Genomic DNA, 115,429 nt, shown 5'->3' with positions numbered 1-115,429 from the left:
AGCGGTAGCAGTCAAAGGAGACCTTGAGAGACTTTGCCCTGTCCCTGCAGGAAGCCCTGTGGGCTGTTATCCAGATTGATCCCCGTGAAACTGAGGGACAAGACCAAACCCTCAAGGAACAGTTTATTGAAGGTGTCCTTGATGAATCCCTCAAACGTCAGCTGAAGATGCTGTCAGCTCAGCACCCAGATACCCCTTTCTTGGACTTTAAGGAACTTGTTATTGGCATCCTAGGGGAAAGTCACCAAGCTGAACCTCCTGAAAACAAGAGGGCAGGGCCCACACTACAGTCAAATAGCTGAACATGGGGCTCAGGCACCCATTCCAGATGCCGTAGCAGCTCTGACCCCTCAAGTCTCCCTCTTAGCTGAGAATATGGAGAGGATGAGGAAACAGCTAGAGCGACTGGAACAGCAACCCAAGGTGGGAAAAGGGACTTTTGCAAACAGAGACCACCCTACACCCGGTCCACAAGAATATCGGCGCCAGCCAGTCAGTAGGTTGTCAGACCCCGGTTATCAAAACATTAGGAAACAGCGATGCCTGCATTGTCAGAGGTATGGACACACTGAAAAGGACTGCCGTCAGTTAAACGGGTATCCCCTGAGGTCGAGGACCACCCCTTGGGAGGAAGAATACTAGGTCCCAAAGATCCAGCCTTTATGCCTAGGTATGTGGGCGCCCGCCCCGTGGTTGAAGTTGACATCAACGGAGTGAAGTTTTCTGCTTTAATTGATACCGGATCTCAAGTGACTACCATCTGCCAAGCAGCATTTAACACATGCCGAAACGGAGCCCAGCTGATGCAACCTCCTGAATCTTGGCTCCGCATCATAGCTACCAATGGCAAACCAGTGCCTATACTAGGTTATTGGGAACCTACCTTACAGATTGAAGATACTGAACTCTCATGCCAAGGGGTAGTCGTGATTCAGGTTCCAGATGATGACAATTGCCCTGTAGTCCTGGGGATGAATGTACTCGGCAACTGTTACCCTGAAGTGCTGAAAGCCTTAAAGAGAACCCTACTGACTACACCCCATGCAACTCAATGGGTTAATATACACCAGACCATTCAAGTGCTAGCCGCCCAACAAAAATTCAGCAATCAATGGGGCGAAATCTGCCGTGTCCGCATCAAGGATGCACACCCTATCAAACTCCAACCTGGAGCAGAGACTCTGATATGGTGCATCGGTATCCAAAGTCAAGATTATCAGGCCCTTGTGGAACCAATACAGCTTCAGGATCACCCTCTTGTCCTAGCCGCTAGGGAGCGTGGTCACCGTGTCCCAAGGAAAGGTACTTATACACTTAGTCAATCTGGGTGATGAAGCTGTGAAATTAAAAAAGCACTACCCAGTGGCCTGCCTATATCACATCCATCAGCAGGATATCCTGGATTACCCTACTGCTGCGGCTCAACAATCACTGCAAACAGTGGAGGAAGCCAAAGACCCGCCAAAACAGCCCTGGTGGGCCGAACTACACATTAGCGATACCACAACCTCTGCCGAACAGATCAGCGGTGTGCTGGACTTAGTCAAACACCATCAAGTCTTCAGCAAACATTCTCTGGACTATGCTCAGACTCACCTAATACACCATTCCAACTGGCACTCATCCTCCAATCAAGGAGAGATACCGACCAGTCCCTCCTGCCATGTACCAGCAGGTGAAGAAGATGGTGCAGGATAGGAAGACAGCTAATGTCATCCAGGATAGTCACAGCCCCTGGGCTGCCCCTAGTCCTGGTAAAGAAGAAGGATGGAACCATTCGTTTTTGTGTGGACTACCGTAAGATCAACAACATTACGCACAAGGATGCGTACCCCCTGCCACAAATTGAAGAATCCCTGGCAGCTCTGGGATCCGCTGCTTACTTTTCAACTCTGGATCTAACCAGTGGCTATTGGCAAGTCCCCATGGCACCAGATAAAGGAAAAACAGCTTTTGCCACCCCAATGGGTCTGTTCGAGTTCAACTACATGCCATTCGGGTTATGCAATGCCCCTGGGACATTTCAGAGACTAATGGAAAGATGTCTTGGACACAAAAACTTTGAGACCGTGTTGCTGTACCTTCATGATGTGATCACCTACTCTAAGACCTACGAAGAGCATTTACAGCACTTGGTGGAGGTGTTCCAGACTTTGACCAAACATGGACTGAAAGTGAACCCTTCAAAGTGTCACTTACTGAAGCCCCAAGTGAAATATCTGGGACATGTGAGTGCAGAAGCCGTGAGACCGGACCCCGACAAGATAGCTGCAGTACAAAGCTGGCCAGCCCCCAAAACAGTCAAAGAGGTCAAGAGCTTCCTCGGATTTGCAAGTTACTATTAGAGATTTATCCCGCACTTCGCTCAGATTCCGGAACCTATCCAGGAGCTTATGAAAGGTCACCCTAAAGGCTGTCAGAATTCCAAAATACCGGTGGAGTGGAATGAAGAGAGAGAAGCTGCTTTCCAACTGTTGAAAGAAAAACTTACAAAACCTCCAGTCCTGGGTTACCCTGACTACAGCCTACCATTTTGCCTCTATACTGACGCAAGTAAGAAAGGTTTGGGAGCTGTACTATCTCAGACACAAGCTGGAACTGAAAGAGTCATCCCCTATGCCAGCAGATCTTTACAAGAGCCAGAGTGGAATAACCATAACTACAGCTAGTTCAAACTGGAGTTTCTAGCCTTGGTCTGGGCTGTAACTGAGAAATTCAAGGACTACCTAGCTGCCACACCTTTTATGGTGTACACTGACAATAATGTAAAACAAAACATGCAATGCAACAGCTCTCTGCAAATCAAATAAAGTACAAAATTGCATAATAATTGCAAGTGCTATACTAATAAGTTAGAGATGCTTGGCAAATCATTTTGTACAAAATTATTTGAGCCCGTCTGCCGCACGTCAAGGCGATCTCTGTAAGACGGGTTCCTAACACTAAATTCTACCTGTTATGTGCCATGACGGCTACCATATACTGTAATTCAGCGAGTGTAGGTTCCATATGCATGCTGGGCCTGCCTTACTTTCTGTCATTTTTGGTGCCAAAATGGCCTCCATTAAATCCAAGGAATGCAGGTACCAACATACATGCCAACTCCACAACACTCCCGGTGCCAAATAGCCACCAAAGACTGCAATGAGAGTCCACAAACTATCTCTCTCCTGGTGCCAAATGGCTTCCAGTGAGTGAGGGGGAGCAGGCCAAGCTATATACTCACACTAATTAAAATCAGCCTATGGGGCAGACGAGCTGGTCAGGAGTGCACGACTTTGCAGTTTGTACTGGAGGTGTGGCTGGCACCTTAGTCGTGCACTCCTGACCAGCTCGTCTGCCCCATAGGCTGATTTTAATTAGTGTTAGTACATAGCTTGACCTGCTCTCCCTCACTCACTGGAAGCCATTTGGCACCAGGAGAGAGATAGTTTGTGGACTCTCATTGCAGTCTTTGGTGGCCATTTGGCACCGGGAGTGTTGTGGAGTGGGCCCGGCATGCATGTTGGTACCTGCATTCCTTGGATATAATGGAGGCCATTTTGGCACCAAAAATGACAGAAAGTAAGGCAGGCCCAGCATGCATGTGGAACCTACACTCGCTGAATTATATGGTAGCCGTCATGGCACATAACACGTAGAATTTAGTGTTAGGAACCCGTCTTACAGAGATCGCCTTGACGTGGCTCAAATAATTTTGTACAAAATGATTTGCCAAGCAGCTCTAACTTATTAGTATAGCACTTGCAATTATTATGCAATTTTGTACTTTATTTGATTTGCAGAGAGCTGTTGCATTGCATGTTTTGTTTTACAGTGTTGTTCTTAGCCATAGCAACGTGCCCCTGCGCTTTGGGATGTGCTGACTGACCCCCTTTTTCTTTGCAGTTTACACCGACAATAATCCGCTAGCTCACTTGAACACTGCACGTCTGGGAGCTCTAGAACAAAGATGGGCCTCTAGACTGGCGAACTTCAACTTCACCATTAAGTACCGGACTGGAAAATCTAATGACGATGCTGGCGCTTTGTCTAGGCTACCTGCCCAATTTCTACCGATGAGCAGTGGGAAGATGTGGAAATGCCAATATTCTACTCCCGATTTGCCCGGCAGGAGGCCTTACACACTTGGCGCCCGACCTCTAAAGTCACTTGTTTTCCGCAGACCTGTGACCCCTCACCTCCAGTTGAGAAAGAGCTCTGGATTAAACTACAGAGAGCAGAGCCATTGGAGAACTGTTGGATTATTTTTACAGCGGACGCATACCGGAGAGAATCCGACAGCGGAGAGCTGGGTGAGAGAAATATCTTGGCAAAAGACAACTTTTCCCATTTTTTTATACAAAGTTGACATTTGACCAAGATATTTATCTCAGCCAGCATGGGTATATGTAAAATGACACCCCAAAACACATTGCCTAACTTCTCCTGAGTACGGCAATACCACATGTGTGACACTTTTTTGCAGCCTAGGTGGGCAAAGGGGCCCATATTCCAAAGAGCACCTTTCGGATTTCACCGGCCATTTTTTACAGATTTTGATTTCAAACTACTTACCACACATTAGGGCCCCTAGAATGCCAGGGCAGTATAACTACCACACAAGTGACCCCATTTTGGAAAGAAGACACCCCAAGGTATTCGCTGATGGGCATAGTGAGTTCATAGAACTTTTTATTTTTTGTCACAAGTTAGTGGAATATGAGACTTTGTAAGAAAAAAAGAAAAAAGAAAAAAAATCATCATTTTCCGCTAACTTGTGACAAAAAATAAAAAGTTCTATGAACTCACTATGCCCATCAGCGAATACCTTAGGGTGTCTACTTTCCGAAATGGGGTCATTTGTGGGGTGTTTGTACTGTCTGGGCATTGTAGAACCTCAGGAAACATGACAGGTGCTCAGAAAGTCAGAGCTGCTTCAAAATGCGGAAATTCACATTTTTGTACCATAGTTTGTAAACGCTATAACTTTTACCCAAACCATTTTTTTTTACCCAAACATTTTTTTTTTATCAAAGACATGTAGAACAATACATTTCGAGAAAAATGTATATATGGATGTATTTTTTTTTGCAAAATTTTACAACTGAAAGTGAAAAATGACATTTTTTTGCAAAAAAATCGTTAAATTTCGATTAATAACAAAAAAAGTAAAGATGTCAGCAGCAATGAAATACCACCAAATGAAAGCTCTATTAGTGAGAAGAAAAGGAGGTAAAATTCATTTGGGTGGTAAGTTGCATGACCGAGCAATAAACGGTGAAAGTAGTGTAGGTCAGAAGTGTAAAAAGTGGCCTGGTCATTAAGGGTGTTTAAGCTAGGGGGGCTGAAGTGGTTAAAGGATAGCTCATAGTAACTAGACATATCAGTATACTTTAGTACCAGAGTGCTATAGAGTGGACTTGGGATTATCACCAGGATTCTTGCCTGCAAAGTGTCTACTTTAAAAGGGACAACTCCTTCATTGACAACTGCCGCTACCTGATAATAGGATTACAAGTGAACTTATTATTACTTATGCTATACAAAAAACTTTCCATTGATGAACTGTACCAACTGTCCAGAGACTATTGATTTGCAATAAACGTTCAACTGGTTTACAACAACCGACTCCTCATTCTGACTACTACTACTACACTCAACATTTGCACCTAACGGTGCTGGCGTCACGGACCAGGGGCCCAGCCGCAAAAGCACCTTACACCCATTACCATCAAGGGCACCTCAACTTCCTTCTGGCTGGTGTTCCCTGTAACAGAGAGTGCCCTGGAAGATTTCATGCTGTCTTCCTCATCACTGCACGCCGGCCCAGGGAGGCATCTGCTAACCGTGAGTACAAACAACTACTGCCCCCATTTGCCCACCTGTTTTCCCCTGGGGTGCCAGTCGCTGCATTTAGTGCTGCTGGGGGCATAATAACTGATAAGCACATCCGCCTGTCAACTGAAAATGCTGACAGGTTAACTCTTATAAAAATGAACAAGGCCTGGATTGCCTCTGACTTCTCTACTCCACCAGAGGAAAGCGGCTGAACATAAAGGCACTCTAAATGTGGCTTTTATGGTGTATTGAATGCACTGTAATCCCATGCACCCCTCCTCCATCATATCAACATGCTTATTAGGCTGCCCTTGCTCCTAATGTTTTAGAGGGTCAGCTCAGCAGCAGACCCTCACCCCTAATCAGGGGCGTAGCTAAAGGCTCATGGGCCCTGGTGCAAGAGTTCAACTTGGGCCCCCCTCCTCCCCACCTTCCCTCAGTGCTTTATGGCAAGGGGCAGGGGTGCACCTAGCCTTTCTGCTGCCTGAGGCAAAGATTTAAACGCCTCAAGGTAGGTCATCAATATCAGACCGGCGAGCATCCTCCGGCACCCCCACCGATCAGCTGTTTTAAGAGAGGGCAGCGCTCATATGAGAGCTGCTTTCTCTGCTCTGTTCACCTGCTCGCCGTAGTATTTGCAGTGATGAGCCGGTAAACACAGCAGAGAAGGCAGCGCTCGTACAAAGAAAAAAAAGTGGACAACCCCTTTCAAGACATTACATGCAGCGCTACAGAACATACAGGGCAATAAAGCCCCACATATCTACCTCTTACATCCAGTGATGTCTCCTCTGATGTAGACATTCTCTTTCCTCATCTTCTCCTTTCAGACTAGACCACCATGATGATTTCTTTTAGCCGCGTCTTGTCTCTGCAGAGTTTAACAAACAGACATCTTACTTTCCTACTTTTCCATCATCCTTACCTTCTCAACACCCCATCCTGACCCCCCTTCCCCATACTATACTGCAGAAACAGTCCCCCTGAAAATACTGGTACCACACAGATAGTGTGCCAGTACAAAAAATACCCCCTTACCTTTCAGATCAGACCTCCATATCAAACCCCAGATAAGACCCCCCCCCCACATCTCAGACCAGACCCCCTTTAGTCTTCTGTCAGACCCCATATCAGATCTCCATTAGACCTCCATGCCAGACCCCGCTCCAATATAAGACCTCATATAAGACCCCCGTTAAACCTCCAGACCCCCAATCAGACCCCCATTAGACCTCCAGACACCCAATCAGATCCCCATTAGACCTCTAGACCCCCAATCGGACCCCCATTAGACCTCCAGACCCTCAATCAGACCCCTATTAGACCTCCATAACACCATAAGACCTCTCTAGATCCCCAGTCAGACCCTTTAAACCCTCAATCAGACCCCCATTAGACCTCAGACCAGACCTCCAGACCCACATTAGATCTGCAAACCCCCATTAGACCTCCAAACCCCCAATCAGACCCCATTAGACCTCCACACACCCAATAAGACCCCCATTAACCTCTAGACCCCCAATCGGACCCCCCACACTTCAAAGCCCCTCCCCATGGGGAACACTGCACACGTGAGAGCCATCAGATCCTGACTGCGCTACGTGTGCTCCGAGGAAGCGACCCCAGCGCAGTACAGAGTAAGTGGAAAAAAGCCTCGGCCAGCAGAGCGCATCCATTGTGTGTGTGAGCGGGATGAGGCACCATTGGCCGCACAGCCCTACACTGGAGCAGGCCTGGCTGCCGCTAACGGCACGATAGCCTCCGTCCTATATCCGCACTGCACCTCGCCATGTACATACAGGTTTCTGGGAGGGTTACACTCTGATCTGCCCCAAAATAACCTCCATGTATCCCAGTGACTGGCTTGTAACCATGATGACATGTGGGGAAATATCCTTCTAAAATATAACCTTTATATGATATACATTAAAATATACACCTGAAGATGCATCACAATACAAAACATATAGTCAAGGGGTTCTGGGTGGATACCCCACTGCTGGTAGAGAAAAAAGAGACAAAACTTAGCACTGATACGCATAGGTGAATGCTAACAGTATAACCCAACCAACACAAGTATAACATGTATTGGGGTTCCAGGACGGATACCCCACTTCTGGTAGGACAAGAATATAAGATGTAACTGCTGCGCCGGTGTGGACACAGACAGTCTTACCTGACCGACCAGATGACTAGGATCAGCGTGGTAGGGGAGTCAGGCCTGACGGAAGGGAGTGTAGACAGGAAAAACAGTCATGAGAGTATGGATGCTGTGCCCTATATCACCCTATATACTTGGTAGGATTGGGGCCTGCTCCCATGCTGCCTGTCTACACAGAGCACTCGCCCTGAAAAGAGCGACCCCGTCCGGATACCTGTCCCTAGTTATGGACCTGAACCCTAGTCTAGTGAACAAACATAAAAAACACAAAGCGACTACAGGCCTCCCGACGTGGCACGTTTCTGTCGTGTCGACTCCTCAGGGGGATAAAATGCATGTAGAGACAAAACGAAAAATATACCGTCTATGACCGCAAGTAGCAGTCAAACATATGCTGCAGTAGGACGGTTACATGAAAGACTAGACCCAAGGTTCAGAGTCAAAGTCTAGGGGCAGGCATCCATGGTGCAGGATTGCCATGCTGCAGAGGAATAAATGCTTCTCTGCTCCTTGGTGTGTAAGGATCTGGTGGTCCTCACTAAAGGTAGTATCCCTAATGTTAAGGGGGTTCATCAACCTATACCAGCCACACTGACACATACCTTCATGGTGTTTAAATAGATCCCCAGCGCGCCTCTTCCAGGGAGACCGCCCTGTCAGCATCGGCGTCGGCGTGTGACGTCACGCGCATGCGCCGTGACGCACCAGACGCCGCCGCCGATACCACATGATTACGGCGACCAATCGGATCAGGAGGCGGAGGGAGAGAGCGGTTACCACGGAGAACATGTCAACACAAGGTAACCTCACAGTACGTCCCACAATGGAGGCGTCCGTGACAACGCTACAAAGCAAGATCGTAGCAGATTGAAACTGACATTTCTTGCAGGTTCGCAGCAACAAGAACTAGATAGAAAGACCTGGACACAATACCAGGTTGTTTTGGAAAATTGTGAATTAGTAGTATGTCTCCTATATGTGCATCCCTTCCAGAGGAATAGGATGCCACCATAGGATTGAGCATTACTATTGTTGAGGAGTAAGCTTAACCAATATCTATATAAAGCACCCATAGTCCAGCCTTTCATTCAGGCCCAGGGGTGCAGATGTTTTAAGGTGGAATATCCATCGGGATATGTGTCCAGCTCTTTCTATCTAGTTCTTGTTGCTGCGAACCTGCAAGAAATGTCAGTTTCAATCTGCTACGATCTTGCTTTGTAGCGTTGTCACGGACGCCTCCATTGTGGGACGTACTGTGAGGTTACCTTGTGTTGACATGTTCTCCGTGGTAACCGCTCTCTCCCTCCGCCTCCTGATCCGATTGGTCGCCGTAATCATGTGGTATCGGCGGCGGCGTCTGGTGCGTCACGGCGCATGCGCGTGACGTCACACGCCGACGCCGATGCTGACAGGGCGGTCTCCCTGGAAGAGGCGCGCTGGGGATCTATTTAAACACCATGAAGGTATGTGTCAGTGTGGCTGGTATAGGTTGATGAACCCCCTTAACATTAGGGATACTACCTTTAGTGAGGACCACCAGATCCTTACACACCAAGGAGCAGAGAAGCATTTATTCCTCTGCAGCATGGCAATCCTGCACCATGGATGCCTGCCCCTAGACTTTGACTCTGAACCTTGGGTCTAGTCTTTCATGTAACCGTCCTACTGCAGCATATGTTTGACTGCTACTTGCGGTCATAGACAGTATATTTTTCGTTTTGTCTCTACATGCATTTTATCCCCCTGAGGAGTCGACACGACAGAAACGTGCCACGTCGGGAGGCCTGTAGTCGCTTTGTGTTTTTTATGTTTGTTCACTAGACTAGGGTTCAGGTCCATAACTAGGGACAGGTATCCGGACGGGGTCGCTCTTTTCAGGGCGAGTGCTCTGTGTAGACAGGCAGCATGGGAGCAGGCCCCAATCCTACCAAGTATATAGGGTGATATAGGGCACAGCATCCATACTCTCATGACTGTTTTTCCTGTCTACACTCCCTTCCGTCAGGCCTGACTCCCCTACCACGCTGATCCTAGTCATCTGGTCAGTCAGGTAAGACTGTCTGTGTCCACACCGGCGCAGCAGTTACATCTTATATTCTTGTCCTACCAGAAGTGGGGTATCCGTCCTGGAACCCCAATACATGTTATACTTGTGTTGGTTGGGTTATACTGTTAGCATTCACCTATGCGTATCAGTGCTAAGTTTTGTCTCTTTTTTCTCTACCAGCAGTGGGGTATCCACCCAGAACCCCTTGACTATATGTTTTGTATTGTGATGCATCTTCAGGTGTATATTTTAATGTATATCATATAAAGGTTATATTTTAGAAGGATATTTCCCCACACTCTTTCATTGTGGGCCACTCACAGCTTTGAAGTCTTGAAATATCAATGGGATTGTTGTCACAAATAGTCTCAATCAGATATCTATCATTCCCACTGATATGGCAGGATTCCTAGCGACAGGATTTGATGCAGAGAACTGGTTACATGAGGCCAAGGATATATTCTCTGATAAACAGTTCAATCAGAAAAAGTACTTACCATCCTTTCAAACCGCCTTTGTAGATCTTACCCAGGTCTACAAAGAACAGATTACGTCCTGGTGGGAGGTGCAAAGTCTGGACAATTACATTAAAAATAATATTGTCCCAAGGGGGCTGCGTATCTCTCTCCTCCCAGCGGCTCGTCTACGACAACATCCCGGCTTCTTAACTAAGTGGGAGCAGGAAGCCACAAATAGTTCCCTTAGGCTTATGAGGCTTCTGCTGGATGAGGAGAGAGCTAATCTAGCCACCCTTAGTCAGAAATTGATAGAATACACGGAGGTTGTACAGACTTTTTCACAGGAAGCGGAATTCCAGAACAAAGAAAAGCAGCTCCAACTTACCCTAGAAAAATATCAATATCACCTAAAAGAAAGAAAACACCGGCAGTTTATTAGAGATCTCTCAGATTTTAAAGAAAACCGTATATATTCCTCTCTTGGTAACACAAGAAGAGATACTGTACCAAGCAATTCTGAGAGATCTTCTACTGAAACTGACCACTCCGATTCGGAGAGAGAAACTGTCCCTAAAGTGAGTCAACACCCCAATAGGGGCAGGTACAGGAAGGGTAAAGGTCGTGGTTCATACAGAGGCCAGGATAACCGTTTTTTAGGCCAGTTCAATCAAACTATGGAATATCCGCTACGCAGTCGCACACAGAAACCTCCGAATTAGTTTTGGGACCACAAGTCTTAAACCTTTCATCACGTGTCCTCAGTATCGATGAGACTAAAGCCCTAGAACTAGGCCTGACGTTTGTACCCACCCCAAAATTTGACAGATTTGCATCTGTCAAAGATATCAATTTGTTTATTCGCAAGTTAAGGTGGCATAAACACTTTAGATTAATGGACCGTCGCCAATGTCTTGAATTGGGGATTCCTACTGACTTACTTAAGGATGTACAATTATTACAGTCCTTGAACTCCAATGAGGACACTACCAAGGGTAACGGTCCATTTACTAATCTAAAAGTGAAAAGTACCAAGATGCCACCCACTGCGAACGAAGTGTCATGTATAGATGTATTCCTAAACATGGTCACCAGGGATCTAGAGGACCTCAGAGTGTCCACGCATCATTCCAACTGCGCCGAGTCCGTGACCACTGCTATTTCTTCATTAGCTGATGACCACCACATAGTCATCAAACCCGCTGACAAGGGGGGGAATGTCGTGGTCATGGACGCGGCGCAATATGAGAATATGTGTAGGAATATACTATCAGACACAGGGACGTATGAAGTTCTGTATAATGACCCCACCGAGGGATATAGGCGTGAACTTAAAATTATTTTGGATGAAGCGAAAGCTACCAATATCATTAATGCTGAGGAATTTGCTTTTCTCTTTCCCCTGCATCCCCGTAAATCTACATTTTACAGTCTCCCCAAAGTGCATAAGGGGGTTAGTCCTCTGAAGGGGAGACCCATTGTTTCGGGGGTGGACAATCTTAACCAGAATCTGGGTATTTACATCGACCGGATATTGGCACCGTTTGTCACGGCTCTCCCCTCCCATGTCAGAGATACCACCGACCTCCTTAAGCGTTTGGAGGGTCTGACATTGGAGGAGACCTGTCTCCTTTCCAGTATTGACGTTGAGGCCCTTTATTCCTCGATACCACATAATTTGGGCCTCAGGGCAGTAGAACATTTCCTTCGGTCACGGGGATGTCAGTATCGCGCCCACAGCCAATTTGTCCTGCGTCTTCTTGAATTTACGTTAACACGTAATTTCTTCACCTTTGATGGGAGGACCTACCACCAGCTCAGGGGTACTGCGATGGGGAGTCCCTGCGCCCCATCGTACGCTAATCTATTCCTGGGCTGGTGGGAGGAGACCATCGTTTTCAAGGAAGACGAGGCTCTTGACACTTATGAAATTGGCTTGTGGGCGCGATACATCGATGACATCTTCATACTCTGGAATGGAGATCAGGGGACCTTTGAAGCCTTCGTCCAGCATCTCAATCAGAACAATATTGGCATGCACTTCACCTGTGAGTCGCACCCCACGACTTTGCCATTCCTGGATATTAAAATCTCCAGGAACGCGAAGGGTGAACTGGACACGTCGATCTATAGGAAGGCCACCTCTACGAATTCCCTCCTGAGGTGGGAGAGTAACCATCCTCTCCCACTCAGGATTGGAATTCCTAGAGGTCAGTACTTGCGTTTGAGACGCAACTGCTCAGACAAGCATGATTTTATTCGCCAAGCAGCTGATCTGAGGACGAGATTTTTGTCCAGGGGATACCCCGACTTTGTGTTGAGATCGGCATTCCAGAAAGCCCTGTCTCGACCAAGATGCTCACTGCTCACTTCCAATCAACTATCCACTCCACCCACTAAGGTCATGAGAATCATCACCAATTTCGATAGGGGGTCTAAACAAGTCAGGCAGATTTTGGGGCGCCATTGGCAAGTCCTCAAAATGGACCCTGACTTAAAAGACGTTTTAGGTGACCAACCACAAATAACCTATCGTAGGGGGCCGAACATACGTGATAAGCTAGTGCATAGTCACTATGCACCCGATCGCACCAAGACCACCTGGTTGCGATGTAGAACTGTGGGCTGTTATAGATGTGGAAATTGTATAGCGTGCAAACGCATACAGGTTAGCAAGTCATTTGTGAGCAATGTCACAGGCAAGACATATTCAATCCCGCATTTCATTAACTGTAAATCTAGAGGGGTCATATATCGGATCCAGTGTGAATGTGGGATTGAATATGTAGGTAAAACGATACGGGAATTCAGGAGGCGGATAGGGGAGCACTTGGGGGACATCTCACACAAAAGAGATACCCCAATCTCTAAACACGTCCATACTGTGCACAATGGTAGAGCCTCTCTGAAGTTCCTCGGCTTTGATATGGTCAAACCGCCTGTGAGAGGGGGGAACTGGGACAAATGTCTGCTTCAGCAAGAATCCCGATGGATATTCCACCTTAAAACATCTGCACCCCTGGGCCTGAATGAAAGGCTGGACTATGGGTGCTTTATATAGATATTGGTTAAGCTTACTCCTCAACAATAGTAATGCTCAATCCTATGGTGGCATCCTATTCCTCTGGAAGGGATGCACATATAGGAGACATACTACTAATTCACAATTTTCCAAAACAACCTGGTATTGTGTCCAGCTCTTTCTATCTAGTTCTTGTTGCTGCGAACCTGCAAGAAATGTCAGTTTCAATCTGCTACGATCTTGCTTTGTAGCGTTGTCACGGACGCCTCCATTGTGGGACGTACTGTGAGGTTACCTTGTGTTGACATGTTCTCCGTGGTAACCGCTCTCTCCCTCCGCCTCCTGATCCGATTGGTCGCCGTAATCATGTGGTATCGGCGGCGGCGTCTGGTGCGTCACGGCGCATGCGCGTGACGTCACACGCCGACGCCGATGCTGACAGGGCGGTCTCCCTGGAAGAGGCGCGCTGGGGATCTATTTAAACACCATGAAGGTATGTGTCAGTGTGGCTGGTATAGGTTGATGAACCCCCTTAACATTAGGGATACTACCTTTAGTGAGGACCACCAGATCCTTACACACCAAGGAGCAGAGAAGCATTTATTCCTCTGCAGCATGGCAATCCTGCACCATGGATGCCTGCCCCTAGACTTTGACTCTGAACCTTGGGTCTAGTCTTTCATGTAACCGTCCTACTGCAGCATATGTTTGACTGCTACTTGCGGTCATAGACGGTATATTTTTCGTTTTGTCTCTACATGCATTTTATCCCCCTGAGGAGTCGACACGACAGAAACGTGCCACGTCGGGAGGCCTGTAGTCGCTTTGTGTTTTTTATGTTTGTTCACTAGACTAGGGTTCAGGTCCATAACTAGGGACAGGTATCCGGACGGGGTCGCTCTTTTCAGGGCGAGTGCTCTGTGTAGACAGGCAGCATGGGAGCAGGCCCCAATCCTACCAAGTATATAGGGTGATATAGGGCACAGCATCCATACTCTCATGACTGTTTTTCCTGTCTACACTCCCTTCCGTCAGGCCTGACTCCCCTACCACGCTGATCCTAGTCATCTGGTCGGTCAGGTAAGACTGTCTGTGTCCACACCGGCGCAGCAGTTACATCTTATATTCTTGTCCTACCAGAAGTGGGGTATCCGTCCTGGAACCCCAATACATGTTATACTTGTGTTGGTTGGGTTATACTGTTAGCATTCACCTATGCGTATCAGTGCTAAGTTTTGTCTCTTTTTTCTCTACCAGCAGTGGGGTATCCACCCAGAACCCCTTGACTATATGTTTTGTATTGTGATGCATCTTCAGGTGTATATTTTAATGTATATCATATAAAGGTTATATTTTAGAAGGATATTTCCCCACACTCTTTCATTGTGGGCCACTCACAGCTTTGAAGTCTTGAAATATCAATGGGATTGTTGTCACAAATAGTCTCAATCAGATATCTAACCATGATGACACCCATAAGGGGATAGCAGGTCCTCTCCTTACAGGCTTGATATCAGGACCCAAATCTGTGCCCCTTGTGAAACCTGTCACTGATCTGCAGCTGGAGAATATGGTGTGCAGCAGGCAGACGAGTTGCCCACAGCATAAACTAATGCTGGGCAGTGCACGATGTCCTATCTATGCCCCACGGTCTCATGCCAAATCTGGTCCAATTAGAGTGGTGTTCATTGGTCTTGGTTAGAATTGTGACACTGGTAGCGGTGGTCTGCGCTGTGGCTGGCAGTAGAGAGAGTGGCCCCTTCACAGTAGTAATGCTCACATGTGCCGCCTTCACAGTAGTAATGCTCACATGTGTCCCCTTCACAGTAGTAATGCTCACATGTGCCCCCTTCACAGTAGTAATGCTCACATGTGCCCCCTTCACAGCAGTAATGCTCACATGTGCCCCCTTCACAGTAATAATGCTCACATGTGCCCCCTTCACAGCAGTAATGCTCACATGTGTCCCCTTCACAGCAGTAATGCTCACATGTGCCCCTTCACAGTAGTAATGCTTAAATGTGCCCCTTCACAGTAATAATGCTCACATGTGCCCCCTTCCCAGCAGTAATGCTCACATGTGCCCCCTTCACAGTAGTAATGCTCACATGTGCCCCTTCACAGCAGTAATGCTCTTATGTGTTCCCTTCACAGTAGTAATGCTCACATGTGCCCCCTTCACAGTTGTAATGCTCACATGTGTCTCCTTCATAGTAGTAATGCTCACATGTGCCCCCTTCACAGTAGTAATGCTCACATGTGCCCCCTTCACAGTAGTAATGCTCACATGTGCCCCTTCACAGCAGTAATGCTCACATGTGCCCCCTTCACAGTTGTAATGCTCACATGTGTCTCCTTCATAGTAGTAATGCTCACATGTGCCCCCTTCACAGTAGTAATGCTCACATGTTCCCCCTTCACAGTAAAAATGCCCAGATATTTGCCCCTTCACAGTAGTAATGCTCACACGTGCCCTCTCACAATGTTTGCATTTCTTTCTGGCAAAGCTACCGCGTTCTGGCCCGCAAAATTTATACCATGTCTAGTGCGGCCCTCAGACGAAAAATGGTTGGGCACCACTGGTTTTGAGGGTCACCAGCAGACCATCAATCATAATTTTTCAAGGATGTGTATGATGACCTCCTATATGTGTAAAAAAAAAGTGTGTATTGGAGTGTCGGTTCCTTGTAATGTTTTGCAGAGTGTAGGAGTCCCACTACTTGAACAATTGTACCACGATGTGAATGAGGCCCTCCATTATGAGATGTACAGGTTGTATCGGAGTGCCTCTTCCTTGTAATCTTTGGCAGCACTTGCACTTTATATACTAGTAAATATACTGGAAATAATGTTTCCTAACAATTTTTCCTTTAAAATCAATTTTATCTAGGTTTTGTGCGTATTATTGTCTGTAAAAGTGGCGTACTACTCGGACAACATCGTTCCCAGCAGCAACTTAGGAGTCCAAGATGCATCCAGACATCCTCCCCATGCTGTTCCCGAACCATTTCGGTGGTGTTTCCATCAATTTATGACCTTTTTCTGTGAACCAGACACCCTCCCCTCTTCAGAGCAGGGGGTACCTGGTTTAATGCTCGGGTTCTCCCATTGACTTCCATTGTGCTCTGTAGAGCACCCCCTGAGCACTTTGGTGCTCGATCAACACTAATTAATACACCAATAGTAGGAATAATAGAGCGACAGTGCAACATGGAATTATAAGAAGAGATGCTCCAGAATTGTTATTACATGGGGGATGCAAGTAGTTACTAAAACAGACACGTCTGAAAAGGTTAAACGTCCTCTTTAAATGGCATCTGTCAGCAGAATTGTACCTATGAAACTGTTGCATTGCTGAGAAAAAGGATATTTTTTATATATGTGCGGTGAGCTGGATCGGGGTATGCACTCTGACGTCAAATTATGCAATGGCTGGGTCAGGTGTAGGTGATAGTCTATAGTTTTGTTCGTGACGCCAATTGCAGCGTGCACAGGGTACAATCACAGGGCCCTCCAAGGTGTTATAACTCACGCCCCAGGTTAGGAATGCCAGAGTGGTGTAATGTCTCTGTATGGTAGTGGTAATGGTGTCAACGGTGTCTCCTACCTGGGTACGGTTGGACTCCTGGATCCTGGCTCACTTTCAATAAATTGAGTGTAGTGCTAGTAGGAGTAATAGAGGAATTCGCTGAAGACATTGAGATCCAGACCTTTGGTAAAGTTCAAACTTGTCTTTACTGGTTGTAACTTTCATCCAAGCAAGATACAGCTTTTGCCTTAGGTCCCAGCAGGTATTGGCAATGGTTGGCAGGAATTTATCTTCTGCTCTCTCATGTACCTGGAGCTTGCAGGAAAGGACGTCTGTTTTGTAGCTCTATACTGTGGCAGGAATTTGGCTTCTGCACTCTCTATCTTCTACTGTCTGGGGACTGACTAGCTGAGGAGGAATATGGCTTCTCTTGGGTCTCTGGACTTTACTCACAGTTATCTTCACAGGGCATGCTTCTTCCTGGAACTGGAGTTGTCTGCATGCTTCATCCAGCCGAGGCTGCAAGGCTCAGGCTGGGGGTTTGATCAATGTCTCAGCCGAGACAAGATCCTGGTTTGGTTCCCTATATAGGGGGACTTCTGAAGACTAACACACAGCCTTCCCCAACAGGGGTGGCTGGCACACTGACTCTAACTTCCTTCTCTCCCCATGCTGCAGGATAGGGGCGCAGCCCACTCTGCTCACAGAGGGGGAGCTTAACTGGAATGAACTATTCCAGCTTAGGTGTACTAAACTGAACCTTGCTAACACATTGCTGCCACCTGCTGGTGAACATGGAAATTGCAGCAATATACATTTAACATTGTTTATAATGCACATTTGTGAGGATATAATGTAAAATTACATCAGTTGACAAAGTGAAAGCTCTTAACAGATTGTAGCAGGGTAAGAGAGTTTATTAACACAACTCTGGGGTGTTACATATGCACATGAGCATCCAGGAGCAACGGGTGCGTTACAATTACACCTAGTGGCTCTGCTCTCTCTGCAACTGTCTCATCCCCTGCACTTTGATTGACAGAGCCAGGTGTGATCAAGTTTTCATTGCCTGGCTGTCACTCATGGTACAGAGAAAGCAGTGACTCTAGGTGTAATGACAACACCTCCATTGCTCCTAGAGACTCATTTGCATATATTAAACACAATTTTTCTCAGCAATGCGGGCACATATGAACATGGGACCAACACAGATATCTTCAGCTGCAAGTGCAGATGTAACAAGTCAGCCAATTTCATGGGTACATATTTGCTGATTGCTCTTTAATAAGGGGAAAAATGGTCATAACTAGGATGAGGGGTAGGCAGAGCAGTCAGCTGCCTAGGGCACAATAGAGTTTGGGGAAGCAATTTATGCTTTAGAAAGAAATGTGAAGAGCAGAGCTGCACAAGCAGTAGACCTTACCATAGACATGTGGTTGGGGTGACAGCTGGCTCTGTATTGAAAATTACATTTGGAGGTGATGACAGTAGATGGAAATGGGGAGTATGTATCATAAATTATTTATATGGAATGGAAAAACAGGCATCTATTCGAATTGTAGGGGCTGAGAACGATGGGACTTCTGCCGTGGGCACCAAGAGGATGGCAATATGTGGTGTTATTCTTCAAAGATCATTTAGGAATTTCTATTCTAGCCACTATCCATGCACTGATAGCAGACTAACTCTATCGGTCATTATTGAATTGCATAGAGTTTCTTAAGGCCTCTTTCACACGGGTGTGTGCTCCCCGGTGCCAAATTGCGGACCGCATTTGCAGATCCGCAATACATGGGTGCCGTTCCATGGGCATTCCGCATCACGGATGCGGACCCATTCACTTCAATGGGTCCGCAAATCCGGAGATGTGGAAGGGTGCGGAACGAAAGCACGGAACGGAGCCCTACCGAAGCACTACGGAGTACTTCCGTGGGGTTTCGTCCTGTACTTCAGTTCCACAAAAAGATAGAACATGTCCTATCTTTTTGCAGAACGGCCGGATCGCGGACCCATTCAAGTGAATGGGTCCGCGATCCACTGCGGCTGCCCTACGGACTGTGCTCGTGCATTGCGGCCCGCATTTTGCGGGCCGCAGCACGACCACGGGGCGCGCGCGCCCGTGTGAAAGAGGCCTAAATGTAATTCCCCATGACATGTCGTCCATAATGTCCTCATCTGCAGACAGAGCAGTGCATTTAGCAGAGAAAATCAATGTTTTTCAGGTTGCACTGACCAGACAAAGTCTGAAATCTATCTGAGAGGTCATTAACTTCTCCAACCTGGCCTACAGGTTATTTATCAGATCACTCAGATCTGTTCTGCTTCAGAAAAGGATTACAATTAGACTGGATTCATACCCGATGCGGCGGTCACTCTTGCCAGTCATTTGCTGGTTGCCAGTGGTCAGTGTTAGAATATTTGAAGTTTTTGCACCTCATTTATTAAAACTGGTTCTGTCTGCGAGAAGCCATTAGGCTGACAGACGCAGTCAGGCGCCGGAGCGCAGTGTGCAGTGAGGCCCCACACATCCCTCTCACCGACCCATGGCAGGTCTGCACCAGGACGCAACCGTCTATTCACAATCTAGGGCAGTCATTTTCAACAATTCCTGGAGATCCCCTTTAGGACTTGCAGTGTCCCACTACTACGGCAGTGGTACACTGCAAAAGGGTTACAAATGTGCTTTTTTGAGAGATATGTATTGAATGTGTTTTTGGTGAATAAGGTGTTAATAGGTTGTCCATTGCAATCACTAGGTGGGGCTGTTGCCACCGTTCTCCTTGGGTGTGGTTAGAATACACTGTCAGGTGACAGTATCTAGACATTAAATGAGAGCAGATGCAAAGACAGAGCCCTAGATAAGAACAGACAGAGAGAAGCTAAGATAAAATAACAACAGATATATTTGAAAGGATGTTCAAGTGTTGAGAGGAGGTGCATGTAGAGGTTCTGTGGAGATAAGCTGTCTGAACAGTAACTTGTTCAGGGGAGTTAAAGAGTGCCTCTACTTTCACACAATTTCATTTAATTTAATAGATAATGGTGTAACTAGAAAATTTCAAAATCACTTCATTTAAACAATGTGCCTGCATCCACCTGAAAAAAACTGTAAAGTTATGACCACTAGGGGTCTCACTTCTACCTAATTTGCAGTCCACTGCAAGATCCATCCCTAGTAACCGAGATACAAAAGACGGCTCACAGGAAATGGGGATGTGTAAGAGCTAGCTGAGATCATGAGACTGATAAAAGAACTGCTTCTCCACTGCTTTTGAAGATTATAAGAGCCTCCTGTGTGTCTGTAAGTGTGATCTACCCCTTCTTATCTGTACTGCGAGCTGCAGAGATGAAAACACATATAGTGGGAAGTAAGAGAAAGGACGTGACAGCAGTACAGTGCTGGCAGACTTCACAGAAGGGATACACCCCCTGCTTCTTAGTGAAATGCATCTAGCTGTGCAGCTGAAAAACACTTTCCAGAAGCCCAAAAACACCTGTTCATTCACAGTTATGATTCTACAAAAAAAGTGCAGCAATTATGCAAACTTTTTTTTAAAAAAGCCAGGCACACTCTAAGTCTTATGGTCCCTGGCCATACATTGCAAGCAGCCTGGCCAACTGTAAGCAAAATACTACATCTCACTGAGAAAATTGGAAAGCATAACTGTGAACATGGCAACCTGTACAAAAGGGGCAGAACTTAGTCTGACATTGGGGTCCGCCTTGTGGTTGCCTTGTGTGATGTGTTACAGCCCTATTTCTAGGTGTTCCTGTCTAAATCAGCTAGAAAAGTTTAATGTGAGAATAAAATGCTTTGAAGAAACATTTTGGCCTATTAACTCCCTTCGCAGCCGTGTAACCTGTGAGAACTGTGGAAATTGTACATTGTATAAGAACTGCCATGCATGCTGAGAACTGTAAGTAATGTGCTTGGTCTGCAAGTAGTGTTCTACTACAATTCTGTCTCTCGTCATTGTGTCCACCCCTGCAGGGGACCCTGCCTTGCACCTCACAATTCATCACCACCAAGGGCACGCCAAACCACCATCCGGCAGAAGAAACCCCAGACCTGGGTGTGCCCCAAGGAGAAGAAAGGTGCGAACTTCACATCATTGCACGGCCCAGGAGAGTGCCAGAGTGAGTTAGGCAACTTTCACATTAGTGTTTTTTGCGGATCCGTCATGGATCTGCAAAAACGCTTCCGTTACAATAATACAACCGCATGCATCCGTCATGAACAGATCCGGGTGTATTATGTCTTCTATAGCCATGACGGATCCGTCTTGAACACCAGTGAAAGTCAATGGGGGACGGATCCGTTTTCTATTGTGTCAGAGACATTGTGTGTCAGGACGGATCCGTCTTGCTCTGCACCACATTGCGGACAGAAAAACACTGCTTGCAGCGTTTTTCTGTCCACAATGGGGATGCAACCAAACGGAACGGAAATTTCGTTTCGTTGAGTTTTGTCCCCATTGACAATGAACAGAGACAAAACTGAAGCGTTTTCTTCCGCTATTGAGATCCTATGACGGATCTCAATAGCGGAATTAAAAACGCGATTGTGAAAGTAGCCTAATAACTACGACCGCGTTTCTTTCTACTCTCACTTCTATCCTCTCCTCTGCTCTCCAACCCTGGGCATGCTGCAGAGTTAGGGCTTGCTCACACGAACGTAAGGGCGGTCTGCAATGCACGGGCACCGACCGTGGGGTAGCCGCATGCGGATCGCAGACCCATTCACTTGAATGGGGTCCGCGATCCGTCCGTCCCGGAAAAAGATAGAACAAGTTCTATCTTTTTGCGGAACGTAAGCACGGAACGGAACACCACAGAAGCACACTGTAGTGCTTCCGTGGGGTTCCGTGCTTCCGTTCCTTACTGCGTCTCCGGATTTGCGGACCCATTAAAGTGATGCTGGTGACCCGTGTATTGCAGAACCGCCCTGAGCCCTTACGTTCGTGTGAACAAGCCCTTACATAGTAAGGGTACTTTCACACTAGCGTTATTCTTTGCCGGCATTGAGTTCCGTCCTAGGGGCTCAATACCGGAAAAGAACTGATCAGTTTTATCCCCATGCATTCTGAATGGAGAGTAATCCGTTCAGGATGCATCAGGATGTCTTCAGTTCAGTCTTTTTGCCTTTTCAGGACGGAGATAATACCACAGTATGCTGCGGTTTTATCTCTGTCCAACCGGAATGCCGAATCCGGCATTTTTTCCCATTGAAATGGATTAATGCCGGGTCCGGCCCCAAGTGTTCCGGCAAAACGAATCAGTTTTTGCGGTCTGAGCATGCTCAGACTGCAAAAAAATGAGAAAAAAATAAATGCCGGATCCATTTTTCCGAATGACACCGGAGAGACGGATCTAGCATTTCAATGCATTTGTCAGACAGATCAGGATCCTGATCCGTCTGACAAATGCCATCAGTTTGCATATGTTTTGACGGATCCGCCTGAAGGAATCCTCTGCCGCAAGTGTGAAAGTACCCTAACTTGTAGGACAGAAAGGAATGAGGACAATCTAAGCAATGATAATCTCTCAGTAGTATAAGAAGAATGTAGCTGATGCACATATAATTGCAGCCACCACCCATCAGTCATTGCTGGACCTTGGCCTTTGACTTCGTCATACTATCAGTGACATCAGCGTGTTTAACCTTCTATAAGTAATCTGTTGGATATAGTCTATTCTGAATCATCGGGGTGGAGTAAAGTGTCACCAAGATCCACACGACTAAGGTTGTGCCTAAGGTTTTTCACAAGTCCAACCCAAGACCAAGGTGAGCACGGAGCACCAGGCAGACCTGGGCAGAAGGAGAGCCCATAATGATCTGGACAATCCTGCTTTACACTTGTCAAACCGAGGTTGGAGCTCATTGTTGTCCATTGTTGACTACGTACATCAGTGGTCACATCCTAAACTGCAGATCAGTTTGGACATTTATGTGGACACTTTGTACTCCACCAACAAATAAAAAAAAGTCTTTTTTGGCTGGGAGAAATCAGAAAAACTTTGAGAATCATGTAAATTTTTTACTCTATACTTTCTAGCAACGCAGAGTCCATCATGGTGTCGTGGTTGGTTGAAATGTCAAACCAATGGGGCGTACTGCTGATCATTCAGGGTATGTCCAGCAGGGGGAGATTTATCAAGACTGACACTTTCTGCGCTGGCCCTGTGGTGCTGGAGGATGCGCCTAATTAATTATCATAAAGTAGGTGCATCCTCCGGCAGTTCAGGCGCCTAAGTAGAAATCTATGGCAGCTTTGAAAACTGGTGTAAATGAAGATATATTTTCCTCAAGTGTTGGCCACACCCCATTCCCACCCTTGTCACGTCCCCTTTTGGAAAAGTGGGGAGGGTGGCGTTTCTTTAAAAATTCGTATTTAAAAATTGAGAATTTTTAAAGCCACTTTTCTGGTGCAAGGGAGATGATAAATCCCCTCCATGGTTCTCCAGTCAGATAGATTTGACAGGAGATCCTCTTATGCCTGTGTTTTGATGACCACTTTTAAGTTTAAACTTTTTGGTGGAACGTTAAAGCCTCATTCACACATCAGCGTTTTGGTCAGTGATTTCCGTCAGTGATTGTGAGCCAAAACCAGGAATGAAGCCTCCACAGACATAAGGTGTAAGGGAAAGATCTGCAAAAATTTGCTTTGTGGCGAACTACTTCATTACGAAGCACATTTCTTTGTAAGTAGCAGGTGAAATGACAGGGTACGGTGATGGCGCCACCCCGTCATTGTGACCCTCAGATGCCGCGTTCATCGCTGATCACCGCGATTAATATTAAGGCCTTTCAGCGGTTAATCATAAAAAATAAATACATTTATTGTACTTACCTTATCCATTTGAGTGTGAAGAGACCGCCGCGGCCATCTTGCTTGAAGATCCAAAGCGAAATCTCACGCAGTGAGTGATGACGTCATCACTCTGGCAGATGACGTCATTTGTCACTGCGTATGAGATTTTGCGCGGGATCTTCAAACAAGATGGCTGCGGCGGTCTCTTCACATTCAAAGGGTTGAGGTAAGTATGATTTTTCTATTTTTACCGCCATTTCAGGGAAAATGTATACGTTACCACAAAGCACAAGGAAATTCGGCTTTGCGGCGGATACTTTGATTCCCTCAACACTAATCGTAGCTTTACAGCTTCTGTAATAAATGGAAGCCACAAAGGCTAATACAGCAGTCTGAGGGAAATCCCTTTAACGGATCCCCAGCTGTGAAAGGCTTCATGGAGACCCCACATAAAACACATATACCTTCTATGTAAATTCTGTGGGGGGTCATTTCCTAAGACTGGCTTTTTACGCCAGTCTTAGATTCTCCCCCTACACTGTCATAAGATTCGTTTTTCGCTAACATTTATGCCTGTTTCCCCCATCCCCCCAGCTGTCAAACATGGCGTAAAAACAGCCATGCGCCTAAATACAGCCAGGTCAAAAAATGGACTTGAAACTTTTTTTTACCACTAAAATAGTCGCAAGTCCCTTGATAAATGACCGCCTGTATTTTCCTCCCTTCCCTCAGCAGAAAGGGCTATTCTCGTCCGCAATTCTCTAATTTGCGAAACGGTCACACGGGACTGCAAAAAATATGTGAATGGCTCAAAAATGACTGTATCTGTATCTCAGCTCCTCAGCAGGTCTTGTTTCTGAGACGTCTGTGGTTTCCACCGCAGTAACTTTGCAGGTTCGCGCTCAGGTCGGCCTCGTTCAGTAAACACTGATCAGAGTATACATACTCTGCACCCATCCCCGAGCGGCAGCACAGGCAGCAGGTGACGTACGTCTGGTCCTTATATACGGCTATAAATAGGTGCATCCTTCACCCCTACGTCACATCAAACAAGGAGCAAAGCCTCATCTGATAGGTAGAGAGACATGAAGCCACCTCCACCTACTGCAGCTTCCCGGCAGAAGAAGGATGCATACAGCCTGGTGGTGAACCCTGCAGGAGAAGCTCACGGCCTCCATACTGGACACCGAGGCGCTGGGCGGCTAAACCTATGTTCTTTGAAAAGAGGAGAACTCAGTGGGGGAGATTTATCAAAACTGGTACAAAGGAGAACTGACTTAGCTCCCTCTAGCAACCAACCAGAGTGATACTTTCATTTTCCAAAGGAGCTCTGAAAAATGAAATATGAAATCTGATTGGTGTGGTCAGAAGTGGCCCCATGTGGTAGGGTGGGCAACACAAGTAGGCAAGGTCATCAATACCATAGAGCAAAATACCGCCTCATCAGAACCATATACCACAGTGCAGCACAATATATTGACGAAAAGGCTGTCCCTCTGTGGCGGCCATCAATAGATCTGCAAAAAAAGGGGGTTAGTCAGCACCTCCCAGTGCGCAGGTGCACGCTGCCCTGGCAAAGACCTAGAGGAAAAAAAGAGACAATGCAGCAGCACTCTGCAAATCAGACAAAGTACAACAATGCTTACAAAAATTATGGTGCTAATACTACACTTATTAATAAAAGCGAGATGCTTGGCCAATGCATTTTGTACAAAACCATCTGAGCCCGTCTGCCGAACGTCAAGGCGATCTCTGTTAGAGGGGTCCTAACACTAAATACTACCTGTTATGCGCCATAATGACCGCCATAAAATTCAGGGAGTGTTGGACCCACAGTCGTGCACCCCTGATCAGCCTGTCTGCCCCATAGGCTGATTTTAATTATTTTCAGTATAAAGCTGTAGCCTGCTCTCACTACATTCATTGGAAGCTGTCTAGCACCAGGAAGGGTATAGAGTGGGCTCGGCATGCATGTTGGTACCTGCATCCCTTGTAATGGAGGCCATTTTGGCACAAAAAATGGAAAAAGGCAGAGTGGATCCAACATGCATGTGGGTCCAACACTCCCTGAATTTTATGGCGGTCATTATGGCGCATGACAGGCAGTATTTAGTGTTAGGACCGTCTAACAGAGATCGCCTTGACGTTCGGCAGACGGGCTCAGATGGTTTTGTACAAAATGCATTGGCCAAGCATCTCGCTTTTATAAATAAGCGTAGCATTAGCACCATAATTTTTGCAAGCATTGTTGTACTTTATCTGATTTGAAGAGTGCTGCTGCATTGTCTCTTTTTTTTTCCTCTAGGCCATCAATAGATGTAATTTTCTGTCCTCCTCCACCAGTTAGTTGTCTCTGATTAAGATACGGAGAAGGGGGCTTAGGAGGTGAGATGCAGGCGAGGGAGGGATGGAGGATGAACTTATATAAGGGGTAGCTGATTGTTGGTGATGCCGTCCACTGTGAGGAGAGTGACATCAGCAGCAATTTCTGTTGCAGGTGTCACAGCTGGCAGGGAAGTCGGCCCTCAAGGCATTCGATGGATCTACATGCTCGATGTAATACAGCATCATGGGGAACATACAGAAAAGCAACATCGAAATAAGGAAGAGTGACAAGGCAGCCTTCAGGGAGTGGTTATCTTGTTGAAAATGTTACTTAATAAAGCTGTGCCCACTCCATTTTCTCCATCAAATGGCGTTTGGGTTTTTTGTGGAAGAGCGGGTGCCGTAGTTGTAATGCGTCTGGTCCATGCAGTTCTAGCCTTTCTGCTGCTTGAGGCGAAAACTGAAACTGTGCCCCCCCCCCCCCATGCTAATTTCTTACCCTAACCGCTTTGCCACAATAAAAACGCTCATTCCCCATGGCATTTCCGCTGCCCCCCTCTTGCCCCTACCTGGTGCTGCCTGAGGCGATTGCCTCACCTGGCCTCATTGGTGGTGCACCCCTGCAGTAGGGCACGTGTGGTCGCTGGCAGAGAAGAGGGCTTGGGTGACCCCCTGGGTATTGGCCCACTGGGAATTCTCCCAGTAAGGTCTATAGCCGATCTGCCCGTGGTTGTGGTGGGTGACTAAGCCGGTTTCCCTTTGTACCAGTTTTGATAAATCTCTCCCAATATGTTATATTTTAATGCAAAATATGCACATTTGATTAATCAATTTTAATGATATTCTTAAAAGGATTGGCCATTTATTTACAGTATCTGGGTCCCCGGGGCCCCACATTTATAACTAGTCTCTTGAACTGACTAGTATCTAGGATGTTTGATATATTTGTGTATATTTCTTCCACTGAGAAATACAGTCTTCTTCACCTCTGTTGAATAACCCTGTATGCATAGCTGCCAACTGTCTCGAATTTAGCGGGAATGTCCCTGATTTTCAGAGACAGTCCCAGCAAATTAACGCTGTCCCGGGCAGAAAATGGACGGGGCTAACACAAACACCACCCATAAGTAGGTGTTCCCAGTTGGGGTCTAGATGCCTCAATTTTACCAACTTAGGGCTCTTTCACACTTGCGTTGTTCTTTTCCGGCATAGAGTTCCGTCGTCGGGGCTCTATGCCGGAAGAATCCTGATCAGGATTATCCCCATGCATTCTGAATGGAGAGAAATCCGTTCAGGATGCATCAGGATGTCTTCAGTTCCGGAACGGAACGTTTTTTGGCCGGAGAAAATACTGCAGCATGCTGCGCTTTTTGCTCCGGTGAAAAATCCTGAACACTTGCCGCAAGGACGGATCCGGAATTAATGCCCATTGAAAAGCATTAATCTAGATCCGGCCTTAAGCTAAACGTCGTTTCGGCGCATTACCGGATCCGACGTTTAGCTTTTTCTGAATGGTTACCATGGCTGCCAAGACGCTAAAGTCCTGGCAGCCATGGTAAAGTGTAGTGGGGAGCGGGGGAGAAGTATACTTACCGTCCGTGCGGCTCCCTCGGCGCTTCAGAGTGACGTCACGTCATCCATGCGCATGGGGCGCCCTGACGTCATTCTGGAGCGCCCCGGGAGCCGCACGGACTGTAAGTATACTGCTCCCCTGCTCCCCACTACACTTTACCATGGCAACCAGGACTTTAATAGCGTTCTGGGTGCCATAGTAACACTGAACGCATTTTGAAGACGGATCAGTCTTCAAATGCTTTCAGTTCACTTGCGTTGTTACGGATCCGGCGGGCACCTCCGGCAAATGGAGTGCACGACGGATCCGGACAACGCAAGTGTGAAAGAGGCCTTAAACATTGGTAAGCATGTGTATAGGACATGGGAAACTAGTGCATTCACATTATTCAGTAGAAGCCTAGTCGGGTCACACGACCCACCATTAGCGGCCATTGTGGGGCCGCTATACAGTCAGTTAAAGAGAGAGGCCGGTGCTTTTTCCTATAGTGTGCAAGCATGACCACTGCTGCTGGATTGCAGGGTGGTCGTAACCATGGAAATGAGCAGTGTATAATGTGATGGAAAAATGAATCCAGCCAGCAAAGGAGGCAATATGGAGAATCACAATACATTAGTAAGGGATTTGTATTAACTTTCTCTACACGATAAATGCCAGTTGCTGAAGTGAGACAACCCCTTTAAAATAATACTGGGGGCGGTGCTTGTCAGAGGAAGTTCTCAGCACTGAAGATATTATTAGTGATGAGCGGCATAGGCAATATTTGTTTTTTGCGATAATTTTTCATATAATATTTGCAATAAACTCGCAAATTCTAGAATTCGTGATCTCCAGTCATTATTTTTGCGATTGCGCAAATCGATACTAATGATGCGCATATTTTTTGCACAATACATGCAACTTCACATTTTATCAGGTCTGAGTAGATATTACTGATTGCTGCACTAAGTATTGTTGTGACATCACAGCACTATGTCTGCATGTATGTATGGATAACAGAGAAACAGTAATCCCTATAACACTACCTAACACCCTGCACTGGAACCTATCAGCTACACCAGTGATGTCCAACCTGCGGCCCGCGAGGCTGCGTCATGTGGCCTGCACAGTGACGGAGCTTGCGTATAGTGGAAGATGAAGGGACACGCCTGGGCGGCTGCAGTAGCGCAATACTGACACGATCACTTACGCCCGCCTGTGCCTGGACGCACAGCAATGAGGGTTTACTGCCTTCAGTGGGAAGAAAGCTGGCGGACTCTGGCCACGACTCACGCACTCCCAACCCCCTCACCACGGGGAACACTGCACACGCGAGAGCCATCAGATTCTGACTGCTCTACGTGTACTCCGAGGAAGCGACCCCAGCGCAGTACAGAGTAAGTGGAAAAAAGCCTCGGACAGCAGAGCGCATCCATTGTGTGTGCGAGCGGGACGAGGCTCCATTGGCCGCACAGCCCTACACTGGAGCAGGCCTGGCTGCCGCTAACGGCACGATAGCCTCCGTCCTATATCCGCACTGCACCTCGCCATGTACATACAGGTTTCTGGGAGGGTTACACTCTGATCTGCCCCAAAATAACCTCCATGTATCCCAGTGACTGGCTTGTAACCTTGATGACACCCATAAGGGGATAGCAGGTCCTCTCCTTACAGGCTGGCAGTAGAGAGCAGGTCCTCTCCCAAATCTGTGCCCCTTGTGAAACCTGTCACTGATCTGCAGCTGGAGATTATGGTGTGCAGCAGGCAGATGAGTTGTCCACAGCATAAACTAATGCTGGGCAGTGCACGATGTCCTATCTATGCCCCACGGTCTCATGCCAAATCTGGTCCAATTAGAGTGGTGTTCATTGGTCTTGGTTAGAATTGTGACACTGGTAGCGGTGGTCTGCGCTGTGGCTGGCAGTAGAGAGAGTGTGCAGCGTCCCACTAGCTTATGTGGGAACTGCAAAAGCTTTTTGTTGTCTTCTGTAATATCAGGCTGCATTGTGTTATTGTGTGAGATCCCTTTTTACCAGGCTGTCAGGTGCACTACATACATCCACCACTAGATGGGGTAGCACCACAGTATATATAGTGCAGTTCAGGCCTAGTTAGTCGGATGAGAGAAAGAGCAGGAATAGGAAGTGATAGAGTGAGAGTGCAGCTGCTAGCTGTGGGTAATGCAAGGCAATTCAAGACAACAGCCATTTATTCAGGCTTTAAGGACTTTTGGATTCAAGGTGAAGGACTTATTAGCTTCTGGCAGCCTCACCATTAAAGAGCTGGAGAAACAGAACCAGATTAAAGAGCGGTTTCCCAGTGAGTACATAACTAAGTACCCTAGCCTGAGACATTACCACCAGTACAGCCTGTTACTGGGATTTATCACATCCAACTTGCATGTGTATCAGAGACTGTTTAATAACTGGATGTAAACTGTTATCAAGAACCTGGTTATAGTAAAGTTCCCAGTTGGAGTTAAACCTGCCTCATTCTTCTAACTCCATACCACTACCACTCTCAACATTTTTCACCATTAAGGTGCTGGCGTCACAACAAAACCTAAACCAGGGGTCCAGCCGCACAAGCACTTAGCACCCATTCACCATCGAGGGCACCTCAATCACCACCTGGCCGGTGTCCCCTGTAACCGAGTGTGCCCCTGAGAACCCAGTGCTATTCTCCCCTTCATTGCACTGCTGGCCCAGGGAGGCGTCTGCTAAACCGTGAGTAACCGATGAACTGTATGTACATTCCGGCCCACCGTGCACCTCACGTGTTCTACCCCTGCGGACTGGCAGGCTGCAAATGGCCCCTTCACAGTAATAATGCTCACATGTGCCCCCTTCATAGTAGTAATGCTCACATGTGCCCCCTTCACAGTAGTAATGCTCACATGTGCCCCTTCACAGTCATTCGGCCTGCGCACTGACCAGAGGCAGAGCTTCCGCTCAGTTGAAGAAGGGACACGCCTGGGCCGCTGCAGTGTCGCAGTACAATTTTTCATCTGGACTCTCAGCCAGGCATTAGAGCACGTCGGAGAAGGTGAGGACAAGTCAGAAGGGAGCAGGAGTTCTATGGAGGATGTGACTGGCGAGGTGTGGTAGTGGTGGGAAGTGTCTTTTACTAAGTCTGGTGCCCGTGTGGGCAGTCTGGGTTGCTCCTCAGGAAGCGCTCCTTACTAGTAATATTAATGAGGGAGAGAGAACTCATAATGCTGCACCAAAAGGCATTTGTGGAGAGTTTCCTGCATTCCACTCCTTAGTCTCGCTATGTGAAGATATGTATGTGCCCCCTTCACAGTAATAATGCTCACATGTGCCCCCTTCACACTAATAATGCTCACATGTGCCCCCTTCACAGTAATATTGCTCACATGTGCCTCCTTCACAGCAGTAATGCTCACAAGTGCCCCCTTCACAGTAAGGCCTCATGCACACGGCCGTGTTCCACGGCCAAGAGCGGTCCGTGGTAACCCGGCCTGGCATCCTTCTGACAGCAGGAGCACACGGCGTCATTGGTTGCTATGATGCCGTGCGCTTCATGCCGCCGCTGCACTACAGTAATACTATCGTATGATCTATACCAGTGTATTACTGTAGTGCAGCGGCGGCATGAAGCGCACAGCGTCATAGCAACCAATGACGCCGTGCGCTCCTGCTGTCAGAAGGATGCCAGGCCGGGATACCACGGACCGCTCTCGGCCGTGCAACACAGCCATGTGGATGAGGCCTAATAATGCTCACATGTGCCCCCTTTACAGTAAAAATGCGCAGATATTTTCCCCTTCACAGTAGTAATGCTCACATGTGCCCTCTTACAATGTTCTGGCAAAGCTACCTGTTTCTGGCCCGCAAAATTTATACCATGTCTAGTGCGGCCCTCAGAAGAAAAATGGTTGGGCACCACTGAGCTACACTATATCAGGATCTAACCTACACCGACTATCTCCCACTAACTGTCTGTATTATATAGATGAGCTAACTAACTATCTAATGTAATCGGATAAGGAATAGGATCCAGATGAAAGCACAGAGCACAGCAATGACACTGCTCTCTCTCAGAACTGCAAAAAAACTGCAGAAAATGGCATGCTAAAAGTCATGATAAAATGGCCGATGCCTTTAAAATGAACTGCCCTCTCTTAGCAACAGTAGAACTGTAGCTGCTGCCCTTAGCAACCAATCACAGTTTAGCTTTCATTTTTAAAGCTGCTCTGGGAAAATGAAAACTGAGCTCTGATTGGTTGCTATGGGCAACAAAGCTACTTTTACAAAAGATAGTTTTGATCTGAAGTGACTGTGTCTATTGTTCGAATAGGAAATCCTACAGTTTTCTAATATGTAAGTAGTAAAGATGCTGCTTGCAAACTTTACTTATACCAGGGCGGTACACCCCCCCTGCACAGTGGAATGGTACAGCCCTGTGTAGAGCATCCATGGCCAACTCACTAGGAGTTAACAGGATATCAGCCATGTGACCGCCCTCATATGTCATGTGACCCCTTGCTTATGTTAGCACAAGAGCTGCTGGGTCACATGACACACCCACCCTGGTCACATGACTGGTTGTTAGCGGTGGGTTTGTCAGGTGAACAGAACTGTGCAGACCTTCTTCTGCCTTCTGTGTGAATGTGAAGTTTTTTTTTTCAAGTTAACTTTATTAACAACATCTTTTAGAGACAGGCGGCCGTGTTATATATCAAAGTGAGGTAGTTATTGCAATAACCGTAATAATAATAATCTCTATTCCAGCACTATTCCTATCCAGTTGAGCCCAAAGTGTGTCCTATGTACGCTATCTGTGTACGGAGCTATAGAATTGATTGTATAGGTAAAAATCTGTATGCAGTGATCTCCCACTAATGGTGGCTATGGGGAAACTGAGTGTGTGACAGGACGCAGAGAAGGAGATTCAATACCAGTCAATCCCCCCCCCCCCCCCCCCACGTTTCCCCTCCCACAATGCAATGCTTCTGGGGGAATATTACTGTATTATGGCATCCTATGGAGCATATAACTTCTGTAAGCTTCCACATGAAATCAGAGGTACAGTATAGACCAGGCATGCTCAATCTGCGGCCCTCCAGCTGTTGTAAAACTACAACTCCCACAATGCCCTGCTGTTGGATGATAGCTGTAGGCGGTCTGGGTATGCTGGGAGTTGTAGTTTTGCAACAGCTGGAGGGCCGCAGGTTGAGCATCCCTGAGACCGAGCCTCAAAACTCACCTATAACATCTGGGAGGCTGCCAGGAAAAGGAGAAAATTGGCAAGTATAGATTGGGGGTCTGTGATCTGTATAGATAAGGGGGATCTGGGGTCTTTATAGATGGGGGGGGGGAGTCTAGGGTCTGTACAGATAGGCCTCATGCACACGACCGTTGTGTGCACCCGTGGCCGTTGTGCCGTTTTCCGTTTTTTTTCGCGGACCCATTGACTTTCAATGGGTCCGTGGAAAAATCGGAAAATGCACCGTTTTGCAGCCGCATCCGTGATCCGTGTTTCCTGGCCGTGAAAAAAATATGACCTGTCCTATTTTTTTCACGGCCAACGGTTCACGGACCCATTAAAGTCAATGGGTCCGTGAAAGAACACGGATGCACACAAGATTGGCATCCGTGTCCGTGATCCGTGGCCGTAGGTTAGTTTTTATACAGACAGATCCGAAGATCCGTCTGCATAAAAGCTTTTTCAAAGCTGAGTTTTCACTTAGTGAAAACTCAGAACCGACAGTATATTCTAACACAGAAGCGTTCCCATGGTGATGGGGACGCTTCTAGTTAGAATACACTACAAACTGTGTACAAGACTGCCCCCTGCTGCCTGGCAGCACCCGATCTCTTACAGGGGGCCGTGATCAGCACAATTAACCCCTTCAGGTGCGGCACCTGAAGGGGTTAATTGTGCTGATCACGGCCCCCTGTAAGAGATCGGGTGCTGCCAGGCAGCAGGGGGCAGTCTTGTACACAGTTTGAATATCATTGGTGGCCAGTGCGGCCCCCCCCCCCTCTATTGTAATAATAGGTTGGTGGCCAGTGCGCCCCCCCCCTCCTCCCTCTATTGTAATAATTCGTTGGTGGCACAGTGTGCGCCCCCCCCTCCCTCCCTCTATTGTAATAATTCGTTGGTGGCACAGTGTGCGCCCCCCCCTCCCTCCCTCCATTGTAATAATTCGTTGGTGGCACAGTGTGCGCCCCCCATCGGCCCCCCCTCCCTCTATAGCATTAACAACATTGGTGGCCAGTGTGCGGCACCCCATCCCCCCCCCCCATCATTGGTGGCAGCGGAGTTCCGATCGGAGTCCCAGTTTAATCGCTGGGGCTCTGATCGGTAACCATGGCAACCAGGATGCTACTACAGTCCTGGTTGCCATGGTTACTTAGCAATAGTACAATAGTAGAAGATTCATACTTACCGGCTGCTGCGATGTTCGTGTCCGGCCGGGAGCTCCTCCTACTGGTAAGTGACAGGTCTGTGCGGCGCATTGCTAAATGAACTGTCACTTACCAGTAGGAGGAGCTCCCGGCCGGACACAGACATCGCAGCTCCCAGGTAAGTATGAATCTTTTACTATTGTACTATTGCTAGTAACCCGCTGCCACCAATGATGGGGGGGGGGGGGGGGGGTAGATGGGAGGCCGCACACTGGCCACCAATGTTGTTAATGCTATAGAGGGAGGGGGGGCCAATGGGGGGCGCACACTGTGCCACCAACGAATTATTACAATAGAGGGAGGAAGGGGGGGGGGGCGCACACTGTGCCACCAACGATTTATTACAATAGAGGGAGGAAGGGGGGGGGGGGGGCGCACACTGTGCCACCAACGATTTATTACAATAGAGGGAGGAAGGGGGGGTGCGCACACTGTGCCCCCAATGAATTATTACAATAGAGGGAGGAAGGGGGGGGGGGCCGCACTGGCCACCAATGATATTCAAACTGGGGAGGGGGGGGGGTCTGCCCCCTGCTGCCTGGCAGCCCTGATCTCTTACAGGGGGATATGATAGTACAATTAACCCCTTCAGGTGCGGCACCTGAGGGGTTAATTGTGCTGATCACGGCCCCCTGTAAGAGATCGGATGCTGCTAGGCAGCAGGGGGCAGTCATGTAAACAGTTTGTAGTATATTCTAACTAGAAGCGTCCCCATCACCATGGGAACGCCTCTGTGTTAGAATATACTGTCGGAAATGAGGTTTCACGATCTAACTCATATCCGACAGTATATTCTAACATAGAGGAGTTCCCATGGTGATGGGGACGCTTCAAGTTAAAATATACCATCGGATTGGAGAAAACTCCGATCCGATGGTATAAAAGGGACTCCAGACTTTACATTGAAAGTCAATGGGGACGGATCCGTTTGAAATGGCACCATATTGTGTCAACGTCAAACGGATCCGTCCCCATTGACTTGCATTGTAATTCAGGATGGATCCGTTTGGCTCCGCACGGCCAGGCGGACACCAAAAGCCCCAAATTTGGAGGCATTGTTCCTAATTTTCAGTAACAGGCCCGTCGAATTTGGGGTGTCCTGGGCAGGGCTCATGTAAGCCCACCCATAAGTGGCGGCCCTGGTAGGTTAATTCCCAGGATGAGGCCTTACATGCCCCAAGTTCATGAATTACAATTCTAGAAATGGGGGAGTCTGGGGTCTGTATAGATGTGGAGGGTCTTATAAATGGGGGAATCTGGGGTCTCGATGTGGAGGATCTGGAATAGGTTATGTGTAAATAGGGGAATCTGGGGTCCATATAAATGCAGGAGTCTGAGGTATGCATAGATGAGGAAAATGTGGGATCTGTATAAATGGTTGGGTCTGTCAATTGGGGGTCTGAATAGATGCGGGGGTCTGTATAGATGAGGAAAGTCTAGGGTCTGTATAAATGGGTGGGTCTGTGAATTGGGGGTCTTGGGTCTGTAAAGATGCATGGTCTGTATAAATGGGGTTCTGTAAATTGGGGAATCTGGTGTCTCCATAAATGTAGTGGGGTCTGTATAGACGGGATGAGTATGGGGTATGTATAAATGGGTAGGTCTGTAAATCGGGGGGTCTTGAGTCTGTATTGATGCAGGGTCTGTATAGATATGGGGATCTGTATAGAAGGGTAGAGTCTGGGGCCTGTATAAATGGGGGGTCTGTAAATTGGGGGATCTGGGGTCTATATAAATGTAGAAGTATGGGGTCTGTATAGATAGAGTGAGTATAGGGTCTGTATAAATGGATAGGTCTGTAAATTTGGGGGGTCTTAAGTCTGTATTTATGGGGGGTATAAATGTAGTTTCTTTAATGATATGGTGGTCCATATAGAGGGGTGGAAGTCAAGGGTCTATATTTCTGTGTCATCCTGTATTCACCTTGTGGCTCAAAAGCCGTGGTTTGGGGCGTGTCTTATATAAATGGGTGGGGCATAAACGCACTACGCAGCCCCTTTTTATACCCATGTTCCCATTTGTTACCTAATACGGTATAGACACTGGGGGCTATAGTCTGCTGTGCACACTATGGAACGTATATATACTGTAGAGCTTTAATATGGCCCTGTGCAGGAGGCCTCAGGAGCACAGTCGCCCTGTTTGCATAGAGAGTACGGCAGCGCATATCAGGTAACAGCGCAGGCTCTCTGCCTGCCAGGTGACAAAGAACAGCTTGTACGGCAGCTTTTACTATCTGTCATTATACAGAACATAATGCCGACCATGCCGAGCGTACATTATACAAAGGTAAGTATTATTATACAGCCATCAATATGCCTAGCGTAAAGCAGAATTAAAGTATCGTGTTCCTACCTGAATTCTATATGTAGATGGCAGTGAGGTGGTTGAGGGTGAACCTACTCTTTAAAGGGCCTCAAAATCAAACACCTTGCAATATATTTATCTTCTGGATTCTTCTCTGTTCCAGCATTGCTGCTGCCCGGCTGTTTACTGACCCGTCAGCCATACTGACGAAATAGCCCCTGACATGGGGTGGCCACTAGCAGCCCACAGTGGTGATATTTCTATGGATGACGAAGTCTAAGGTATGGAGGACACATCAGTACACTGACTGGCGGGCAATAGTGATGCTGGACCAGAGAAGAATCCCTACAGTAAGTATATTAAAAAGTTTTAATAAAAGACCATTTTTCTTATGTCCTTGTTGGAGAAAAATCGGAGACATGACTAGTTCATTAAAACAGTCATAATTCTGGCATACCTGCAGTCGCCACTACTGGGGGCATGGTTGTTTATTGCATACCGCCTTATTAAGGGAGGTAAAGGGCGGCCAAAAATAAAATGAAATAGAAAAAACAAAAAAAAATTTAATGCAAATACCTTTTTGACATTTCATTTTTCACCCATGTGTGCAGATTTCATGCCAAAATTAAAAAATAAAATGAAATACTCTAATATGAAATTCAATTTTAAATCCAGGCATAGGTAATGTGTGACAAAAATAAAATTAAAATAAAAAAAAAGCCTTTCCTCATTTAATTTTTGTCATTTAATTTTCATCACCCTTAGGCCTCATGCACACAACAGTTGTTTTTTGTGTCTGCAAGTTCGGCGTCCGCCCCAAAAAAACGGATGCGGCATCCGTTTTTTTTGGAGGATCCGTTTTTTTCCACAGATCCCTTGTAATAAATGCCTATCCTTGTCCGCAAATCTGAAAAAAGTAGGACGTGCACTATTTTTTTTTGCTGAAGGGAAACACTGACAACGGACGGGGAACACAAACGGATGAACTATCAGCATTTTTTTGCTGACCCATTGAAATGAATGGGACCCCATCCTATCTGCAAAAAAAAAAAAAACGGAACGGAGGCCGAGAAAAACAACTCGTGCATGAGGCCTTAGTGTTCTTTTATGTTCAAACGCTATAAGTTATATAGCTACTCCTCTTTTATGCTTTTGTTTTTAGAAACTAAATGGTGCACGCGTTTCACAAATATGGAGCATGTAACAGAAATCTCAATGCAAATGTGCACATCAACTAATAAAGTGAAGTGACCAGAGGGCGAGGACACGTCTTTGAGGACATATGGACATTATAAAGGCAACTCCTTTTTTAACCACAGCAGAAAGACTACTGGGGTCATTTATCAAACTGGTGTAAAGTAGAACTGGCTTAGTTGCCTATAGCAACCAATCAGATTCTACCTTTCATTTTGGACAGTTCCTTTGAAAAATGAAAGGTGGAATCTGATTGGTTGCTATGGGCAACTAAGCCAGTTCTACTGTACACCAATTTGATAAATGACCCCATACGTATTCACCCATTTCTTTGAATAGGCTCCATGCAATACCACACTTCTCCTTTAGTGGCCGCTGCAGGTAAACTGTGCAGCTTCTACCGCTAGTAAGAGTTGATCGCAAAAGGTTTTAAGGGGAAATTCATCATCCCCCTACGCATCTTCCTGGCTTGAAAACGTTTTTGCACTTTTTCATTGCTACTGTGACTTTTTAAGTTGCAACTGGCATTTTACGCTGCCCTCTCCAAGTTTACAAAAAGGGGGCGAGGCAGGGGCGTGGACGGGGCCATCAGCCCACCAGATTCATCATCACCGGAATCTAAGGCCACTCCGAACTGCTGTAGATTTCATTCTGGTGCACAGACTGACGGAGGAAGCATGCAATTCATGGGGAAGCCTGCTCAATAACACCCATATATACTGTACATTGAAAGACAATTCTTCGACTCGTGTATTATGCTCATGCGATTGCCTAATACGGGGCAGGGCTGCCCAGGGGCTCTGTGCAATGCACCATTAACATTAATAATAATTGTACGCAGGATAATTATATACTTAGGGCTCATTCAGACGGCCGTATGCTGTCCGCAAAAATACTAAATGCTATCCGTTTTTTTGCGGATCCGCGAAAAACGGATAGCATTCAGTATTTTTGTGGACCCATAGACTTCAATGGGGCCATGTTCAGATTTTCACGGACAAGTATAGGACATGTTTCATTTGTTTTGCGGAACTGTGGAATAGAAAAGGGCCCCATAGAAGTGAATGGGTCAGCATCTAATCCGCAAAAAAAGGATCCGCATTTTTGCGGATAGCATACGGCCGTCTGAATGAGCCCTAAGTATTATAGCTAGATTTTATGAAGAGTCTGAAAACTGTGAATTGGGCAAAGAAATAGTTAAAGGGAAGCTTTGCTTCTGCAGAGCCTCAAAAGATGTAACTGTCTGCAGTTGTGATGAGCTGCGTGCCGATAATCTGCATGGAGAGACGTCTGCACAGAGCTCTATTATACTGCAGCCGTTCTCCTCCCCTTCCTTTGCTACAGAAAGTCCCAAACTGACCACCCAGGTAGGTTAGACTTGAGTGCCACCTGTCACCAGTGCCATAGTCTAGCGTAGGCGTGCCCTTTATCATAGGCTGGCTCAGGCCATGGAGAGGAACGCAGCCAATAACCTTCCTCTGTCCCTTGGGTCCCAGGATATTTTTGCTGTCAGGATGTGAGATTGGGAAACAGCTCAAATTGTTGAACACCGTTTGTGTGGATTAAATTGAATGTTCTGGGCTGACGTTCTGCTGTTTGGCCACAAGATGCCGCCGTTTTCTAGGCACAGCTGACTGACTGCATATACATATTTCCATATTCAGGAGAGGTGGGGTTGCCAGGCTGAAGGAGAAAGAGGAAGTCGCCATATTGGAAGGACACAGAGACACAGAGAGGAGTGAATCCATTCACATCCAAGCGTGGGATCAACATTTTGCGACCACAGCTACAGTCAAGTTAAGCTGATTGCTGTTCAGGACCCAGATTCTGCCCAGTGGGCAGAGGACTTCTGCCAGGAGTGCTGATGAGAGATGAGGAACAAGCTACCTGCTCTGCGGTACCGCATGTTTGTTGAATAGACTCCTTGTGCGGTTCGGAGTCATCAGCGGAGACAGAGCAGACCCGGGTCGGTAAGATCGCGCACGCACCTCATCGCAATATTGGCGCTTAGAGACTAGACCAGGCCTGTAGTTAGCTAGTTAGGGTCTCTGTTTCGTGTGTCAGGCCAAAAAGTGCTTCTGCTGTTCACAAAAGGACTCCATAATAAAAAGAGACATTGCACAGTTGAGAGCTGATAGACGTCTCACCGGCTCAATCCAGCTCAGCGTTTTGCGCAGGAGTAATGCGCAGGCACGTGCCATAGGACCAGTTACAGGAGGGGGAATATTGTAGTTTATTATAAGATTGTGAACTTTTGTGTTGCACCGCAGGCCAGCCCGTATCATACACCCACATAATCGTTTGTGTCATGTCTAGGGTTATAACAGTCACGGTGTGGCCATTTTAGTTGTGCCTGCCAGAAGGCAAACTAGTGCAATTCTTTCTGGCATCTATTGCAGGGCGCCGTGCTGTGCAGCACAAGGGTCTCGGCCTGCGGGTTGAGTGTATGTAAATCCATTTTATGTTCCCAGAGGTTGGGGTTTGCGTTCAGTGTCATATTGCAGTAAAAAGCCTGTTTTGCAAAATCTGGTGTCAGAGTTGCTTTTCTCGTTCGTGACTTTGCTGTATCCTGGGGAGCCCACCCCGGTACACGGCTTACAAGGACAAAAATGCTACGGTGCAAATCTCTAATTTCGAGACGTGGTCCCCCTCGTCCCCGTGTCCATGCGCTCTGTCTGGTATTGCAGCTCAGCTTCCATACAGTGGAAGGGTCTGAGCTGCAGTACCACACACAGCCCATAGACTGGAGTGGCGTTGTTTTTGGATCGTTTACATCTACCGTAGCACATGGCATTGCTGTGGCAGTCATAACGGGCGCAAAAGCCAGGGTGCAATGGTAAGCAATAGAAGACACCCGATATTAAACTAGAAGTCCCTTTTAAAGAGCATCTGTCAGCAGGATTAACCCTATTAAACCATGCATAGTGCCTGCTAGGGTTGATCCTGCAGAGTAAACTGACACTTTTTAATGTATTTGTGTGGTGCCGTTTATTTATACACAAATTAGCATATTTATTGGATAGTGGAAACCATGGCGTAGGTGCAAGATTACAGGGCCCAGCATCTCTGTCAACCAAGTGAAATGGGGGAGTGTCAGGAGGTATAGGGCGGTGACGATTTCGTGCTCCGAAGGGCTCGGGCACACCCCTTGGTGCACCAATTAGCTAATTTGCATCTAAATAAAACGGCTACATTTTAGTAAATACATAAAAAGGTATCATTTCACTCAGCAGCATCTACCCTACCATTCAGTATGCCTGGTTTAATAGGGTTGATCCTGCTGACCGATGCTCTTTAAAAATGGTATTGGATTTTTAAGGGGTGAAAAATCTTTGCCATGTTGTATCAATCATCGGTATCCTTCTTTATAAGACTCCAGCTGTTAATTAGTTGTTGTTTTTTTGGTCTTCAGGCTGTGAATATTCTCCGATGGATCACTTCCAGGCGCCGACGAATATTATAATTGCTGATTCCCAAGAAGATGAGCAGGAGCCACCAGCAGAGGTTCTTAATTATGTATTGCTGATTTCCAGGAGGAACTTAAAGGGGTATTCTCCCCCATCCACAGGATAGGGGAGAACTATTAGATCGGTTCCACTGAGCACAAGAATGGGGGCCCGTACCCCATGGAGCCCCAGAAATGAACGGAGTGGCTGGTCCAGCATGCGCATGGCGTCTGGAGAACACTGACTGATCACTTGCTGTCTAACATGCCCTCCCCTTGACAGCAGCCATCGTCACCAGATAATCAGTGTTATTCACGTCACCCGTCAGCAGTGATCGGTGTAGTTAATTGTTAGGTGTGACACTGCGAGACTAAGGGATTTTTGTAAACTGTGACTAAAGCAGCTTCTGCTACAACTTTAGCCACAACAATGGTAATGGGAATAATACACAAGGTAATCTTTCTTGTGGAATCCGATCAGTGACGGTTCAACACGCCGCACCCCCGCGATCCGCTGTTCCCTGCATCCTCCGCCACTGGAAATAGCTCTGTGAATGGAACAGGAAGCACAGCTCCGTTCAAAGTATAGTGGTCATGCCGAGTACTGCAGCTCACCTCTCTTTGAAGTGAATGGGAGCTGAGCTGCAGTAACCCAGCACGGCCACTGCAGTTTGAACGGAGCTGTGCTTCCTGTTCCATTCACAGAGCTAGTTCCACTGCCAGCGTCTGCAGGGAACAGCTGATCGGTGAGGGTTCGGAACGTCGGAGCCTCGGATATTAATAACCTATCCTGAGAATAGGTTATCAATATCAGGAGCCTGAAAACCCTTTTTAATGATCGTAGGGGTCTAACATATGGGATCTTCACCCGTCCAGAAAATGAAGGGGCTACAGCTCTGATTCAGTGCTGCAGCTCCTCCCTCGCTGTTTTTCCCTACACAGCAGCATCCCGACCGCCCCGCTGTGCATGGAACCATAGCCAAGCCACTGACTTGAATGGAGATGTTGCAGTACTATTGTATAGCGGGTGGCTTGGGCATCGCTGTATAGGAAAGGACTGCGAAGGGATTTAATTGCTTACGCAGGGCTGTGGCCCTTTTATTCTTGGGATCGACAGCAGTATCATAAATTGGACCCCCACCAATCATAAAGTGATGGCATATCCTAGCAATATACCATCACTTCACGAGATGGGCATACCTCTCTATCATACTAATAACTAGGCACTAACGATGCGTCTCCTGTATGTTTCCTCTAGATATACCTGAGTGTGTTATGGCAGTCCGGCCATCTCGCGGCTGCGTATTATAACTCTGCTGACTGCTCCATTCACTTTATGCCGGATACTCCAGAGACAGAACAGCTCCGTCTGCTTAATAGAGGTCGGTGGCACAGTGACGGGATCTTATTATTGACTACATGCCTATAGCCTTTTCTTCATTTACTCTTCCAGGACTTACATACTGATTGCTCAGCACAGGTCATCCATAGCAGAACAGTAGGGGTCCGACTCCCTGCACCCATGCCATTCAGCTGTTAGAAGGGGCTGCAGCACCAGGGTGAGCCTCTTCATAGTATACCAAGCATAGCGCCTTACATTGTATAGTGGCTGGGCTTGGTATTGCAGCTCAATCCAATTCACTTGAGGCCACGTGACCAGCGGATGTGACGTCTCGGGACGAGGAAGAGGCTTCAGCGCTCTGCAGCTCCTTCCCACAGCTGAATGGCGGGGGTGCTGGAAGTCGGCCCCTACTGGCATGATACTGATGACGTACCCTGAGGGTAGGTCATCAGTATATACGGTAAGTCCCAGAAAACCCCTTTCATTCATAAATATGTATAGGGAATATATTGGTGAGTGGCTTATATTACATCTTTACAGACATATTAGTCGGAGACCAATGTCAGAATAAACAGAGCACTGTAAAGAAATTATTTAGCTCAGGATTTTGGATCTACCTACAACATGGAAAAAAAAAACAACAAAAAAAAACCGTCTGCTTCTGTTCAGTTCTACACATTTCATCCTCTGAATTGTTTACATTTATTAAAAATCATATTTGGTTAAATTGTTGAAAATGTAACCAGTTGTATAAAAAATGTTCCCCCGACCCAGCCAGTAAATAATACAAGACTGTACCGTATACTGACCCAATTCATCGCCCGCCGGGGGAGGAAGAAATGGGTATTCATTCTTTTATTTTATTTTTTATAGCTATCGCAGTTTTTTTTTAAATAATCCCTTTTAAGGTCATGTTCATACAACGCAGACTGACTTGATTAATATGCAGAAAATTAAAATAATCTGCATTGTGTGCACTAAGGGTACTTTCACACTTGCGTTGTTTGATTCCGGCAGACAGTTCAGTTGCCTGATCAGAAAAACTGTATGCAAACGCATGTCATTTGCAGACTGATCAGGATCCTGATCAGTCTGACAAATGCATTACAATACCGGATCCTTTTTTCCGGTGTCATCCGGAAAAAACGGATCCGGTATGTATTATTTTTCAAATTTTTAAAGGTCTTACCGGAACACTTGATACCGGCATTCAGGCAAGTATTCCGGAATTTTGGCCGGAGAAAATACTGCAGCATGCTGCGGTATTTTCTCTGTCCAAATACCGTAAAAGTGACGGAACTGAAGACATCCTGATGCATACTGAACAGATTGCACTCCATTCAGAATGCATTGGGATAAAACTGATCAGTTTGTTTCCGGTATAGAGCCCCTGTAACGGAACTCAATACCAGAAAACTTTAACGCTAGTGTGAAAGTACCCTAAGGCCTAATTAGGGGCAGATTGAGAACTTAAAGTGGCCCTGAAAAAAAAAACGAAAAGCGTCCCCAAATTTTCAGAAGGCGGGCCAACACAAATAGGCAGGGCCAGCAGAAGTAGGCGAAGCCTACAATACCGCAACGTGCAGCAGAAAATACTGCCCTAGCAGAACCAAATATCACACTGCCACCAGTCAGGGGCATAAGTTACTGATGCTCCTAAATTAATCGATGCTGAGAGCATCGGATCATTAAGTACCCGGCCGGCAGCCACGAGGAGGGCTCGCCGGGAAATTTCCCTGTAGAGTGCAATATTTCTATATAATTAGACGCGCTTGTTTACGCATTGCTTCTAGTAATGGGTTGACTAATCTTCATTATCACAGTCTAATATCTTCTGCGTCTTCCTTTTCCTTCCCCAGTGATTTCTGATCTGCAGCCAAGATGCATCGTGACCAGTGCGAAGCAAGACCAGAATCTTACTGACTTCCTCCAGATGCTGAGTAATCTCAATCCCTTACCAAACTTGCTTCTTACCACATATTTTCTCATTCCTTTTATTTCTCAAAAACTTGCCTGACAGTACAATTTCTTCCCCAAAACAGCGCCCCCCCCCCCTTGTCCATTGGTTAAGTCTGGCCCTTAGCCACTTATACGGTGTTACTACCAGGCACTGCCTAAGGGATCCGCAATATACGGCCCCGGCCGTTTTTTCACCGCATTACGGATGCAGACCCATTCACTTGAATGGGTCCGCAATCCGGAAGGTGCGGTGCCGAACGGAGGCACGGAACCCCACGGAAGCACTACGGACTGCTTCCGTGGGGTTTCTCTCCGTGCCTCCGCACTGCAAAAAATAGAACATGTGCGACAGGCGCCTCCCCCTGGGGCCCTCTGTAACGTGACCAAGGTGTAGGAATGCCGAGTGGTATAGTGCGGTCTAAAATGAGCTTTTTGTGTGTCACGGTGCTCCTACCTGTATATGGCTGGAACCCAGGTGTTGGCTCCGAAGCAATAAGTAGGGGAAATAATTAAGGGAACTGAAAGAAAGTCAGTCCGGACAGGAGCGCAGCGGTGGGGGAGGACGTCCATGAAGGGGCTTGGCAGTGCAGGACTGGTGAGGAAAGGGTCAATTGTGAGTGGGGGCGGGAGCGGAGGTGAGGCGCTAGTTGCTAGGGCGGCGGGGGGCGTGGCCAGAGGCGAGACTGAGGAAGAAGGCGGAAGTAAGAGCAGTGTGGCCAGGAGACTGAATCGGACGGACTGCAGCATGTCGGCGCCTGTGATGACGGTGGAGGAGATGCTGGAGAGGCTGAGGAGAGAAGCGGAGGTGCGGGGGCCTGGCTGGCTGCAGGAGCAGGTTGGTGCGTTTATAGTTTCACCTGCTCCTGTGGCTACCCCTAATGTTCGGGCTGCCCGGCCGCGGCGGAGTATTCCACCGGCACGCCTAAGCCCTGAAGTCACCCCCCGGGCCCGGCGCCGAGTAGGGAGCCCCCCTGTGGACCCTCGGCGGCGGAGAGCGGCCGCTCAGCCTTCTGCGAGCCGCTCTCGCCACGGGAGGAATCCCGATACGCGGCGGGGCCCTGTGAGGAGTGGGACGCCCCTTCCCCCGCTCCCTGCGGCTGTGCAGCTGGATTCGGGACCAGGAACGGTGGACCGGCCCAGTCCCTCCTTCAGCGGGCGGTCCACTCGGCTGTGTGATGATGTCCGGGTTCCTCGGACTGCACTGGTGGAGGACGAATACCAGCGCAGGTCCAGAGAAGATTTGAGCAGTGTGGAAGAAGGTCCCCTTGCAGTGGTGGAGGCCGCGGTCTCATCCCGGTGTCCGGCCAGTGTGGTGCAGAGGGTCGTGCAAGTGGTCCAGGAGGAGCAGCCGTCGACGTCCAGGAGCTATGATGGTGCAGTGTCCGTGCGGCAGGAGTCAGGATCTACGGCAGCGGGAGTCACAGCGCCCGTGGTGCCTGGTGAGATTGCTTGGGGGTCCATGTTAGCGCAGGGTCTCTAGGTTGGTGGGGGGGGGACCATGGGGGATTTTAGTAAGGGTTTGGGGCTGTTGTTGGGGGGTTTGGCGGGATGGTTGTCAGGTATGGGAGCTGGCGGGGGGTCTCCGTTGCCTGGGTGGGGAGTGGTGACGGGGTCAGGGGCTGGTGCGCAAGGGGTTGCGGCGGGGTTGGGGCCGGTGTCGGTGGAGATGCAGGCTGGTGGAGAAGGGGAGGGGCAGAGGTTAGATGATAGGGCTCGCGGTGAGGTGTATGTGTGCTTTGAGGGGCCGCTGGGGGCTCATTTGAAGCAGGAGGTGAGGGAGAAGATCTGGAAGGGTGAGTACGTGGAGATATTCTCGCTGCTCCCATTAGAAAGGTTTAATCTGGATAGGGGTAAGAAGGATGAGGGAAAAAAGGAGGAGGAGGAGAAGCGGCGGCACCGTTTGATCCCACGTACCTTTGCTATTTGGCTTCAGGCGTTTGCCATATTAGCAAGTGTCATTGGAAAAGGTCTCCGGAATGTTGTTTGGCGCTTTTTTGCTACCAGGACGCTATTGGGGAGGCTTATAGGGTTTATGGTGGGGCGGGTTGGCTCAGGTATGATGAGCAGTTCCGGCAGCGTAAGGCGGTGAGGCCTGATATTCGGTGGGATCATAAGGATATTGGGTTGTGGTTGAGGGTGACGGCGCCTCCTAGAGCTGGGCAGTCCTTTCGGGGGGATTCCGGGGGATCATCCCCGGGGGCGTTGGCAGCGGCAAAAGGGTTGTGTTTCCTTTTCAATGAAGGAAATTGCAGATTTGGGGCCAAGTGCAAATTTAAGCACGAGTGCACGGGGTGTGGGGGAGCTCATGGAGCTAACCGTTGTTTCAAATGGGGAAGGAATAGGGGGGGTGATGGTTCTGGAAAAGGGACGGACGCCGGTGTGGGTGGAAGAGATGCAGGGGTTTCTAGATAGATACCCGGATCGGGTTGCGGCTGGTTTGTTGGGGGATGGTTTTAGGTTTGGTTTTCGGATTCCATCGGTTGTTACGGCGGGGCCTATGGTTCCTAAGAATCTTAGGTCTGCGCTTGTTCACGCGGAGGTAGTGACGGAGAAGTTGAGGAAGGAAGTGGAGTTGGGGCGGATGGCGGGTCCATTCAGGGAACCGCCGATTGGGGAGTTGAGGGTGTCTCCGCTGGGGGTGGTGCCGAAGAAAGAGCCGAACAAGTTTCGGCTCATTCATCACTTGTCTTACCCAAAAGGTGCGTCGGTCAATGATGGGATAGATCCTGAACTGTGTTCGGTGGTCTACACTTCATTTGATGCGGCTGTAAAATGGGTGAGGCGGTTGGGGCAGGGGGCGTTGATGGCTAAGGTTGATGTGGAGGCGGCGTTTCGCTTGCTTCCGGTGCACGTAGAGAGCATGGGTTTGTTGGGATGTTTTTGGGATGGGGAATATTTTGTGGATAGGTGCTTGCCGATGGGCTGCTCTCTTTCGTGTGCATATTTTGAGACCTTTAGCTCATTTCTGGAATGGGTAGTGGTGGAAGTTTCAGGTTGTTCATCCATTATCCATTATTTAGACGATTTTTTATGTTTAGGGCCGGCGAATTCACGGGTTTGTTCTTTGTTGCTGCATACAGTGCAGTCGGTTTTTGCGCACTTTGGGGTACCGTTGGCGCAGGAGAAGACGTTGGGTCCGGTGACGGAATTGTGTTTTTTGGGGATTGTTATAGATACGGAACTGATGGAGTGTAGGCTTCCCCAGGATAAGTTGGTGGATTTGCGTCAGGAGATTGATAGGGCCATTGGGAGGGAGAAGATTAGGTTGCGGGAGTTGCAGTCATTGTTAGGTAAATTGAATTTTGCGTGTCAAATTATGCCTATGGGTAGAATTTTTTGTAGAAGATTGGCCGCGGCTATGGCGGGGGTATCGGCGCCGTATCATTTTATCAGGTTACGAAAGGAGTTAAAAGGGGATTTGAGGGTATGGGCGGAGTTTTTGGGTCAGTACAATGGCAGGTCTTTGGTGATGGCGGAGTTGTGCGATAGTGTGGATTTTGAGTTATATACGGACGCGTCGGGGGGGTGGGTTTTGGGGCTTATTGCCAGGGACAATGGTGTGCGGGCGTGTGGCCAGAGTCGTGGGTAAGTCGTGGGTGGGTAAAAAACATGGCCTTGTTAGAACTCTTTCCCATTGTAATGGCGGTGGTGTTGTGGGGCGAGAAGTTGGAAAACAGGAAGGTGCGCTTTCATTGTGACAATTTGGGGGTGGTTCAGGCTATCAACAGTTTGTCCACATCTTCCCCGCCGGTGGTTAGGCTGTTACAGTTTTTGGTATTGTGATGTTTGTCGATTAACGTGTGGTTGGTGGCGGAACATGTGGCTGGAGTGGCTAATTCAGTGGCGGATTCTCTTTCTCGTTTACAGTGGGAGCGGTTCCGGCTTCTTGCGCCAGAAGCGGAGGTCGCGGGTCTGGAGTGTCCGCCGTGGCTGTGGGCGATCCTGGAGGAGAAGTGATGGGGTTGTTGAGGGATTCGTTGAGCCCGGGTACTTGGAGGGAGTATGGTAAGGCGTGGACGACCTGGGAGGCGTGGAATGGGACTTGGGGTGCTGGTGGAGTGGATGGTGAGGTGCGGTTGTTGATGTTGTTGGGGCAGTTGAAGAGCGAGGGGTGGTCGGTGTCAAAGGTGAATCATCTTATTTCAGGTATAGCGTTTGGATTTAAGTGGCGGGGGTTACCTGATTTGACTAAGAGTTTTTTGGTGCGGCAGGTTTTGAAGGGTTGGCGTAGGCGTGCAGGGAGGGTGCCGGACTGTCGGAGGCCGGTGTCTTTTGAGTTGTTGGTGCAAATGGGTGATAAGTTGAGTGGTGTTTGTAGTTCAGGGTGGGAGCTGGGGCTGTTTAAGGCTGCGTTTGCTTTGGCGTTTTTCGGGGCTTTCCGCTTGGGGGAGTTGGTTTGTGACAGTGTTAGGAGAGCGGGGGGGGGGGCTTAGGAGTGAGGATATTTAGTTGGTGGGGGATAGGTTGCATGTCCGGATTTGCAGGTCAAAGACGGATCAGGAGGGTAGGGGGCAGCGTTTTACGTTGTTTTCGGTGCCGGGGTGTAGTATGTGCCCGGTGATGTGTGCGGGAGCGTATGGTGCGGGTCTGCAGAGTAACGAGGTCCCGTTTTTGAGGCATGAGGACGGTTCCTTTTTGTCTAGGTTTCAGTTTCTGGCGGTCTTTAAAAAATGTTTAAAGGTTTTGGGGGTGCCGGTCAAGGACTATTCTGGGCATTCATTCAGAATTGGTGCAGCAACTGAGGCAGCCAGGTTGGGCGCCAGTGAGGAGGTGATTAGGAGGATTGGGCGTTGGGAGTCGGTACGTTTTAAATCATATGTGCGGCCTGCATTGTTGTAGAGTACGGGTGTAGGTAGGTGATGTTGATTTCTCGTACTTTTTTCCATTGGGGGACACAGACCATGGGTATAGCTTAGAGATATTAGTAGGAGGGACACTATGCAAATGAAAGAGCTCCTCCTCCTCGGGCTATACCCCCCGACTCCACCAGGAGGAACTCAGTCTTTGCTTAGTGTCTGGTGAAGGAGGTTGACACTTTCATTCGTCTCCCTTTTGTTATTTTTCTTCCAGCTTGGGACGCAGGTCGGCATTGCGCCTTCCTGGTCCCCCATGGAGTGCCCGCCGCCGTTTGTTGGACGTTGCCAGGCTGCCTCCATTATCCCCCCAAGAAGGCAAGTGGATCCGGGCTCGACCTGTCAGCTCCGGCATCCCACCAGCTCCTGGGTCACCTGCTGCCACCTTCCTCCAGAGCACTGCACTCCTGAGCAAGGAGTCAGATGTCTGAAGAGGTGCATCCCTGCTGGTCCTGGAGTCGAGGGAGAAGATCTGCAGGAGCAGATAAGTATGAAGCTGCAAGGCAGCCATGTCCTCTGTGTCTCCCCCCTCCCTCCCTCCCTCCCTCTCTGCTCTGAGACGAATGGGGATCTAGGTGGCATTGTTGTTCTGTCTGGGGCGCAAGGGTCATGGAGGCACTTAACTGGGCAGGCGTCTCTGGATGTCCCTGCTCCTTCTCTGCCGGCATATCATGTCTCTGAGCACTTCGCCCTCCGGTCTCCGCTTCTCTGGGCTTGCCATCCCCCTTGCTGGGGACGCCTTACTTTAGTTTTTTCCACGCTGAGCGGCGCCGGGGGCCATTTTCTTTCCAAAAACCCCCCCTCCGGTCACTGCGGAGCCTGCGGCCCCCGCTTGTGCATCTGCCATGTCCAGCGCGGCCGCTGATTTGGCCCTGTTCGCCAAGGCAGCCATGTCTTTCATAGAACGTATGTCCGTTTCCAATCCTGCGGCGCCAACCACTCCGTCCCCTCACAGTGGTTCCTGCAGAGGACGCCTGACTACTAAGAGGCAGCGTGAGCGACAGCATCCCTCCTCGGATGACTCTGCTTCTCACCCTCGGCTAGAAGCTTGCTCAGACTCCTCTCCCCCCCCCCCCTTAGGGATCGCAGGTCTGAAAGGGAATTGTCCGGCTCGGACGAGGTCACGGAGCGGGACCTTCCGCCAAAGCTCTCCACCATGGTGGCTGATCTAGTAGCGGCTGTCCGTGACACCTTTAATCTCCAAGGGGATTCTCCTCCTTCCACTAGGAGGGAGTTCGCCCTTTTTCCTCCCAAAAAACCGGAGGCTGCTGTCTTTCCGGTCCATGAGGAATTTTGCGCTGTCATAGCCAGGGCATGGACCCGTCCTAATCAGAAGCTTTCCGCCACAAAACGCATGGATACTCTCTATCCTTTCCCGGCGGACAGCGTGGAGAAGTGGTCTTCTCCCCCTAGGGTGGACCCCCCGGTAGCCAGGTTGGCCAAAAACACGGCCCTCCCTGTCCTGGACGGCTCCTCTCTGCAGGACGCTGTGGACAGGCGCCTAGATTCTCTGGCTAAATCCATATTCGCACTGGCGGGCACGTCCCTGCGACCTGCCTTTGTCTCGGCATGGGTGGCCAGAGCTCTCTCAATGTGGCTGCAGCGCCATCACCAGGACCTGGCGGACCAAGGTGCGTCGGCGGACACGCTGGATTTGATTCTCCAGATGTCTCAGGCCTCCAAATTCCTCTGTGAGGCTTCCATGGACATTGGTCCCTTTTTTGCCCGCGTTTCGGCCCTCTCGGTCATTCAACGCAGGGAGGTCTGGTTGAAGGTATGGGATGCTGACGCTTCCTCCAAGCGTTCCCTTGCATACCTCCCCTTTGAGGGTTCCAGACTTTTTGGGGCTCAACGGGATGAGTTCATCTCTGCCGCTACTAGGGGCAAAAGCACTCACCTTCCCCAGGCTAGGGCTAAGCACCCTTTCGGGCGAGGACTTCCGGTTCTCGGTACCAGTCCTTTCGCCGCTTCTCTGCGAACAAGTCGTCGCCTGCTTCCTCTGCAGGAGGGTCACAGGACTCCCGCAAGCAGCCCTCTTTCAAACCCCAGCCTACCTGGCGCCCGAGGACACAGTCGACGCGCCCTTCCGCTCCCAAGCAATCTTCTGCATAAAGTGGCGCCCCCACCCCTCGTGGTGGGGGGCCGCCTGCTTTCTTATCAGCAGATTTGGACTCATGTTCAGGACGCATGGGCTCTAGAGATTGTAACGTCTGGTTACAAGATAGAGTTCGCGTCCAGACCACCGGAACGTTTTTTCTCCCTCCGCTCCGTTATTATTTATTTTCTTCCAGGGGAGTTTCTCGCGTCCTTGGACATCCATGGCGCTTATCTGCATGTTCCGATCGCAGAATCTCACCAACGATTCCTGCGCTTCGCCATTGGGGCTCGTCACTCTCAGTTTTGTCGCCCTTCCTTTCGGGTTGGCAACCGCCCCTCGGGTCTTTACCAAGATCCTGGCACCTATCATGGCGCTTCTTCGTACCAGGGGCATTCCTTTGCTGCCCTATCTGGACGATATCCTGATAAAAGCCCCCTCGCTTCCGCAGGCCGAGGACAGCGTCCGGATCACTGTTCAGACTCTGGAACAGTTCGGCTGGATAATCAATTTTCCAAAGTCCTCTCTGCTCCCATCCCAGAAGCTCCCCTTCCTGGGAATGGTTTTTGGACACCTTGTCCGCCAGAGTGTTCGTGTTTCTCTCTCTCTCTCTCTCTCTTTCTCTCTTTCTCTCTTTCTCTCTCTTTCTCTCTCTTTCTCTCTTTCTCTCTCTTTCTCTCTCTTTCTCTCTCTTTCTCTCTCTCTCTTTCTCTCTTTCTCTCTCTCTCTCTCTCTCTCTCTCTCCCCCTCCCATTGGACCCCTCTCCTTGCGGGCCTCCCAGTGAGGATTCAATCAGACAATGCCATGGCCTACATCAACCATCAGGGCGGGACCCGCAGCCGGATGGTGATGCAGGAGGGGACGAGAATTCTGACGTGGGCGGAGACGCACGTTCAAGCGCTGTCAGCAGTTTACATTCCAGGAGTGGACAACTGGACAGCGGACTTTCTAAGCCGCAACAAGGTGGATCCAGGCGAGTGGTCTCTGCATCCAGAAGTCTTCGAAGAAATCTGCCACAGATGGGGCCGTCCGGATGTGGACTTAATGGCGTCCAGGTTCAACAACAAGCTCCCAGTGTCCTGGCTCGCGCCCGAGATCCGAAGGCGTACGGATGGACGTGCAGGTGTCTCCGTGGCAGCACTTCAGCCTCCCCTATTTTTTCCTCTCCTACCAAAGGTTCTACGCAAGATCGAGGCGGAAGTGATCCCGACCGTTCTCATCGCCCCAGGGTGGCCTCGCCGCGCGTGGTTTTCGGACGTGGCTCGGATGCTGGCGGACGCCCCATGGCCTCTACCCGACAGACAGGACCTACTGTCTCAGGGCCCGCTCTTCCACCAGAATTTACGGTCTTTTCGTTTAACGGCGTGGCTGTTGAAACCGCCATCCTGAAGAAGAGGGGGTTCTCGGATTCAGTGATTAGGACCACGATCAGAGCGAGGAAGTCTTCTTCCTCCCGGATTTACTATCGTACCTGGAAGGCCTTCCTGTCCTTTTGTGAGAGTTCGGGGTTCCCTCCCCTTCGCTTTTACATCCCGATGGTACTGTCTTTTCTTCAGTCTGGCCTTGAGCAGGGACTGTCGCTTAGTTCCCTGTAAGGTCAGGTTTTGGCGCTGGCCGTCTTTTTTTGCAGAGGTCCCTTGCTCTTATGGGTCCTGTGAAGACCTTTCTTCAGGGGGTGGCACATTCGGTTTCCCCGTATGTTCCCCCTTTGTCTCCTTGGGATCTCAATTTGGTCCTGCGTGCTCTGCAGTCGGCCCCCTTCGAGCCTTTGAGGGAGGTCTCTCAGACTGTTCTCACCTGGAAAGTGGTCTTCCTTGTGGCCATAACTTCTAATACAGCTACATAGCGTAGTGATTAAAGTTCTGGGCTAATATGCAGAAGCTGTGAGTTCAAATCCCATCACAAGCTTTTAAATCAGACTGGTGTCGGAGCTGGCCGCTTTTTCCTGTCAGGAGCCTTTTCTGGTTTTCCACCAGGATAAGGTTGTATTCCGTCCGGTCCCCTCCTTTTTGCCCAAGGTGGTCTCTCCCTTCCACCTTAATGAGGATCTTGTCCTGCCTTCCTTTTGCCTTCTCCGGCTAACCCAAGGAACTGCATTCCCTGGATGTCGTACGGGCCCTGAAGGTGTATCTCGCGGCTACTGCTTCCGTCCGCCGTTCATGACGCTCTGGATCTGCTCGGCTATTTCCGCGGGTTATCGCGCTTGTGGTAGAGTTCCCCCGGCTAGGATTACAGCTCACTCCACTAGGGCGGTGGGGGGCTTCCTGGGCAAGACGCAATCGTGCCTCTGCGTCTCAGCTGTGTAAGGAGGCCACCTGGTCGTCCTTACATACCTTTACGAAGTTTATCAGTTGCATCACTGGCTTCGGCTGATGCGGTCTTTGGCCGCAGGGTTTTGCAGGCTGTGGTTCCTGTTTGACCGTTGGACGTTCCTCCTGGCGGTGCTGAGTTTTTTTCCCACCCCATGGACTGCTTTAGGACGTCCCATGGTCTGTGTCCCCCAATGGAAAAAAGTACGAGAAAAGGAGATTTTTGTGAAACTCACCTGTAAAATCTTTTTCTCGTCTTTTCCATTGGGGGACACAGCTCCCACCCATTCTGCCTGTTGCAGGAGGGGTCTTCAGTTCAGTTTCTGTTTATGGTTGGACCTTATGGCTTGGTCCGATGGTTTCCATAATTTTTTCTTGCTCCTTCTCCTACTGCTTGTGCAACGCCTGAGTTCCTCCTGGTGGAGTCGGGGGGTATAGCCCGAGGAGGAGGAGCTCTTTCATTTGCATAGTGTCCCTCCTACTAATATCTCTAAGGTATACCCATGGTCTGTGTCCCCCAATGGAAAAGACGAGAAAAAGATTTTACAGGTGAGTTTCACAAAAATCTCCTTTTTGTTCTTTTGTGTTCACAGGTCGAATGATGGCGGCGTTGGTGTGGATTTTAGGGCACTCCTATGTGTTCTGGGGTGCGATCAGAGCGGATGTGAGGCCGAGTGGGCGGCAGTTGGGTGTGAGTCCGGAGTTGGCTACGGTCAGGTGGTTGGGCGTCAGAGGTATGTTGTGGGGCGGAGTGTTGCGGGAGGTGCATCATTTCGTGCGGTTGGATCGTCCTCCTGATGTGTTGGTTTTGCATGTGGGGGGGAATGATTTAGGAAAGCGTCCGTTTAGGGAATTGGTTCGGGATGTCAAGTTTGACTTACTTAGGATTTGGGCGTTGTTTCCGGGGGTGATCATTGTCTGGTCTGACATTGTGCCGCGGAAGGCGTGGAGGGGTGCGAGGTCAGTGGAGATCCTTAATAAGGCTCGGATAAAAGTGAATAGAGCGGTGGGCCGGTTTATGGCGAGGAATGGTGGTGTGGTGGTGCGGCATGAGGTGTTGGAGAAGGGTGAGGGTGCGTTTTGGAGGACGGATGGGGTGCACCTGAATGCGGTAGGTACGGATTTGTGGGCTCTGGGGCTCCAGAGTGGAGTGGAGGTAGCTTTGCGTATGTGGAGGGACACGCAGGGTTGAGGTAGTCAAGCTGCGCGTTCTTGGAGGCGGGGGAGGTCCTTGAAGTGGAGGAATATGGTGGTACCTGAGGATGGGAGGGCCCCGCGGGAGGGGCTGGACTCTCATTGAGGAGCTGGTAGGAACTAATTACGCGTCCATCAGTTGCTGCCTCCGAGCTGGGTTCAACGGCTGGGGGCAAGATGGTGACGCAGGTTTTCCAGTGTTTATAAAGTTATTGGGGCTTCTAGGACCTCCCTCGTCATGGGTTAACTTATGTTATATTTATGTTGTATTTATTTAATAAACGGCTGCTGTGGCCGATTAAATCCAAGCAGTGGTGTGGCGTGTTTATTTATATGGGTTAGGGTGAGGGGTGGGGGCTAAGGGATGGGTAGGTTTATAGGACTGAACGAATAGCCAATGCCTTCTTCAAGTCAGTCCGGACAGGAGCGCAGCGGTGGGGGAGGACGTCCATGAAGGGGCTTGGCAGTGCATGACTGGTGAGGAAAGGGTCAATTGTGAGTGGGGGCGGGAGCGGAGGTGAGGCGCGAGTTGCTAGGGCGGCGGGGGGCGTGGCCAGAGGCGAGACTGAGGAAGAAGGCGGAAGTAAGAGCAGTGTGGCCAGGAGACTGAATCGCCCACCCGCCCGACCCTATTGGAAGTGAAAGTTGTGAGGATTGGTGTTGTTATATGTCGCGGCAGTCGTGGAGGCGGGGGAGGTCCTTGAAGGGGAGGAATATGGTGGTACCTGAGGATGGGAGGGCCCCGCGGGATGGGCTGGACTCTCATTGAGGAGCTGGTAGGAACTAATTACGCGTCCATCAGTTGCTGCCTCCGAGCTGGGTTCAACGGCTGGGGGCAAGATGGTGACACAGGTGTTCCAGTGTTTATAAAGTTATTGGGGCTTCTAGGACCTCCCTCGTCATGGGTTAACTTATGTTATATTTATGTTGTATTTATTTAATAAACGGCTGCTGTGGCCGATTAAATCCAAGCAGTGGTGTGGCGTGTTTATTTATATGGGTTAGGGTGAGGGGTGGGGGCTAAGGGATGGGTAGGTTTATAGGACTGAACGAATAGCCAATGCCTTCTTCAAGTCAGTCCGGACAGGAGCGCAGCGGTGGGGGAGGACGTCCATGAAGGGGCTTGGCAGTGCATGACTGGTGAGGAAAGGGTCAATTGTGAGTGGGGGCGGGAGCGGAGGTGAGGCGCGAGTTGCTAGGGCGGCGGGGGGCGTGGCCAGAGGCGAGACTGAGGAAGAAGGCGGAAGTAAGAGCAGTGTGGCCAGGAGACTGAATCGCCCACCCGCCCGACCCTATTGGAAGTGAAAGTTGTAAGGATTGGTGTTGTTATATGTCGCGGCAGTCGTGGAGGCGGGGGAGGTCCTTGAAGGGGAGGAATATGGTGGTACCTGAGGATGGGAGGGCCCCGCGGGATGGGCTGGACTCTCATTGAGGAGCTGGTAGGAACTAATTACGCGTCCATCAGTTGCTGCCTCCGAGCTGGGTTCAACGGCTGGGGGCAAGATGGTGACACAGGTGTTCCAGTGTTTATAAAGTTATTGGGGCTTCTAGGACCTCCCTCGTCATGGGTTAACTTATGTTATATTTATGTTGTATTTATTTAATAAACGGCTGCTGTGGCCGATTAAATCCAAGCAGTGGTGTGGCGTGTTTATTTATATGGGTTAGGGTGAGGGGTGGGGGCTAAGGGATGGGTAGGTTTATAGGACTGAACGAATAGCCAATGCCTTCTTCAAGTCAGTCCGGACAGGAGCGCAGCGGTGGGGGAGGACGTCCATGAAGGGGCTTGGCAGTGCATGACTGGTGAGGAAAGGGTCAATTGTGAGTGGGGGCGGGAGCGGAGGTGAGGCGCGAGTTGCTAGGGCGGCGGGGGGCGTGGCCAGAGGCGAGACTGAGGAAGAAGGCGGAAGTAAGAGCAGTGTGGCCAGGAGACTGAATCGCCCACCCGCCCGACCCTATTGGAAGTGAAAGTTGTGAGGATTGGTGTTGTTATATGTCGCGGCAGTCGTGGAGGCGGGGGAGGTCCTTGAAGGGGAGGAATATGGTGGTACCTGAGGATGGGAGGGCCCCGCGGGATGGGCTGGACTCTCATTGAGGAGCTGGTAGGAACTAATTACGCGTCCATCAGTTGCTGCCTCCGAGCTGGGTTCAACGGCTGGGGGCAAGATGGTGACACAGGTGTTCCAGTGTTTATAAAGTTATTGGGGCTTCTAGGACCTCCCTCGTCATGGGTTAACTTATGTTATATTTATGTTGTATTTATTTAATAAACGGCTGCTGTGGCCGATTAAATCCAAGCAGTGGTGTGGCGTGTTTATTTATATGGGTTAGGGTGAGGGGTGGGGGCTAAGGGATGGGTAGGTTTATAGGACTGAACGAATAGCCAATGCCTTCTTCAAGTCAGTCCGGACAGGAGCGCAGCGGTGGGGGAGGACGTCCATGAAGGGGCTTGGCAGTGCATGACTGGTGAGGAAAGGGTCAATTGTGAGTGGGGGCGGGAGCGGAGGTGAGGCGCGAGTTGCTAGGGCGGCGGGGGGCGTGGCCAGAGGCGAGACTGAGGAAGAAGGCGGAAGTAAGAGCAGTGTGGCCAGGAGACTGAATCGCCCACCCGCCCGACCCTATTGGAAGTGAAAGTTGTGAGGATTGGTGTTGTTATATGTCGCGGCAGTCGTGGAGGCGGGGGAGGTCCTTGAAGGGGAGGAATATGGTGGTACCTGAGGATGGGAGGGCCCCGCGGGATGGGCTGGACTCTCATTGAGGAGCTGGTAGGAACTAATTACGCGTCCATCAGTTGCTGCCTCCGAGCTGGGTTCAACGGCTGGGGGCAAGATGGTGACACAGGTGTTCCAGTGTTTATAAAGTTATTGGGGCTTCTAGGACCTCCCTCGTCATGGGTTAACTTATGTTATATTTATGTTGTATTTATTTAATAAACGGCTGCTGTGGCTGATTAAATCCAAGCAGTGGTGTGGCGTGTTTATTTATATGGGTTAGGGTGAGGGGTGGGGGCTAAGGGATGGGTAGGTTTATAGGACTGAACGAATAGCCAATGCCTTCTTCAAGATCCAGTCCAGACCTTGTATGTAGTTGAACAGCAGCTTAACTTTGCATAAACGTTCTCCAAAACGGTTTACAGACATTGTCTTGGTCCCAGCAGGCTTTAGCATTAAAACTGGCAGGCAAACTCGTCTCGTCTACATCTGTTTCTCTCTGGCTCTGCTGTACTGACAGGCTGGCTGTATAACTTAACTTCTTCTGTATGCTGCACTTCTCTCTTTATAGTCTGGTCTGTCTCTTAATTTATGCCAGTAAACTATGCTCCTGGCTTCTGAGGCTTTAAGCTTTGGCCTCCATGACCAGCAGAGCTGAGGGTGTTCTGGCTGGCTTGGGCACATCCAGCAGAGATATCTTCCTAGCAGGGGATAAGCTAGACTGACTAGATCTGGTCCCCGCCCTTCCTGCAGGAAGTAGGACCCGCCCACTCCTCTCCGGGGCGGGGAGGGGGGGGGTAGAATGAAATGGAAAGCTCCATTCTATGTGACTGTAGCTCTGCCATATTTGCTGCCACCTGCTGGTGGACCAGGCACATTACATGTTAACAGTTGCAAACAATAGAAATGCACAGTGTATAGGACCTGGAATAAAATGCATAGATGACATTATATTAGCCCATTAAAGACAGTAGCGGAGTGAAGAAGTGGTAATGCCACTCTGGGGCGTTACACATGTTCTATTTTTTTGCGGTGCGGACGGATCACGGACCCATTCAAATTGAATGGGTCTGGATCCGTCTGCGGAATCCACACGAATGTTGCCCGTGCACTGGGGACTGCAAAATGCGGAATGGAATTGCGGATGTGTGAATGGAGCCTAATGTGTATGGCCACCTTTACAGTGTGAGTCTCTCATCTGCCTTTCTGAACTGGTTTCCAATATACTTTCTCCTCATCACGTGTGGACATTACTGCTTTGTTATCCTAATCTAGACCCGGCTCCAGATGGTGCAGCTGATGGAAGATTCAAAGCTGAGATCTGTCTGTTTCCACGAGTGGACTTTGGTAATCTTCTTAGAATTCTATGTATCCCCTGTCCGGAAAAGAGCGGTGGAGCAAAATCCGAATGGATTCTGACCAATCCCAATGACTTTAAAGAGGTTTTTCAGGCTTTCTACAGTTTTTAAAGATCTGCTCATATAGTCGCTTACCTCATGCTTTTATTTTCCATTTGGACTCTCCTGACCCGTTTTCCCCATGTAAACCACTCGCTTTGGTTTGTTTCCATCCTGTAGGTTGCACTTCCTGTTGCCGTATCCAACCAAACCCATGATGCACTTCTCCTATCTCTGCCACACCTCCTGCACCTCCCCTAACAACGCCCTGCTAGTTTATTGCTCCTCCCACCCAGCTAGTTACAAAGACACTCCCTTATCACTGCCCCACCCATCAACATGACATCACAGGATGTAAGAGAGAGCTGCATGGACATGGTCATGTGACCACAGCCCAGAACGGAAAACAGGGGCAATAAAGGTGCTGGAAATACATGGCAAAATGACAGCGACCTTCATACATGGTTATTTTATAGGATGTTGATGCAATCCGGAAAATACCTTCATTGGGTTTATTACAACAAGAATATTGCAGGAGATTGTGTTAGCGGACGTTTACATGTAGAATCATTTTGCAAGAACATTAGGCACATATAGGATTTTTCTCATCTAACCGCGCAACAATGATTTTGCTACTGAGAAAATAACATGCGATTTAGGCCTCCTGCACACGACCGTTGTGTGTTTTGCGGTCCGCAAACCGCGGATCCGCAAAACACGAATGGCGTCCGTGTGCGTTCTGCAATTTGTGGAATGGCACAGACAGCCATTATTATAACTGTCTATTCTTGTCCGCAAAACGCTGACAAGAATAGGACAGGTAATATATTTTTTGCGGACCACGGAACGGAGCAACGGATGTGGACAGCACACCGAATGCTGTCCGCATCTTTTGCGGCCCCATTGAAGTGAATGGGTCCGTATCCAAGCCGCCAAAACTGCGGCTCGGATGCGGACCAAAACAACGGCCGTGTGCATGAGGCCTTATACTAAAATGAGCGCGCTGATTCCAAATATGAACTTGGAATTTGCCTGACAAGTCTAGATTTTAACCCCTTAAGGACCCTGGGATTTTCCATTTTTGCGTTTTTGTTTTTCACTCCCCGCCTTCCCATAGTCCTAACTTTTTTATTTTTCCATTCACATAACCTTATGAGGGCTTATTTATTGCGGGACAAGTTGTACTTTCTAATGGCACCATTGGCATACCATGTAGTAGGAAGCGGGAAACAACTTTCAAATGGGGTAGGATTGGGAAAAAACACAATTCTGATAAAGGTTTTTATTTTATTTTTTTACACTGTACACTATTCGGTAAAATTGACCTGTTATCTTCATTCTCCAGATCAGTATGGTTACAACGATACCACACTTGTATAATTTTTCTTGCGTTTTGATACTGAAAAAAAAATATTTAAACCTTTGAGTAAAAAAAATAATGTTTTTTATAACCATATTCTGACCACTATAACTTTTTTTTTGTTATGTGTACGGGGCTGTGTGAGGGCTTTTTTTTTTTGCGGGACAATCTGTTCTTTTCAGTGATACCAATTTGAAGTGTGTGCGACTTTTTGATCACTTTTTATAAAAAAAATTATTGGGTAGTTGAAGTGACAAAAAAATGGCAAATTGTCTGTTTTAATTTTTTTTTCCCGTTACGCCATTTGCCATATGCCATTAATATTGTTATATTTTAATATTATGGGCATTTTCGCACGTGGCGATGCTCATGATGTTTATTTTTTTTTATTGTTTAAGTTTTTTTATTTTAAGGAAACGGGGGTGATTTCAACTTTTAGTTTTTACTGTATTTGTAAAAACTTTTTTTTACTTCTTTTTTTTTTTACTTTTTTTAAGTCACCTTGGGTGACAATAACTGGCAATCATTAGATTGCCTATTGTGTTCATTGATGTCTATATAGACACCATTGAACACTTCATTTAAACTATACCAAAACAATGCTGCCACCTAGTGGCCTGTATTGGTATAGTCATCTAATAGGCACCGAAGCCTGCTTGAGGCTTCAGCCTATTAGATCAATGTAACAGGTTCCCCGATCTCAGCCGAGGAATGCTGTTACCGGAGCGCATGTGCGCGACATTTGACTACGGCATCTGAAAGGGAAAATTTATGCGATCAGCCTTATGGCTGATCGTATACATGTGCCGCGGGTCTCTGCTATTTAAAATAGCAGAAACCCGGCAGCTATGGCGCCCGCTGCACGTGCGAGCGGGCGCCATGTTTGGGGACCGGACTTCCGCCGTACATGTACGGCGTAGGTCCTTAAAGGGTTAAGTTATACATGCAAAGCCTATTCAGTTTATAATATTAATGCATTATATTGGAGATATTCCAATGGACATGTCCAGACCTGTTCGGACGTGCGCAGGCTGATGCCAGCAGTAAGTACATAAGGCAAGCTGGACAGATTTTGATAAAGTGATCTGTTATAGCGCTATCAGTTTTAAAACTTAAGGTGGATAAACGCAAATGGTGGATAAACGCAAGAATCTGACAAAGCGAGTGCGTCTTGCAGCTTGGGATGCATTTGTGCTCGTAGTGCAGAACTTCCTTGGGAACAGACGAGCTGCAAACTCTGCTGAATTAGTAGACAACCTGCTTACAGCATATGAACAACTTGGCTGCCGAATGTCATTGAAAGTGCATTTCTTACATTCCCATCTTGACTTTTTCCCACCCAATTTGGGACACTTAAGTGACGAACATGGAGAGCGGTTCCATAAAGATATTTATCTGCAATGGAGAACAGGTATCAAGGCCACTGGAATCCCAACATGATGGCGGACTACTGCTGGTTTTTGCAACGGGAAAATATGACCGTTCACAAACGCAAAAGCAGATGCCTGAAGCACTTTTAACAGTACTGGGCCTCGCTCAAGTAAGACTTTTAAACTGAAAAACGAGACTTTTTGAAATGTTGTTATTCCACTACATTTTCATACACTGTTTACTACGCAAACTTTGATGTAGATCCGGTAATTGTTGGAGTAAAACTCGTTCTGTTCAAAATTATTCAATGCTTTCCAAGTGCTTAATTCATTTAGGCGTACTTATTCATAGCAAAAGTTTGTGACGTGTTACAACAATTCTGACTTCAGATTTGTAATCCGCACACTCGATTTAGTATAGGACAAATGGTTTTTGCCCAGTAGCAGACAAAATTTTTTTTTTTCTTGTTGCGTGGTGATTTTTATTGAAGCTTTTCAACTATAATCAATAAATCAATCAGAACATTAGATTTTTTTTACAAGCCTTTTTTGGGATCGTAGCCCATTGTTCTTTTTTGTCAAATACATACACATAAATTAAAGGTATGACACATTTAAGTTATAAAACAAAACAAAGATATATATATAAATCTATAACATAATATAACAAGGATTTTTCTCATTTTTATGCATGATGTATTACAACGGTATTCAGGAATGGCCTCCAGGAAGGAATGTGCCGCCTCATGTGGCAGCAATGGCTACATTTGTAAGCATTCAAGTGGAATTAAAGTCAAGGATATCATTTCCATTGTCATTGTTTGCAGCACCCAGCCCTAAGTTGACCCTTTTCTCCGGCATGATATGAATATTTTGCAGATCGGTATGTGAAGAAATGGATGGCATTATTGACCCTGATATAGTATTGTCTCTTTCCTCAGCGCTTCCCGTCTGTAAGCAGAGGGTCCTCTCAGGAAATTTCTCTTTTTTGCCATCGAACCTCACAGAGCCTGAGAAAATTCTGCACCTCTCCTCCATCATACCCTTTGACTGCCCTCTAATGGTAAGAGCTGAAATTACTGTTCCTTTTCTTTGGTTTTAATTGCCTTCTATCCCTTGTTTATAGACGTCTTTCATCTATCTCTTAGGGCATATTCACACACAGCAGATGTTTTGCAGCACATGCTGCGAATGCTCCATCTACTTGAATGGGGTTTGCAGAAATCTATCTGCCTTCTGCACAGGCCTGAGACACAAAAGCAATTTTTATGGCAGGTTTTTTAAGCCAAAGCCTGCAAATGTATATATAGATATATAAAGGACAGACTAACGCTTCTCCTTGGTTCTGCATCCGCTCCTCCGTTTGTCTTAAATAATCTGCCACAAAAACTGCATGTGTGATTCCAGCCTAAGGGCTCATGCACACGAACGTATTTTCTTTCCGTGTCCGACCCGTTTTTTTTTCAATGGGTCCGCAAAAAAAATGGAAGTTGCTCCGTGTGCATTCTGTAATGTCCCAGAGTGGCATTACCACTTCTGCACCCTGCTACTATCTCTAATGAGCTAACAAAACATCATCTTATGTATTTTGTTCAGGTCCTATACACTTTGCATTCCTATTTTGTTTGCAACTGTTATGTTCACATGTAATGAGCATGGTTCACCAGCAGGTGGCAGCAAACACAGCAGAGCTACAGTTAGGTAGACTGGAGCTTCCCATTCCATTCTAACCTCCCCCCTGGAGAGAAGTCGGCGAGTCCTACTTCCTGCAGTAAGGGTGGCGGGACCAGTGAGAGTTAGTCTAGCTTAAGCCCAGCTAAGGAAATGGAGTAAGGGCTCGTCTCCGCTGGACGTGCCCAAGCCAGCCAGAGCACCCTTAGCTCTGCTGGCCATGGAGGCTAAAGCTTGAAGCCTCAGGAGCCAGGAGGAAAGTTCCCTGGCCTAATCTAGAGACAGACTATACAAAGAGAAGTGCACCATACAAGAAGAAGCAAAGTCATACAGTCATTCTGTCAGTACAGCAGAACCAGAGGGAAACAGATGTAGCAGAGTCGAGTTTGCCTGCAAGTTTTAATGCTAAAGCCTGCTGGGACCAAGACAAAGTCTGCAAACCGTTTTAGAGAACGTTTATGCAAAGTAAAGCTGCTGTTCAACTACATGCAAGGTCTGGACTCAATCTTTCTTTCAAATCCCTCAATTATTCCCCCTATTTATTGCTTCGGAGCCAAAGCCTGGGGTCCAGCCATATCCAGGTAGGAGCACCGTGTCACATAAAAAGGCATGTTAGGCCGCACTATACCACTCGGCATTCCTACATCTGGGACGCGTTTATATATAGGGCCTTAGGGGGAGGCGCCTGTTGCAATTCCGTTTCCGTATGTCCGTATTTCCGTTCCGCAAAAAAATAGAACATGTCCTATTACTGTCCGCATTATGGACAAGGATAGTACTGTTGTATTATGGGCCATCTGTACGGAATGCACACAGACATCATCCATATTTTTTGCGGATCCGTATTTTGCGGACCGCAAAATACATACGGTCGTGTGCATGAGGCCTAAGGGTGTGTTCACACGACCATATGTATTTTGCGGTCCACAAAACGCAGATCCTCAAAAAAATACACACATCAGGTTTTTTTTTGCAGAGCCATTTTAACAATGCCTATTCTTGCGGTCCACAAAAAGGACAAGAATAAGACGTGTTCTATCTTTTTTGCATGGCTGCGGAACAGACACAGAAATGCGGACAGCACACCATTTTTTCTATATCCAATCTGCAAAAAATGTTTCGAACCAAAAATACAGTCATGTGATTGGGGCCTTAAGGGTAAGACTACATGGCAGGGGCGGTCATGCTACGCTTGGGATGCCCCTGCCTGCGGCTGAATACTGGGCTGCCATACAGACTGTTAACTCATTACAACTGCATTATTTTTCCTGTCTTGACTAGTAATGGCGGTGTGGTAACTGGGGGAGTGACAACTGCAAATCTGCATAGCTCTGTTTAGTCTCTTCCAGCTTCCCGTAGATGTTATAAGGCTATTGCTGACCGACCAGGCCCGTACCTACAGAGAGCCGAGGTCAGAGCTGCCAGGCGCATGGATTTCCCTCAGTTCACATCAGCGAGCAGCCTTTGCGTTCTCCGGCTCCGTTTTAGGATCAGTAGAACGGAAAGGACAGATTCGGCACATAACTGAGACGAACGGAGCCCACGGACCCCATGGGCTATAATGGAATATGTTAGGTTTTCGCCCAGAGGAAGATTTTTGAAGCGGAGACAAAAGTCCTGGATGCACAAATTTTGTCTCCGCTTCAAAAATCTTCCTCTGGGCGAAAACCTAACGGACCCTATTATAGTCTATGGGGCCCATGGGCTCCGTTTGGCTGAGTTATGTGCCGAATCCGTCCTTTCCGTTCTCCTGCTCCTATAGCGGTGCGGGAGCACGGAAAGGCTGAACGCTGATGTGAACTCAGCCTAAACTGGGCTGCATTTTTTGCAGCCCACCATAATTGCATCTTAACCCTTCGTGCCCTAGTTTTGTGTTTTTTTAGATTGATTATTCACTACATAAAAGATATATAACAAATACAGCCAGCAGGTGGCAGCATTACCGGCAGCAGACAGTCTCTGCTCTCTTATTGATGCCTCCCCATGCTCAGTCAGTCTTGATCCATGTGTTGGTTGTGGGTCAGGCTACTTTCACACTAGCGGCACAGACCTCCGGCAGGCTGTTCAATCGGGTGAACAGCCTGTCGGATCCGTCCTGCTGCTAGTGACCGTGTGCCCCCGGACTGCCGCTCCGTCCCTATTGACTATAATGGGGGCTGGGGCGGAGTTTTTGCAGAGGCACGGCAGCGCATGTCCGACATTTATTCCGGCAGCCTCTCGTCGTGCATCCGCCGGAACTCCGCCCCCATTATAGTTAATGGAGACGGAGTGGCAGTCTGGGGGCACACGGTCACTAGCGGCAGGATGGATCCGAGAGGCTGTTCACCCGACGGAACAGCCTGCCAGAGGTCCGTGCCGCTAGTGTGAAAGTAGCATTAGAGAAGACACTAGTAGCTTGGGATGAGGCAGAACTTGGTTTACTTGTGTGGATTAAGTTCCAAACATACAAAACATTTCAGCAAACTGTAACAGCAGCCATCTTGGTATAAGAGAGAAAAAGAGAACCAACAATTTTTACAGCTATACACAACGGGTAACCTTAACATACAGCGCCATCTACTGGTCAAGTGATGTTAATACACAATACTGTATATGGTACATGCTGATGCATCCCCAACACCCCTTCTCAACGGCATGTGCACAATTATACGACATTCAGTCTCTTTTGCATAAAACAATGACGTTCCCTTGGCAAAGGTTTGGTGAGTGCGTCTGCAGTCATCTCCTCTGATGTCCCTGAGCAGATGATATTTTACATGTGCTTGGTTCTTGGGTTAATCTTCTCAGAGTGTGTGAGCTTTATGCATCCCGGATTGTCTTCAAACATGGGTGTGGGTTGTGACATATTCAGTCCCATGTCTAGTAGAAGTTGACGAATCCAAATGGCTTCTTGACATGCATGTGCTGCTGCTATGTATTCCGCTTCAGTTGAAGAGAGTGCAACAGTCACTTGTTTCCGACTAGACCAGCTTATTGTTCCTTGTCCATACTGGAAGATGTAACCACTTGTAGATTTGCGATCAGTGGTGTCTCCAGCCCAATCGGCTTCCACATATCCAATCAGTTTTGGGTTTGACGATGCTGGAAGTCGCAGCTTCATCCGATTTGTTCCCTTTAGGTACTGCGTTACCCTCTTTACTGCGTTCCATTTGTGTTGACACGGTGTTGCCTGCAAAGTATTCCCACTGCTACGGCGATATCTGGTCTTGTCACGGTGGCGATGTATAGCAATTTTCCGATTGCCCTGTGGTAATAATCATTGTTAAGTAACAAGTTTTCTGTTCCATTGTTTTTGGGATTATCTGGTTCCATTGGTGTTCTCGCTTCCTTTGCATCTTGCATTTGAAACTGTTCTAATATTTCTGTAATTTTCTGACTTTGGTTAAGAAGATAGCTTCCTACTCTATTTGAATTCCTAGGTAGTGAGCAATGTTCCCCAGCAGCAATGGCAAATGAGAACCCTTTTTACAAAAGGGGGCTGCCACTTAACCTGAGACGGGGGGGGGGGGGAAGGAATTGAGCGCAGGCTTGCGCAACTTGGGAAGTTCTTCGGTAGCTGGGGGGAGTCCTAACAAGCATGGCCATCTGGGTGAGGACAAAACTGGGCAACAAGACACACAAAACAGCCAGCACGTCCTCACTCGTCAAGTCTAGTCCATGAAGTGGCTCCCATTAGTTCATGGTTTTCTTCAGCATGCTGATGAAGGATGCCTCCTTAGAGGAGGTACCTGGAGTCCTCTTTGCTGCTGCTAAAGGACATCAGAGGGTGCTTCTGCCTTTTGTGAGCTAGGCTGGCTGCCACAGTGATGCTCTGCTGACCTCAGCTGGATGATTTTGGTAGTGACCGTGTGGTCACACTTGCCATAGTTGTAGCAACCTTCTGCTTTACAGGACCAGAACCTCCTGCCGGGGGAAATGGATTTAGTATCTCTGGCTGTAGAGGTTGTGGTAGTTGGACCTCCAGTGGTGGTGATGGATCTCGGGAAGCCCTCTCTATTGCCGACGCCAACTTCCAGGGTAATTGATAAATCACCACCGTCGGGATATAGGTGAACATTGTGGTGGACACACATCCTAGTTGGTAAGTTGGTGGTGGGGGCAGATCAGGAATAATAAGCTCCGCTTCTCACAAAAGCGGAGTACTCCTGCAGGCAGTGTACACAACCCACGGCAGGGGGATCTTCCTGCCAGCACTCCGGGGCCGGTGCTGGGACCAGGGGCTTGGCTAGAAGGGTCACCCCAGTGGCAAAGGGACTCTTAAGGGACTCCATGAGGGTATATTCCACATGGTCCCCCGCGTAGAGGCTGTGTCTGGCCTGGGATAGGTAGGAGCGCTTGATGGAAAGACGACCCACAAACAGTTCCTCACCGGTCTCGTCGTCCGATAGGAAGCCGCTTCCTCTCTCTACCGAAAACCAGATGACGGTTCCTCTGCGCCACTCCAGCTTTGGGTCTCCTGGCTGTGGTCGATCCAAGACGCGGATTGCCCAGTCTTCAATGGCCCGCTTGTATTCCCACATGGTCGTCGCGTGGGCCGTCACTTCTTTCGGCACCATCGGATTGAGGCCAACAAAGGAATCTTTCTTCATGGGCGGTGGAGTGGATACTCCGGCCGCCTCCACCGCACCAGCCAGCGCAGTGAACGCCCCAGATCCCTTATCCGGTCTCCGCAGTATTTGCAATACCCGGATGTCCTGCACAGCAAGCGCGCAGGTCGGGAGCGTCGTCTCCATACATAATTTCACTCCAGTTCAGCTTAGGCCACGCCATCTTGCTTCCTCTTTTGCCAAAAAAAACTGGTGAGGGAGGAGGAGCTTTAGGGGTGGAGTTTCCTCCCTGTACATTTGCACTGGGTTGTACCCTGCGGGCAGGGCTGTATTTCCCCGCTCTTGGGCTGGGCGTTCCCTTGTTTTCCCGCTCTTGAGGTACAAGAAGAAGGTACGCCATCACTGGCAAAGATGGCATATTAACCCCTCGGATGCCAGCGTGCACTTTCCTGCGCCTGTTGCTTCACAGTAAACACAATAAAGTCATTTCTGTCAAATCTGTAGGCCTTGTAGTATAAAGGCACGCAAGTAAATCCTGTTTGTGAGGCCAAACTTGCAACGGGCTCCTCCCACTAGGGCCCTTTATAGAAAAAACGTGTCCCATGGGTAGGAAATGCCAAGTGGTATAGTGCGGCCTAAAATGTCCCTTTATATGTGTCACGGTGCTCCTACCTGGATACGGCTGGACCCCAGGCATTGGCTCCACAGCAATAACTAGGGGGAATAATTGAGGGATTTGAAAGAGAGATTGAGTCCAGACCTTGTATGTAGTTGAACAGCAGCTTTACTTGAATAAACGTTCATCAGAAACAATCTTCAAGCTTTGTCTTGGTCCCAGCAAGCTTTAGCATTAAAACTGGCAGGCAAACTTGACTCTGCTACATCTGTTTCTCTCTGGCTCTGCTGTATTCACAGGCTGATTGTAAATCTCAGATTCTTCTGTCTGCTGCACCTTCTCTCTGTTGTCTTACTCTTAAATTATGCAAAGGAACTATGCTCCTGGCTTCTGAGGCTTTAAGCTCTGGCCTGCATGGCCAGCAGAGCTGAGGGTGCTCTGGCTGGCTTGGGCATGTCCAGCAGAGACATGCTCTGAACACCTTCCCCAGCTGGGGGTAAGGGCTCTTTCACACTTGCGTTGTTCTTTTCCGGCATAGAGTTCCGTCGTCGGGGCTCTATGCCGGAAGAATCCTGATCAGGATTATCCTAATGCATTCTGAATGGAGAGAAATCCGTTCAGGATGCATCAGGATGTCTTCAGTTCCGGACCGGAACGTTTTTTGGCCGGAGAAAATACCGCAGCATGCTGCGCTTTTTGCTCCGGCCAAAAATCCTGAACACTTGCCGCAGAGTCGGATCCGGAATTAATGCCCATTGAAATGCATTATTCCGGATCCGGCCTTAAGCTAAACATCGTTTCGGCGCATTACCGGATCCGACATTTAGCTTTTTCTGAATGGTTACCATGGCTTCCAGGACGCTAAAGTCCTGTTTGCCATGGTAAAGTGTAGTGGGGAGTGGGGGAGCAGTATACTTACTGTCGTGGGCGCTTCAGAGTGACGTCAGGGCGCCCCACGCGCATGGATGACGTGATCGTATGGATCACGTCATCCATGCGCATGGGGTGCTCTGACATCATTTTGGAGCGCCCCGGGAGCCGCACGGACTGTAAGTATACTGCTCTCCCGCTCCCCACTACTACTACGGCAACCAGGACTTTAATAGCGTCCTGGCTGCCATATTAACACTGAACGCATTTTGAAGACGGATCCGTCTTCAAATGCTTTCAGTTCACTTGCGGTGTTACGAATCCGGCGGGCACTTCCGGCAAATGGAGTACACGACGGATCCGGACAACGCAAGTGTGAAAGAGGCCTAAGCAAGAACTAACTAGAAACTGAGAACCACCCTTCCTGCAGGAAGTAGGACTCGCCCACTACTCTCCAGTGGGGGGTTAGAATGGAATGGAAAGCTCCATTCTACCTAACTATAGCTCTGCCATGTTTGCTGCCACCTGCTGGTGAACTAGGCACATTACATTTGAACATAACAGTTGCAAAACATTGGAAATGCACAGTGTAGTGGACCTGAACAAAATACGTAAGATTATTTTTTTTTTTAGCCCATTAGAGATAGTATCAGGTTGCAGAAGTGGTAATGCCACTGTGGGGCGGTACACATGATGGGATACTTCCAAAGTATTCCTCCGACAAAAGGAAGAAGAACGAGATGTGAACGGCAGAGAAACTTTCCTCCTTGCCTAAAGAGACTAATATTGCCTGAATATTTCCTGCTGTCTTGCAGCTTCTGAAAGTTACAGTACATGGGCCCGAAACAAAAAATATGTAACAGGGCCCTCACCTAGTCTGTGCCATTCATAATAGTGGGGCCTTTCGGTTCTTTTGGCTCATGTCACACAACGGAGTGTGTTACTCTGGGCACCAGAGAGCCGCACATATTACAGACCTGGTGCTGCCTGCATGGACCCTTAGTTCCAACGTATTAAATTTAAAGGGGTTGACTCACCACCGACATTGTTGCCTTATAGTTAGGATACATTTGATTGGTGGGGGTCTGGCAACTAAGTCGCTTTTCAAGTTTGCCGAGCTTTTTTCCACGTGACCAGCCATTTCTTGCCATGCTTGGGTCATGCATGACTACTCCATTGGATATTTGTCATAATGCATATGGATCTATAGATGATGAGAGGTTTGGATCTATATAATATAGACAATATACCATGAGGGACCATATAACAGGCGAGCAGCGAGGTTCCTTTCTTGACAGCATGGAGCCCAAATATTTACCTCTCAGAAAACAAGTCATGTTTTCTCATTTTCTTTATATTTTAATTTCTTCAGTTTTTTTTTCAGGTCTGCACTTTAGGAGGATTGCTAAAATTTCTTGACCGGAGGAGGATTGGCATTGAACTGGAGGACAACAGTGTGGGAGTACCAGTCCTAAGTATCAAGAAATATGTCATGTATGATGTCCTGATACTTACAGATATGTTCCTTCTCCTGTGAACTGCTGACTTATATGCATTTTTATTCATACTGCAGATATTCGTGTGGTTCACAATGACGTGCATTCTTACAGTATACTCTATACTGTACATATACTTGATATCAGTCACAGTTATATCTAGTATTTCAAATACGCTTTGAAATTCACTGCCTACATTTAATAATTTTCTGTTAAAATACATTGCTTTATAGAGTGCCATTTTTATTTTCTTATAGAGATTCCAATCCCCTGCATAGACATAAATTAATAACATAATTCTGGCTGCCTGCAGCCACCACTAGGGGGAGATCACTGCATGCAGTTTTATTTTAGAGTTCATTATATGAACAATATGCATTAAGCTCCTAAGCTCCCTCTAGTGGTGGCTGCAGGAAATAAACATTTTATCATTTAAAGAGGTAGTCCAGGATATTACCATTGAGGACCTATCCTCAGGACAGCCCATCAATGTCTGATTGTCCGGGTTACGATACTCTGCACACCTGCCGATCGGCTGTTTCAGAGTAGCTCCAACACCAAAGTTGTCACCAGAACTACACAGCTGTGTCCATTTTGTAATGGATGGAACTAGTAACGGCAGCGCTGCTCGCTTCATTCAGAACAGCAGTGCAGTTACCAGCTACAAGGTAACAGCTGACTGACGAGGTGTTGGACCCTCACCAGTCATATATTGATGACCTATAGTAAAGCCCTGCACAGATCCTTTAATTCTTCGTCTATGCAGGGGATTTGGAGCTATGCATCAGAGAAACTGAGCTCTGATGTTTGTCAGGTTTAGAAATGGTGATATACAAAGCTATTTAAGATGTTAAGAGACACAATAAAAATTTGGATTTGGGACTAGGATCCAATCCTGTTGATGGCACACTGGATTGGCAATGGGCCCCCAATATATGGTCCTTAGTGTAAAGGAAGTAATGTATCTCTGTTTGTCTTCTGTGTCTAGGACTGACATTGTAGACATGGACCAAGATACCTTTAGGTAAGTAATGTGACTAAACAAAATCATAGATGGGGCTTTAATTAAGGCCGGAGGACATCTGACGGAACTGGTGTCAGATGCGCTACAACTATTGAGATCTACTGGGATCTACCACAGCTAGGAACTGGCATTGAGTTCAGGTATGATTTATGCCAGTTTTCTGGTGTACATTGTAATAAATGTGCTGGGTTGTATAATCCTCTCCCCCGCCGACCCTCTTTTCTCCCCCATCCACTTTATTTAAAAGTGGCGAGTGCGAAGCAATGTATCCTTAAAGTAAATGCTCACTTTAGAACTTAGAGTTAGTAGTTTTACTATTGATAGCCTTTACTCAGGCCATCAATTTCTGATTGGTGAGGATCTGACATCCGACACCCCCTCCCCCCGACTAACTGTTTCAGGGTAGCTCTGATGCCAGAAGTTGACCATGGGACCAGTGGCGTGCCTAGGGTGTTTGACACCTGGAGCGGGTCCTTTCTCTGCCCCCCCCCCCCAATACTTTGTACCCCCTCACAGTAGTATTGCCCTCATTATACAACCTTCACAGTAGTTTTGTACAGATGTGTGCCCCCTCACAGTAGTTATGCCCACATTGTGCCCTCTCAAAGTAGTTATGCTCTCTCTGTGCCCCTTTCACAGTTGTAATGCCCTCTTTGTGCCCCTTCACAGTAATAATCTCCATTATGCCCCCTTCACTGTAATAATCCCCATTATGTCCTTCATAGTAATAATCCCCATTGTGCCTCCTTTATAGTAATAATGCCCACTGTGCCCCCTTCACAGTAATGCCCATTGTGCCCCTTCACAGTAATGCCCATTGTGCCCCTTCACAGTAATAATGCCCACTGTTCTAGTAATGCCCTCTGTGCCCCCTCCATAGTAGAAATCCCCATTGTGCCCCCTTCACAGTAATAATGCCCAGTGTGCCCCTTCACAGTAATAATGCCCACTGTGCCCCCTTCACTTTAATAATGCCCACGGTGCCCCCTTCACAGTAATAATGCCCACTGTGCTAGTAATGCCCTCTGTGCCCCTTCCATTGTAGAAATCCCCATTGTGCCCCCTTCACAGTAATAATGCCCATTGTGCCCCCTTCACAGTAATAATGCCCACTGTGCTAGCAATGCCCTCTGTGCCCCCTCCATAGTAGAAATCCCCATTGTGCCCCCTTAACAGTAATAATGCCCATTGTGCCCCTTTACAGTAATAATGCCCACTGTGCCCCCTTCACGGTAATAATGCCCACTGTGCTAGTAATGCTTTCTGTGCCCCCTCCATAGTAGAAATCCCCATTGTGCCCCCTTCACAGTAATAATGCTTATTGTGCCCCCTTAACATTAGTAATGCCCTCTGTGCCCCCTCCATAGTAGTAATGCCCTTTGTGCCCCCTCCATAGTAGTAATGCCCTCTGTGCCCCCAGCTGTTTGAAGAGAGGGCAGAGCTCATACGAGAGCTGCTTTCTCTGCTCTGCTCGCCGTAGCATTTGCAGTGATGAGCCGGTAAACAGAGCAGAGAAGGCAGCGCTCGTACAAAAGAAAGCGGACATCCCCTTTAAAGACATACTTGGAAAACATTACATGCATCGCTACAGAACATACAGGGTAATACAGCGCCACATATCTACCTCTTACATCCAGTGACTTCTCTTCTCTGATGTAGATATTCTCTTTCCTCCTCTTCTCCTGTCAGACCAGACCTAGAGAGTTTAACAAACAGACATCTTACTTTCCTACTTTTCCATCATCCTCCCACCTTCTCAACACCCCATCCTACCACCCCCAATACTGTGTCCACTGTGCTCCCCAATACTTTCCTGCAGAAATATTACCCCTGAAAATACTGGTACCACACAGATAGTGCGTCAGTACTAAAACACCCCTTTATATTGTGCGCTAGTAATAAAAAAAAAAAACACCTTCCTTTCAGATCAGATCCCCATATAAAACCCTAAATGACATCCCCCAATCTCAGACCAAACCCCCTTTAGACCTCTATGTCAGACCCCATATAAGACCCCAAGTCAGGCCCCCATTAGACCTCCAGACCCCCAAGTCAGACCCCCATTAGACCTCCAGACCCCCCAGTTAGACCTCCAGACCCCCCAATCACACCCCCCAGTCAGACCTCGAGACCGCCCAGTCAAACCTCCAGATCCCCAAGTCAGGCCCCCATTAGACCTCCAGACCCCCAAGTCAGACCCCCATTAGACCTCCAGACTCCCAATTAGACCCCCCAATCAGACCTCCAGAACCCACATTATGCAACGGCACGTTCGCAGGGGAAACACGTGAGGCTCACGGTGGGCCGATGGGGGTAGTAGTTGTTTGTACCCACGGTTAGCAGAGGGTCGGCAGTGCAGTGGATGGGTCGGCAGTGCAGTGGATGGGAAGACAGCACTAAATCCTCCGGGGCACTCTCTATTGCAGGGAACACCAGCCAGATGGAAGTTGAGGTGCCCTTGATGGTACAGGTGTTTAAGGTGCTTTGGTGGCTGGGCCCCTGTGTTCGTGACGCCAGCACCGTAAGGTGCAAATATTGAGTGTAGTAGTAGTAATGAGGAGTCAGTTGTTGTAAAACAATTGAACATTTACTTGAATCAATAGTCTCAAGGCAGATATTACAGTCCACCAATAAAGTGCAGTCATATAGCACCAGTAATGATTCAGATGTTAAGGTAATGGTAATACTTTATATTAGGTTTAGGCAATTGTCAATGGATGGATTTTCGAATACTGTTACTTGACAGACAAAGGCTGAGTATATTTACTTTAAGTCCAGACTATAGCACTCTGGTACTAAATATGCTGTTTTCTACTTATCTTGAGCTATCTAACAAGGGCGTTCTCCCTCGTGGCAGACATCAGTCTTCTGCTACATCATTTGCAGGATGCTCTTCTGAAGTAATCAGGATTTTAGGTTTCCACTATATCCCGGAAGGCTTCTAGTGAATAAGGACAATTCTGCGCACTAATTATCTATTCGTGTCCCGGCACTTGGAAAGTTGCATCTTATAAAGGGAAAAGCAATGTGGGCTTCCATCTGTATTGATGGACACGCTCATTGCTTCTGTTTCGGCACCCCCATGAAAGCGCTGAGAGCCAGCACCCGGGGCGGAGCGACCCCCCCCCCCCGCCTGGGCACGCCACTGCATGGGACGAAATAGTTCTGTCTGTGGTGTAGTGGACAGGGCTGTTATGGAGCAGCTCTGCAGTTACCAGCTCCGTGCACTACACAGTAAATGGATCTGTCTCGTTCCGGTACCACAGTTACTGCAAAAGAGCTGATCAGCGAGGCTGCATGGTGTCGGACCTTGCTGGTCAGATACTTATGACCTATCCTAACAATATGTCATCAATAGTAAAATCCTGGACAACAGCTTTAAATTATAAAAATCTGCCACCACTAGAGGGAGCTGAGGAGGTAACGTCATAGAATCTATACAGTGAACTCAGCAATAGCACTGATAACACTGTATGCTGTAAGCTCATAAGCGCCTTCTAGTGGCTGTCAATGGCAATTTGACTGCATGGGGGAGATTTATCACGAAGGGAATTTTTAAATTCAGTTTTGCAGGAATTTTCTGTTGGAGTAATTTTACAAAATGTATCAAACGTCACACGATGGTTGATAAATTTGCTGCATCTTTAGCCAGAGGCGTAACTATAGGGGAAGCAGGAGAAGCGGCTGTTTTAGGGCCCTGACCCCGAAGGGGCCCATCCAGGAGGAGAAGGACTAACAGATTTTGTCAGGGCAGCCTTAACAGTATTACACAATGAAATGATATACAGCGACAGTATAGACCATGTAAGAACAGCTGCCGGGCCTGGTCTGAGAGCGATCTTTACTAGCCACAGGAATGGGGGTGGCATGAAAGGAAGGGGTTGCGAAAAAATTACTGGGGGAGGGGGGCCCCATTCCAAAATATGCTGTGGGGCCAAGTCATTTCTAGCTACGCCACTGTCTTTAGCCGTATATCCAACACTTCTGTTTGGAGAAGGTACTACGCTTCCTATGCCGCCCCTTTATTGCGACAATTGCTGTGACTTTTTGAATAGTCACAGTTGATAAATCGGGCTTCAATCAGCTGTAGAATGCAAAATGTTATATAGTTGTTGCCCAAAAAAGCTCAAAAGCTCACGGATACTTGTTTTATCACTTTTTGAAGCCAACTGGAGAGCAGAACTTGATAAATTCTACTAGTGTTGAGAGCAAATATTAAAATTGCGAATATCGCCACTTCGAGAATTCTCGAATATTTTTAATATAGTGCTATATATTCATATTCGCGAATAGTGTTGAATATTCTAATCGCAAATTTATCGCAAATATATTACATTGCCGATTTAAGCAATCAATTAAACAATGACTGGAGATTTCTCGAATTTGCAAATTTATGGCTAATATTCGGCCAAAAATTAGCAAAATATCGCAAATTCGAATATTGCCTATGCCACTCATCACTACTCTGTATCAGGGAAGCGCTGCTCTGACTGCTGTAAAGATATATGAAGACCTTCATTTAGGCTGGACCTAAACACATGATGCTAAAAGGGGAAGGTTAACTATAAAAGGGTTTTCCGAGATTTTATAACTGATGAGCTATCCTCAGGATAGGTCATCAGTATCTGATCGGTGGAAGTCCGACACCCAGGACCCCAACCAGCTGTTTGAGAAGGCACCTGCCTTCTCCGTGCTCACCAAGCACAGCGCCGTACATAGTATAACGGCTGTGCTTGGTATCGCGCTCAGCCCAGAGCTGCGCATGGGCCACGTGACAGATGAACGTGTCATCACTGGCCTAGTGAAAGCTGAGAGAAATCTGTAGCGCTGCTGCCTTCTCAAACAGCTGATCGGTGGGGGTCCAAGGATAGGTCATCAGTATTAAAATCTCAGAAAACCCCTTCAAGCTAGCCTTGTCCATAAGATACTTGCTGTTGAAATGATCAGTTGCTTTGTGGCTACCATCCCCAAATCCCAAATTACATTAACAGTGGAGATAGATGCATGTAATATACCTGTGCAATATTACATGACTGTAGTTTATCGGTGATACTATATGATACTGCTGAAATACTCAGTCTTCGCCTATTTTTCTTTCTTTTTTTTCAGTGTTTTGCACATATTCAAAAGTGAAGCGCATCCATCTGTGTATAAAATGTGTTCCGGAGGAAAAGAAGGACTGAGCCTTTTTGGTAATACTGAACCTACGCACTCCCTCACGTCATATACCGTATACTCATGTAGACAGGTGCTGTCATCACAAGGACTTACCTTGGTGCAGCATTGGGAAAGTGCTTGGATTATCAGTTCTGCATTCAGTATCTACTAGATAATATCGACCTCCTCTGGGAAGATGGGTTGGTTATATACTAAGGGGGCCATTTATTTGGACCAGTGCTGGCAGTGGCCTACATAGAGAAGTAAGGGCCCCATAGCAAGGATCAAACCAGACCCCCAACACAGGTCCACCTAAATCCCTTTGAGCCATTTTTTCCACTGCTCATTTTCTAAAAGCTTTTCCTTTAGAGGATAGAGTACTGACCAAGTTTTCACCCCCAAGAGGGGATGATCCCAACTGGGCCCCCTCTTGCTCTGGGCCCCATAGCAGTCGCATGGTCTGCCCCTGAGTGCCGGCCTCTACATAAGCTAGGCGCATCCACCGCCAGTCTAAATCATCGCCAGCTTCCTTGCTGGCGTAGATTTACAACATTTTCTATGCCTAGAAAATGAGAAATGAGATGGGCCTGCCGGCCCACCCCCGCCACGCACACCCCTATTTAGACCTGGCGTGAGCAGCGGGAAAGTCGCAGAAGCTGGTGTATATCTAACCCCCAAGTATTTATGATGGGGAGGGTAGGTGATATTACATATGGAAAGTTTTGGACATACCAGTCTCATCGTTTCTTCAACTTGCGCCCTATTTGTGATAGCATACAGTATATCTGGTCAGTTTGCTGGAAGTTGGGCCAAAGCTGGCCAATAAACGAATGCTGATCAGCGATGTACTAGTTGATGTGCTCTTGTTTAAAGGACCCGTTACACAACCCCATGCAAAGTGACAGAGGGACGAACATTTGTTATTACCGTTCCCCATTCACTTTCCATATTGTCAGCAGCACATCCGCTGTTTACACTGGGTAGTATCCTGCTGATACATTATGATTTAGGTTGCTGAAAGATGTGATCGCCTGAGAAAGAAGCATTTGCTTGTTTTATTGGGTGATTGGAGCCACCTTTACACGGGCCACCCGCCAGTTATTGCGAATGGGCGCTGGCTCGATCATGAGTTGGTGTAAAAGGGCCCTAGGACTGCAGGATCAGACTACACAAAGTTTGTTTGCTGTCTGTTACCATGGAGACACATATTGTGCAGAGAAGTAGAAACTTTTTAATCAACCCCTATTGCAAAGATTCATCATTTTTTGCAAAGGTGCACAAAGCATTTAAAATAAGGCTGCTGTATAGAAGGAATATGGTGATGAGAAAAGCAGGTTTTCTGACTGTTGTCATATTTTAGGTCTTCTTAACCGATGCCAGTGCAGGTGGGGAGAGAATACGATGAGGTAAGTTGCAACAATTCTGTCTACTATGACGGCATTGGATGAGGCTTATTTAGCAAAATCCATCATTTTTACATGTACCTTGAGAGCTTTGGAATGTTTTGTGGGCGGAAGGAATTGTAATATGTGCAAAATGTATTAAAAGGACTATCCAAAACTGGTAACAAATCTCCAGGGGGGCGGGCATGGTCTAAAAGTGAAAAAAATATATATCATACTGTGTAACTGCATTTTATATGTTGTGATATATATCCTGTTCATTATCACTGTATTTTTAAGGCTCTGTGGAAAGGGTAAACGAATACTGAGAGACTGTTAGGACTTTGAATAGGAAGCTGGTAATTTTCCACAGCTGCCATAGAGTTTAACGAAGAGCTTGTTTTTGGGGGTAAAAGCCAGATGTTGTTTACCACCAAACCGAGACAGACTGGCCTTGTGACTGTCTGGTTTAGCTCTGTTATGTCTGGAAACTTGTTTTTGCCTGGAAAAACTGCTCTGTCATTGCTATTGAGTATTATTAAAGAGGTTGTCCGGGATCAAACTTATTTTTTTAAAAACAGCTTACTCACCGTTACAAGCCGGGTCAATGTTCACCAGATGTTTTTAGGTAGCTTTTATATTGCAGCATGGCTCCTACAGTCCCCAACAGATTGTTTACATATCTGTTTATCTATGCGATCACTTCCTGCCGCACTGCACTGTGGGTCCCAGCGCAGCGCAGCATCTCCCGATTTCTACATTCTAACATCGTCCCTGCACCCCCCCCCCCTCATACATATTCATGCCTCATGCACATTACATGGGAGGAGTTTTCTATGCTAACTAGCATAGTGATCTGCCTCCATTCATTATAAAGCTCCATGCCCTGTGACGTCACCGGACCGGAGGGGCGGGGCTTAGAGCGAAGTCGGCCGGCCTAGTTACCGCCCCTCCATCCACTCTGCATAATTACTTGGGCTGCCAGTGACGTCACCGGGCTCCCTGAGCAGCGGAAGAGGAGGCTTTGCTCGCCTGCCAGGGACCCAGTACGTCACTGAGAACAAGAAAACAGTCACTTCCGGCCAAGAATTTACTGGATGAAAACGGGGCTTGAGAAATATGTGCAAAAGGTAGTACATGCATGTTTGTAATGTGTAAGGCAGTCTAGTACTATTAGACCAATGTCCCCAATCCCGGACAACCCCTTTAAAGCTCTAATGGTAGTCTATGCCAGACGAGAGTGGTTTGTTTGTGCTGAGCTTCTCCACTCCACCCCTCCCACTAGAAGGCTCTAGTCTAGCTAAAACTGTATATGAGGAGAGCAGTCAGAGCCCCTAGTGTTCTGCAGTTAGGAAACAGTGCTTAGAAGAGGAGACTCTGCCAGCCTACTGAGTGACCAGAAGAAGACGCTGAGACGGGGATACTCTGCCACAGACCCTGGATCTCCAGCCTTGGACCAGGATATCATCCTTCTGAAGAGAGAGATGGACAGCTAGCTCAGGCCTTCCCTCAGCATCAAACCCTTCTTCTGCCCTGGAGGAGACTGGAGAAGCCAGCCCTATGCCTCACCTGTATTGTTTTGCACCTGACTTCCTCCAGTAAAGAAGCACACTGGTTTATTGCAAACCCTGAATCCCTGGACTTATTTCCCATTGGGGAGCACCACGCCTCACCATCCCTTCCGGAGAGGAACAACACGTGGTGACACTTCGACCCAGTGTAGGGTTGGGGCCACCCCAAACCCGGTCATTGCACACCAAGCTCTCATCTCCACCACTTTCGATCTCTGCCGGACCTGAAGTGTTTCATGCCTTCTAAATGCACGCCACTGCTGCCAAATCAATGTCCTCAGTGGTGACACATCAGTAATGGCACGTGACCGCTGAGCTTCAGTAGTCACATGCCGATCCTGCACAGGTCACCGCTGAGACCCTTATTGGCCAGCAATGGTGGCATGCATGTACATGGCACTTCACATTTCTGGTCTGACAAAGAACAGAAGCGGCAAAGATGAGAGTTCAGCACGATCTGATTTTTTTTTTTTACTTTTACACCATGCCTCTCCTCAGACATCCCCTTTAAAGATGAGCATCATTTTATGGTGAAAATACTGGCATACATGTACTCCAGCCATGGGGTGATATATGGAAGAGAAATGCGCCTAGACATCTACGCCAAATATATTGTGCAATAATTTTTTTTTTTTGCTAACAAGCAAACTCATGCATTCTACAATGTAACGCCTCACGCAGACGTCCGTGGAACATGGTCCGTGAGATATCAGACTGGTATCCTGCGGAGCGCACGGCGTCATAGCAACCAATGACGCCGTGCGCTCCTGCAATGCCAGTCCGGTATCTCACGGACCGTGTTCCACGAACGTCTAGCTGATACATTTCCCCAACCTGTTATCCATTGCTTCTTTTTAGATTGTGGTTGATGAGGCCTACACGGAACCAGGAAGAGCTGACATCTCGCCTTGATGTGATTGAATTTTTCATGGCTCCGCAAAACCAGGAAACTACCAGCAACATTCAGAGCTGCCTCAAGTACATAAAAAATATCCCTGTGAGTCTAAGCTGCAATTTTGCCAAACCATAAAGGTCTATTTCTTTTTGTATTAGGCTGGAGATGAACATGCTGTTAGTCTTCCCCATAAACAAAGCACATACAATATGCTTACCTATTAAGGGAGATAAGCTGCTGCCTGGCGCCACTGCTGACGTTTATCTCCCGGGGAACAAAGATACGTTCAGATACAATACGCCTGGTCCTTTTTTTCCCTAGGGGCTGTTCTCATTAGACTGTTAGTTAATTTTGGCTAATATTAAAGGGGTTTTCCCACAAATACAAACATCCGCTATCCACGGGATAGGGAATAAGTATGCGATTGGTGGGGTTCCAATCACTGCAGATCAGGAGAATCGGGGGTTGAGCATGAGCACTGCCTCTCACTGCATTCACTCTCTATAGGACTGCCGGAGACAACCAAGTACAGCGCTCCGCTATTTCCAGCAGTCCCATGCCGATTGTGCCTCCATATGGAATGGAAAGAAAGGGATGAAAATGAGCTCTTAACAAGCTCTGCCTCTGATGCCACCAGGTGTAAGGCAGCTATTGTATAAGTCAATAGGCCTGGAGACATGACTCGGATATTAAATAAGCCAGCACCTCATCTGCAGACAGCTGTTTCAGGGTGATTGGGGTGACAGTGCAGAGCAGAGATTGTACCCCCCAAATCCGTGAGCCAGTGCTCTCTACTCTGCACTGACGAGGGGCAATCACCCCGAAACAGCTGTCTGCAGATGAGGTGCTGGCTTATTTAATATACGAGTCATGTCTCAAGGCCTAACATTGACTTATAGCAGGCATGCTCAACCTGCAGCCCTCCAGCTGTTGCATAACTACAACTCCCAGCATGCCTGAACAGCCTACAGCAGGGCATTGCGGGAGTTGTAGTTTTACAACAGCTGGAGGGCTGCAGGTTGAGCATGCCTGACTTATAGGATAGCTGCCGTACATCTGGTGGCGTTAGAGGCGGAGCTTGTCTAGAGCTCACTTGCATCCCTTTCTTCCCAGAATTCCAGAGGAGCATGTATGGCCTATAAGTCTCCTCACGCCGATCAAGGTGCTTTCTCCCCAAGGAGAGATTGTACCCCCCCAAATCCATATGGAATGTATATGGAGGTACTGTACAACTCCGAGATCATGTGAAGTTGCATTATGGTTGTGCACACAAGCCCTCATTATTGCTGAGCATATATGCTGTAATGAATAATCAAAGCATCCCCAGTGAAGATACACCGATCAGCCAAAACATCAAAGAGTAACGAAACTTTTGTATACATTTTTGTTCACATGTCCCTAATGCCCTAATAACACTTTTGTAATATACTTTATTAATGGTTTTTGTATTTTTAATACACTTTTGCCTCCCTAAGGCCTCTTTCACATGACCGTTTTTTTCCCCCCGTTTACGGGCCGTTTTTTTGCGGTCCATATACGGTCCGTATACGGAACCATTGATTTCAATGGTTCCGCAAAAAAAACGGAATGTACTCCGTATGCATTCCGTTTCCGTATTTTCGTTTTTCCGTTCCGTTTTAACATTGAACATGTCCTATATTTGGCCGCAAATCACGTTCCGTGGCTCCATTAAAGTCTATGGGTCCGCAAAAAAACTGAATGCATACGGAAGTGCATCCGTATGTCTTCCGTATCCGTTCCGTTTTTTGCGGATCCATCTATTGAAAATGTTATGCCCAGCCCAATTTTTTCTATGAAATTACTGTGTACTGTATTTGCCATACGGAAAAACGGAACGGAAAAACGGAACGGAAACGGAAACACAACGGAAACAAAAAACGGAACAACGGATCCGTTTAAAACGGACCGCAAAACACTGAAAAAGCCATACTGTCGTGTGAAAGAGGCCTAAAGTGCATGTTTCGGTGAGTTCTGAAAAGCTTTACATACCGATCTACATTTGAATACAAAATTGCGCAACATTTGTAAGCCTCATCCCTGTAATACATGTACAACTACAATGGTGACTAATAAGGCTGAGTTCACCTAAGGGCTCATGCACACAAACGTATTTTCTTTCCATGTCTGTTCTGTTTCTTTGTGTGGACCATATGCAGAACCTTTCATGTCAATGGGTCCGCAAAAAAAACGGAAGGTACTCCGTGTGAATTCCGTTTCCGTAAAAAAAAAAAATATAGAACATGTCTTATTATTGTCCACATTACGGACAAGGATAGGACTGTTCTATTAGGGGCCTTCCATTCCACAAAATACGGAATGTAAACGGACTGCATCCGTATTTTTTGTGGATCCGTGTTTTGTGGACCGCAAAATACATACATTGGTGTGCATTGTGTGAGCCAAAACCAGTAGTGAAGTCGACTCAGAGATCAGGTATAATGATTTGATTTGCACCTGTTCTGGGTTTTTGATTCGCACCTGGTTTTGGCTCCCAATAACTGATCGAAATAACCGACCAAATAACTGAAGTGTGAACTGAGCCTAAGTCGCCTGTCACGTTTTTCTCCTAATCAGCTGATACTAAAGCGGATGACCCTCTCCAACACCAAGGTTTCGGACTGGCAGCTCCTGTACAAGGTACATTTGTCTCCACGGCTGGTATTTATGTGCCCCCATTTTAGGATTAGCCAGATAGTAAATGCTCTTCATTTCTCTCAATCCGCCATATTGTTTGCAGAGTGTCTACAGTGCTGTTTGCATAGGAGAAATATGCCGCTCGTTGCCTCAGACTGTGACCCTGTTCAGTCGCATCTCTTCTGCGTTCAGCGGTGACCTGCACTACATTGCCAGCATCATTAGTAAAGTGGTTTGTATCCCGACACTTTCTTATCTATCTACACATAAACCCTTGACAAACCTTTTTTTCATCTACAGTCAATTAGAAATAATCCAAGTCCCATGTTACAGCGATCTTGCCCATTCAGATCCATATATTCTTGCCTACAGATATAGGGCTACCTGCAGCCACCACTAGAGGGAGCTTACTGCACACTCTCATACATTGACCTCAAGAATAAAACTGTTTGCAGAGAGCTCCCTCTAGTGGTGGCTGTAGGTAGTCAAAATGTTATCAGTCTAAATCTGTGTCTAAGAAATCAAAAAAATTCCACTATAAAGATATATATGGAGGTTACTCAGCCCAGGATCTTGGAATCCCTTTTCCCATGTCTCCTCTATACGAACTTTATTTTTTTTCTCGTCTGTTTTATACTGTGTCATCAAACTCAATTTTTCGTTTGCATTTGTTTCCCCAGGTGGATTTTGAAGAAAGCCTAAGGGAAAAGCGGTTTTGCATTAAACCACAGATAGATCCAACTGTAGATGACAGTAAGTGACGTTTAGTCACGCGCAGACCTTCTAGAAGCATTTTTGAGCAAATGTTATTGATTTTACTTTGTTCTGAAAGTGTAATTTTTAGGTCCAAAGTTTTGTATACAGGGCTTTCTGATACAGTCCACTATATAGACACAGTTGTGGAATTAATTAAAAGGGTTGTCTGAGATTTTGGTATTGATGGCGCATCTTCAAGATAGGTCATCAATATCTGATTGGTGGGGTCCGGCTCCCAACACCCCTGCTGATTAGCTGTTTGAAGAGACCACAGTGCTCTTCAAATAGCCGTGGCCTCTTTCTAGGCCGGTGATGTCATGTACACCGGTCACATGGCCTAAGTGCAGCTCAGTCCTTGTTCAAGTGAATAGGTCTGGGTTGGAATACCAAGCACAGCTGCTATACAATGGATGTCGTTTGTCGTGGCATGCTGCTGATTGATGAGGGTAGGGCCGACTTTTGGGGGGGGGGGGGGTGCAAACAGGGCAATTCTAACATGCTGCAGCAGTCCGCTACTGTCTACCCCGCACAGTCTCCCCGTCTCACCAGACCTCAGTCACTGCACAGAATTAGAATCCTGCTGCCACACACATCCGACGTTCTGTCCATATATTGCCTGCACTTGCTCCAGGCTGCAAGGCCCAAACATCAGACTGGGATGACTGGGCCTTCTGCTGGCTCGGACCTCAGCTGCTGGACTGCAGGAGATCCCAGGACCCTGTCTTATGAAAGCACCTGGTACGTCCATCCAAGCATGCAGCAGTGTCTGTGGAGGAGGGTGCAGGGCTGCTGGTGGTCACTCTCATTGTAACAGCCCTGCACTGCCCTCAAGTATTGATGGTCACTGATCTGTGAGTTCCTTCTGTGAGCGCCCTGTGCCCCCTCTGTGAGCGCCCTGTGCCCCCTCTGTGAGCTCCCTGTGCCCCCTCTGTGAGCTCCCTGTGCCCCCTCTGTGAGCTCCCTGTGCCCCCTCTGTGAGCTCCCTGTGCCCCCTCTGTGAGCTCCCTGTGCCCCCCTCTGTGAGCTCCCTGTGCCCCCCTCTGTGAGCGCCCTGTGCCCCCTCTGTGAGCGCCCTGTGCCCCCCCTGTGAGCTCCCTGTGCCCCCTCTGTGAGCTCCCTGTGCCCCCTCTGTGAGCTCCCTGTGCCCCCTCTGTGAGCTCCCTGTGCCCCCTCTGTGAGCTCCCTGTGCCCCCTCTGTGAGCTCCCTGTGCCCCCCTCTGTGAGCTCCCTGTGCCCCCCTCTGTGAGCTCCCTGTGCCCCCTCTGTGAGCTCCCTGTGTCCCCTCTGTGAGCACCCTCGTGTGCGCTCCTTGCGACCCCTGTGTGCGCTCTGTGTGGCCTCTGTGCTCCCAGTGGGAGTTGTGTGTGCTCCCTGTGCCCCCTCTGATCCCGGTGTGTGTCCCCTCTGTGAGCTGTGTGTGAGCTCCTTGTGTCAGGAGTGTGCTACCTGTGACTCCAGTGTGAGCTAGGTCTGCAGCACTTTTAGGACACCACCAAAAAGCGTGCTTGTGACGTGGCCATTCTGCATTCAATTACCGCATGGCTGTCTGGGCCATAGAGGGCTCTAGTTAAACTATTGAAGACTGCATTGTTTAGGTGGTCTGCATTGTTAATTGGGGGAGGGGCAGTGGCAATGGAGTATAGATCACAAATTAGCAGTGTTTTTTTCCCCAGTAATTGGGGGGAGCAGAACAGGGCTGCTAATAAAGGAATCTGTAAAGCTATGTCACATATTATAACAGTGTGTCCTCCACAGATCCCCCATAACAGTGTGTCCTCCACAGATCCCCCATAACAGTGTGTCCTCCACAGATCCCCCATAACAGTGTGTCCTCCACAGATCCCCCATAACAGTGTGTCCTCCACAGATCCCCCATAACAGTGTGTCCTCCACAGATCCCCCATAACAGTGTGTCCTCCACAGATCCCCCATAACAGTGTCATCCACAAATCCCCCATAACGGTGTCATCCGCAGATCCCCCATAACGGTGTCACCCGCAGATCCCCCATAACGGTGTCATCCGCAGATCCCCCATAACGGTGTCATCCGCAGATCCCCCATAACGGTGTCATCCGCAGATCCCCCATAACGGTGTCATCCGCAGATCCCCCATAACGGTGTCATCCGCAGATCCCCCATAACGGTGTCATCCACAGATCCCCCATAACGGTGTCATCCACAGATCCCCCATAACGGTGTCATCCACAGATCCCTCATAACGGTGTCATCCACAGATCCCCCATAACAGTGTCATCCACAAATCCCCCATAACAGTGTCATCCGCAGATCCCCCATAACAGTGCTATTTTCAGAACAATATTCGCATATTAAGGATGACGATGCATGCACACGGTGCTCTCCCTTCACTTCAGGGGCCCGGATAAGACAACCCCTTTTTTTCTGCTTATAAACTGCACCATGAAAAAAATGAATTGCCCTGGCCATTCTTCATGCGGGTTCCATGTCCAGAATTCCCTTTTGAAAATTGGCATTAATGAAAATTCACAGCAAAACTGCATCAAAAAGTGTGTTATAAAATGCATCAGACAAAAACGCATCCAAAAAACCTGATGTGGATTCTGCATTAAGTTTTTTAAGCACAGAAAATACTCTGTGTGAACATACCCAAAGAGGCTGCAGGAGCAGCAGCTTACAGTGGAAAGGCTAAAGAGAGATAAGGTGGCCGTCTACACTCAGCTGCTGTCCGTGCCTACAAAGTTCTGTCAGACTTCTGGTCCAATATTTCAGGATTTGGGGCCCCACTTTCAATTTTGCCTAGGGCCACACTTTGTCTAAAACCGGCCCTGGATGAGGGTGCCAGGTGTTGAGGTGCCGCTGATCTGATATTGATGACTTACATTATTAAAACCTGGAAAACCTCTTTAGTGCTTGTACGACATTTTTCTGGTGTAGAAAAGTTAGACATCTAGCTTCAGTCTCAATAAATTCCCCCCGCCGAGCGTAATAATATAATTTTGGCTGCCTGTGGTCATTGAATTGTGACTTGGAGTTTATCTTATCAGTAGGCACACCAGACTGATATACAGTATATACATCTCCATAGAGTGAGGCCACCTGCAACTGTACTAAAAAAAGCAATGAGCAACCATTTCCTGTAACTAACCCCTCTCGAGCTGTAGAGAAACCACTGTTTTTCCAGAATGTGCTCTAATGATGTGAATCAGTGGTCTTCAAGCTGTTGCAAAATTACAACTCCCAGCATACCCTGACAGCTGCATCCTTGTCAAGGCATACTGGGGGTCATAGTTTCACAGCAACAGGGGACCCACAGGTTGGAGATCACTGCTGTAAATGTTCTGCTCTGGCTTCACTAATAGTATTGTATAAAACGGAATGAATTAATCATATAACATATGTAGTTTAATAAGGTTGGAGATAATAATAATAATAATTTCCTTTTCCAACTATGGGGCGAGCACCTATCTTGAAAACAGGATACCATCTCGCGCCCCCCCCCCCCAAGAGGTGGATGCACATTCATGATTCTCTCCATTCATTTTTATGGTAGATTAAAATTACTCGGTTATATTCAGACTGCCGAGACTTATACCCTTGCCCCCCAACACCTTGGCCGTCTTGCAGCCTATAATAAATAACAACACTTGACAACCATCTTTTTGGGTGAGGGTCGGTCACAGCTTCATTAGTTATTTTTCTCAAACCATCCAACTCTTATAATACCAAACAAAATGCCTCGCAGTATAAGAAGCAGTATGCTCCACAGAATTCATCCTTGGGCAAGTCCGCCTTCTTCTCCCTCTTAAATGACTCAACCGACCTCCGCTGTGACTTCTGAACAGGAATAGATCTGAAAACGGAACACCAGCAGTGAGAAGAACAATAACAGAAAAACAACGAAACAAGGGGTGGGTGGGCGGAAAGCTTTCACTGAGGTGCCGGAGAAAGAGGCTGTCCTCTGTCCCTTCCTCTTCTTTTCTACATATGGCCACTACCACCCCTTTTAGCCAACCGGGGGAAGGGGGGGGTAAGCAGTCTGCCCCACAGAATTCATCCGTGGGCAAGTCCGCCTTCTCCCTCTTAAATGACTCAACCGACCTCAACGGAGGAGCCCATGTACCCCTACACGGCGCTCCGACCCCCACCCAACAAGAACAGTGCTTGCTCCACGCCATCTTGCAAGCCAGAGAGAAAGATGTTGAGACTGATATCGTTGAGATGTACACCATCAGGCCTCATGAGGCACATATTATCGCCCTCCAACTGTCGGTGACGCACCACAATTCCCGCCCTGGAGCGTACAAAGTGAACGATACTGGCATTGACCGTCCTCCTGGCACTTTCTATAGCCTACGCATCCCTAATCCCTGCCAAGTTACTCTAGGGATGATCTCTGACCAGACAATTACGACTTCGTGGAAAAAGGAAGGGAGTTGTTCCAGGTCCACCCTAATGAGAGTAATGAGCTCGGCCAATTTTAGCCGGCAGAGGTCATTGCCCCCGGCATGTGTGACTAAGACGACCGGAGAACGGACTGCTCTACTTATCTCGACCGCTTCAGGCAAGACTTGAAACCAACGTAGACCCCGAGTGCTAGAGACCTGGACGTTCTGGAAGCTGAGCCTGCAACCACCAGGCCAATATTCGGACCGCTGGCCTGCCCAAAATATATAAGAATGTCCAAGAAAGCAAATGGTCGGCTGGACAGGATCTGCAAAGAAAATCAAACTAATAAGTGGGGGGGGGGGGGGGGGGGGCACATATGAGGAGAAACACTCCAACCTCCACCTACCAATACCTTGCACTTCAGAGTCTGGGAAACCGGCTCTAGCTGCCTCCGTAGCGGCTCCAATGCGGAAGGAATGGGTGCCGAAGTCCGAGCTAGGGAGACCTACGACTGCGAGGCAACGGGTAAAAACTGACTTAAACTAAAAACAGGTGAGTGGAGTGCCGTCGGCATGCAGCAAAAGGGGGGCGCCCTAGGGACGAGACGCCAATAATTCCGATGCTGGGCCCTCTACCTGATACAAAGCCAAGCGCCTAGGGCGAAAAGGTCTGTTTTTGAGGAGCAGATGAAAATACGGAGGGAAGAATCGCTGAGGAGCACAACCTCAAACTGCAAACCTCCTGGCTGGAAATGCGATTGAGAAACTAGCTCCCCAATCCTAAGGGCTGCAAAAAATGCTAAGCAAAAAGCCGCATGAAAACGCACAACTTCCGCCAACGAGGGACAAACAGAAGGTAAGACGTTGCATAAATGGGTCAATAACAAATAAGATACTGGGCGTCTATGCTTGCAACATACATACTCCTTGCACCAGCCCTTAAGGGCTTGGCGAATGATGAAATGTTTGGTGACGTCGGGCCAACCGTGCAATTTAAAATAGAAACTAATGCCCGAAAGCCTACGCTGCGCCACAGTAGCACAGACCCCTTGGTCCCTCAGCCATAATAGATACAAAATCGTCACCTCCAACCAGGCAGTCAGGGGCTTCCCTGCTGGTACATCTCCAACACGTGCCCCTCATTTCGCCCACGCCTTACTATGTCCAGTCCAAGTCGCAGGTGCAACCGATACCGATCACTGCATGATGTCGCTAGTGAGAGCAAGTCCCAAAGCTGTTGCGGGCATGGAAGGCCTTTCTGGTCAGCCTCCGGCAAGAAGTTCTGGAATTCGTGCCAACGAAAATGGGAAAGAGCATCAGCGGCACCATTGTGTACGCCAGGTACATGGCGAGCGTGAAACCAGACGTTGAGCTCCAGACATCGAAGCACGAGATGTCGGAGCAGTGCCAACACAGGAGCGATGAAGATGTCAACTTATTAATACAGTAAACCACCGCCACGTTGTCCTTCCAGAAACACACCCGTATGTTCCTAAGTTCATGGCCCCATAAATTAATGGCAACGATAATAGGGAAAAGCTCCAAGGAGTGTAATAGCTCCAAGGAAGGTACTAAACAATTCGAAAAAATTGCAGGAGATGGAACAGCCTATCAGTGGGCAAGTGTCTTAGAAATACAAGTCGTCCACCATACATCCCAGAAGATGGTAGCTCTCCGTGTGCACCGGAAGCAGACGAAAAGCTGCTTCGATGTCGGACTTAGCCAGCAAGGCTCCTTGTCCCACCGCTCTGACCAGAACCACCGCCCTATCAAAAGGCACATAAGAAACCGAGGAGATGCCATTGTTAACAGACATGCCCCTGGGAAAGGAAAAGTGGTGGATCCGTCAGAATTTTCCCGGTTCCTGTTTGGGGATGAGGCCTAATGGCGAAACTCTGATATTAGAAAAAGAGGGGGGGGGGGAAATGGGCCAACCATCCTGCCTAATAAAAACTTCTTTATAAATGTTTTTTTTGCAACAAGTCGCTGTTGTCTCTAGCAGACTTTAAATTGCTAGCAAAAGTAGGGGAATGTAAAAAATAGAATGGTATAAAAAAAAAAAAAAGAAAACCCACATCAAATTTGGTCCGCGGCTTCTTTGTTGGGGTACAGATCTAACCACTTGGACATCGTTGCCACGCCCACCGGAGTCTTTCCCACTAGTGGGAGCTGGGGGCTTGGACCCGGGGGGGTTGCCTGAGCAACGGACCACGGCGTGAGATCTGCCGCAGACAGAACACTCATGCTTGTATCTACACAGGGCAAAAAATTTGCAATGTCCCTCGTTGTACAGCCAGCATGCTCCACTGGCGCCTGTACGTTAGAGGAGCCAGCAGCCATAGAAGGAAAAAGATGCACTTTTTGCGCCATCATAAGGCAGAGCTATGAATCAGTGACCTTAACTCCCCAGCCTATCCCTGGATGTAGCGCTAAGCGCTGAAGGAACTCTTCTTCATACCGCCACCATGCAGAGCCTCTGTGAGACTTGTATGCGCTACAGATACAATCCATATATACGAAAAGTTCAGCTGACCATTCAGGGTGGCGGAGGGCCATAATATATCCCAGGACGGAAAATGCTTGCAACTAATTACCTATAGTATGGGCAACTTTTGGTCTGCGATCAATGAATCTATCAGAATTTGGTCTACGCTCTTTATCCACCGTGTGTTGATCGACTGATATTAAAGACCAAATATCTATATACTGGTTCGCCCATATTTTATTTCTTGTCTCCTCATCTATATGAGCACCTAAGGGGCTGAGGCCACAAAACAGGGATTCCTTATAGTCACTAGTTCTGAGCAGTGTAACAGGTTTAGGGGCAGGGGGTGGAGGGTGCAACCAATGCGGAACTAGGGTCTAACTGCACGAACAATGTCTTAAGGGCAGGCACCAAGCGTTTTGCTACTGAGGAAGCGCCCCACGCCCCGCTGAAATTAAACTCACCAGTGGAAGACGTCGCAGGAGGGTCCTTGCCATGACTGGAGGATCAGTTTCTGGAACCATGATGGCTGGTTCAACCCCGCGGGACGACCTGTTGGTCGCATGTCCAGGCTCCCGCCTCTTGCGTTAATATGATCTGCAGGAACTCAACTCCGATGAAGAAGGCGACCGCCACCTGGAAGACCTCGAACGAGCAGACCTGCGGCTTCGCCTGGAGGATCTGCACGCATGGCGGGTACAGCGATGCCGTGAGATGCCGACCTGCGCCTATTTCGGCGGTCGGAGATGTCAGCGGGAGAACGCGAACGAGTGTGTGTTCTAAGGTAGTGAGGGGGCTGGTTTTGTGCCCTGTCAGCGACTTGCACTGCAACCTGCCCTGTAATAGATGGCAGGGGGGTTGGAACAATAGGCTGAGAAGTCATAGGGGCATCCTGAGGTGGGGGGTGATTTTTTAGTATTAGTGGCCGGTGGGGGCTCATTTGACGGCCCCTGAAGAAGGGCAGAAACATGGGGAGAAGCCTCTTCTGCAGAGGAGGAAGAGCTGGGGCGATTTCCCATATCTGAAATGAAAAGGGGGACAGTTAATGGTCCGGCCAGGAGACTACCATGGACCTGAGCGCGCGCGCGCCTGTTGCAGGCATGGGGGCAGGGGTAAACTCAGTGCGTCCGGAAGCGCTGAGGCTTGGCATGCCGGCGCACTGTGTCCTGCGCCCCCCCGTCTCCTGCATCGCATTGAGGAGTATACAGGTAGCGGGGGGAGAGAGGGACTGAGGTGAGTGGGTGGATGTTCCTAGAAGACCGCCTGCCATCCGCTGCATACAATGGGGCATCGGAGGGAGCAGAGGGGGCATAGGGGACAGGTGGAACCGGAGGGACACGAAGAGGGAGATGGGACAGCTTGAACAGGGGGAACAGAGGGAGGATGATGCAGGGGCTTGTAATCCCGCCAGCAGGCGAGATAGACTAGCCGGCACTTCATTTTGTAAGTGAGCTGCCATAGCAGCGATTAATACCCTTTCGTCAGTCACACCTAATGCAGCTTGATAAGCTTTCACTGAGGCGCCGGAGAAAGAGGCTGTCCTCGGGCCCTTCCCCTTCTTTTCTACATATGGCCACTACCACCCCTTTTAGCCAACCAGGATTGGGGGGGAAGCTTGATTACTGGAATGCCTCTTTTATCTTACCAGCCTGCTAACCAGAACACCCCTGCGGGCTGTGCCACTCTAACCAGGCTGCAATCCTTTCTTTAACCCATTGCACCGCCATGCTCTATGCAGTCAAGGACGCCTGCATTTATGCACCTTGGCGTCGTCTAGAATTTCCATAGATGTGAATGGACAGAACCACATGTGCAACCAATCACCTACAGTATCTATTCATGGCCAGATTCTCCAGAGGTGGGACCCATACCTATCAGACATTTATGGCACGTCAAATCAGTTTGCCATAGATGTCCCGATACCGTAGTAACATGATGGAGAATGATGTCGCACACCTTTGCTAGCCCTCCATTCACACAGAAGACCTCAATTCTTGTGATTGGTCGAGCCCCCTAAAGCCACATTATGCTAGAAGCCAATTTATGCTGGTGTCACTCTGGCATTTTGAGGGGTATTGCAGTTTTTGGTACTTTTTTTTTTCTTCTGCCATTTTTTGCAACATTTTTAGGCAACTGCAGGGCTGTTTCACACCACCTCTTGTGCCGGATCAGGTACAAGACTGAGACGAACTGAGCTGAACAATGGAGTCTGTTCAGTTTACATTTGTGCTACTGTTTTTGTCCGGTCTTTTTCACGGAATCTGTAACGGAGGCTCCTAACACAGATGTGAACAAGCTTTAACATGAAGATCTATGGGAAATAATACCAGCAGGACAAACAGGCATTTTTTGACACTTGAAGTACTGGTCATGTACTTTTCTCAATTGCATTATTTTTTTTTAATCACAGCACTTTTCCCCCCCCTTATTTCCTTCCATTTTTCTTCCATAGATGCAATGTGTGTTTTTTAAATAGTGTTTTAATTTGTACTAATTTATTACCCCATACTGCTCTACAGAGTAAAGGGCTCATTCAGACGACTGTATTCAGACTACCAATTTTGCGGAACGGGCGTGGACCCATTGATTTCAATGGGGCCTCAAAAGATGAGGACAGCACACCGTGAGCTTTCCGCATCCGTAATTCTGTTCCACGCCCCCGCCAAAAAAATAGAGCATGTCCTATTCTTGTCCACAATTGCAGACAACTATAGGCATTTCTAGCATAGTTCCTGCCATGTCGGTATCCGTGTTTTGCGGACCGTAAAACACTAGGGACGTCTGAATTAGCCCTAAGAGATATGACAGTAGGGTACATACCTTCCTATGAAAAAAACACATGAAATAAAAAAAATAGCAGGGAAAATGGCAGGTGGTAAAATACACTATGTGGGCAAAAACACATAAAAAAAAAATAATAATAATAATTTTTGGGGGAGTTTTTGGCCCAAAAACACACAACACCGTATGCGGCTGCAAGGAATTTCCCTCTACTATTCACAGGCGCTGTGTGACAGTTCTATCTTTGTCTTCTCAGAGAAACGTCGGCTGCAAGGACTGCCAGACTTCCTAACCGAGGTTGCACGTAAAGAACTGGAGACCTTGGACGTTCAGATACCATCCTGCTGTATTGTCTACATCCCGCTGGTGAGAAAAATGAGACAGAATAGGACCATCTTGGCACCCATCATGCTTCAGGTTTAAATACAATGAAAAAAATAAGTGATGGCAAGGGTTTGGCACAGAGGAGGGGCAGGGTCGGGTACACAGCACCTCTTCAGTCATAACAATTACGACTGCGACTATCTGCGCTCAAGCCAGGTCTAAAAAAGCATGCATAGCGTGGGCGGGGGACAGGCCGGTTCTCCTCAGTGTCCCGTAAATCCCACGCCTGCTCCCACTTTGCTTAAGATAGCATAGCTGTCTGGTTTCCGCAGTTTCACACATCAGACACCTAGGACAAATGTCTGCAATTGGCGATAACGCTAATCGCAGACAGATGCTGTGGTCAGTTGTGACCACAGCATCTGAGGAGGCTTTCATGGGAGCCATTCATTTTCTGCAAAAGCCTGGATCTCTCTCTGAAGAAACTCATGCTATTATAGTTGTAGTTCTTATGGAGGCCTGCAGGTGGCAGGGCTTCATAAGAACACAGCGAATTGACGATCTCAAGATCAGATATTCAAGCCCCCAAAGAAAGGCTTAAAAGAAGTTTTACAAAATATAAAAAAATATATAAAAATTCAAATCGCTCCCTTTTCCCATAATAAAATTAAACAATAAAAAAGAAAGATCATAGGCATTGCCACATCCCAAAACGCCCGTACGATTAAAAAATAAATGTATCTATCCCATACAGTGAATGTTTAAAAAAATAGATATCAAAATGGATGATTTACAGGAATAAAAAGTGATCAAAATCACTGAAAACTTCAGATCGCCCCACATAAAGAGGCCTCACACGGGTCGGTTTTTATTTTTTCAGAAAAAACTATATAAATGTGGTATCTCTGTAATCGTACTAACACAGAGAACGAAGTTAGAAGTTAACATGTCAGTTTTACCACATAGGGAACACCATAAAAACAAAATCCATAAAGCGGTATTGTTTTTTTTTTTTTTTTTTTTTTTTCTCAATTTCACCACATATGGAATTTTTTTCCAGCTCCCCACTACATCGTATGCAATATTAAATGGTGCCAATAAAACATATAACCTGTCCCATAAAAAAACTGTCTGGAGTAAATTTCAGTTCTGGTGAATGGACAGCAGAACTGACAAATTTAAATTGGTGAGAATTAACCTGTGAAACGCCGGTCTTTAGTAAATGACCCCCTTTGTGTCAAACCGGCCTTACAGTCTTGATATAAAAAGAAGTATCTTAGAAAACAGCATTTCATTGCACACAGAACCGTCTGTAGTAGATCTCTGGTATCGGCATCAAGAACCATCTTATTCCTATAGATTGGATTCCTGCTTTCCATCAAGCGCCTCCCGTCCATGCAGGAGAAGACGGACTTTGAGATCGATGGTCTGGATTTCATGGTGAGAAGTTTACTCCTTTCGTCTTCAGTTTTGCCAATAGCAAAACTCCAAGAGGACCTTCACACAACAGATTTTACAGTGGAACTTTGGCGCGGACAGCCACGCCCAAAATTTTTCTGAAAACCCGCCGGCAACCACGTCCTTTCTGCCTTCCATTAATTTCAATGGGAGGCAGCGCTGAGGATCACGCTATAAGCCGTCGCTCTGCAATCCTCAGCTCTGCTTCCCACTGGGTTGCATGGAAGACAGAAAAGACACAGCAGCTGGCGGGTTTTTGACATTCGAAAATTCTGCGGTAAAATCCGTTGTGTGCACATCCCCTTAGGGCTTATTCACACAATCGCAAGGTCGCCGTGCCCATGCTGTGGACTGAAAATAGCAGTCCGCAATTCACGGGCACCGTCCATGTGAATCCTGTATTGTGGTGGGGACCCATTGACTTGAATGGGTCCACGATCCGCAAGATAGGCAACAGATAGGACATGCTTTATCTTTTGCGGTGCAGAGGCACGGACCCGAAAGCCACGGAAGCGCTTCAGAGTGTCTGTGGGCTTCCAATTCGCGCTTCCGCTCTGCAAAGGATAGAACATGTCCTATCTTTCGTCATATCTTGTGGATCGCTGACCTATTCAAGTCAATGGGTCGTCGTCTGCAGCATGGAGTACACATGGCCGGTGCCCGTGTAAATCCTAAAACCTTACTGGTTTTAGGATTTATGATTATGCTGCGTACGTCACATACTGTCCCTGATTTACTCATTTTACTGCAACTAGAAAGTGGCGCAAATTGACATAATTCCAACCTGAGCACCTGTGATAAACCTCAGGTCTACACAGCACTGCTAAGGGTACTTTCACGCTAGCGTTAAAGTTTTCCGGTATTGAGTTCAGTCACAGGGGCTCAATACCGGAAAAAAACGCTTCAGTTTTATCCTAATGCATTCTGAATGGAAAGCAATCCGTTCAGTATGCATCAGGATGTCTTCAGTTCAGTCACTCTTCCGGAACACTTGCCGTAATGCCGGATCCGGCATTAATTTCTATTGAAATGTATTAATGCCGGATCCGGTACCAAGTGTTCCGGAAAAACGGATCCGATTTCCCGGTCTGCGCATGTGCAGACCTTTGAGAATGCGAACAAAAAAAATACCGAATACGTTTTTCCGGATGACACCTGCATTTGTCAGCTGGATCAGGAAACAAATGCTATCCGCTTGCATACGGATTTCCGGATCCGGCAGGCAGTTACGGCAACAGAACTGCCTGCCGGCATCCTCTAACGCAAGTGTGAAAGTACCCTAAGCTAACATAGTCTATAGCAGGGGTGGCCAACCTGTGGCTCTTTGCTTCTTCAAGTGCGGCTCTAGCTGTAGAGCCGGGAAGCAGTCAGGCCGGCTCACTCTCCACCCCATGCTCAGATCTCTTTTCCTGATTGGGCACTGTTACTACTTTGCAGCTCCAGCTCACTCTCCACTACGTCCTGATGCACACAGTGTGAGAACGTAGTAAATGGAGATACGCGCTATGACCTGACGTTGTGCTCATCAGGTCACAGTGGAGAGCGTGTCAGACCTGCAGAGTAGTAGGTGCCCGAGCAGGAGCCCAGTGCATGATCAGGAGAGGGAAGAGATTTTTTTTTTATTATAGAACTGAGCATGGGGGTCTGATCTTAGCATGGGGGTCTGATCTTAGCATCTGAGGTTCTGATCTGGGAAATGGGTGTCTGATCTGAGCATGGGGGGGTCCTGATCTGAGCATGGGGGGGTCCTGATCTGAGCATGGGGGGGGGGGTCCTGATCTGAGCATGGGGGGGGTCCTGATCTGAGCATGGGGGGGTCCTGATCTGAGCATGGGGGGGGGGTCCTGATCTGAGCATGGGGGGGTCCTGATCTGAGCATGGGGGGGGTCCTGATCTGAGCATGGGGGGGGGGTCCTGATCTGAGCATGGGGGGGGGTCCTGATCTGAGCATGGGGGGGGTCCTGATCTGAGCATGGGGGTCTGATCTGAGCATGAGTGGGAAGATCTGAGCATGAGGGGGCAGATTTGAGCATGGGGGGCAGATCTGAGCATGGGGGTCTTGTTTGAGCATGGGTTGGTCAGGTCTGAGCATGGGGGTCCGATCTGAGAAGGGGGGAGATCTGAGCATGGGGGGGGGGGGGGGAAATCTAAGCATGGGGGGTAGATCTGAACTCTGAGGGTCTGACACTGGAAGTATGATTTGTGTTGTCTGAGCCGAGCATTGGGGGTCTGTTTTGGAGGTTTGATGAGATTTGGGGATCTTATTGTAGGTCAGATGAGGATTGGGGATCTGATTTAGGAGTCTGATCTGAGGTCTGATGGAAAATATATTTTTTCTTTTTTTCTCTGCCAATGAAAAATAAGAAAAAACATTTTTTTGCAGACCTCAGATCGGATGAAAAATATTTTTTTTTAATCTTATTTTTCTTTGTTAAAACCTAGGTGCATCTCGTAGGGCGAAAAATGCGGTGACTTGTGTGTAAATGTATAGCTTGTGGCTCCTGGTAGTCATAAGTTGTTTTTTTTTGGCTCTTTGTGTATGTAAGGTTGGCCACCCCTGGTCTATAGGGTTAGTAAATCTGTGCCACTGTGTATCGTATACATGCAGTGGATGGCGGGTATTCTCACTACTGTGCTGCCCTCTGCTGTCAAGAGTGAATATATCATTTATTCTGTTGGTTCCTCCGGTATTCTATGTCTTCTTTGCTGTTAATCTTAAACCATTCTGCAGTCATTTGCGATGCAGTACATTTTTATTTACAAAATGACTTCAAAACCAGAAGAATGAGACCTGCTGGCACCTGGAGATTTTGGGTATACAGGTGGAGTAAAAAGTTTCATTCACATCTCAATTATCTGCCAGTTATCTTATTTTTTCTGTATTTTCTTTTATTCTGAGCAGTTTCTGTCAGGCGATCGACTTCATTACAGAAGTGCACGGACCAGAGAGCTGGATAGCGTTCTGGGGGATCTCCACTGTGATATAAGAGGTCAGGCGTCTGATCAGCATTTTTAAGGGCGTCGCACATATTTGGGACATTGTGGAGTCAGTTTGTCTAACAGGCTGTCAGTACTGTATTCCTAAATGAAGGCCTCAGGCCATAAATAAACCACAGCTTACACTCCTCTATTGGCAAGCAGCGGCTGCTGACTTATTATTGCTAACCAGGGTACATAGTCACCTCGTAACACCTCTTTATAGTTCCCATATAGATATAGGGGGTCATTTATTAAGACCGCCGTTTTTGAGCAGGAAAAGGTCGCAGACCTGGCGTATATAAGTTCGGAAATGACACCCATAATCTATTGAACACACATGACATTAAATACCTTGATCCTGACTTACATCTTATATTGTACTCCAGAGCTGCACTCACAATTCTGCTGGTGGAGTCACTGTGTACATACATTACATTACTTATCCTGTGCTGATCCCGAGTTACATCCTGTATTATACTCCAGAGCTGCACTCACAATTCTGCTGGTGGAGTCACTGTGTACATACATTACATTACTTATCCTGTGCTGATCCCCAGTTACATCCTGTATTATACTCCAGAGCTGCACTCACTGTTCTGCTGGTGGAGTCACTGTGTACATACATTACATGACTTATCCTGTACTGATCCTGAGTTACATCCTGTATTATACTCCAGAGCTGCACTCACTATTCTGCTGGTGCAGTCACTGTGTACATACAATACATTACTTATCCTGTACTGATCCTGAGTTACATCCTGTATTATACTCCAGAGCTGCACTCACTATTCTGCTGGTGGAGTCACTGTGTACATACATTACTTATCCTGTACTGATCCTGAATTACATCCTGTATTATACTCCAGAGCTGCACTCACTATTCTGCTGGTGGAGTCACTGTGTACATACATTACTTATCCTGTACTGATCCTGAGTTACATCCTGTATTATACTCCAGAGCTGCACTCACTATTCTGCTGGTGCAGTCACTGTGTACATACATTACATTACTTATCCTGTACTGATCCTGAGTTACATCCTGTATTATACTCCAGAGCTGCACTCACTATTCTGCTGGTGCAGTCACTGTGTACATACATTACGTTACTTATCCTGTACTGATCCTGAGTTACATCCTGTATTATACTCCAGAGCTGCACTCACTATTCTGCTGGTGGAGTCACTGTGTACATACATTACTTATCCTGTACTGATCCTGAATTACATCCTGTATTATACTCCAGAGCTGCACTCACTATTCTGCTGGTGTACATACATTACTTATCCTATACTGATCCTGAGTTACATCCTGTATTATACTCTAGAGCTGCACTCACTATTCTGCTGGTGGAGTCACTGGTACATACATTACTTATCCTGTGCTGATCCTGAGTTACACCCTGTATTATACTCCAGAGCTGCACTCACTATTCTGCTGGTGCAGTCACTGTGTACATACATTACATTACTTATCCTGTACTGATCCTGAGTTACATCCTGTATTATACTCCAGAGCTGCACTCACTATTCTGCTGGTGTACATACATTACTTATCCTGTACTGATCCTGAGTTACATCCTGTATTATACTCCAGAGCTGCACTCACTATTCTGCTGGTGGAGTCACTGTGTACATACATTACTTATCCTGTACTGATCCTGAGTTACATCCTGTATTATACCCCAGAGCTGCACTCACTATTCTGCTGGTGGAGTCACTGTGTACATACATTACATTACTTATCCTGTACTGATCCTGAGTTACATCCTGTATTATACCCCAGGGCTGCACTCACTATTCTGCTGGTGCAGTCACTGTGTACATACATTACTTATCCTGTACTGATCCTGAGTTACATCCTGTATTATACCCCAGAGCTGCACTCACTATTCTGCTGGTGGAGTCACTGTGTACATACATTACATTACTTATCCTGTACTGATCCTGAGTTACATCCTGTATTATACCCCAGAGCTGCACTCACTATTCTGCTGGTGCAGTCACTGTGTACATACATTACTTATCCTGTACTGATCCTGAGTTACATCCTGTATTATACTCCAGAGCTGCACTCACTATTCTGCTGGTGTACATACATTACTTATCCTGTACTGACCCTGATTTGTATCCTGGGAAGTGCACTCTTTACACCAGGCACTGCACAGTAATCAGAGGGAGGTAAGTACCCCTCTGCATTATAGGAGCCCAGCTAAGCTGGTGTGTGTGCATCTGACAACAAGCTTGTTGACTGTCTCCAATGATGACCGGCAGAATTGTGAATGCGGGATTTGGGTGCACAAATGAAGATGTAACTGCAGTGATAGATGGGTATCAGTAATGCCACAAGCCATTAGATATGTATGAGTGTATGTAACATGTGTGGGTCGTCCACAGATCACGAGACCATGATCATGCATCAGTTGCAGACACTGATCCTGGAAAGGTCCGCTGTTTTACAAGATGTGATTGATTACATCGGGCAGCTGGATGCTCTTCTCGCCATGGTTGTCTCTGCTCGGGAGTACGGATACGTCCGTCCTTGTTACACGTCAAACAGCATCATTAATATAAAGGAGGGCAGGTGAGGAGGTGGGGGGGGGGGGTCCACCATGTCTCACGCTAATATGTACCATCGCCATAGAGTCTTTGCTTTACTCTACTTTTTCTCTCCCAGACACCCCCTTATGGTATTTTGCTCCGGAACTTTTGTCCCAAACCCAACCATGATTGGAGAAAAAGAGAGGAGGATCAAAATTTTGACAGGACCCAACTCATGTGGGAAGAGTGTATATCTGAAACAGGTACTGCGAAAATGTCAGAAGACATAACAGAACATATACCGTACATTAAATGTACATGCAGACTAGAGGTACAGAACTCTATAGAAATGTATGCTAAGAACAGACAGGGATGTTTTATTAATTTCAATATATATCGGTATAGGTGAGCTTTTTTTACCAACTTTGAAAAATGATAGAAATTTTCTTGTAGGCAGCGACCACTAGGGGGAGCTAACTGCACATGGATTTATACAACTAGTATAGAGCTGAAAGGGGGCTGAATAAATCCATCTGCAGTGAGCTCCCCCTAGTGTTGGCTGCCGGTAGCAGTTCAGGGCCCCCTCGGGCCCCATGCAGTTGCACAGCCCTGACTGACTGTCTACTTTTAATCCCAGGTGGGTCTCATTGTCTTCATGGCTATGATTGGAAGTTATGTCCCTGCCTCTTATGCTGAAATCGGCCCCGTCGATGGAATCTTTACTCGTTTACAGACACGTGAATCTGTGTCTCTCGGCTTGTCCACTTTCATGATTGACTTAAACCAGGTTTGTAGGTTTAATTTTTCTTTTCATTTTCAGCTTAAAATGTTGCTAATTTTTAATATTCAATTATTTAAAATGGTTTTCAGTAATTAAGCTTTTGTAGCATGTGCCCGCAGTCGCCCCCCTGAAATAGAAAATTCCTGCTCTCCTGCTACACGCCGCTCTGGTCCTCCACGCTGCCTCTGCTCTGACTCTCATCTGGCGGTGCATGGGCATGGTCACATGCACTGCTCCAGCCAATGACTACACTGCGTGCAGAATTATTAGGCAAATGAGTATTTTGACCACATCATCCTCTTTATGCATGTTGTCTTACTCCAAGCTGTATAGGCTCGAAAGCCTACTACCAATTAAGCATATTAGGTGATGTGCATCTCTGTAATGAGAAGGGGTGTGGTCTAATGACATCAACACCCTATATTAGGTGTGCATAATTATTAGGTAACTTCCTTTCCTTTGGCAAAATGGGTCAAAAGAAGCACTTGACAGGCTCCGAAAAGTCAAAAATAGTGAGATATCTTGCAGAGGGATGCAGCACTCTTAAAATTGCAAAGCTTCTGAAGCGTGATCATCGAACAATCAAGTGTTTCATTCAAAATAGTCAACAGGGTCGCAAGAAGCCTGTGGAAAAACCAAGGCGCAAAATAACTGCCCATGAACTGAGAAAAGTCAAGCGTGCAGCTGCCAAGATGCCACTTGCCACCAGTTTGGCCATATTTCAGAGCTGCAACATCACTGGAGTGCCCAAAAGCACAAGGTGTGCAATACTCAGAGACATGGCCAAGGTAAGAAAGGCTGAAAGACGACCACCACTGAACAAGACACACAAGCTGAAACGTCAAGACTGGGCCAAGAAATATCTCAAGACTGATTTTTCTAAGGTTTTATGGACTGATGAAATGAGAGTGAGTCTTGATGGGCCAGATGGATGGGCCCGTGGCTGGATTGGTAAAGGGCAGAGAGCTCCAGTCCGACTCAGACGCCAGCAAGGTGGAGGTGGAGTACTGGTTTGGGCTGGCATCATCAAAGATGAGCTTGTGGGGCCTTTTCGGGTTGAGGATGGAGTCAAGCTCAACTCCCAGTCCTACTGCCAGTTTCTGGAAGACACCTTCTTCAAGCAGTGGTACAGGAAGAAGTCTGCATCCTTCAAGAAAAACATGATTTTCATGCAGGACAATGCTCCATCACACGCGTCCAAGTACTCCACAGCGTGGCTGGCAAGAAAGGGTATAAAAGAAGAAAATCTAATGACATGGCCTCCTTGTTCACCTGATCTGAACCCCATTGAGAACCTGTGGTCCATCATCAAATGTGAGATTTACAAGGAGGGAAAACAGTACACCTCTCTGAACAGTGTCTGGGAGGCTGTGGTTGCTGCTGCACGCAATGTTGATGGTGAACAGATCAAAACACTGACAGAATCCATGGATGGCAGGCTTTTGAGTGTCCTTGCAAAGAAAGGTGGCTATATTGGTCACTGATTTGTTTTTGTTTTGTTTTTGAATGTCAGAAATGTATATTTGTGAATGTTGAGATGTTATATTGGTTTCACTGGTAAAAATAAATAATTGAAATGGGTATATATTTGTTTTTTGTTAAGTTGCCTAATAATTATGCGCAGTAATAGTCACCTGCACACACAGATATCCCCCTAAAATAGCTAAAACTAAAAACAAACTAAAAACTACTTCCAAAAATATTCAGCTTTGATATTAATGAGTTTTTTGGGTTCATTGAGAACATGGTTGTTGTTCAATAATAAAATTAATCCTCAAAAATACAACTTGCCTAATAATTCTGCACTCCCTGTAGTGTTAGCGGTGATGTAGGCACAAGCAGCATGTCACGCCAAAGCCCATGCACCACCGAAAGAAAACCGTGCGAAGACCGGAAGATGGACACAACAAAGGTAGCCTGGAGGACCCGAATGGCGTGGACCAGGTAAGTATGAATCTTCTGTTACACGGGGCAGACAGCAGGCACTGGCTAAAAAATCTTAATTACCGAAAACCCTTTTAAAGGGGTTGTGTCATTTCAGACAATGGGGGCATATCTCTAGAATATGCCTCTATTGCCTAATAGGTGCGGGTCCCACCTCTGGGACCCCCACCTGTATTGTAAACAGAGCTGGCAAAGCCCCAGAGGGCGCACCGTGCATGCGCGGCTGCCCACCATTACTTTTCTATGGGGCCACTTAAAATTCCCTCGTCCCCATAGAAATGAATAGGAGTGGTGGCCACGCAAGCACAGTGTGCTCCTATTTATTTCTATGGGGATTCTGGGCCAATAGGAAGGCTTGGTGGTGGCCGGACCCGGCACCGCTGGCCACCACTTTGCCGGCCTCGTGTTAGGCTTCGTTTAAGAGATAGGTGTGGGTCCCAACTCTGGGAACCACACCTATCAGACAATGGGGACATATCCTAGCGATATGCCCCCATTGTCTGAGATGGGAATACCCCTTTAAGGCCTCATGCACACGACCGTTGTTTCGGGTCCACATCCGAGCCGCTCGGGTGCGGACCCATTCACTTCAAAGGGGCCACAAAAAATGCAGACAGCACTCTGTGTGCTGTCCGCATCCGTTGCTCCGTTCCGTAGCCCCACCAAAAAAATATAGCATGTCCTATTCTTGTCCGTTTTGCGGACAAGAATAGGCATTTCTACAATGGGCCGCCCGTTCTGCAAATTGCGGAAGGCACACGCGGCTTGCATGAGGCCTAAGTCATATTCACATAAAGCAGCTTGAGACATTTTTCACTACATTTTATTGGGCTTTTGAAAAAAAGACACTACATCCAAATGAGTTAGGGTACATGCACACGTTCAGGATTCATGTGCGGAGAATCCGCACTGAAATCCGCAGGTGTTCGCAGGCAAATCTGTGCGGTCAATCCGCATTAATTGGTGCGGATTTGCATACGGATTTGCGTGCGGATTTGGTGCGGATTCGGTGCGGATTTTCCGCATGCGGATTTCACTAAGTGAATGAAGAAAATCCGGTCAGGAAAAAAAAAATTAATTGACATGTCGCGGATTTTAAAATCCGCACCGCAGGTCAAAATCCGCGCGGAAAAAATCTGCATCGTGTGCATTGAGAATTTCAAATTCTCATAGAATACAATGTACATGACCTACGGTGCGGATTTTCTGCACGCAAATCCGCGCGCAAAATCCGCACGCAATCCTGATCGTGTGCAGGGGGCCTTAGATTGGTAGATTTGGATTCGTCCTGCTTTGGACAAATGTGAATCTTTGTGATTCTTTCAGTAATCAGCGTGAGTTCCCGATCGCTGAATCGGAATTATACAGTATAAGTGCAACAATGCGGTCCACAAGGGGTCCCTTTAAGATGAGATAAGTGTTTTGTGACGCCAGTTGCAATGAAGCAACAACGGGACAGAGTGCCTTTAAGAAATGGTGTTGTTACCCAGATGTAGGAATGGCCGAGTGGTATAGGGTGGCCTATAATGTCCCTTAATGTTTTGTGCATGTGTCACGGTGCTCCTACCTGTATACGACTGGACCCCAGGTGTTGGCTTTTAGTAAACGTTCATCGGAAACAATCTTCAAACTTTGTTTTGATCCCAGCAGGCTTTAGCATTAAAACTGTGGCAGGCAAACTCCTCTCTGCTACATCTGTTCCTCTCTGGCTCTGCTGTACTGACAGGCTGGCTATAGAACTCGGCTTCTTCTTTATGCTGTACTTCACTTTGTAGTCTGGTCTGTCTCTAGTTTTCTCCAGGAAAAACTCCTCCTGGCTTCTGAGGCTCCAAGCTGTGGCCTCTATATCCAGCAGAGCTGAAGGTGCTCTAGCTGGCTCGCTTTGCTTGGCTGGGGCACGTCCAGCAGGGACATGCACCTGCTGCACACCCTTCCCCTAGCTGGGGGTGAGTTAGACTGACTTCTAACTAACTAGCCCCCTCCCCTCCTTAGAGGGAGAGATAGAATGGAAAGAAGGGTTTCATTCTCTCTAACTGTATCTCTGCCATGTTTGCTGCCACCTACTGGTGAACCAGGTATATCACACGTTAACATAACAGTTATAAACATAGAAATGCACAGTGTTTAAACCTGAAATAAATACACATGATGACATGAGGTTAACCAATAAAGACAGTAGTGGGGTGCAAAGGTGGTAATGCCACTCTGGGGCGTTACATAAGTTCCGCTGTGGCCACATGAAGATGGCCGCTAGTAACCCGAGCCTATATGAGTCTCGAGTATGTACCATTACTGTGAGTGGCGGCGCATGCCGAAGTGTATTGCACAACGTATATGAACCCAGAGTCGTTGGTTGTACTGCAATCCATAATGAATCTAGGTTTGTATTCGTTGTGTAATACAGTTAGTTACAGAGATGGCGCATTTGCGAGACTCACATTCATGTGGCCACAGGAGGAGCCCATACTGTGTAAGGCTACTTTCACACTACCGTTCGGAGCGGGTCCGTCTGATGTCTGTTCAGACGGACCCGCTCATATAATGCAGACGTTTGTATCCGTTCAGAACGGATCCGTCTGCATTATAACTTAGAAAAAATTCTAAGTGTGAAAGTAGCTTCAGACGGATCCGTCCAGACTTTACATTAAAAGTCAATGGGGGACGGATCCGTTTGAAGATTGAGCCATATAGTGTCATCTTCAAACGGATCCGTCCCCATTGACTTCCATTGTAAGTCTGGACGGATCCGCTTGCGTTCAGGTGTCGCTGCCAGACTGATGCATTCTGAGCGGATCCGCGTCCACTCAGAATGCATTAGGGCAGTACGGATGCGTTCGCGGCCGCTTGTGAGCCCCTTCAAATGGAGCTCACAAGCGGAGCCCCGAACTCTAGTGTGAAAGTAGCCTTATACAGGTACGGTGATCGGGAACTCTTAGGCCCCTTGCAGACGAGTGTGTCTGGATTAGGTCCGGATGCGTCCTGGTGCATTGCGGCAAACCCACGCGAGTAGTACGCAGATGCAGTCAGTTTTGACTGCGATTGCGTTACGATGTTCAGTTTTTATCACGCGGGTGTAATGCGTTTTGCACGCGCGTGATAAAAGCCGACTGTGGTACTCAGACCCGAACTTCTTCACAGAAGTTCAGGTTTGGGTTAGTTGTAGCGTAGATTGTATTATTTCCCCCTATAACATGGTTATAAGGGAAAATAATAGCATTCTGAATACAGACTGCATAGTACAATAGGGCTTCTTTTGTGAAGAATAGGACCTTTGATGACGTCACTGCGGTCATCACATGGTCCGTCACATGTGACGGACCATGTGATGACCGCAGTGACGTCACCACAGGTCCTTTTCCTGTGCACAGCAAAGATGAAGACAGAAGAGAAGCCAGGCTGCGCGATCAAGTGGATTAAGGAGAGTTAAATTATTTTTATTTTTTTTAACCCCTCCAGCTCTAGTTTACTATGCATTCTGTATTCAGAATGCTATTATTTTCCCTCATAACCATGTTATAAGGGGAAATAATAATGATCGGGTCCCCATCCCGATCGTCACTTAGCAACCGTGCGTGAAAAACGCACCGCATCCGCACTTGCTTGCGGATGCTTGCGATTTTCACGCAACCCCATTCATTTCTATGGGGCCTGCGTTACGTGAAAAACGCACAAAGAGGAGCATGCACAAGTGATGCGTGAAAATCACCGCTCATGTGAACAGCCCCATAGAAGTGAATAGGTCCGGATTCAGTGCGGGTGCAATGCGTTCAACTCATGCATTGCACCCGCGTGGAAATCTCGCCCGTGTGAAAGGGGCCTTACTGCTTAGTGAAAGAATCACAAACATTCGGATTCGTCCAAAGTTGGACGACTCTGAATCTACCGACACTAATCCAAATATTTTTCGTGGCACTTTTCTTCAGAGTGAAGAAACATATCCACGGCACTCACCCGACTTGCCAAGTATCCTTTTTTAATTGAAGTGCACGATACAGGGAGGTAACGATGTAGCACAAATCCTCGGCCTACGGCCGTTTCGCATCGTGCGCCGTTTTCTCGAGGCCTAAGTGGGATGGCCGTAAGCACATCCTTTTGAATCTCACACCGCCTGATTCACAGGTGTATTATATCGCTACTTGTGTTATACATTCACACTGATATTAACCAAACGTTTTCTAAAAAAAGAGAATAATTACAGTCATATTGCAAAAATGACCCATAGTAAAAACAAACCTAATCAGAGAAAGGAAGATAGATCATTTCTGTCCATCAGTCCACAGGGTCCTAAAGCTCTCGTTCTCACTATCCATCTAGCTTCAGCCTGTAGTAACACTCAGAGCCGTTCACTGGTGGGTGAATTCTTTGAAGACCTGCAAACCGCAGGCATTGTCAATCACCCTTGTGTTCACATACATGTTCTATGAGGCGAGTACAGCCTTTACCTGTTTTCAAAGAATGAAAAAGTTCACACACGCGTTTATATGAAGGGCGTATATTAATAAAGAATTGTTTTTCCTATATAAAAGAACTCGCATGGACAAAATATCACATAAACCCGGAAATCTGTGCTGCATGCAGAAAACTGCATCAAAACTTATCATTTTGTTTCTACAGCTCCTTTGCAGGTCTATGTGTATCCATGGTTACAGACTGCAAACAAACCCTGCGTAGTCTGATCCCTGCAGTATGGCTGCACATAGGTCTGCATAGGAGCTACATACATAAAATATTACTAAACAAGCAACTTTTTTATTTTAGATGCATTGTCGCTATTAGGGATGAGTGAATCAACTTTGGATGAAACATCCGAAGCCGATTCGCATAAAACTTTGAATACTGTAATAGAGAGAGCAGGCACTCTAACATGGGGGGTCACATGGAACTTTCATTATAGCATTTATTATGAATTGATAATAAACATAAACAATCTAAAAGTAAAAAAAGCGAGCGCTCCGTACAGTTTTAGAATGTTTTGAGCTCAGATGATTCAGTGCGGGTGCAATGCGCTCAACTCACGCATCGCATCCGCGCGGAATACTCGCCTGTGTGAAAGGGGCCTTTGTGCGTTTTTCACGTAACGCAAGCCCCATAGAAATGAATGGGGTTGCGTGAAAATCGCAAGCATCCGCAAAACCGCAAAACCCTTTTTCAGAACTCCGTTTCGGTTCCAAGTGGTACCTTGGAACTGAACCAGAGTTCGGGAAAAAGGTTTTTAACAGTAGAAATAATTTTTTTAAGTTATTACCCGAAGTCTCAGGAGACTTCGCAAAGTAATAACTTCGGTTTATCGGAGCCAATACATTCTAATACTGTACGGAGTGCGCGCTCCGTACAGTATTGAAATGGAGTTTTATGTGAATAGACTTTAGATGTTTCATCCGAAGTCGATTAACTCATCCCTAGTCGCTATAAAAAATATGCTGGAAAAGTTGGCATTTCCATTAACTTCCATTAATTTAATGTTATTACAACCATTTACTTTATTTAGGTGGCAAGAGCAGTGAACAATGCCACTAGAAGTTCACTTATTTTAATAGATGAATTTGGAAAAGGGACCAATACGGTAAGAAATGTCACTGATATTCCCTATTCTTGCATAGTGAACTGACAATTAAGTGCATAGATAGATAGATAGATAGATATCCTTTTTTCATTTTCCAGTAGTGTAGACACTGCTCTTTTGAGGTCTATTCACAGATTTTTAATTTTTAATCTTATTGTGGATTTTGAGTAGTATTTAGGATCATTATTCATGTGTAGAAGTCGTTCTCTATTCAACTTCAGCTTTTTTTTTACAGTTGGTGTTATGTTTTCTTCCAGAATTTGCTGGAATTTCATTGAATCCATTCTTTCCTCTACCCGGGAAATGTTCCCCATGCCATTGGCTGCAACACAACCCCAAAGCAGGATTAATCCACCCCTATGCTTAAAGAGGTTGTCCAGGTTCAGAACTGAACCCGGACATATCCCCATTTTCACCCAGGCAGCCCCTCTGACTTGAGCATCAGAGCAGTTCATGCTCCGATGCTCTCCTTTACCCTGCGCTAAATCGCGCAGGGCAAAGGCATTTTCTGGAGTTCCAGTGACGAACCGGGCTCTCCATGGGGCTGCCAGGCGGAGGCTTCCGCCCAGCAGTGAGCCCGTGACGTCACCGGCACTGATGGGTGGGCTTTAGCGCTGCCCTAGCCTGTAAAACAGCTTGGGCAGCGCTAAAGCCCGCCCATCAGAGCCAGTGACGTCACCGAACACACTGCTGGGCGGAAGCCTCCGCCCGGCATTGTGTTGTTGTAAATAAAAGAGCCTTTGCCCTGCGCGATCCAGCACAGGGCAAGGGAGAGCATCGGAGCATGAAATACTCCGCTGCTAAGATCGGGGGCAGGGGCGTAGCTATAGGGGTTTCAGAGGTAGCAGTCGCTACCGGGCCCAGGAGCCTGAGGGGCCCAAAGACCCTTGTGCCACATAAGACACTGGCATTATAGAAAGTGCATACTGGTCAATTTACACCTCTGGCTGGAGGGAAGGGGTTAGGTTAAGAATTTGGCATGAGGGGGTGCCCTTTCAATGTTTGCCTCAGGCAGCAGGAAGGATTTGTGCTCCCCTGCCCCTTGCCAACAAGCACTGAGGGACGGGGGCCCAAGCTGAACTCTTGCACCAGGGCCCATGAGCTTTAGCTACGCCCCTGATCGGGGGGGCTGCCTGGGTGAAATTATGGGTATGTCCGGGTTCAGCTCTGACCCCGGACAACCCCTTTAATGGTTGGAGAGGTGTTCTTTTCATAAAATTCTGTTCCCTTATTTTCTCCAAACAAACCTTTGCTCATTGTGGTCAAAGAGTTCTATTTGAACCTCATTGGTCCACGGGACTTGTTTCCAAAATGCACCAGGCTTGTATAGATGTTCTTTTGCAAACTTCTGAATTTTTGGGAAATGGTTAGAGGAGTGTGGATACTTATAAAGATTTGGATTGTGCATCACCTGGCCTTTCCTGATTGTGATCAAATCTTGACCCAAACGGCTATTTGAGGTCTGAGACCACGTTTATCTGAGCGCTGAAATCTCTTTGGGTTCACATACTTTCTATTTTTCACTGTAAAATTGTACAAAACCAAAATAGTTCACAGATATATTGCTGAAAATGTTGAAAAGTGTGTTTCATCTTTAACTTTATGCCTTTTGGAGATCATTTCCTCTTTAACTTGCTTAAAGGGGTTGTCCCAGGAAAAACAGTTTTCAAACCAGCACCTGGATCTGAATACTTTTGAAATTTCATGTAATTAAAAATTTAACATATCCACTGAGTTATTCAATAAAATGTATCTGCGCTGTTAGTTTTTTTCCTTAGTTCTCTGTTCTGCTCACTGAGAAGGCCGCACATGCTCAGTTTCATCCTTCAACTGTCTCCTGAGCTGTGATAGAGAGAGCATGGACACGCCTCCTGAGCTGTGATAGGGAGAACATGGACATGCCCCCTGAGCTGTGATAGGAAGAGAATGGACACGCCCCCTGAGCTGCAGTAGAAAAGACACTCCCCTTGAGCTGTCAGCTTGATATAAATCTAGCAGAGCAGTGAATGGGGAGATCTCTGGATCCATGTGAGGTCCAGGGCTGGTTCTAGCTTTGTTAGAAAGAGAATGTCATGTACTATATAATTATTTTACATTACTTATGGGATAACCCCCTTAACAGCTCATAGTAACAGTAATTTTGACCAGGGATGCTCAAACTTTGGCATGCCACTGTAGATAGATAAAGCAGGCAGATGTTACTTATGATAGAAGATCTATGTATGTCTCTCCAGGTGGACGGCCTTTCCCTTTTAGCTGCCACTCTCAGACACTGGATAAAGCAGGACTCTTCCTGTCCCCATATATTACTTTCTACTAACTTCCACAGTCTGATTCAGCTGAAAATACTCCCAGAAAGTCCCATAGTGCATTATCAGGTAAGACACGCCATTCATTAATACTGCAGGTAGCAGGAAGATCTTGGTGGTTACGATCTTAGCTCCTGACCCAGACCTCACTTGACCCCTATCGCATATAGGATGGGTGGCCCCTGCACTGTGGGTGTTTTGGATGTAGTGGACCTAGTAACTTTAACCACATTCACTTACACACACTGGAGAAGATCTATAAGAACTGATGTAAAGGAAAAAAGATTGCGTCTTTTATTTCTAAAAGTGTCTCGGAACAAAACGAGAGCTGAGACCCAACTGATTGCCGTGCTTAGCTCCTTGTCGTTTGCTTTGGCCTAGTTTCGATAGTCTCCCTGTATTCTCTACAGACGTTTGAGTGGTGTCTGGATGGGGAGGAACTCATCTTTTTCTACCAGCTTAAAGATGGCGTTTCTGAAGTGAGCCAGGCAGCCAGGGTGGCATCAATGGCTGGTATGCCAGAAGAAATCATCAAGAGAGGAGTAGAGGTAAAGTACTAACTGTTCTTAAAGGTGTGGTCTGGGATTTAGATATTGATGACCTATTCTAAGGATGGGTCACCAATAGTTCAGCTCACAACCCCTTCGGCGATCAGCAATTGAAAGAGTTAACAGCGCTTATCAGGGGCGGATTGGGAAATTAAAGTGGCCCTGGAAAAAAACTAAAAGTGGTCCCGCGTTAGGTGGGACAAAATTGATAGAAGACAGGGCAACATAAGTAGGCAGGACTAACATAAGTAGGCAGGGACAATAGAAGTAGACAGGGGCTGCAGTACCATTGTGCAGCACAAAGTACCGCCCCAGCAGAACCAGATACCAAAGTGCAGCACAAAATACCGCCGCCATCTCCTCAATATTTAAATGTATCGCCGTCCTAAGGATGGTAATACAGTTGAGTTCAGGAGGGCAACTGCGACCGTTGAGCTTCAGATAATTATGTACCTAGCCTGGGCCATCAGGAGATCTTGGTTGGCCCCCTGGGCATCGGCCCACCGGGAAATTTCCCTGTAGGGTCTATGGCCAATCCGCCCCTGGAGCTTATGTGAGTGCTTCAGGCTCTTACTAGGCCCATGGCGTCATGCTCTACAGTCACATTGCCTTTCTGCAGTTCAGTCCCATGCGAGTCAAAGGAACTGAGCCACAATACCGAGTACAGCCACTATACAATGTATGACACTGTGCTTGGTTTACAATGAAGAGGCAACAACAGCTGTGCAAGAGTCCCATCCCCATCAAACAGCTGATCGGTAGGGGTGCCGGGGGTCAGACTCCCACCAGCTTGATTCAGTTACTGAGGATAGGCCATCAATATGGATAACCCCCAGTAAAATCACTCAAGGTAAGTTTACATTGATGGTACACCTTTAGGATGGGCCATCAATATGTGATTAGTGGGCGTCCGACCACTGAATGAAGAGGCTTCAGCCACAGCCTCTTCACTTCAATACTGCAGGTCAGGTCCATTCCATTAAGTAGGCAGTAAACACCGACAATTAGTAGCGTCAGATATAATGCGTAAATAATTTTTAAAGGGGTGTCCATACATATCCGGTAGGTGGGAGTCCTAGCTAAGACGTCCATATCATGGAGGAGGAGAGAGCCACCATATATTTAGCCCTTCAAATAGGAAATGATGCACGTTTCATTTTAGTGTCGCACTACTAGAGAACCTGCAAGGCTTTGTTCAGACCGGTGTCATGTCTTCTGCACAGGAGCCGTGATGGAGCTATCATAAATCAATTTGTTCTTCAATCTATAAGTTTATGTAAAAGTCTCATTACATTCTCACTTTTGAACCTAAGGTTTCAGAGCTGTTTCGGAGAGGACACGCCATCCAATGCCTTGATCAAGCAGCTAAGCAAGAGAAAATGGACAAGTAAGGGAAATATCAATGTATCTTTAACCAACAGAGCATGATTATGTATACAGTTCACATGTGATGTGGGATCGGCATCTGTAACACCCTGGTGAAGAATGTCGCTGGTGAAGAGGGGCCAGAACAACTTTTATTGTAACGCTTCCCCTTTCAGGAGAGGCACAGGAGCATCCCGGGATCTCAGTATTAAGCACTTCTTATAACAAGGATCAATTATTATAAGCTAACAGTTATCCTATGTATTTGGCCAGCACACGCCATACCGGTTTTGTCCCTATGACACTGGCTGACCTGTTACATGTGCGCTTGGCAGCTAAAGACATCTGTGTCGGTCCCATATTCATATGTGTCCGCATTGCTGAGAAAAATGATGTTTTTATATATGCAAATGATTCTCTAGGTGCAACAGGGGCGTTACCATTACACCTAGAGGTTCTGCTCTCTCTGCAACTGCCATGCCCTCTGTACTATAATTTACAGGGCCAGGCAGTGTAAACATCATAATGCTTGGCCCTGGCAATCAAAGTGGAGAGGGTGCAGCAGTTGCAGAGCCTCTAGGTGTAATGGTAACACCCCCATTGCTCCTAGAATGTCATTTGCATATATTAAAACCTCATTCTTTTCAGCAATGCGGGCACATATGAACATGGGACCAACACAGATGTCTTCAGCTGCCAAGTGCACATGTAACAGGTCAGCCAGTGTCATAGGTACAAATCTGCTGACAGATGCCCTTTTAAAGGAGTTTTCTGGTTTGCAAAACCCATTTTCAAACAGTACAAGTTGGCAGAAGAAGCTCCACTTTTCAGGATCCATATGCCTGTGGGACTAGACAGATTGATGTAATAATCTGACCTTGTCTGCATGCGTTCTCGCTCTTCCAGCTCACCTCGCATGCTTTCGTTGCTTTCATTTCAGGTGTCAGAAGCTGGTCTCCAGTTTTCTTAGTTTAGACCTTGATGATCCTCAGACTGACCTGCAAAAATACTTGTCCGATGAAGTCCTACCCTTCTCCACGATATGGTGAATTGAGTATTAGACTGATGCAATAGGATTTCAGGCTCTGTAAGGATCCTTGTTGTGTACAAGTGACGAGCCGTACCCTGCAGCATATGGTTATATCCGTTTTCCAGTTCTCCTTATTTTTAGAAAAATCTGATTAGTAAAGCAGGCTGAGATAGATCGATTGGTCCAATCAGCAGGACTGTTAGGATCAGTTTACCCAATCAGCGGGGCTGCTTCATTTGCATAAACCCTGCTGATTGGACAAATTGATTCGATCAGCTCTGCTGATTGGACAGATCGATTCTGTAGAATCATTTCGCTCATCTGTATCGTGATGTGACTGCAGCCAACTTTCTGTCATCTCTGCTCTCTACCTAGTAGCAATAAAGCTGTGCCACCCAGCCGTGTGGCTATGGAGACTCTACCTAAAACACACGATCCCAACATCCAGCCTGATACTCGGGTGAATTGTCTCCGGGCAGGGGCTTGGCAGTACTGAGCCCACACTGTCTCTTACTGCCACGATAGATATATCAGATTAGGATGGAGAAGCGTAGTATTCATATATAGATAAGCAGATCATCCTGTGGGTATTAATGTTGTCATCCAGTAGATACCACAATGTTTT

The 115,429-nt window shown here is 47.5% G+C and overlaps 1 protein-coding gene across 1 annotated transcript; it reads left to right on the top strand.

Moving 5' to 3' along the window:
• Nucleotides 1-36,664: 36,664 nt before the first annotated feature.
• On the top strand, nucleotides 36,665-115,081 carry MSH5 (mutS homolog 5). The gene is made up of 25 exons (XM_040405753.1): nucleotides 36,665-36,814; nucleotides 41,071-41,162; nucleotides 42,362-42,485; nucleotides 44,305-44,385; nucleotides 58,843-58,914; nucleotides 62,636-62,757; nucleotides 70,783-70,892; nucleotides 71,883-71,918; nucleotides 77,028-77,110; nucleotides 78,436-78,481; nucleotides 80,887-81,025; nucleotides 83,519-83,581; nucleotides 83,682-83,810; nucleotides 84,259-84,331; nucleotides 94,222-94,331; nucleotides 95,649-95,729; nucleotides 98,650-98,737; nucleotides 101,121-101,307; nucleotides 101,401-101,527; nucleotides 101,902-102,051; nucleotides 109,478-109,552; nucleotides 111,787-111,930; nucleotides 112,272-112,409; nucleotides 113,723-113,796; nucleotides 114,715-115,081. The coding sequence occupies exons 2-25, from the start codon at nucleotides 41,088-41,090 to the stop codon at nucleotides 114,821-114,823; spliced, it is 2,436 nt and encodes an 811-aa protein (XP_040261687.1). The 5' UTR covers nucleotides 36,665-36,814; nucleotides 41,071-41,087; the 3' UTR covers nucleotides 114,824-115,081.
• The last annotated feature ends 348 nt before the right edge of the window (nucleotides 115,082-115,429 follow it).

Source organism: Bufo bufo, chromosome 8 (genome assembly GCF_905171765.1).
Source record: "Bufo bufo chromosome 8, aBufBuf1.1, whole genome shotgun sequence".
Lineage (NCBI taxonomy): Eukaryota > Metazoa > Chordata > Amphibia > Anura > Bufonidae > Bufo > Bufo bufo.
The sequence above is the reverse complement of the archived record's forward strand: the minus strand, read 5'-3'. Positions and strand labels throughout refer to the sequence as shown.

Bases quoted from the DNA above. Each gene is read 5' to 3' on its own strand.
- MSH5 (XM_040405753.1), top strand. From the start codon at position 41,088: ATGGATCACTTCCAGGCGCCGACGAATATTATAATTGCTGATTCCCAA. The intron at 83,811-84,258 runs GTTTGTATCCCG...TTGTTTCCCCAG, and splicing joins CCAGCATCATTAGTAAAGTG to GTGGATTTTGAAGAAAGCCT. The intron at 111,931-112,271 runs GTAAGACACGCC...TATTCTCTACAG, and splicing joins GTCCCATAGTGCATTATCAG to ACGTTTGAGTGGTGTCTGGA.